General features: G+C 41.0%; 1 protein-coding gene and 1 long non-coding RNA gene across 18 annotated transcripts; one reads left to right on the forward strand and one right to left on the reverse strand.

The window, feature by feature from the left end:
- Positions 1 to 40,619: 40,619 nt before the first annotated feature.
- On the reverse strand, positions 40,620 to 53,881 carry ARRDC4 (arrestin domain containing 4). Of its 2 annotated transcripts, none has more exons than XM_038532723.1 (8): positions 53,578 to 53,881; positions 49,113 to 49,179; positions 48,735 to 48,882; positions 46,674 to 46,776; positions 45,407 to 45,663; positions 44,519 to 44,681; positions 43,807 to 43,961; positions 40,620 to 43,426 (listed from the first exon to the last, which is right to left on the reverse strand). In XM_038532723.1, the coding sequence occupies exons 1-8, from the start codon at positions 53,864 to 53,866 to the stop codon at positions 43,370 to 43,372; spliced, it is 1,239 nt and encodes a 412-aa protein (XP_038388651.1). In that variant the 5' UTR covers positions 53,867 to 53,881; the 3' UTR covers positions 40,620 to 43,369. The 2 variants fall into 2 exon arrangements, with proteins under 2 accessions (XP_038388651.1, XP_038388652.1); XM_038532724.1 differs by lacking the exon at positions 53,578 to 53,881 and adding an exon at positions 49,984 to 50,273.
- A 113-nt stretch (positions 53,882 to 53,994) lies between these two features.
- On the forward strand, positions 53,995 to 102,261 carry LOC102154414. Of its 16 annotated transcripts, XR_005356946.1 has the most exons (12): positions 57,342 to 57,442; positions 58,708 to 58,813; positions 58,903 to 59,091; positions 59,948 to 60,047; positions 60,187 to 60,271; positions 65,325 to 65,504; positions 68,002 to 68,490; positions 72,476 to 72,530; positions 82,076 to 82,169; positions 83,812 to 83,896; positions 98,945 to 98,984; positions 101,911 to 102,261. It is a non-coding gene; the product is annotated as an uncharacterized LOC102154414 (long non-coding RNA). The 16 variants fall into 16 exon arrangements; XR_005356948.1 differs by lacking the exons at positions 57,342 to 57,442; positions 58,708 to 58,813 and adding an exon at positions 55,284 to 55,344 and having other exon boundaries at positions 101,911 to 102,260; XR_005356947.1 differs by lacking the exon at positions 60,187 to 60,271 and having other exon boundaries at positions 57,344 to 57,442; positions 101,911 to 102,260.
- The last annotated feature ends 41,918 nt before the right edge of the window (positions 102,262 to 144,179 follow it).

A 144,179-nucleotide genomic window follows, 5' to 3' on the forward strand; every position in this document is an offset into this window, starting at 1 on the left:
ATAAATGACAGCAGTGGTCTGGGGAGAGTTAGGGCTATTGGTTGGTTGCAACTGATTAATGTCCATGCTAGATAAGTAATGTTTACAAATCAATAAAATGTTGGACAATCTAGTAGATAAGTGGACAAAGGGTATGAGTGGGAGACACAGAAAAAAGACAAATGTTAAACTATGATATTTTGCTCAGCCTCAGTGGTAATCCAGAAAATGTACATTACTGCAATAAGGCTTTAAGAATATTTTATTTTATTTATTTATTTTTAAAGATTTTATTTATTTATTCATGAGAGACACAGATAGAGAGAGAGGCAGAGACACCGGCAGAAGGAGAAGCAGGCTCCATGCAGGGAGCCTGATGTGGGACTCGAACACGGGACTCCAGGATCAAGCCCTGAGCCGAAGGCAGGCACCAAACTGCTGAGCCACTCAGGGGTCCCCTTAAGAATATTTTAAACACATTTTGCAGATTAAATACATCCATCATCAGTAATGATGTGGGTAATTGGCTCTTTGATAAATCACTGGTAGCAGTATGAAATATTTGGGAAGAAATTTGAGATATTTAAGTATGTTCAAGTACATATGCTGTTTGACCAAGTGATTCTATTTCTAGAGAGCTAACCTATATAAACATTCATACATGTTCTGCAAAATATATACAATATCTCTTTTTATTATTTGATTAATTAATTTACAAAAATGTAAACAACTTAAATGCTCATTAATAGAGAATGATTATAAAAATTATATTTTGTGTATACCATGGGCAAATCCAAAGTTAATGCTCTTTTTTTAAAAACATTTATTTATTTCTTTGAAGGAGAGAGTTCACACACAAGTGGGGGAGGGGCAGAGGAAGAGAATCCTAAGCAGACTCCCACTGAGCATGGAGCTAGACCTGGGGTTGATCTCATGACTCTGAGATCATGACCTGAACTGAAACTGAGAGTTGGACACTTAACTGACTGAGCCACCCAAGCACCCTGCAAAGTTCATGCTCTTAAACATCATATATACTGCCTCTCATTCTACACTGTTTTTGTACATCCCCAATAATGTCTTCTTAATGTACTTAATAAAACAGTATTTAATGAATTAATCAATTAATTCATCCATCCATTTATCATTTCTTCCATTATTTTTACAATTATGCATTTGGGCTGACTAGGAACCATGCAGTCTGCTATGCTCTAAGGAACAATAAGATTTTTAAAAAAATATGGTCCTTGCCCTCAAAAGAAGTTCAAGTGCAGGCATGTTATAAGAGCTTACTATCACTTCAGTTGTCATGTTGTTCCTGTTCCAAAATGCTAGTTATAAAGAATTTCCACTGGAAGTATCTTTCCTAGACAACTTCTGCAGAGTGGATGAATTAAATTCTGTGGGGTTTCCCCCCCCTAATTAGCAGTATAACCTTGCATAGGTTGCTAAACCTGTCCTGAGTTCTTCATCTGTGAAATGGGGTGATAATACCAACTTCGTAGTATTTTGGGAAGGATGATGTGAGCAGTGAACATGGCATGTAAAAGAAATTAAATAAATGAATAATAAATGTTTGCTACTTGAAGTGCTACCACCAAGGAATTTATATTCCAGACAGTAAGAAGGCAGGTAGGGAAGCAACTTCAGAATTGTGTAAGAAATTACCATGAAAGAGATGAGTATAGGTAGAAGTGACATTAAACATGTTTAGCAATTTCATTGACTTGGGCAACAACCAGTCTGTGCACGTGCATTTCCATCGTGACCAGCAATGCTGATGCAGGGCTCTGGAATCCCCTTGATGGTCCAAACATCAACCTTTTAGCAGCTGGATCAAGGGCAGGTGAGATGGGGAGGCTTCCAGAGGGAGAGACCAGGGAAGTCATGGCTATGGAAGCATTCTGGTGGTCTCTTGAGGAGGTTTAGCACAGTAGCTATTTTTAGCAGATACAGAAGTATTTTAATAATCTAACCACTAGAGAAGAATATTACTAGTTAATGCCAGCTCCGTGGGAAAACAGAAGAGGGATATGGACACTGGGTGCAATCAGAGAACACTTCCTGGAGGAGGAAATTCACTATAAAATAAAACTTGTGGAAGTAGTGAATGAATTCAAAAGGCATCACCAAATTTTTCTCCTCCAAGTCTAATAAAAGGAACAAAGAAGTAAGAAAAATCATGAAGTTTTAACCAACAGTAACCAAATGAATAAAGGAGTTGAGCTAGAACTTGAACCCAAAATCCGATGGCTAAGGAGGGCAGCAGAGATCTCTGGGGGCTGTTCCCAATGGCCTCTCCAGCCCTTGGAATCCACGGTGCTGAGCTGGCCAAGACCCAAGCAGTCTCACTGTGTACCCAGATCCTCAAAGAAGAGGATTTATACATTTCCTTTAGATGAGAGAAAAGTATAAATGGTTGCTGGAGAATAAAAGGGGTGGTGGAGGGGGAACAGGAAGCATGAGCAAGATGGCTCACCTTGGCCAAAAAGTGGGCATGGCAGCTGCACAAGGAGATATTCCCAATGGGAATGGGACTACCCCACCTAGATGACGTGAGTTCTGGGCAAGAATATTTCACAGATGTTTGGAAGAAGACCAGAGTGGAGGCATTCTTCTAAAAAAAAAAAGAAGAAAAGGGAAAAGCAGAGAGCATCCATGGAGCATTCCCTGCTCGCTAACATTTTCTCAGTGTGGAGGAAACTAGTAGGTGGAATGGGAGGTACCCACTCATCTGTAAATCACAGCTCAGTGGGAAGATAGTAACCCACACATTACCAGAGCAAATAAATGCCTGATCATAACTGGACAAACATAAGTCAGATGGAAAATACATTATGGTGAGCATATCAATCTGCTTGAGGTCTTTCAGGTGAAAAAGTACTTTGTGTGGGAGTGGGGTATACAAAAAAAAAAACCCACAAAAACCACCATGATATGAAAAAAGCAAGAAGATGCCAAACTAGAAGAAAATATGGAATGGAAGACAATTTTTAGCAATAGCTTTATGCTATCCAGTGCAATTTAGTTAGAATAAAAAGTTGAGTTTTTTTCCAGATGAAAAAACAGTTACAAATACCCACCATTTGCTTCAACGTGGATGGAACTGGAGGGCATTATGCTGAGTGAAATAAGTCAATCGGAGAAGGACAAACATTATATGTTCTCATTCATTTGGGGAATATAAATAATAGTGAAAGGGAATAGAAGGGAAGGGAGAAGAAATGGGTAGGAAATATCAGAAAGGGAGACAGAACATGAAGACTCCTAACTCTGGGAAACGAACTAGGGGTGGTGGAAGGGGAGGAGGGCGGGGGGTGGGGGTGAATGGGTGACGGGCACTGAAGGGGGCACTTGATGGGATGAGCACTGGGTGTTATTCTGTATGTTGGCAAATTGAACACCAATAAAAAATAAATTTATTATTAAAAAATAAAATAAAAAACAAATAAACAAACAAAAAACAGTTAAATAAAAAAGATAACTTCCAGATCTAAGAACACAAGCCAAAACAGTTATTATATGAGCTCAAATAGAAATTAGATTTTAAGAATGAAACTAGAAGCTTCAGACTAGGAGAAAACACTTGCAAATCACCGATCTGATAAAAGACTTGTACCGAGAATATGTAAAGAATACTCAAAACTCAATAGTAAGAAAACAAACAGTTCCATTTTAAATGGGCTACAGATTTACCTAAATAAAATGAAAACCTATATTCACACAAAAGTCTACACATGAATGTTTATAGTAGCTTTATTTGTAATTGCCCGCAACTGGAAAAACCCAGATGTCCCTCAACTGGGGAGTAGATAAACACACTTGCACGGCCATAAAATTCAATAGCACTCATAAATAAAAAGGAACAAATGACTGGTACATGCAAAGTGAATCTCCAATATATTAGGCTAAAAATGAAAGAAGACCAAGTTTTTTTGGTCATCATACTATATAATTCCATTTCTATAACATTCTGGAAAAAGCAAAACTATAGAGATGGAAAGCAGATCAGTGATTACCAGGGCCTGTGGACGAGGATTAAAATAACTATCAAGAGACATGGATACATTTGGAGGATTATGGGATGTTCCATAACTTGATTGTGGTGATGGTTATATTACTGTTTATCAACATGCAGAATTATACATTAAAAAGGGTAAATTTATGGTATGTAAATTATATCTTAATAAGAAAATGGAAAGAACTTTAAAAGGTAAATAAATTAAGGGCCCCTGGGTGGCAGAGTTCTTAGATATCCGACTTTTGATTTTGGCTCAAGTCATCATCTCGTGACAGTTGTGGGATCGAACCCCAAGTCAGGCCCCACACTCTGTGCAGAGGCGGCCTCAAATTCTTTCTCCCTCTTCCTCTGCCCCTCCCCCCTCACACACAAAGAAACAAAATCTTTTAAAAAAAAAAGTAAATAAATTAGGAACACCAAAGAACAGTGAGGAGTCTGAAAATTAACTTAGTGATGTGGAGAAAAGATGTAATATAATAACAGAGAATGCAGATCATTAAGAGAATAAAATGTTGGGAGAGGCTTTCAGTTTGTGGTTCTGCATGTGAGGAGCTCAGAAGTCACCACTCTATCCTAACAAGTGAAAAACCAAACCAGCTGAAAAACTGACAACTATTCTTAGATGTGTAAGAGAAGTGAGGTCATAGGGCAAACTGCTCCCCCCGCAAACTGAAGAGACCAATAGGCAAATACAGAGAATCACAACTTACTGGAGCAGAAATGCATGAGCAGAAAGCATGACAGGAACTAGTGCTGGGTAGGAAGCTTGAACTTTCATTAACAATTGCTGGAGGCTCAGTGTGGACAAGTCAGGGAGTTAAAAATCCCAGGGGGATGCAGTCACAGGGTGGTCTTCATGTTCCTGTGACTTTTTCCTCTGGGAGTTTGAACCTTTGTGAGGTTCTCACAGTGAAAAAAAAATTATTTATTTGAGAGAGAAAGAGCAAGCATGAGCAGAGGGAGAGGCAGAGAGGGAAGCAGAGCAAGAGAGACTCTCTCAAGCAGGCTCCCTGCTGAGCGTGGAGCCAGACCTGGGGCTCAATCCCAGGATTCTGAGATCATGACCTCAGCCAAAACCAAGAGTCAGACATTCAAACAGCTGAGCCACACGGGTGCCCCTCACAGTGAATATTGGGGAAAAAAATCCTCCCCCCCCGCCCATGCTTCTGGCAAGGAGGGAGAAAGTAACCATTTAAAATATGCCAGAACATCTGTTCTTGTTAACAAGAACAAGGTCTGCTTTCAGGAGGAACTAGTTAACCAGAGCCTAACATGCTGGTATTTCATCAGAGCTTACCCGACCTGGAGGAGTGGAGTACCTGATTCCAGACCACTATACCCATCTTGTGCCGCCTAAGGAAGGGGGCACTGAGAAATATTTGTGAAGTCCACGGTGTATAGGTACAGACTCGCTACAAGACTGAGACTTAATCAGAGGACTTAGAACACTTCGCCTCCCCCAACATCTCATCACCCTGTTACTAAAGGCTTGTTGCCAGGAGTTCCTTTTACCTGGTGCATCATGTCTGGCTATCAAGACACAAATACAAGACATACCAGGAAGCAAAAAGTATACACACAGTTTGAAGAGACGGAACAAGCACCAGAACCATGCATGGCAGGGATGTTGGACTTAATATACTGGCTATTTTTTTTTAATTTTTTAAAAAAGATGTTACTTATTTATTCATGAGAGACATAGGGGGAGAGGCAGAGACACAGGCAGAGGGAGAATCAGGCTCTCTGTGGGGAGCCTGATGTGGGACTCGATCCCAGGACACTGGGATCACGACCTGAGCCAAAGGCAGATGCTCAACCACTGAGCCACCCAGGCATCCCTAGACTGGGAATTTAAAACTACTATGATTAATACGCTAAGGACTTTAATGGATAAAGTAGACAGCATATGGGAACAGAGAGGCGTTGTGCATAGAGAGATGAAAATCCTAAGAAAGAAACAAAAGAGAAATGCTAGAGATAAAAACCACTGTAAGATGAAGAATGCCTTTGATGAGTTTAACAGTCTGAATGTGGCTGAAGAATGTTTGAGATTGAGAATCTATCAATAGACATCTCCAAAACTGAAAAGCAAAAAAGCAAGAAGCCAAAAGCCAAAACACCATACCAGAACCAACAACAAAAAAATTCCCCAAAGACAGAAAAAATATACAACAGAATATGCAAGATGTATAGGATGACTGCAAAAGGTATAACATAAATGTAATGAGAAAACCAGAAAGATAGATGGAAAGAAAGAAAGAAAGAAAGAAAGAAAGAAAGAAAGAAAGAAAGAAAGAAAGAAAGGAAGGAAGGAAGGAAGGAAGAAGAAAGGAGCCAGATAAATACTTGATACAACAAAGACTGAGAATTCCCCCCAAATTAATATGACACAGCAAATTATAGATCCCAGAAGCTTATAGAAGATCAAGAGGAATAAATGCCCCCCAAAACCCTAATAAATTAACAGCGAAAAACTCAAACTATACCAAAACATATTGTATTCAAACTACAGAAAATAAAAGATTAAAAAAATCCAGAAAAATAAAAAATAAAGAAGCCAAAAAATAGGTGTTTTGTTTTTGTTTTTGTTTTTGTTTTTGTTTTTACCTACAGAGGAAAAAAGGTAAGAATTACATCGGATCTCTCAGAAACCATGCGAACAAGAAGAATATGTAATAAAATATTCAAAGTGTTAAGAGGAGGGACGGCTGGGTGACTCAGTGGTTGAACATCTGCCTTCGACCTCAGATCCTGGGGTCCTGGATTGAGTCCCACATTAGGCTCCCCGCAAGGTGCCTGCTTCTCCCTCTGCCTGTGTCTGCCTCTTTGTGTCTCTCATGAATAAATAAATCTTTAAAAAAATAAATCAAGTGTTAAGAGGAAAACCCCCCACCAACTCACAGTTACGTGCCCTGCAACATTCCCTTTCAAAATCCAAGAAATAAAGACTTCTTCAGACAAAAATTGAGAGAAGCTATTGCCAGTAGACCTGTTTTGCAAGAAATGTTAAAGGCAGTTCTTTAAAGAAAAGAAAAGCAATTTAGGTCAGGTTCCTGGTGGTAAGGTCTAAGGGAAGGGGTGGCAGGTGCTACGTCCAGCCAAGGAGGTGGTGAGAAGCCCCTGTAGCAGCCCAAGAAGTAGGTTAAGGAGATGGATGAGGAAGGTAAGGCATTGAAGCAGAAGGAGAAAGAGGAGCAGAAGAAAGTTGAGGAGTGAAAGCAAAGGCCATGGGGATGGTCTCCCCTCCCCTGGCCACAGGTGGATTTAAGAAGTCTGGCAGAAAGAAAACCATTCCTTGTGTCCAAATCGATGTTGATCTATAATCCCACTCCCGTTTAAACCTCTGGATTCTCTGTCATACCATCTGTTGCCACCCGTAGCTAGAATGAAGTGATGTTTTAGATCCTGTTATACATGTAAGAATTAACTTTTGTAAAAAAAAAATTAATCAATCATACAAAAAAGAAGAAATAGAAGTCAGAAATCCAGGTCTACATAAAGAAAAGCATCAATAGAGGAAGAAGTAAAAGTGAAATAAAAAATTATGCTTATGCATGCTTACATAGAAGTGAATTGAATTACAGCTGTAATTCAAGGGACAGAATGGAGGAATTAGGAATATTTTGGTATTATAAGGTACTCACACTACCCCTGAAGCAGTATAGTGTTATTTGGAAGTAGATTTGGATTAGCTATCACTGTATGTTGCAAACTCTAGAGCAATCCTTTAAAAAAATACAATTGATAGGCTAAGAAAAGAGAGAAAACTGAATCATATAAAATTATCACTTCAAACTCCAAAAAGTCAGAGGAGTGGAAGACAAAAATAGGAGCAAAGATCAAGGCAACAAATTGAAAACAGTGAAAAACATGGTAGATATTCATTCAACTATATCAGTCATTACTTTAAACCTGAATGGTCTAAATATACCAATTAAAAAACAGAGACTGGGGCAACCCCGGTGGCTCAGCGGTTTAGCGCCACCTTCAGCCCAGGCTGTGATCCTGGAGACCCGGGTTTGAGTCCCACGTTGGGTTCCCTGCATGGAGCCTGCTTCTCCTTCTGCCTGTGTCTCTGCCTCTGTCTCTCTCTCTCTCTCTCTCATAAATAAATAAAATCTTTAAAAAAAATGGAGACTGTAAGGTGCATCAGGAAACAAGACCCAACTATATATTTTCTACGAGGAATCCACTTTAAATATGAGGAATCCACTTTAAATATGAGGATGCACATAGATTAAAAAGTTCATGGGTGGAGGAAATTTTACTATGCTCACACTATCCAAAAGAAAGCCAGAGTAGCGATATTAATTTCAGACAGAACAGACTTCACAGCAAGAAAAGTTATCAGCAGTAAAGAACAATGCTGCTTAATGCTAAGAGGGATCAATTCTCCAAGAAGGCATAATCTTAACATGTATGCACCCAATCACAGAACATTGAAATATGTCCGAGAAAATGATAGAATTTCAAGGATAAGGAGATGAATCTAATGTTTTAGTTAGAGACTATTGAAAAGATGTTTCTCTATATCCTGTGTCACCAGGAAATCTCACGTTAAAACTATAATGAGATCACTAAACCCATGTTAGAATGGTCAAAATTCAGATCATGGACAGCACCATATATTGGTAAGGATGTGGACCAACAGAAGCTCTTGTTCATTGCTGGTGGGAGTGCAAAATGGAACGGTCACTTTGGGAGATAGTTTGGGGGTTCATATAAAGCTGAACATGCTCTTTCTTACCATAGGATCCAGAAATCTCAGTAATTTGCCCAAAGGATTTGAAAAGTTATGTTCACACAGAGACCTGCATGAGGACATTTCCAGCAACTTTCTTCATCATTGCCAAAATTTGGAAGTAACCAAGATGTCCTTATGTAGGTGAATAGATAAATAAAGTGGCACATCCATGCAATAGAATATTAATCAGCACAACAATTGGGTGACCTGTCAAGACATGAAAAAGTATAAAGAAACTTTCAATTCCTGTTACTAAGTGAAAGAAGCCAATTTTAAAAGGCTGCATACTATATGATTCCAACTATATGACTTTGGAAAAGGCAAAAACACTGACTCATACAGAGTCAGTAAAACAAGGCAAAACAAAACCAAAACAAAAAACAAACACAACCAGTAGTTGCCAGGAATTAGAAGGGAAGAAGGATGGATAGAGATAGCACAGAAGATCTTTAGGTCAGTGAAAGAACTCTGCATGATACATGGTGGATACATGTTATTATAAATTTGATCAAACCCAAAGAATGTAGAGCACCCTAATTTAATCTATGGACTCTGTGTGATAATCATGCTTAATGTAGTTTCATTAGTTGTAACAAATACCAACAAATGGTGGAGGAGACTATCTATGCATGTTTGAGGGAAGGTATATGGAACTTCTCTGTACCTTCCTCTCAATTTTTCTGTGATCCTAAAACTATTCAAAAAAAAATTCTTTTAAAAATAAGCAAATATATAAATGAGTGAATGAATAGATAAACCTTTAAACTAATACATTAATATAGAAATGATTCAACTAGGATTAATTCATGCCTGGCAAATGGAAAATATATATATATATATACAAGATAGCATGTAATACAAGAAAAATTTCCCAAAATAAACAACAAATAACTACATATATATGTATATATATATTTAAAGCTCTAGAACTCTTAATACCAAGACCTATTCTATTTGAGCGTTTGAGCTTTATAAATAGGTTTTTATCATGAACCCAAGCAAAGAGTAAAAAAGTAAGTCTTTTTTACAAAGAAAAAAAAGTTAGCCGGGCTCAGATTTTTCTATAATTATATTCTGTGCTAGAAAAATGTGGAGCCCTAAGGCAAAAAGAGTCCCCCAAAGGGTTATGCATCACCAAGTTGCCATCAAAATCTAAAGGTAATAAGGAGATGCTTCAAACATGAAAGAACTCAGAGAATATATACTAACCATTTTGAAAATTAAAAACAACAATGGCATGAAAATCCTGTTTGAGTGGTGTCCAGCTAAGAGGTTAAAAAAGGGGTAAGAGATCATAATGGAGAAAATAAATGTAGGTAGTGAACACAGAATCAATGTAAATTCATCATCAACAATTTTAAGAATTGTGGGTACAGATCATGTTGGAACCATTATCCATCTGAAAATTATTTTAAAAGTGATTTAGAATAACAAAAATTTGTAAGTGGCAGGGAGAATCTTAACACACATGCGAATAGTCCCAGTCTAAAAATCAAGGAGTGAAGATGATTTTTTTAAATTGGCTCCTACTTTTACTTATTTCTTCCTTCAATCTCCATTTCTTATTTTAGAGGTCTTTTGGAATTCACACTTTTAGTGGGAAAGAGACATTTATTTCCAGGAAAGTGTTCCTTTAGTTACTCTTTTTATTTTCAAACTCAACTTGAACTCAAACAAAATTAAACATAATAATTTTAACAAATATAGAATCTAGAGAATGTTCCCATGTTCGTTACAGTATTTCTGACTAGCTAAAGATCCTTCTTGCTCTGTGTCCACATAGAAGGATGCCTGTTATAATAATTATTACAACAACAAGGGTAATCATAGTTAACATTTGGTGTATGTCAAGCAAAATTCCAGGTGTTCTAACATAGACTGGCCCCTGTATTCTTGATCCTGCATTTCGGATGAGGAAACCAAGACATGAGTGTGCCCAGCCCACGAACATACCATTGGACCAGGAGTCAGCGAGAAGCAGCCAGACTGGCTTCTAAGTCCTGCTCTTTGCCACCAAGTTGAATGATTTCCCTAGGATTCGTGGTGACCAGTTCTAGAAGGGATTTTTATACTTTCATCTTTGTATGTACTTTCTCCTATATTGTTTGAATTCTTCTTAATAATGACAATGAGTTTAAATTTAAAGAGAATATTTTTTCCAGGCACCTGCATGGCTCAGTTGGTTAAGCATGGGACTCTTGATTTTGGCTCAGATCGTGATATCAAGGCCTGCATGAGGTTCCACCCTGGGCATGGAGCCTGCTTAGGATTTCCTCTCTCCCTCTGTCCCTCCACCCCCTCTAGTAAATTAATTAATTAATTAATTAATTAATTAATAATCAATGAAAGAATATTTTTTCTTTAACATTTTTATAAAGAGTTGGAAAACAGTTTGATGCAGGCAGGACATAAACTGGGAAGTAGAAATGTAGATGGTTTTGTTTCTTTGAATTTGCCTACATCTATAATTTTTATTTTTTTGAGTATTGAAGAAAATTGAATAATTTAATTCAAAATGAGACTGGATCCCTCTTAGGCAGACAAATCAAATAGTCTTTCTAATTTTTATATTGATGGTACTTGATCCCTTGCCCATGAATATTTTTCCAAAATTCACTTCTTGGAAAAACACTCATTTCTGACTTTTCTCAAAGTGCTCTGGAATCAACCAGCAAAGAGAGTACTACTTTTAAAGAGAATGGGTGCCAATAATTACAACAAAATAAAATCAGAAGAGAAATATGCCTATGAGAAAAAAGGCATTATTTTTAAGTAATTGTGTTTGGAAGAATTAATGTACGGCCTTTATAAACTTCACTATGGAGATTTTTAAGTAAGATTCTGTCCCCAGCTCTCTGTTCTCTGTCAATCTTACTGAGAAAATTTATAAGGTGTCAAACACTACCGTGGAACAGGACACACAGTGAGCCTTCATTGAACCTGCACAATTACAGTTGTTATTCTCATGAGACAGAAGAAGAACCTGAGAATCCGAGTGGTCAAGTGCCAGACCTCAGGCCAAGTCTACTGGGTCTCATCAGAATGGTGTGGCTGAAAACAATCACTTAATATGTCCTGCGTACGCTTCTTCATTTAAAAACATCATTAACTTCTGTCAGAAGAGTCTATAATATATGTTTGCTGATCTTATCCTATATATTCAAACAAATAATAAACTTATACAAATACAATATATTATGGTCATAAGAAAATGGCTGGATGGATTCTCAAGAAATTTGGGGAGTCTTTGAGGCATGTGTTTACTTAAAATATAGGCACTCTAGGGAGCAGGAATGTGATTAATTGGGGAGCATGAGAATCATTTTGGAGCAGCTTCAGCTGCTGGTTGAAAAGAGCTTATCAAATTTGTGGATTGCATTTTGAGACCATATAACTCGAAAGCTTTTGGAACATAACAACATTTCTTTTAGATTTCTTGAAGGGCTCATCCCTCCAGCTCTGTTGATGCTAAGGCACACCAGGAACCCCATGTGACCCCTGAGCTGGGCCATGTTGGACATGGCAGAAGAAATAGGCGGTGATTTCACAGCCAAGCCTGTACAGGAAGTCAAGGGCACAGACTCCACCAGGAGCAGGCACAGTTTGGAGGCCCAGCTGTGTGGCAGCTGAGATTTAGCTGCTTAATGATTCAACTGGGCATACTGGGGAGGCCAGCTGGAAATGGCAATAGGAGTAGCTAATACAGTGGGGGCTCAGTATTGGGGTCCAGGCCTCCATGCCGTTCCCCTTACAAGCGTGGATGCCTCCAATCCTGACATCAGACCAATGAGGTAAATGTAATTATCCAGTTATCCCCCCTGAGCAAACAGAGATGATGGAACACTTTTCCCAAGGTGATAGCGAGTGGCAGAGGCAGCAGGCAAACCAAGGCTGGCGCAAGGGTGTGGTCTGTAGTGTTAATCGCATACTTTTGAATGCCTGCTCCACCACTGCCCAAATGTATGGCCTTATCAATGGCCTTAACTTTTCTATCACTTAGTTTTCTTGTCCATAAAATGGGCAAAATGATAGTATCATTGTTGCTGTTGTTTTTTAAGATTTTATTTATTTATTTGACACAGAGAGAGAGAGCACAAGCAGGGGGAGCTGCAGGCAGAGAGAGAACGGGCTCCTCACTGAGCAGGGAGCCTGATGTGAGACTCAATCTCAGGACCCTGGGATCATGACCCGAGGCAAATGCAGATACTTAACCAACTGAGCCACCCCAGTGCCCCTGACAGGACCATTGTTGTTGGGCTGTTTGAGGGTAAAATGAATAAATAGCAATAAACCCCTACATGATGGCTGGCACATGTACAAGCCCATAGGATGTTAGCTATTATTACTATGCCATGATATTTCATGGTGCCCCTTATGCTCTGCTTCTTTGAACATTCCACACAGTGGCGAGAAGATACTAGACGCTCAGGAAAAGAGAAGATTTGATTGAGTTTTCAAATTCTTCTTTTTTAAGAAAGTTTTTAAATTCCACTTAGTTAACATGCAGGGCAATACTAGTTTCAGGTATACAATACAGTGGTTAAGTTTTCAAATCCTATACTGATTTTTTCAATTATGCAGGGCCTTAATTTAAGATCCCATTATTAAAAAAACACCAGTCACTTCCTTACATGTCTCTGACACCAATACCCAGATGATGAATGGCAAAGCTCAGAGCAGGTATGTGGTTGGCAAGCAGCAAATGACCCGTTGGCCATGATGATAGGATTTCCTCGGAATTGGAAATGGCAGCGTGCTTGATGACTAACCTGGTCCCTCCCCACTCTGTCATGAGTACAACGCCTGGGATGCTCTTCTGTCTACACCACTAGTTGTGTTGCATAGTCAAGGCTTCTTGGTCTTCTCTTGGAAGTTACTAAAGACTCATGACATAGGGAACATTTCCTGCTAAGCAGGGGTGTGTGTGGGCCACAAGTATCAGGAGCATGTCTTTGTTGAGCTAACCTGACAAGTCAGGTAACTTTTTGGTTTGGCAAACAATTACCACAGTGGTTGTTTTTGTTCTTGCTTTTCCCAGAACAAAAGAGGATTTCTTCAGATAAAGCGCCTCAGATTCCTTGCTGTCTTGCTATCTCCATTTCTTTACCAAATTGACCAAAGGGTGAAGTTTTTCTTGTGTCCTCTGGATCTGGTCGATATGACTTGCAAATATTTCTTCCTCATTACCTGCTTGCTTTTCACACACACAAAATCAGGTTTTGGGGGAAGAAATGGCCTTCTTTCACTAAGCGGTAAGGACAGAGATGAAAAGATAAGGTCAGTATTACAGGGGAAAAATACTACAGGAGGTTTGTGAGCTAATACAAAAATATATGTATTGTTCTCTGCCCCCTGGTTCTTGATACTGAGCTTCTAAATCCCTTGGTATTTTCTAGGTGATAGGAATACCTTTTGATGACTCTTGGTGGGCTCCTGGATAGCTTCAGGTTGAGGGCTGGTCACCAGAAATACCAAGCCATGCTTAGAAGCTTGGGATTGTTAGCCCAACCTTCTATGCTCTGAGAAGGGGGTGGGAACACTAGAGATTGAATTAATGATCAATCATACCCATATGATGAAACTTCCATAAAAGTACCCACAGTATGGGATTCCGAGAGCTTCTGGGTTCATGACCACATCCATCTACCTGGATGTGGACGATGCCTTTGTTGGCTAATTAGCAATAGGCCTTGTGAGCAGATCATTCCCTCCTACATACTAGTTGAATCCACCTTTGTGGGTGAGTAATAGATGTGGTTGGATCCTGTGCAATTATAAGTTAATGAGTGCCATGCATCATGCTGTTTGGGTAGTTTCTTCCCCAAGGCAGTAGGCATCCTTAATCTAGAAACTTGATTCCTTAATCTAGAAACATCCAAACCTATGTGTGAATTCTTGCAGTCCAAAGCCCCATCGACTGTGGCTTGTGGCCAGGTGGGCCTGAGTAGATTTGCTACCTTTATCACCCAGAATATTCCCATAGTACACTGACTGGCCTTCTTTCTTCTTTGCCTCTTTAAACCTACCTGCTACAATTCAGTCTCAATGACACCCTAAATGGTAAATCTGACCACACCTGCCTCTGTGCTGACCTGTCTTTCCACCTCACCAGCTCCATATTTCTTCACTTCATGGGCTATGTTTCTGTAAAACCGAGCTACCTACTTACCCCAAGTTTTCATATCTATTTTTAACCTTGCCTCTTCCTGGAATGCTCATCTCCCTGGCCATCCCCAGGCTAGATCATATTCATCATTCAGGTATGAGTAAGGACTCAGGTGTTACATGCTCCAGGAAGCTTTCCTGAAGCACCGGGGTTAAACTGTATCACCCTGGGTATTGTTCTATGGTAGTACCCATCTCCAGATTCTGTGCTTATGCCCATCTTCTAGATCAAACTAAAATCCCCTTGGGCAGGCCCTTTGTCATATTAATTCTGAAGTGCCCACTCCTCAACTGAGGACCTGATGCTTAGTAGACATTCAATGAATGTTTGCTGAACCAAACTGGTTTCTGACTCCCATACATTCTGATTATATCCTTGTCAACAAATCTCTCCCTACTGCTTGCACAGCTTTTGGCTTTATGATAAGGTCAAATGGGACAGGACCTGGGTCTAGGCTTAATTTCCCTCTAGAACACAGCATCTATGCTGAGCATAACATGAGGTGAGTAACTTTCTTGTCTTTTGAGAGTGCGAGCAAAATACTTGAACTTTGTTTCCTCTGGTTGTCTGGGCGCTGACAGATGGTTCTCTGTTGCTCTATGCAGATGTCCTGTGGTCTCCTGGGCTTTCTGGCACACACCAGGCACAGGACACATAGAGCCTTTTAGAGGTTCCCCTGGGCCATGGTAAATAGCCTTTGAGTGTGGACAGCAGCAGAAGTGGTTCCGAGACTGTGCCTGAGTAGGAACATTTTAATAGGGATCCTTTGTCCCTCTCCTTATTCCTCACTTCCCCTTTCTCCTTCTGTTATAGGATTTCTGCCTGATGGAGATTGAAGGGATGGTGGCACATCCAGCTATTATTGGATGTGCAGACCTTATTAGAAAGAGGACATTGGATAGTTTCTGGATGTGAACAGCAACCCCCCCCACCCCCCACTATTATCAGCCCAAAGGATGCCCTGGAAACTAACAAAGAAGCCATGCCTGCGGCCTTATGATGCTCACTCATAAATACACATGCATCACGTGCACACACACAACCCTTTTTATTCTTGGCAACCCGACCCATCTCCTTGAGGATAAATGATGGGGGGTTGATGCCCTCTCATGACTAGCCCTTTAGACAAGTAAGAGAATTGTTTTCATCTTCATTGGCTCCTTTATTGTAGGAAAGAGGTGAAGCCTGTCATAGGTCAGAGAGAACTGGGCATGGGGTTAATTTCCTGAGTGGCGAGGCACCTGGGTGGCTCAGTGGCTGAGCATTTGCCTTTGGCTCAGGTCATGAGTCTAGGGTTCTGGGATTGAGTCCAATATCAGGGTCCCCGCAGGGAGCCTGATTCTCCTTCTGTCTATGTCTCTATCTCTTCCTCTGTGTCTCTCATGAATAAATAAAATTAAAAAAATAATTTCCCGAGTGGCTCTTATATAAGGAGTGTGTGGCTATCTCATCTTGAAGTTTCTTTAGTCTTTGAGTAAGAGATGATTAGCTGGGAGAGGAGGGGCAGTCAGGAGAGCAGAAGTGATGGACATTTTAAGGTGAAGTAGAGCCTCTTAATGGAACTTTGTGGAGTTCCAGAAATAGTCTAATGGATATTCTTAGGCTGGGTAATAGTGGAGTTGGTTGGAATAGACCAATATATTATGGGTTTGGATCATTTGTTCCAAGACTTTCTTCATGTTCATACTGGGTATTCCAGGAAAAAGCCAAAGGAAAGTACTGTTTTATTTCACTTCCATTCAGGGGGCAGGGACTGGACCTGGTAAGGATTTTAAAATCCACAGCCTTAGACACGAATGACCCTTTGGAACCGGGCCCAGCCATGTCGACGTGCTTGCACACACGGCGTCCCTGTGTGTGTGATTTGTCCATGGACCGTGGCCACTAGGTGATTTTTTTTTTTTTTTTAACAAGATGATGAGCTGGATTCATCTGGCAAATGCCATCTGTGGCTCTGATCCATTGGAGCCTTCACTGAGAAAGAAAAAACTTAGCTCTTATCACAAACATACCATTTAGAGTAGCTGGTGCTTCTCTTCTCCCTCTCCTGTGATTTTGTTAAAGACTGTTTTTAATCAAAAGTAAGGAGCTCTAAATTAGAGAGGCCTTTTCTGCCATAACAAAATTCTCAGAAGCCACTTCTGCTAGAGCAGTTCTTCTTGGGAGTTTTTCAGCCGCCTCCCCCCGGGTTTCATGTAGAGCAATGAGTGTGTCGGCGCTGCCCAGTGTGGCCCTGAGCTGAGCGTCCTCCCCAGTCCCACCAAGGCGGAGCGATCACCCATTAAATCCTATTCCACTTCCCAAATAGCCCGTGTGGAAATCGATGGTGGGCTCTTTGGGGGAACGGCAGAAATTGGCTTCTAAGTCACAGCAAATGGTGTGTGTCACGGCACAAAGGTGACCGCCAGTCCTCCCCCACCCGGTGAAGGCGCAGGGGACCTGGCCTCCTTCCCGGAAGACTGGTTGGAAAGTTCCCCCGTGTTCCAGCGCTCAGAGCATGAGGGGAATTCTCGGAAAGCCGTGCAGCACAATGACAGGCTGGCAAATTCTTCAACCTGAGCTTTGAGAAACTAGGGCCATCGCGCAGAGCCCAGTGGGGTCCTGGATCTGAGGAATGCTGCGGGGCCGGGAAGCAGCTGCTGGGCGGCGCCTGCGGGGCTCAGCGGTGGAGCGGCTGCCCTTGGCTTGGGTGGTGATCCCGGGGTCCTGGGATCGAGTCCCCACTCCCGTATCCGGCTCCTCCTACGGAGCCTGTTTCTCCCTCTGCTTGTGTCTCTGCCTCTCTCTGTGTGTCCCATGAATAAATATGCAGGTTTTTTTTTTTTTTTTTAAAGCAAGCAAGCAGTTTCTGCTGAAAGTGAGCACCCGTGTTCTGTGCAGTTTGTAATCTGGCTCTGCAGAGCATTCCAGGAGAGGGTGGCAGGACTGAACGGGGTCAGTGGGCCGGCAGGAATTGTTTAACCACCCAAGGTCATGGTGCTCCCAGTTATTTCCGTGGTGTTCATTTAAAAAAGAAAGAAAGAAGAAAGAAAAAGAAAGAGAGAGAGAGAGAAAGAAAAAAAAAGAAAGAAAGAAGAAAGAAAAAGAAAGAAAGAAAGAAAGAAGAAAGAAAGAAAGAAAGAAAGAAAGAAAGAAAGAAAGAAAGAAAGAAAGAAAGAGAAAGAATCCACTTTAATTCTTTTTTGCCTTAGGAAATGAAGAGCCATGAACATTTTTCAAGTGCCTGCTTGAGGCCCAGAACTGTGCTAAGCGCTAGGGGAGGGAGGAGGATTTGAGCAGTCTCAGCCCCAGACATGGGGCACAGGGACCTATGGGTGTGCTCACGGTGCCATCAGGGCCACCATAGAGGGGCGTCCTACTTGGGCTAAGTGGGGACCCAGATGCTTAGAGACCCACCAGAAGGGCAGGTGGGAAGGAAGGGACATTGCTATTGACTCAGTCATCATCTCCCAGGGCTTCCCAGCAGTCCTTCTAGCGTCGGATGGCCAAGCTGGAAGAACTAAGCTGCGTGTGTTCTGATGTCAAGTGAGAGCTAAGTGGCCAGGATCTCAGGCCCAAGTGATGGGATGAGGCGGGCCAGCTTCAGGTTCTGGCCCTGGAGAGAGGAGACCTCAGTTAGGAGACACAGGTCCCCTGGGGCAGACCCGGAGTCGAGCAGTCCTCACTCTCATGTCTCTCTTTACTACCCTCTGACTCCTTCACCCAGTGAGGAAGAGTCCAGCACTGGTCCAGACAATAGTTCTCGGCTTGGGCTCAGAGAAGGAAAGTCAACCCCCCAGCAGGCTTGGTGAAGGCTGCTCTTGGTGGGAGGCCATCAGGATGGAGAGGGGACCTGCTGGGTGGTGAGGCTGGTGGAGCACGCCCTGTCCCCAGGACTTCACATGCCTGATCACATCACACACATGTGTATTTGCTCTGTTCCTCAGCCTCCCCCCAGGCTCATACAGTGAAGAAAAAGAAGCAAAGGATGTGTCATGGGAACACTGGAGGCCAACTGCATATCTAGCAGTAGGTGCTGGTTAAACAAATTCTTGTACATTCTTAGTCCAGACTACTACTCTGCCATCAAAATTATGTTGATGAAGAGCCTTCTAGATTCCAGCACAGGGACTGACAGACGCATAATGATTGAACACATGACTAGGTTCTTAATAGGATCTCAATGATTTCTCACCTCCTAGTTTAAATGAACAAAATATGAAAATATTAATTTATCTCTGAGAGTGGGATTGTTGGCTTTTTTTTATACTTTCTGAATTTGATATGCACAACTGAGGTTATGTCATTTTTTAAAAAAAAATATCTATTTGAGACAGAGTGTGTGCATGGTGTGTACATGGTGGAGGAGGAGGGGCTGAGGGAGAGGGAGAAGCTCAAACAGACTCTGTGTTGAGAGTGGAGCCTTATGCAGAGCTCGATCCCAGGATCATGACCTGAGCTGAAACAAGAGCTGGATGCTTTTTTTTTTTTTTTTTAAGATTCTATTTATTTATTCATGAGAGACACAGAGAGAGACAGAGACACAGGTAGAGAGAGAAGTAGGATTCCCCCAGGGAGCCTGATATAGGACTTGATCCCAGGACCCTGGGATCACGGCCCGAACCGGAGGCAGATCCTCAACCACTGAGCAACCAGGTGCCCCAAGAGCTGGACACTTTATTGACTGAACCACTCAGACATCCTGGAGATTATATCATATTTTGAAAATAAACAGATCCTCCAAGCCAAGCAGCAAAGAATACTTTGGTCTTGTGGATAATCACTAGGGGTTAGATCTCCCACAGAGCAAGGATCTGTGTCTTTCCTCCTTCCCCTCAATGCCCCCCAGTCCTCCACCACTGCCTTTTCATCACTCCCTCACTAGACCTGAAACCAGAGGAAGGACCACATGCTGAAACACAAGCCAACTTGGAGTGAACTTGTACTGAAATTGTCTGGGGCCCTTTCTGTGCTTATTCCCAGTCTTTCTGGCAGGGGGCTCAGCTCTTTAAGAGCTCATCCAGCCCACAACTGTTTAGCAAATGCTGTATTCCAGGGACAGCTCTGGTCATGGGCAATTTCCTTGCCCTCATCTCCACCTCTTCTTCCATTTACTAAATAGCATCTCTTTGGGGTTCCCTCTCCTGTTGTCTACATGGTCAGGGAGGGAGGGGGAAGCCAAACTAATGTCAGCTGAGCCTCCACTATCTCATACAATCCTCACAAAAACTGTGTGGGGATTCTATAGAAAAGGAGAGGAGTCAAGCTCAGAGAGGTTAAGTAATTTGTACAAAGTCACACAGCAGTTAAGGAGCCCAGCATGGCCGAGCTCATGTTTTTTCCTATGACGTTATCCCACCACTTTAGAGGAGCACAAAAAAAGTCAAGTCCTTTTATTCAGACCCAGCTTTTTATTCCACTAACTTTAGTAAGATATCCAGACATAGAAACTCTCCAGAATTTGAAGATTCATCGGGTTTAAGGAGGATTGTTGCTATTTGGGGTTCTAACAATTTTTATTTTTCACGGACAACAAAAAAAGCACTTAAAAATCCCAAGACTTCGTTTTCTTCTGATCTTCACCTTGCTTGGAGACCTCACCAGCTGGACATGTTCCATGAGAGGTCAGGGATCATCTTCACAGCAGAAATTCTGTAAGCTGACCTGAGTTACAGGAGCACAGGGACCTACTTCTGTCTCAGGGGAAAGCTGCTTGAGTGATGGCCTTCCTGCTTCGCTCTGGGCTCTAATCTTCATTTCCTTTTGCCCACTGCTCTCTACTATGGTCCTCCCCATCTCAAAACTTTGTACTTGCTCTTCTTGCCAAGAGTGCTCTCCCAGCCAGCCCTCCCATGGCTGGCTTCTCATCATTGTGCCCATTTTGGCTGACATGCCATCCTTTCTCAGAGGTCTTCCCTGGTCCTTATCTATAGGAGACCACATTCAAAGAGCCACTGTCTCTCTCAGCCTCCTGCACATTTTCTTTTAATTACCAACTACAATTTGCATTCTTTCATTTAATTGTTTGTTCATTTGTTTATTATCTGAAGAAGCCATAGTTCGTGATTGTTTTTGTCTCTATAGCAACTAGAGCAGCACCTGTCATGTACAAGGCACTCAATAAATGTCTTCCTGACTTTTTTTTTTTTTTTTTTGAGTAGGCTCCATGCCCAGCATGGAGCCCAATGAAGGGCCTGAACTCACAACCCTGAGATCAAGACCTGTGCTGAGATCAAGAGTCAGATGCTTAACCGACTGAGCTACCTAGGTGCCCCAATACATATTTTCAAGTGAGTAACTGGGATCCAGAAGCCAGTGGGAATAACTTTGTGCCTACAAAGGCAGCCTCCAGGCAGAAATGGTGATATATGGGTTGAGGCAGCGAGATGAGAGATAATGAAACCATAACACCCTTATCAAGAAGCTTAGAAACAAGGTCACCTTTTATGTATCCAGAAACACCCACTCATTTCTTCCACACCTTGTCTTCCATCCCATCTGAGATCTGACACTGAGAGGCTTCTCTCTGCTACCCCTAGACCTCAGGATCACTTTTTTATTTTCTGTATAACACCATGGCACCAACAGATTTGTTTTATACTGGAATCCATTTCTAACACACTCTTTTTTATTTTTTAAAAAAGATTTTATTTATTTATTCATGAGTCACACACAGAGAGAGAGAGAAAGAGAGAGGCAGAGACACAGGCAGAGGGAGAAGCAGGCTTCATGCAGGAAGCCCGATATGGGACTCGATCCCAGGTCTCCAGGATCACACCCTGGGCTGAAGGCAGCACTAAACTACTGAGCCACCCGGGCTACCCATCTAACACACTCTTTTATCTCCTGCCATTTAGTGTTTTCTTTGTTAAATACTTAACTTCTTCCCAAATATCAGATCCTTGGGAGGTTGGTGCAGGTTTCCTGACTTGACATCAACCCCTTCTGCTGTGAAAGTCGAGCTGATCCGCTTTCCACGATGAGACAAGAAATTATTTAAGCTGGAGGGTGGCCCAGTGACAATCTCTGTGCCATGTACCATAGAGAAAACTGAAGCTGAAAGCTGGTAACAGGTGACAGGAAGACCTGCAGATAGAAAGTGACCTGAATTCTGAGAAACCAATAGAGAAGGGGAAGTCTGGGACAAGCTGGTGTTCCTCTAAAACCTGCTTATTGTGTGAAATAATACACTAGGGAACTAGTGTGATACCCAGAAATAAGCAAGTGCAGCGCACCCAAACAACGACACTCCAGAGATCTGTAAAGGCATCAGGAAAACACATAGGCAATGTGGCAGATGTGGACAGAACCCAGTCTTGGCAGACTAAGTTTTTCCTGCTTGTTTCATTGTCACTGTTATAGTTCTTGTGGACCTATTAAACTCTTATCGAGAAATCAGAAATCTTTTTTTTTTTTTTTTGAGAAATCAGAAATCTATTGAATGTCTTCTATTTGAAAACTTGCCTCTGAGCATCAACAACACCAGCCACCATCTGATAGACGCCTCTTTAGGCTGTGGTAATGCTGTAGTGAAAAGCCAGACATAGCTCTGTCTTCATGGAGACATGACCTTCATCCAAGGACAGAGGTCCTCCAGGTCTGAAGTCTGTAACTGAGGCTCCTCTGTACAGGATAGTGGAGTTCCAATACACTGCAGTTTGCAAAGGGGAGCATGACATCTTAAAGTTCTAATGCTTATATTCTAATGCTTATGTTCATCTCAGCAAAAGATCTCTACAGAGGCATTTTATTCCCCCCAATAAAGTCATCACATCATGAGGCTCTTTGGTATAAATATTGGATTAGGATCTCACTAAAAACAAGATCTCTAATGGAACAAGACATGAGCATTCTCTAGCTTCAGACCTTACTGCAACTACCTCTCCTTTTTGATTTCTTACACTTTGCTTACCAGAAGTCTATGCTGAATCTAAGAGTTTCCTTCATAGATTTTAAGAGTAAGAGAATTTTTTATTTTTTAAAGGTTTTTTAAAAGATTTTATTTGGGGATCCCTGGGTGGCGCAGCGCTTTAGCGCCTGCCTTTGGCCCAGTGTGCGATCCTGGAGTCCCGGGATCGAGTCCCACGTCAGGCTCCCGGCATGGAACCTGCTTCTCCCTCCTCCTGTGTCTCTGCCTCTCTCTCTCTCTCTCTCTCTCTCTCTCTCTCTCTCTATGTCTATCATAAATAAATAAATAAATAAATAAATAAATAAATAAATAAATCTTTAAAAAATATTTTATTTATTTATTCACGAGAGACACACGGAGAGAGGCAGAGACATAGGCAGAGGGAAAAGCAGGCTCCCTGTAGGGAGCCCGATGTGGGACTCGATCCCAGGACCCAAGGATCATGACTTGAGCCAAAGACAGATGCTCAACTGCCACCCATGTGCCCCTAAGAGATTTTTAAATGCAAGGACTGAAGAGCCATATAAATTTTTCCTTTGACAGTTTCCACTATTACCAACAGCATTTTTGGGTTTCAGAGAGATATTTATTTGGACACTAAAAAAGGAATGTGAACCAGGAGAGAAGAAAATGGTGTAGTAGAGCAAGCGGAGGAGATGCACAGGGAAACCTGAACTCTAATCCTGGCATCTTGCTGGCGTGATTCAGGATGGTGCCACCTCTCTGGGTCTTTGCCTTGTCTGAAGTGAGAGGTGCTCTCTGGGGTAGTGTGCTGAGGTCACTAGGTTCTATGAGCCTGGGAAGGGCAAAAATGTTTCACACACAGTCTTTGATGTTGTCTAGATGATAAGCAGCAGATCTTCACCAGACAATCCATTTAATTCAAAAAATAAAATGGCTTTAAGAGTTAAAAGTATCACAATAATGATAATATTTGCCAAAAGTTTATAATGTGCTGGGCAGCATTGGCACAGAGTCTTTTCTTTAAATTCCATGACTCCCCAACAGCAAAAGTAGATTCTGACCTTTCTATTTTTACACGCCGGTGGAGGCTGAGGCTCAGAAAAATGACAGCAATGACCAGAAGTAATAAAGCTGGAAATTGGCAAAACTAAGCTCAATCCCAGGTGTCATGCTGCAGCTGTTGGATCCCGAAAAATGGAGACTGTTGGGAACAGTTTGTTTTCTTCCATGGATGGTCTCTGTAGGTGATTGAAGGATGGGGGGAGTTTTCACATGCAGAAACAGCTTCATGGACCCATCCCACAAGAAGACATTTACTGGAGGCAACCTGAGGCGCTACCTTGCAGCTGACCCCCAGGCATCCATAACCACTCCCCATCTAGGACCTGGTGATTTGACAAAGGCGCCCAGACATCAGCCTGTAGCCAAGTGACTCATCTGTGTCTGCCTGTCAATGCCATTGTACTCAAACATTCTGGTGGCCTGATTTAATTGTCTTTTCATGTCTCAAGGGACAAGCTTTTGCGATACAATGTAAGATATTTTTAAAAAATCAGATATTGCTGAAACTGAATATCATTTGGGAAAAGCCAGGGATCTCTGGATTTGGGAAGATCCAGGGTTCTCTGGATCCCAGCCCTGATGGCAAATGATTAAGTGGAAGTAAAGCCCTGAGAAGAGATTCTCTAGGAGAATCAAAAGCCTTAAAACATAGGAGTGGCTTTTAGAGATCATCCAGTGCTGCAGCCATTAAGAGTTCAAACTTGAAAAAAAAAAAAGTTCAAACTTGTACTAAATCATTCATTCATTCATCAAACATTTTCCATGCTCTGTGGTAGGCTCTAGGGAGTCAAAGATGAATAAAAGTAGTTGCCTACTTTTATAAGCGGAGATAACCACTTATTAGTACACTCTCCTTAGGTTTTTCTGGAACACAAGTTTACAAGTTGTGTTGCATGGTGCATCTCTTTCTTTGGAATCAGAATATCAACCTTGAGTTTAAATCAGGGCCTCAGCTTTCTTTCTAGTCTGAACTTCAATTTTCTCTTCTGTGAATTGGACATAATCATTTCTACTTTATTGTTACCATTTTGAGGATTAAGTGAGACTCTTTGTGTGGATATACAGTTAACACTTGAACAATATGGGGGTTGGGGAGTAGAAAGTTTACATATCATTTTGACTCCCCCAAAACTCAACTCCTAATAGCCTACTGTACATCAGAACCACAACCAATAACATAATCATTTAACATGTATTTTATATGTTTTATGTATCATATGCTGTATTTTTACAATAAAGTAAGTTAGAGAAATGAAAATGTTATTAGGAAAATCATAAAGACACAACACATTTATGGTACTGTACTGTATTTATTGAGAAAAGTCCACATATAAGTGGACCTGCACAGTTCCAACCCATATTGAAGTGTCAACTATAATTTGTCAATGATTTAATGTAAAGGATGACAAATAAATTGGATGTGTTTTGGGGCTCCATGAACAGATTTCCTTCTTCCTTCCATATTCCAGGATCTTACTTAACAGCCTTAGAGGCAACTGGTGTTTTTTGTTTGTTTGTTTGTTTTTTAAGTCGGTTAGTTGAAATCATCCCTTGCCTTTGTTCCTAAAATGAGGCAAACTCCATTTTTATTATTTTCTCCAAATTATCAAGCTTGGGAATTTTTACATGAGTTACATGATGACAAGCGTTTAGTGTTACTCAAACTTAAAATGGCATTTCAAGGATGAGACAAGGGGGATTTTTTTTTCAGATTTTATTTATTTATTTTAGAGAGAAAGCATGAGTAGTGGTGGTGGGTATGGTAGAAAGAGAGGAAGAGAAAATCTCCAGCAGACTCTGAGCTAGGCAAGGAGCTCAATCCCATGACCCTGAGGTCACAACCTGAGCCAAAATCAAGAGTCAGATGCCTAACTGACTAAGCCACCCAGCTTCCTGTAGGGGAATTTTGAAAACTTCATCAGTGTAAGAAACAAGCAAGGGATCTTGAGGATTATGGACAGAAGCCTTCATGAACACCTTCATGACTAGTTCTCCTCACTATTGCCCCAAACAGGTACAGACTTGTGTGAGAAAGCCACAGACTGACTTAGATTTCCTGACAAGTGCTGAATGGCTTCCCATGTATTATCAAGGGCTTACCCAGTTTCTAGTGCCAACAGTAGGAATTTAGCAAGTCCTTCTGCTTATGAGAAGCAAAAGGTCAGATGAGCTTGGTCTAACTGGCTTGCACTCTGCCAATGAACATACATATTTGGGAAAGGCTGGCCATGGACCAAGCTGTGCTGTTTGTCCCAGAGCTGATCTCCTGACCTCTCTGTACCCTGAATCCTCACTGAGTGCTCCTTTTGTCTTTCTCATCCCCTTTTCCAGTCCTCCCTTCCTTATCTTTCACCTTGTCTTACTTTGAATAGATGACCCATCAATGCCCCTCACACTCCTGACTTAACCACTTTGACCACCTATATTGATTTTTTTGCATCCAAGTAGTCTTTAAACCTGCAAAGCCCAAGTTCTATGTCTAGAGTTCTTTCTACATTGGCAGAAGTGGTCTAAGGCAGAGTTGCTTAAAATTCCTGGACTTGCTGGGATGCCTTGGTGCCTCAGTCAGCTAAGCCTCTGATTCTTGACTTCAGCTCAGGTCATGATCTCAGGGTCTTAAGATCAAGTCCTGAGTCCTCAGGATGGGGAGTCTGCTGGAGATTCTCTCTCTCTTTCTCCCTCTGCCCCTCCCCATACTCTTTCTCTTTCTTTCTCTCAAGTAAATAAATCAATCTTAAAAAAAATCCTGGACTTGCCAGAGACCCCCTTTTGGCAGGCCTGAGTCCGAAGACTCATGGGGTATCCAGGAATCTCTCCTTCCAACATGTACCCTGGGGTATTGTGATGATCAAGTTTGAGAAATAGCTAGAATCCCCATGAGCATGGGAAGAGTTGATAATTGTGTTATATTCGACTTCTTCAAATACATTTGCATTTTATGTTAAGAAACTCCAAACTGCTGCATGGCTGGTTGCATGGGTGATTTGATCAGCAAGTAGTGGCCTTAATGGAATGATAAGAAATGCTGTGCATATAAGTTTGGGAAAGGGCTCTGGATGCTGACACTTCCCAGGCTTTCACCAGGTCTTATGAAACATATTTTGGGGCTCTCACAGCCATAAGGATGCATTTTCAATGGTGGCAAATTAGTCATCTTGGAATATAGAAGAGGAGAGATTTATATTCAAGTGTCTTGTACCTTGTTCATATAAAAAGATAAAAAGAGGGATCCCTGGGTGGCTCAGCGGTTTAGCACCTGACTTCAGCCCAGGGAGTGATCCTGGAGTCCCGGGATCAAGTCCCACATCGGGCTCCCTGCATGGACCCTGCTTCTCCCTCTGCCTGTGTCTCTGCCTCTCTGTCTCTGTCTCTGTGTCTCTCATGAATAAATAAATAAACTCTTTTAAAAAATAAAGACAAAAAGAGTGGAACATGTCAAAATAATTAAGCTTAATAACAGTAGGGACTTCCACATGCTCCACTTACACACAGTGCCTGTCATGCAGGAAACTCAATAGAGCAAATGCAATGAGTGAATAAACAAATGAATAGCCACTGCATTCAGGGAATGTGACTGTGGCAGTGTTCTTTACTTCTATCTGCCTCTCTGTCTTCCCAGCTACGTGATGTTGGGAAGAACTTAGCTGGGATCAGAAGAGTGGAGTGTACACTTTAGTCCACCGTCTATGGGACAGACATTATCTATGGGAGTCCTGGGCTTCACGTATAAAGGGGAGGGGTGTCTCTAGGACATTTTGGGGGCTAACTGAAACAATGGATTCCAAAGGATTTGTCACCTCCTAGCTCTTGAATAGATGTGAAGGATTATTATATGTTTTCTCTAGTTAAATCAGGCCAATTCGCTACCCCATGGCACCCCATCATTACTTCTCAGTTACATATTCCAGAGGGGCATCTTTTAGAATGAATCAGTGCCTAAGATCTGAGAGGTACTGGTGCATATTTGCTTCTTTTTCATAGAATATGGACATTTAGTCTATTGCAACCCCAGAGAAAAACAAAAGGTAAAGTCCAGTATTAGTGGTAGAAACAGCCAGAGAGGATGATGTGCTCTGTGACTTTGGACAAATTCCCAGATATCTCTAAGCCATGGTGTCCTTCCCTATAGAATGGGCCAATTCATTTCAATCATCTGCCCTTTACCTCCTATGTCTTCTGGGAAGCCCCCTGCCAGGAGATGAAAGGTAGGTCTGTCTAATGCACTGGGGATATTGGGGAAAGGCCCAAGAGTGTAATCGAAGCAAAATGAAGGTTAGGGCCCTTTAGATCCCTTTCCACTATGCACACATGGAAAGGTAAACAGCCATGACAAAGAAAGGAGTCCTGCAAGAAAGTAACAGTGGCCTTATCTATTTTTTCCTCTCTGCTAGAGTGATCTTCCTTGGGCCTCTTACCCATGTCATACATATATTTTTCTTCTTTTCCACCTTTATTTATATACCCATTCAATAGATATTTATTGAGAAGGCTGAGTTTTCCTGGCTTTCTCATCTGCACAATGGCATCCCTGAGCTTTGTGATTTCTTGTTGCTAAACTTTCATTATCTTGAGCCAAAAAGCAGTTGTTCTTGTTTGTCTGCTTAGCTCTTCACAAGAACAGACTGTTCAAAGCTTCTCAGGCATTACTGCTCTGACAAATGGCTTGTCTTTATTCTCCAGAGGACTGACCTCCCTGTGTGCGACTAGTCCAGTCTGCTTGGGGTGGCTTTAGCCCCTCAGCCTCTGGCTGGCCAACCTTTTTCCAGGCCCATGCCCAGGCAGCATGCAAGACTTGGGCTCTACCAGCTGGTATGTTATCTATGCACGCATGTCCTTCTTGCTCAGACCCGTGAGCCCCTGGGAGATGGTGTAGTGACATGGAAAGAGTAAAGGCTATGGAAATCATGAAAACAGGGCTTTACATGGAACTACTTTTGAGAACCTTATGCAACTTCCCCAGTTCTCTGAATCTTGGGTTCCTCATGTTTGAAAAGATAATGATGATAATCACTTTGCAGAACTGTTTTTAGGCTAAAATGAAACCAATGTAAATGGTTTGCTCAAAGAATGAGTTTATATTTGCTCATGAAATCTCCAGTTAGGTGTCCTCCCTGATTCCTGTTCTTGTACATCTAATTTCTACCCAAATTTTAAAGTTGGGGTTTTGTCAAATCAATAAGAAAAAGACACAGTTAGTAAAAATGGGCAAAGAGTGGAATAAGTGACTTCGCAGAAGATAAAACCCAAATGGCGGATAAACATATGAAATGTTGTTGGACCTTTCTAGTAGCTATGGAAATGAGCGCTAAAAAAATGGGAAATCACAGCATAAAATGAAAACTGGGCAAGTATTAAGTATTAATGAGAATAGAGGGGAACCCTGGGTGGTGCAGCAGTTTATCGCCTGCCTTTGGCCCAGGGCGTGATCCTGGAGACCCGGGATCGAATCCCACGTCGGGCTCCCGGTGCATGGAGCCTGCTTCTCCCTCTGCCTATGTCTCTGCCTCTCTCTCTCTCTCTCTCTCTCTCTGTGACTATCATAAATAAATAAAAATTGAAAAAAATTTAAAAAATGAGAATGGAGAAAACAAGGAGTCTCAAAGGATTGGAATTTCCAATAGATCATTATGTATTCCTACAACAAGCATGCATTTGTTCCTACAATAAAATACGGTGAACCTGGTCTACATATGTTAACATGGATAAGTCCTGAGAACATAACAAAGAATGATAAAGACGACAAAGAACACAAAGAAGTATAGAATAGTGTGACTGCATTAATGTATAATATCAACATACACAACACAACCTTACTCTATATTGTTTCTGAGGAGGAGATGGAGTAAGATTATGAAAACATGTACAAGATAGAGTCACACACATTGGTACTATGGACTTCTCTAGGAAAGGGTAGGGGATAAGCCATCAAAGACTTGCAATAGGGTCTTTCACTTTGTCTAATGTGTTAGGTTTCTATATGTAGAAATATCTAAAGTAGATAAAGTGAAATGTGGGTGGTGAAAAACTGGATGATAAGTAGGAACGTATGTACTTTATTCTCATTTCCTAAACTAGAAATACCTTATAGTTTTCAAAATGAAAAATAACATAACATTTTCATGACTGACACAGTGAGTTACCAAATGGAAATTCAGGTTTGCCAAGCACCGCTCTACCCAATGGATTGACCTATGCCCAGATGTTTATTTCCTAAGGTTTCCAGCAATAAGATCAGAGAGAATGGAGTGGGGGATTTTTAATCTACACAGAATCATACCTGAAGTGATCCTAAAAATCTAGGTACATTGTTAAGAACATTTAAAAAGCTTCAGTCTTCTCTACAGATACTCTGCTTCATGTAAGGTGACTGTGTGCTCCCTTTTTCTCATTTTCTACTCAACACTGACTGATATCATATCACTGCTGATAGTGCCTTGACCTTCAATGCTGAGTGCTAAAGTCATTTATAGAAACATGAAATACAGCTCTCCCCAAGGTCCTCCCCCCAGACCCCACTTCTCTCCTGCGTGGTATTGCTGTGGGTGCTAAGTGGGAGCCACCAGGATCCCATATGGTGGGCTAGGGACACTAGACCCTCCAGAATTTCTAAGGGAGAAGAAGAGACGGTTAGTCTTGGGGTTATTGGGTAGTGAGGGCAGTTCAGGGAAGAGAGGAAGAAGGATCTGGATGTTCAATCTCTCTGGATTCAAATTTAACTCATCTCATCATTGAAGCAAATGATTGACGTAACTGTTCCAGATTCATCTAAGATTTATTGAACATCCATTACGGCTCCATATTTTATGGGATCTATGCTTTGCAAATGTTACCCCAATATATCTCTAAACAACCACTGAGATTGTATTATTATTTCCATTGTTCAGATAAGGAGACTGAGGCCCAGAGAAGGTTATATATTTGGGGACCCAGGAATTAAATCCTAGTCTGATTCTGTTTGGTGTTGCCTCCCGTTTGGATAATTCTCCAACTGGATCTGTTCTCTCTGTTGAAGAACAAGCTCTTATTTCTCTTTCCAGGAAATATTCTTTGGTTACCTGTACACATATATTTTGAGAAGAGCATTGCATTTTTCCCTACAATGTCCCACCTGATAACTTCAGTGGACCCAAGTGAAGAGAGAATCCCTTTTGATCATTTCACCACTGTTTGCAAGTGGAGTAGGCAACTGATCCTAAGTCAGAGTCAAGCTTTATGTTGCCCACAAGGAATGTTCTATTCAGGGGCTAGCAGGAGAAAGCCATTAGAAGATTACTTTTGAAAGAGAATAACAAGTTTATGTTTGTTTGAAAATATGTGGTAGCTTATTATGGATTTATTATTATTAAAATGGTTTGTAATATTTTTCAGGGATCTGAGATAAAAAATACTTCTGTTTCATGTTGTCTTTCATTAGGGGTCTGTCCATCCATAGCTGAGTAACTCAGATTCTTCTCCGAGTCTTGCCTCTGAGTGCCCATCGTGAAGACATCAGTTATCATTGAGAACTGGCCATGTCCAGTCATACAGCCCTATGTTTAGTGCAAGAAATACCTGGTTGGACCTCTGGGAAAGAAGTGGAAGACCTCCTGTTTCTTACATTGCTTGAGCAGTTCATGCCCAGATGGCTGGGACAGGGGAGAGCTGTCCCAGCAGGAAGGATGCCACAGACGGTAGTCCCCAATTACAAATATGGAGGATTAGAAGGTGTCATTGGGAATCACCAGAAAATTTTCCATCATCCCCTTCCCATGCCTTTGGGGCCAAGAAGCTCCTGCCTAATCATGCTTTTAAAGAAATCTAGGAAGAGACTCGAGGGAATGATAAGGGTTGAGGATATTGAAGGCATTCAGCTTCTCAACACCAAACTGGTATCTTACATTGCCTTTTGTGCTGTAAAAGCCAAATGAGAGGCTTTTAAATTATTTCTGTTGCCTAGGAAAGAGAAATATTATCCGTGATGACAAAATCATCAAATTTTATTATGCACAAGTCAGTGCTATATATATCAGAGTTTTGCTTTAAAGGATATCATTTAGAAAAATGGGACAGCTTTTCATTGGCTTGCAAGTTTCTATTGTCAAAACATATTACCAGGAAAATACAATATGTTGTAAAATGATGAGGAACTGCAACTCAGCCCTATTTTGACTTTATTTATAAAAAACAAATTAATAGCACATGAATAAAACTTTTAAACCATTATCTGAGTAATAATACTAAACAAAACAACTAATAAAGCAGCCGCATTCAAACAGCTATTTAAGAAAACTCAATGATATTTCATTCATTGTCAAACTTGGCATTTGGGCAGAATAAAGACCAAAGTAAATATTTATTGATTCATGTGAGAACACTGAAAATTCCTCCTTTATAAGTAGAATAAGCAAATAAACCATGATTTATAAAAACCCTGGCTAACTAAATCAGCTAATGGGTCTATTCAAAAAATTCTTATCATGTAAACTGTGAACTGACAATTATAATTGAAAATTACCAGTTTCTCTATGAATTTAATATACATATAGTTAACCACCTGCTTGACTGTTATACAGAGCCATTTAAACGTGCAAATGGATGTACAAATGTTTGAAGGCTTTTGAACCAAACACATTAATTGCCAGTCTGTGTTAATGGAAACAGGCAGAATGGATGCTTGCCTCTCTCTGTAATAAATATAAAAATTCCCTGGGCTTCTGAGTCTGTGCTGAGCACAAATGGAAGCCTTTTATAGGAGAAGCCTATAAAAGATGGGGCCCCCAAACCCCAATGAAATAGGTGAAAAGGAGGCAGGAAGAAGTTACACCTGCCAGATTTATTGCGAGTGCCACGATCCTAACATGGTCCTGTCAAAGCTGGGGAACTGGTTGCTTCCTGGCTGAGCCCTGACCACTGCAGGATGGGCTGTGAGAACCAAGAGAAAGTACAAAGCAAGTCCGTAGGCACATCAGTGCCCTGTTCCATCATGATCCTGTGCTTTCCTTTAATGGCCCGGGAACCCCTGGGCCTGCCCTCCCCAGGTAATTACCCATGAGCTCAGAAGCACTTCCTCTCATGAAGGCTGTATGAGTCCTCTGTTTCCTGTTTACCTGTGGGGTTTGGGTGTTCATGGAAACCTGGCATATACTCCTCTGCCCAGTCTCTCATTCAAAGGAGTCACCGGTTGTCTGGGGCAGGTGACTTCTCTGGGAGCTGGGCATTAGGTCCCTCCTGCTGTCACACTCTGACACACCCTGCCTTTCTGTGACTCTGCCCATCTCACTGCAAATGGAGGGGACTCAGCTTGACTCTGAGCCAGAGCTCTCGGGTGGATGCAGATATGTGGGAAACAATTGGGGAGCCTTTGGGGTGGAAGAGACTCATGCCGAGGTTAAGAGGCTGCTGTGGAAGGCACATCTGGCCCAATCTCAGAGCTTTAGTCCTCAGACTCAGATTGTCAGAAGATTCTGAGAAGGGTGCCTCTCTGGACCTTGCCAGCAGCACAGTCCCAAGGTTCCTCACCTGGGTCTTAGGGAGTGGGAATTGGGCAAATAAAAAATAAAAAAAGTAGTTTCACTAAAACCTTGGCCATAGATTGGGGTGCAAGAAGCCACGTTTGTGGGACTTTTAAAAATTATGAAATAATAGGAATCCTTCTCCACTTGGTAAAAATCAACCTCATCTGGATCTATGAAGCCTTTGGGGCATTAGAGATGATGTCAGGGTGTAGTGGGGATGGGCTTACTAAGGAAGCCTTCTAGAAAGTTCTTGGGAATAGGAGAGGAAGTTGGCAAGAAGTTGAGTGGGTGATTCGGGGTTGCTATTTTTAATGGGATCCAACTTACCCCCACAGACTGATGGCACTTGGGAACACACAAGTGAGGTGAGGTATAAATAAGGTGTTACATGTCAGCCATTTGAAAATTTGTTCCAGTGCCAGCTGATCAAACCCCAAGAAGACATCCTGCTCAATGCCGTCCCTCCCCTCAGCTTTGATCCATTTGCTCAGTGCCACCACTGCCTGGCATTTGGTTTTACTTCCTGGCTTGTTTCTCCATGGCTTTTGGATGGTCTCAAAGCATCAATGCCAATCTCAAAGGACAAAGACTGTTCACCAGTGAAGATATTAAGAAGACTGTGCCATAGGCTCTGAGGGAAGGTTCAAGAGAGGAGCCCCAGATGTCCTGTGAGCAAAGTTGTGTTGTCATGCTGTGTCGCTGTTCCTGGTGTGCATGCACATACCATCTAGTCCTGGTCATTACCCTGTGTTGTCCTTATACAGTGAGGAGCCAAGGTGAAGCTGGGCCCAGGTCACTGGAGGACCCAGGTCTTGAGGAAGCTACAAGAGGAAGAGAGGGATCCTGAAGCTCTTGGGAAATGAGGTCCTCATTTCTTTGAAGGCAAGAAAGGGAGACACACACACACACACACACATAGATGACAGAGAAAGATAGCAGATGGAGAGACCACCACTATGACCTGGCAGGAAATTGTGTACAGAGATCTTCTAAAGAGATGTGACCTGTGGTCCACAACCAGTCTCTGGGCCCTGGACTGGCTGCAGGCAGGCTGAGCCACCATGGCAGAATGAGGAAGGAGAGGCCACAGGGATGGGGGACAGGTGGAGACTGGACCCGCTTGTAGGGCTGGCCTCCTCACGAGACCCAGTCCAAACGCCAGTGGCCAAAGGGGTCTGGGCATTCCAGACCCCATGCATGTGTCCTTGTTCATTTCAGGGAAACACTTCTCATGGGGAGTCTTGGGTGACAGCAGGAGGATTTTGGTGCTAGAGCCTCAGACACAAGTGACAATAACTCCATGAAGGCCTACAGCTGGTGTGCTTGGGGTTTGAAGAGCAGAGCAGGCTTTTGCCCTTGATGAGGAGGTGGTAAGGGTAGGGTGACCAGCTCTACCAATCTGTCTGGGAAGGGACCACAGGGCATGGGCAAATATGACAATTTGGTTCCCCTGGATGAGGGCAGGTAATAATCACTGAGCAGGGCACCAAGGCCCTGGCTAGGTAGGAGGAAGTGAGTCTCCGTCTCTGGGATTATCTGGGTTTAAGCATATAAATTTCCTTCACAAAAATCAGGTAAAAAATAAATTCTCCCAAAGCACAAACAAACACCAACACAGACACTTTTCCTCTTAGTGAATTTATCTGGTATATAGGAACTCTCATTTTTGCTGAGAGCAGCCGCTTCTGATTTACTCTTCAGTTTAAAGAATTTCTTGCGCCTTTCTCTTCCTGGAGAATTGTGGTGTTAGAGCTGAGGTTCTAGGTCTCAACTAGGAAGGCAGCTGTCTGGGGAAGGACCCTGTCCCAGGATCTGGCCAGTGCTATGTGTGGGTCACACGACCAGTGAGAGGTGATGGCTGAGCAAGGCAGGTGCTTACGTGCCTGACTCAGACCAGACTTGAAACAACGAGCCATAGTCCAGCTCACACCAGCATCTACCTTGGAGCCAGCTGGGGCACTTATCTTGGAACCAGGCAGGCTCATTCTTCTAAAGGGTCAAAGACCTGCTATCTATAGCCAGGTGAAGCTGGAGAAAGATGAAGGTTACCATGCAGGTTGTCAGACTCCCACCAACTCAGCTCTTCTCTGTGACACTTCTGTATTGTGATCAGAAGCACACACAAGACCACCAGAGAGCCCCTTGTTCAATGTGGACATTCTTTAAAACATCTCCCCCTGGCAGCAGGAATTATTCTTATTTTCATTTGTCAGGGGATTGTTATGGGGCTGGTTGTTCAAAGATGGCCTCAAGCACAATGCAGTTCATTGTCTTAAAAACTCCACTATCATGTGGTAGGATCCCACCACTCTCTTAGAGGAACAGCTCTTGGTGTCTGCAGCCAGCCTTGTGTGTTGAAGATAAGTTATCTACTGACATCATTACTGAGGTTTTCTGTAATGTCAGATAAGATAAAGGGAGGTATTTGTTGCTACAATTTTCCCCAGCACCAGCATTGTGTGTTTACCCAAAAGAGCCAGATGTTGAATTAAGGATGGAATAACAAACACTGAGATTTGCTTTTAAATCCACCTCTGTGGAAGTGGGTTCTATTAAGAGGTTTACAGGGAGGTTTTGACTTTAGCCTCTCCCAAAAAATATAAAGGAAATGAGAGACTTGCTTAATACCTGTAAATACACATACACAGACTTCTTAAATTTGTTTTGATTTAGGCAGGACAAGAACATTATAAAGGTGGTTAGGTAATTAAGCGGTTTTTCCACAATCTTAGTTCTCTTGGGACTGTAAAACCTGGTTTGCAATGATGCTGTCAGGCAGTGAATATTCAGCATACTTTCTTGTATGGACTCTTATGGACATCTAGAATTTTCATAATCATGCCATGAACTCCTATGGTTCAACATTACGGTTTTGCTTTCAACTTGCTGGACTGTAGTGACTCAGGGGCTACATAAAATATGGAATTGTTTTGCTGAAAGCCTCTCTCACTCTTATCTAGTTACTCCCCATGGATATTTCAGCTTCCCAAAGACTCATCCTCTGAGTTCTTCGAAAAGTGGGATGAATTGGTGATGACCGTGTGCCCTCTCTTGAGTCCCCAAGAGTATAATACTCCCCAAGAGTATAAACAAGGCAAGTTTTCATGAACTGCCTGGCCTGGGGGGTAAAGTCCCCAGTTACGACACAGAGCATCTGTGTACGTGTGTGTGTGTGCACACGCGCCTGTTTGCATACTGTATTTTGAAATAAGCTAATTAACTACAGATCATAAACCTTTATACTTTATTTGAATAAACTCAGTAAACCAGTCCAGGCAAGTCTGAATATTTGCAGTGATAGAAAATACAAATAAGCTATCCTATAGTGAGTGAGGGCTTAATCATGCAGACTCTCAGATGGATTTTGGCATCTTAAATTAAAAGACAAAATAGAATAAACCAATCAACCTAGCATCTTCATGTTAGAGCAAATTTGTGTATGTAAAGGACACAGTAAATACTATGTCTGAGTAGTGTCACTGTTACTTTGGTTTGGAAGACATTATGTCCTTTAGTCATTAAAAAGACATGGGGAGGGAGAATAGGGGAGTGAGTGTAAAGACCATTGTAGCATGCAGTAACTTTTTATAAAAGAAAAGATAAATTCCTGGCATATACTGCCTTCAGTTTAGTGATTTGATAATTATTAAAAAATAAAATAAATAAAATATAATAATATAACATAATATAATAGATATATTAAAATATATAAAGAGGCGTTTGGGTGGCTCAGTTGGTTAAGTGTCTTGATTCTTGATATCCACTCAGGTTGTGATCTCAGGATCATGGGATCAAGCCCCTGAGTGGGGGGGTTGGGTCTGTGCTCAGTGGGGAGTCTGCTTAAGATTCTCTCCCTGTGCCCCATCCCCCCACCTCTCACTCATGTGTGTTCTCTCTCTAAAAAAATGTGTGTGTGGAGGGGGCAGCCCTTGTGGCTCAGCGGTTTAGCGCCACCTTCAGCCCAGGGCGTGGTCCTGGAGACCTGGGATCAAGTCCCACATCGGGCTCCCTGCATGGAGCCTGCTTCTCCCTCTGCCTGTGTCTTTGCCTCTCTGTGTGTGTGTGTGTGTGTGTGTCTCTCGTGAATAAATAAAATCTTTAAGAAAATGTGTGTGTGTATATACACATACACATATGTGTTTATATATATACATATTCATATATGTTATAGTATATATATAGTATATACATATATATACATGTATATGTTTATATGTATATATATATAAATATATATATATATATAACAAAGATAATAAAAACAATTATTTCCCTGAAACCTCTACTAGTGTTGTACTATTGTTATTGTTTGGGGGAAGACAGTTGGAAGAAGTTGGCAGAAAATGGCTTCTCTTCTAGCAAATTCTTGTGGATGCAGGAACCCATTGTCTGTTTCTACCTTTTGTAATAGAACTGACGTCCTTCCTTGACTAAAATAGACCTAGGTCTGAAGGTAAAGAGTGTAGACAAAAGGTGAGAAATAGAGGTGTCTATGTGCATGCATGTGTACACACACGTGTGTGGATGTTCACATGTGTTGGGGGGAGGACAATCACCAAGCACAAGGGAAGTGCCTATTGTTTTACTTGTTTCCACTGGCAGATGCTGCCTAAAGCATGTCTCTTCCAGTCCATGTAAGACATCTTGGTTTTCTGAAAATGTGAGCAGGGATGAAATCTCCCATCTGTGAATACAGCAACAGCTCCGCATGAATTCAGTTACCGTGATGTTCTGGAAGTTGGCGCTGGTCATCACTTTTTATCTGCTTTCATCCCTTTCACAGTGTATTTGTTTTCCTGCTTCCTTTCCTCCTTGACAGATTCATGTCTTTTCCTAGGGAAAAGCTTCTTAGGTTAGTGTTTAATGACTTCTGTAAGAGTTCTCCTGTCTAGAAAAATCTAATTGTCTTAAAAAGTGAGTCTACTTTATAATATTGTATCGTTAAGTATGCATTTTACAGTTAATTTTTTCTCAGCTTTCAGTGGGCTTTTCACCTCAGATATTAAGAAGCGGGACTAGAGGGACACCTTGGTGGCTCAGTGGTTGAGCGTCTGCCTTTGGCTTATGGCATGATCCTGGGGTCTTGGGATCGAGTCCTGCAACAGGCTCCCCACAGGGAGCCTGCTTCTCCCTCTGCCTATGTCTCTGCCTCTCTGTGTCTCTCATGGATAAATAAAGTCTTAAAACTGAGGGGGGTACTTGGCGGGATGAGCACTGGGTGTTATGCTATATGTTGGCAAATTGAACTCCAATTAAAAAAAATATATATATATATATAAAATAAAAAATTTTTAAAAAAGCAGGCTAGAAAGGATTGATGCAGGGACAGGAATAAGTAAAAAAAAAAAAAAAAAAAAAAAAAAAAAAACCCCTTAAGATTTAACTAAAAAAATACGCAGGGCAAATGCAGTTTCTTTCCTGCATAATTTGTATTAAAATTTACCAGCTGCTAATAATTTAAATAGCCCAAGATGTTTCTCATTGGCTTATAGTTTCATCACAGGTATATTCTGTTCATGTATAATGTAGTAGCTTTCTATATAAAGTATTCAATTCCTTGGCAAACTAAGAATGAACCCCTAAAAGTTTGTGTGAACCTGCATTTGTGTATTTTTGTCCATCAGAGGTAGTTCTCAAAATCAAAGCCAAAACATTTCCAAGGTGACACTTTTTCTTTGCAAATTGCAAAATGAAGTTTCAAAGCCAGTAATAGCCAAGTGGTTTCTTTCAACACATCTGAGCTGAAACACAAAGGCATCGATGCAACTCCCATTGATATTAAAGGTGATAGCCTGAGTGAAAAAGCCAATGACAAAATTATAGAGATGGAGATGTGATTAATCAGGGAGGCGGGAAGGGGAGGGAGTCCATGCACAGGTGTAGCCCAAGGGAGTTTCTTTGTGGTGATCGGAGTTTTTGTCTTGATTGTGGTGATGATGGTATGAACCTAGACACGATAAAATGTCATAGGATTATACACAAAAATATATGCAAGAACAATGACTGCATTCAAAAACTGGCCAAATCCAAGCAAGTCTTGAATTCCAGTGAATCGTAGGTAATGTGTGTCAATGTTGGTGTTGATTTGGGTCATGTTATTATAGTTATGTAAGATGTTACCTTTGGGGGAGACCAGATGATAGGGATGCAGGATTTCTCTGTACTATGATTACAGCTTGTAGGTCTGTAATTATTTCAAAATATGAAGTTAGGAACAAATCCCTCTGCCGAAGAAAAGATTCCAGCTACTAATTAAACATATTTATGAAGCAATTTAGTCAAAGACTGCTATCCTTTCAGGAGGCAGGACTTTCAGACAGAAATGCAGAAGATTCTTGATTTAGCCTATTCTTAGTATCCAGTTCTGCAAGTCTTACACACTGTGTAACTTAAAGTATTACTGTTTCTGTGGCTTCTATTAAAGTAGTAGAATCAGGAAATTTTAGAGTGAGCAGAGATCTTACAGAGAATGTAGGTCAGACTTTCAGGTTACACCTCTGGGTTTTAGTATCCTCGTTTGTAATAGGAGGGCTTTGTCCTAGAAGCTTTGTTAATGTCCTGCCTAGTTCTAAATTTTAGAACCCACCACTTCACAACAGAAACTACAGAAACTTTAGTGGTGAACTATTTAAGTTTTGCCTCAATATTTACTGCATGAGACAAACGTCTCAGTGTCGATTGCCAGTGCAGATCCACAAACTATTTAATGCTATCTCACATAATATAAACACTTGGAGAGTAAATAGGTAGGGCTCTACCACTTAGCTCAATCTGAGAATTTTCCGGGAGAATCTGAGTAGTTTTCTTGCGATGATATACCATTATATATTCCTTGTACAAGACTTATGGCTTTTATCCATTTGAAACGGGAGGTTTACTTGGGTCAGTGTCTTCCAGTACGGGCCCACTGACAGCTCTTCAGATCCACTAAAACTAATCCCGGGGAAACATGTGGCCCGTAAAACACAAAAATTTCGAAAGTTTTAAAAAGTAGCCATTGTCATTTGGGAATAAATGAAGGTATAGCTCCTTCAACAACCAAGATAGCTTAGGCATATTTACTCATGTTACCACTTTTCTTCATGGAACTCTAAAGACTGATTTCCTTGGGGAAGCTGAGCCCACAGTAAAACCAGGCTCAGATGCCCCTCAGGGCCATCCAACCCAGTGACAGGATCCATATACAAAAGGATCTTAATTTAACAGCAATTACATTTTGTCTTACAGTACTGATTTCCCCTAAGTCTGTAACAATTTAAGTTATAGTCTTATAAAAACAAAGCAGAAACAAAACCAGCACCTCACAGCATTAGTGTCATCATTTTATTAACAAAAGGAACCCATGGGGTTCAAACCAGAGTACAAAATACAATCTTTATTTTTTTTCCTGTGGGTTAAACTGTTACATTTTTAATAATAAAAATAAAAAAGCTTTCATAGTTAACTTATCAAAAACAAAACCCCTGCCTATTGAGTTTCTTATTGTGCAAAACAAAAACATAAAAATTAAAGTTCCACCCATGGAAAGATTTTGTGTGCCAAAAGATGCACATTTTCAATTTCAAAATTTTTGCATCAAAAAGAAAATTCTAAGGCCACAGTTTCTTTGCAAACTAAACAACTGAATAACAAGCAAATAGCAGCTAAATTTTTATCTTCATTCCCAAGAATTCTGTTGCAATGTAGAATTTTCTACATTCATAGAATAATTTCTTGATTACAAAAAGGTATGCAGTTTCAACCTACTGCTTAAGGTTAGATATACTGATACCAATTCGATAAGGCAAATCATACCTTTTAGCTACTCTTTTAAGTGCTACAAAATCAGCTTTGCTTTAGAATTTTGTGAGCACAGTTCATGATGTCTCCATTACAGGTGATAAAACAATCCTAGGAAGGCTTCCACTGAGCAGTTGGAAGCGAACTACTTGGCTTTCCACAGGGGGCCAAATAACTAAACTTTCTTCCTTCACACCATTTTACTTTGTTTCTTTCACTTTATTTTGGTATCATGGAGATGGACAATGTCTTGACAAGGCATGTAAACTACAACTCAGAAGTCAAGAAACAGCCAAAGATGTTTTTTTTTAGAGTAAAAACAAAACTGTTTAGATAGCACTTAAAAACACATAACATGTATAAAAATACACACACACAAGAAGCAAAATTTAAAAAAGGCACTAAGAACCAAAGCAAGGAATAAAGTTTTGTGACTATTTCAGTACCACAATTACTGGTGTAACAGATTTGCACTGTGATTTTAAATAGTGGCTTACAATGAAAAAATTGCTTAAGATGCTTGCGTGATTACAAAGAGAGGTATGTCTGGAAAGGGGAGTAGTATACAATTACCTAATGCATGTAGAAAAAAATCCCTGATCAGATGGCCAGCTAACTTCTAAATACAAAACCTAAGCTTAGAAGAATTTTTGTATTTGTGACTGAATATACTGATTAAAAAAAAAAAAATGACTTGCTCTGGTGAATGAAGTATGGCATTCTTCATGGGAAGCACCAGGGTTTCTTGGTAGAAGCTGCAGGACATGGAGAAAACCAAAGTACTCGGCAGGTCCAAAATTTCTATCATGGGAATCCTTACCTCCCTTCCACTTAGTGCCAGCAGTCAGGGAACCAACAGATGAAAAGAAAACCAAGTGAACATGGGACCGTGAACAGAAGGGAGAGAGGGGACAGTAAAAACACTGCTCAGACTTCTAGCAGCAACACAATCTTGTTGGTCGGAATATCCTGAGATTAAACGATAATAAAATATTGCACCAAAACAATAAAGCAAAAAAAAAAAAAATCACAGTTTAAAAAGAATTACTAAAGGCTTGGAATTGGAGTAACAATGCAGAGCACAGTGACTGCCACTGGTAGCCTTCAGTCTCTTGGCAGGAATTCAGTTTGTCCTTTTTAAAACACATAGTTATTTGTACCCTCTTTTGATTTTGCATTTGTTTGGAAATACCCTTTGGTAGACATATACTGGCTTTCATCTAATGCTAACCTTATAGGTTTTTCCCTTGGTTCACCAAGGGGTTGGAGGAGAGCGCTACTGCCGATTAGCAGAAACCCCACATAAGGCTTATCAGGCCCAGAGTTGTAAAAGGATTCTGATAACCCCATTAGAGGTAGGTTAAGAAAGGCTTTTGTTGTTTTGTGGGTTTTTTTTTGGGGGGGGGGGTATTTTTTTCTGTGTAGTTACCAAGGCAGCCTGAGGATGCAATCTTTTTTTTTTTTTTCCTTCCCTTTCTTTTTCTACTATGATCCTTGGAAAATAAAACATGGGGAAAATCAAACACATATCCAAAGTATTTAAAGGGTAAGAAGTACAGCCTTCAACAAAACGTGTTCTCACACTGAAATTTATCGCTCCCCTCTGAACTGACATGCCTTGCAAGGAACTCTTTCTTGGTTTCATAATACTGTACAGCCAATTTATAAAGTGAAACTGTATACTTCATCAGGACCTCATAAAAAGGTTCTTTCAAGGACTTTAGTCCTACGGGACATGGTAAGAAACCATGAAGATGCTCAGGGGTCAGGGTCACACTTCATATTTAGAGTGGGCCTTTCTCCTAGTTGTACACGCATCTGTGTTGCTAACTTCTTCAAAATCAAGGCTCCCAAGGAGTCCGTATTTCCTTAAAGCTTAGGGTAACTTCTGTTCCACCTGGAGAAACCTTTTTAAAGTGACACTCGTGTAGTGTTTTCACTCTCCACACAGACTCTGGTCCCTAAGGTCAGGTGCAGGCATCCTTCACTTACTCCATCGCCATCAGGACTTCCGGGGCATTCTCTTCATCTGACTTTTCATGTCTTCTTCACTGCATTATTTAAAAAGGACATGTGACCTTATCATAAACTGTGCAATGATCTTCTTGGCCCACTGGAAAGTTCACATATTCTTTAATTTCTATCATCTTCGATCTTGATGTTCATTTATGTTCTTACACTAATCTTCTCTCTTTTCCAAAAAGGCAGGGGTTGGGGGGGAAAGAACCCATATTCTAGTTTGATGATGAACACAGTGATTTCTGAAATTTGTTCAGAGAATGAAGGACACAGGCTGGGTCTCTTCTACATCAGTAGGATGTGGATCAATCTGCAAAAAAAAAGAGCACATTGGGATTACTATTCCAACACTGTATAAATAATCTTAGTATCTACTTCTAATTATATAGTGGTTAGAAGCCAAGTTGCTATAAGCCTATTAATAAGAAGTCCCAAGGGGTCACTTAAGTGCCCTGTACTCCATGGCCACAGAAAACACTTTAAAGGCGATCCGTGGCACTCTACGTGCATGCTGTAGTTTTACAAGGAAAATATTACAGAATGAGGTAATTGGATCAGTGCTGGTCTATCATCACCAGAAAATCTCTTTAAAAATGTATCCCTTACCAGTTAGGAATCAGCAGCAGATACTTACAAAGGATTCTCTCCAGAAGGCAAACTAAAAATCTCCATTTCTTTTGTTTTGCTTACCTCTGAATAAAGAGGCGGAGGCTGGAACCTAAATTCCTGTATGCAGGCAAACACTGGGCAACATGCTTCCCCCTCACCTTCGGGGGGTTGAGGGTAAGGAGGCACATGTCGACAGAATTCCTCCTCTGACACGACATCTGCGTAATTTGGTGGTGCTGCGGTGAAAACAAGAGTTGGGTCCTCAGAAGTCCGTGCAAAAATCAATTACATCCATCTTCTGAATTCTCACCAAAACAAGAAATTCAGCTAAATCTGCAAACAACGTTTTCTCTTTCCCTCTAATGAGCAAAGTTTTATTTCCATCATGACTGAACATATTTGACTCTGGTTTTGTGAAATCACTACTGACATTTAACATATGCTGCTCTTGAGAAGTGTATGTTATAGTGCAGGTAGAAAAAAATCATTGAAATGTGGCTACAGAAAATACTGTATCCTGCTTCCGACTATTTTTCATTGTCTTACTGTTAAAGAAATGGGAATCGAGAGATGAAAACTTTATTCTGGCTCTGCCATCAGCTGCTCTGTGCCCTATCCAGCCAGGCTCTCAAAGTCTCTTCCAGGAATGCTATTTTATAATTTTCAGTACTCAAAAGAGTCAGGATAGCTGTAGCGGCAGGAGTAAGTGCCATCATCCGAGCACGCCTGGTCTTACCCGGCTCTTGGCCCTACATGTAAAACTTCACGCTGAAAGAACCTCGGAACTCCGTACCTTCAGGCTGCTCTGGCAGAGTCAGTGTCAGCCAGCTCATATCCATACTGAACTGGCTGGCAATGCTGGAGTTTCTGCTGCCAAAACCGTTAAATGGAATTGTGCCAATCACCAAGGGCAGCTCGAGCATCAATTTTTTAGCACCAGGAATGTGAATATACACCTAAAAGGTAAAAAAAAAAAAAAAAAAAAAAAAAAGAAAAGAGAAGAAAAGAAAAGAAGGAAAGAAGAGACAAAAATGTAAGTTAAACTTCCAATTTGTTTTTTCACAGAAACAAATGTCTTTGTTGCCTGCCACCACTTCCCCAATACAACTGTAAATGATCCTGACCAAATAAAATGAAAGCAAACCAAGTGAAGAGCAGAGGAAATACAGTGACTGCTCTGTTATCGGGAGCCACAACCTCAACATACTGCATGTCAGTGAGCATGGCTTGCATAATCATTACAAAAAAATTAAGCATATCTTTTCAATATAGCAAACACTTCTTTAATGAGTGTTATTTAATTAAATTTCTTAGGGGGACAGTTTTTGATTAAGAATAAAGGCCAATCCTCTATGCTTCCACAGTCTGCTATAATGCTGACATAAAATGACATGGTCCTAGGTCTTAGACGCACATATTCGTGGGAACATGGCACAGTTACAGCTCCATTCTACATACTTTAACATTAAGAAGATCTCCAGTTGGGGCACCTGGGTGGCTCAGTGGTTGTGCATCTATTTGCCTTTGGCTTAGCTTGTGATCCTGAGGTCCTGGGATCAAGTCCCACATCAGGCTCCCCACAGAGAGCCTGCTTCTCTCTCTATGTCTCTGCCTTTCTGTGTCTCTCACAAATAAATAAATAAAATCTTAAAAAAAAAAAAAGAAGATGATCTCTGCTTACAGCTAAGGAGTAGTCTACTCTGATAATGCAGCAATCCAGGATGGATGGGGTAACAGGTGGAATTTTTAGAGTCTTCCCATTCCACGTGTCAGTGCCTCCAGAAGCGATGTGGTTCCCTCGCACATTGGCAACCATGTGCCGGACACTCTTTGTTCTCCCACTCGCCAAATACGTCTGGGTTTGGAAAATAGCAGCTTTGGGAACAATCAACCGAGAGGAACAATTCTCTATCTCTGCATAGATTGGAATGGCTTCTCCTAAAAAGAAAACAAGAACATTATCAGAGGCATTTCTGAATGTTCTCACAACCGTGGAAGAGAGCCTCTAACACATAAAAGCAAATGTCGCAATGTGACTTTATCAAATTGAGAACTTTGATGGAATACTTCTACTGTGAATCTGTGTCAGACATCTGTGAATTCACTGCAGGTCACAGTAGATACTATTTTCTAATTTTTGTGTTATTTGCTTTTCTAATGTAACAATATTAGGTTGCCAATTATGAAGATGTGTAAATGACAAGTATCTATAAAAAATTAAGACATACAAATAAATGACCCAGTACTATTTTAAGTATCACTAACAAACTCATTAGTGCCCAAATTAAAATGGCCCCCACAAGAGAACAAAGATGTTGTCTTTAAAAAGGAACTGATGTTAAAGCATTAATGAAACAATGAAGAGAGCAGCTGAGTTTCACATCTGCCTTACACGTTCACCATTATACCGTTTGGTACCAGATATACCAGATACATTTCCACTGAGCTGGAACCCTGGAGTGGGTGCCAAATCCACAAACGGTTGTTCCAATATCAATCTGACTGTTCAGGCTGTTACTGTTCTACACTCTTACCCCCTATACTTGCATACATATTCACAGACCAGGGTCAGAATGCCCAACAGGAAGTGTGTGCTACAATAGTGCTCTTCTGAGCAATGCTGCTCCAGCCATTCTTCTGCAATGTCAAGTAAAACACTAGCATTTTCCCACTCTTCCAGTTTTAGTCTTTGTTACTAAAGTGAAAGGACCAAAGTCAGGAAACACCAGGAGTTTTGCTGGAATTTACTCATCCACTGAAAAGTACTTATGTGTCCCATTATTTATATGCAAAACAGAAAATGGTATTATCTATGTTTTAAGAGAATATGTACTTCATGAGTTACAAAACACACACTATTTATTTAAAACATACTATTTAAAATCACTTAAAAGTAGCTAATAAAATGCGTGACTCCTTCCATTTGGACTTTCAAACATTTTGCTTACCATTACAGTATCCTTTTCTTTCAATTTTGGCACTCAGTGAGACAGGACCAGACGTGAAAAACCAACAGCCAACCATTTTCTCTTGAGTTTTCAATACAGGGGTCTTGAAAATTTCAAATAATAACATGGCTTTAATTAGACTAGAACTCACAGAACTTAAAATTACATCATTCTTTATTAAATAGTTTTCTTCCAGAAAACAAATCAACTTTTTTTTTATCCTATGACATATTTTTATCATGATATGATATATTAGGCAAAATACTTGCTAAAACACAAAGCATTGAAAAAAAATCATTCTCTTTTCAGGAAAACTAAGATGAACTGTCTGACTCAAATTAGGTAGCACCATCCTATTTTATCATTATATTGCTGGGAAATGTTATACTTTCCCTTAAAGTAATAGTAAAAAATTGCAGTAGTAACTATTAACATGACAGAGTTTTTTTTCTTTTTAAGACTTTACCTGTAGGTTAGGTAAAAGAAAAAATGATATAAAATCCATCAGAATCTTCTATTTGTTTTGTCATCTAAAATGTAAAAGCAACAAATAGCCTTTTTTCTTGAATTCAAAAATGCATGACTAGGCAGAAATTTCAAGAGTCCTTAACTTAGAATGGTTTTGGCGTTTGTTTGATGGCAGCACAACATACCCAATGTAATGGACCCACAGATTATTGAACAGACCTCCCCCAACCTTCTATTCTACGGCATCAAGAGAAAAATTCAAAAGCTCAGTTTAAAAGATGCACAAATGAATGGCTCATTGCAAAACCCAAGCTGCAATATTTTTTTACCTATAAAAAGAGTATTAAAGGATTAGTCATTTCTCTTTTTGGCAAAAAAATAAAATCTCCTTAAATCATTTGCCTTAGTTTAGAAAGAGCCAGCTTCCTAATTCTAAGTAGTTTTTAAAAATATAAGACAGTATTGTCAATTTGCAAAAACAAAACAAAACAAAAAACAACCCCCCCCCCCCAAAAAAAAAAAAACAAAAAACAAGGTGTTAGGTGGATGGTAAGTAACTTACAGCTATAACTGTCAGGTGGGTGCTGGCCATTTTAGGATGTTGGCCACAAGGGGCCACACCACCAGGGCATAACTGTTATACTGCCACCCCTCTAAAAGTGAACATTAGAGTGAAGTCCATTCCATTTTGGAATGGAAATAGAGTGAAACACCTTCAAACTCCTGTTTTTTCCCCTTATCTTTAAAAACACTGGCTAGAAAAAAGAAACCCTCAATACTAAACATACATCTTTGGAACACCAGTATCATGATGGAAAGTTTAAATTATCCCAGTATTTTCTATGAAGTTAAAAAAAAAAAATCATTCATTCATATTTAAATGAAGAACCATTAGGTCCTCATAGCTATCATGAAAGTACAAGGTATAATTTTATATTATTTTGATAATATGGGTTTAGATAAAAGAATCTAGCTCATTAGCTCCCATCTTGCCTATTCTGTTGTTACTTATAGCCTAATCTTTCTTATCAGCCTACAGTATTTCTGGTGATTATTAGAAGTTCAATGCTTTAATGTGGCCAAATCTGTCATAAGGAAATGATAAGAGAAAGGCTCTCCACAGCAGCTGCACACACTTACTTAATGTTAGAAAATGACATGCAAAATGGAAGGATACATAGCATAATGGCCTGAGCCTCAATAACAGGCTGAGCATGATTAATACTCTTCCATAATTACTGTTCCTCAACCTGCTATTATTGAAGAGTTTAGAATACTACAGCCCTGTGAATGTGGCTGCTCTGGTAAAAGTAACCACTCTCTGTGTGCACTATTATTATTAAGCCTTATTAATGCATTTCAAGCCTGTATAACTTTTTGGCAAAAGCAGCCCTGAACAACGGAGACATAATCAATAGTATTAACACACACAATTTGTAATTTGCCCAACCAAGAATCACACATTTATAGTGAGGACCCATGGGTTAGAAGATTGTATCAGAAAGTGACAGGACAGACCAGCACTATGCTGGCTTGATGCATACGACACTACTGGAAGGGAGGGGAGGAGAAAAAGGAGGAGGAAAAACTTACTAATAATGCTGGTGTGTTGACATCAATGTGACTGATGACCTGGAGCTCCCGCTTCACGCTCTGATCAGGTACCTTGGGTCGTTCCAAAATGGCTCTCACACAGTACTGAATACTTCCATATTTCCCGGTGAATGAGGTTACTAAAGGTCTGAAACGAACCAAATTTAGAAGTTTATTTTTCAGTTAAACACAGCTGGGAAAAAACCCTAAAATGTTGGTTTGAGTTAAATAAAAAGAACGTGAACAGGATAAGTCTATTGAGAGGTTATTCAAGATAAACGGGCATCACTGAGCATCAGAATACACTTGGTACCCTTGCATCTAGAACAACATACAGCAGAGAAAGAAAAATTGCAAAAGTAATATGGTTTCACTTACTCAGATGGAAGTTGAAAGCTAAATGGAAATTCATGTTTTCCAGGCTGTAGTAAGAGGATGCCTTCACCTAAAAAAGTAAATACATTTAAGGTTAGTATTAGATCAAGAATTTTCACAGCCTAAGTCATGTTCTTTTAAAAGGAGGTTTCCCTGGCTATAGCATCCAGGGTACTCCAAAAAGTACAGTAATCTTTAAGATTTAGAACATTTAAATTTCAATTGGTTTCTTCCAAGTTAAATCCATTTCAAATCATATAATGCATACAGTTTCTATCTTTAAAGAGACCAACCACACAAATAATTATCATAAAGTGTCAGAGCCCAGAGTTCTCATGTACATATATATGCACATGTATATACTGTATTTGTATACAAGAGCACATATATGTATACATACACACATATATACACACCCAACGTGTATGTACATATACACATACACACTTGTTCAACCTACTCCAGCATAAGTATACTCACATTATATTATTATAAACACAAACCAATACCATTATACTAACATTATAGCATATTACTGTACTAATATGGGATACCAAAATTAAATTGGATCTAAAACTCAAAACATCTCTTTATTTTGGATATGCCACAAAAATCAGATTCTGTATTTTTTGGGCAAAAATAGAAAAAAGATGAAAAATTTACTTGGAATATTGCGATTATTGAGTATAATACCAAACTGCCAAACCAACAGGACAACTTACGAGATAAGAGTCATGCATTTACACTTAAGCTCTACCAATTAATTGGTGATTAGTTAATTGGTGGTTAAGTTAGGATACAGAGTGGGGTCTGCCAAGCAAGGCCATGACTCCTCCCTCCTGCTCTGGGTCTGGGTCAGCCAGCTCCATTTTACCTCATACAGAGACTTAGCCCTGCTTGTCAGAAGGCCAAGATGAAGGGTGTGGATGGACCAGAGGCACTGCTGGGCCCCATGAACACACAGACGATCGGCATCATTCAGATCCAAAGCCAACTCCAGGGCTGTCATTTGGTTAGACAGCTCTGCAGAGATACTTATCAACTTCCCCTTCATTTTATGCTCATCAATTCAAGTTTAGAACTAAACTCCCTCATCAAGGGTGGCACGATTCAGAAGAAGGAAGTGCAGCACAGATGAGAAATTTCTTCGAGATTTGCTTGGTCAGGATACTAAAAATGGAGATTTCTACTGTAGCCATACATTTAAAAAAAAAAAAAAAAGAAAGAAAAAGAAAAAAAGACACTTAAAGGGCTAGTGAAATGGAATATTTTTTCACTTAATTATTAGAAACAAGGTAACATCTCTACCTTGCACTTTCAGAAAACAGATATGCATTATTGGCCCATTTAGTCTTTTGAATCCATCCCCAATTTTCAGCATATAAGCTATTAGGGGGGAAAAGTAAAATATTTACCACAGAGGGTCATTCAAATAGAAATACAACACAGGTGGGTGACTTGGAGGCAAAATGAACAAGTGACAGGGGCAGGAGGCCACGTTAAACCACAGCCACAGCAATGGAGGCAGTCCCCTGGGCTTGGGTGCGCCCCGAGCTGCCCTCCCTGTAAGACCCAGCACTGTTAGAGCAGTGCTATCATGTAAAAGGCTCAAGGCAACTCTCGTCCTCCTGAGAGAGCTGGGCCGGAGTTCTCATGTGTAATCCTTAGAGACTAACTGAACATAGGACAACCAGGGTACTCCACAATGTTTAAAAATGCGGACTTCATCTGAGTTCAAACTTTACAGGGCTTCGATGGCAGGCACTGTGGATACAAAGATGAGTAACGTCAATCCTCAAACAGACCGTGGGAGGAGAGGAGGCTACAGACTCCAGCACACAAGCACAGAATGCTGGAGCCCGTGGAGGGGATGGTTCCTGCCCTGGACCTGAGAGCCGGTAGGGGCGTGCGTAGGAGAGGGTTGTAGGTTAGGACAGCATGAGGCTGGGCACAATGGGCACATGTGGAGAACACGGTTACTTGGGAAACCAAGAGAAGGTAAGAGATAAAGTTCTCTCCTCACAGAGAACATAAATTAACATAAGAACTATAACATTCAAAATGAGACTTTCACTCCGTGCATAAATAGGAACAAAAATTAAGAAAGCTGATAAACAGAGGTTGGAATCAAATCTTAGTTTTCTTCCTTTCTCTCATTACTATTTTATTTTTTTTAATAAAAAGTTTCACAAGCTGAATCATGTGCCCATTTCTGCTTCTGCTCTCATGGCTCATTACTTCTGCCTTATATACTAAGGACTAGAATGTTCCAGAGAGGTGCTCCATTCACTAATGATCTTAGAGCCCAAGCTCCTAATTCAGAGCACTTGGGAGCTAAGAACATTATTACAGAGTCAGAGACTTGGGCTCAGGAAGGATGAAGGACTCTCATAAAGCTATACTGCTCGTGGGTGACCAAGTGAAAACAACACTCTGTCTTGTCTTTCTACCATAATTCCTCAATGGAAGAGGAAGAGGAAGAAGGAGGAGGAGAAGGAGAAGAAGGAGAAGGAGAAGGAGAAGAAGGAGAAGGAGAAGGAGAAGGAGAAGGAGAAGGAGAAGGAGAAGGAGAAGGGGAGAAGGAGGAGGAGGAGGGAGAGGAGGAGGAGGAGGAGGAAAGAAGAAGATCAATCACAATGAGAGCAAGTAGTTAGATTAGATGAAGAGTGCCAAACAATTATCTGGGGAAATTTCCTGAAAACAGATCTCATAGACCCATTTCCCAAAAATCTGGATTTCTAAAAATCTCTTGAGGTGATTGGAATTCACCCAGGTTTGGGAAATAAAAGAACCTGAGAATCCACAACTATGTAAAGTTGCTAACTTCTTCCAAACTACAGATGTTAAGAGTGACATTTGTTCTTTTTTCCATCAATGAGATCACCTAAAACTATGATTTTTAAATAAAACATAATTTTTGCCAATATTAGTTATAGTACTTTTTAAAAACAAGTTAAAAATTTTCAAGTCGCCTAGGCTTAGACATTGTATCCCATCAGGATGAAAAAGCAAAATCTGACTTGTCAATCAAAACAGTACTTATCAGACTAGATTTTACCAAAGCAATTTTTTATTGCTAATCCCAGGTCCAACTGCTATTAATCTCATTTCTGTTTACTCAGTAGTTATGGGCTCAGAGATACAGAGTCCAAAGTCCCAGACAAAAAAAAAAAAAAAAAAAAAACAACCACCACCACCAACACTTTACTTCTCTCTTCTGTACCCTTGACTCCAGCCCGCCATGTTGACAATCTGTGCTGTCCTTGACCATGGGGGGAGGCATGTGTGGGCTGCTACTGTAAACCAGACTGAGGAAAGGGTCACCCAACGCACTGCTACTTGTGAATCCAAAAGAAGGTTTTGGTTCCAAATATATTTCTTTCTCACTAGAATACTTGGGATCACTGGATTCTCGCATATCTTGAGGATTCAACTGTGAAAAGTCTATTTCCCCATGGCAGGACCAAGCAATATTGCACATACTATTCGCTTTGCAGAAGACACAGCAAAGGTTAAAACATTGATATGCTGCCTTCTACTCTTCAAGGGAGGGGAACTTCTATCATTATCTCGTTTTAGAGACAAAACCTGAAGCTGATAAGGCAGAAAGGTATAAAGTAGCTTCCACCAGCTTCATGAAGATCAAGACTAGTATTTTCATCATTAAGAAAATCAATTTTTCCCTTCTTATTATACATAATTATATAAAATCCTGTATTTTTATATACAGTGTACCTATAGATGAAACAACTATGTCATGGGTTCCCACATGAGCACTTGGAAAAACCCGACACGATTAACTGGACTTCGCAAGAGTGGACAGGAAGGGTACTCATTCCTCCAGAAACTTGAAATGCCCAGGTACCCCAACGTCTCCAAAGGCCTACTTGGGGGGAGCGGGGGCGGGGTAGGAGAGGAAATACGTTGCAAGGAAACAAAAAGCAGCAGAGAATAAAAGACAAAATATAGGGCAGAGGCAGAACTCTTAAGTGACTCTGCTCCCAGACGAGGAAAACCAAGTGTGATGGTCAAGAATCACTTCCTCTGAATTCCTACGGCTCAGGGACTACTTCCCCCTTCCCAAGATCGAGGTTCTGCTAATTCATCATGAACCAACGTCCAGGATGGGAAGAACGGGAGGCCCAGAAAACACCTGGACGGATCGGGCTCTCCATCCCTCAGGCCAGCAGGGACAGCACCTCTATCCTTAGAGCCTAGGTTTCTGACCGCTCATCACAGGTTCCCTTGGCAACGGTTCCCTCCCGCGGCGGTCCTGGAAGGTCCCGGGACGCCGGGCAGGGCCCCGGGGCTCTCCAGGGGGAGGGGGCGGGCACTGTTACCCGCCCGCCCCGGCCGCCAGGCCGAGCTCCCGCCGCCCCCGAGCGGAGCCCGCGCCCCCTCCCGCGCAGCCGGCGAGCATCCCGCCGGCGCGCCCTCCCGGGTCCGGCCCGGCCCGGCCCTCGCTCACCGGCCGGGGGCTCGCGCAGGCTCAGGCGCACGTTCAGGTACTCCACCTCCGAGGCGGCGGCCGGGGCCGCGGCGCCCGGGCTCGGGCCCCACGCGGCAGTGGCTCGGCCGTGGGCCTCCAGGCGCAGCGAGCGCACGGCCACCGGCTCGGCCGCCTCCAGCAGCACGTGGCCCGCCACCGTCTCGCCGCTCGAGTAGCAGCCCTTGCGCTCGTCCTCGAACACCAGACCCAGGCTCTTGACGCGGCCCTCGGAGCCCACGGCCGCCGCGGCCCCCGCCTCGCCGCCCATCCCGCCGGGCGATGCGGCCGCGCCGGGGCGGTCGGCGGCTGCCCGGAGCCGGCGTGGCGAGCTGACCGGCGCCGCTGTCACTGGCGCCCGCCGCACGCCGAGGGCCGCCGCGGCCGCCGTGCGGTGCCCGGTGGAGCCCCGGCGCGCCGTGGGGCCTACCGCTTTAACAAACCCAGGTGGGACTGGAAAGGGGCCGGGACAGCCCACCCCCGGCGCGCGCCCATTGGCCGGCTGTGCGACCCGCCTCGTGCCGATTGGTTGTAAAGGGCTACTGAGTCATTTCATAGGCGCTCCCACGCACCGGATGGCGCAGGTAGGCAGTGCGTGATCAGGCCGCGGTGACCAATCGGGACACGCAGGCGTACACGTGCACAGGCCGCTTATTGGCTGGGGCAAGGCACAGTCCTGGGGCCCTGGCCAATAGGGAGGCGGTGCGCCCATGTGGACAGATAGTGGGAAACAATATTTGTTAGGGAGGGGGCGGAACCGGGAATCTCCGGCTCGCGGAGTGTCGGCCGTTCCCCTGGTTACGAACGGGGGCGGGGTTTCTGGCCGAGGGGCGGCTCTTTGGCCAGGTCGTGGGGTTCGCCCTGGAATATGAAGTAGTGACTGCCAACGCGCTTGTATGTATGATTTCATCTGCAGTATTCGTGGGGAAATAGATGCCCTGCAAAATGGGACTCAGCTATAATTCTCTTGTGCGTTTTGGGGGGCGGCTGTCTGGAAACCTTAATGGGTACCTTGGCAACCACTAACCTCCAGGTTCCCCAGCCCCGCCTCTTGGGGGTTTCGGAATTCCCAGGCTGAATGGGAGCTGCAGACTGGAGGGATGAAGGCTGTGATTCTCAATCCGGTACGACCCCCCCACCCCCACCCCCACCCCCACCCCCACCCCCAACCCCACCCCCAACCGAGGTGTTCACCACGGCTCACAGTCTTTCCAAGCTGGGAATAGCCCAGAACACTGACTCTACCTGTTGTAAACAAGGTCATGAATCAGATTGTTTCTAAATAATATATGCTCTCCAAGTTTCTGCTCCACCCAAAAGGATTTCCTGACCTCCCTTGTCATAATCCCGGAAGACTTCCAGTCTCCTTGATGACTTGTTCTCCACACCTCCACCCCCTTTCGCCTGTCCTCATTTTCATTTTGTTCTTTAATATTCCATTCCTTTTCTATTCTGTTTTTTTTTTTTTTATACCATCGTAGCTAACGTTATCTGGCCATTTTCTAACCCTTTTAAGTCCCTTCCTTATTAAAATTCCAAGTTTGTGAGCAGTTATCACGGAATGATTGCTCTTGAATTGAGATTTTTTAAAATTTTATTTGTTTATCCATTAGACATACAGAGAGAGGCAGAGACATACGCAGAGGGAGAAGTAGGCCCCCTGCGGCGAGCCAGATATGGGACTAGATCCCAGGATCCCAGGATCGGGACCGGAGCCAAAGGCAGATGCTCAACCACTGAGCCACCCAGGTACCCCTCATATTGAGATTTAAAACCTTTCATGAAGTAGCTATTTCCCCTCCCCCCCTTTTTAAGGATCCCAAATGAAAGGTTGCTTTACTGCCTTCTTTTAGTTTAAATTACTAACGTGGAACTTTACTAAAGCTTTACAACCTCCAAGTGTCTTCATCACTTCTGAAAGGAAGTGGAAAGGGCCACAAATATCTGCATACGTTTCTGATATAGCTCTTATTTTCTCATCACTTTATCTCGAAGAGTCTCCATGTGCTATGACTTGGCCACTTTTCTTTATAACGCGACCTCACCTTGTGTACTTACTTGGATAATTTTCATCACTATCATTGGAGTGCACTGTCTGCATTGCTGTACCTTTGTTACCTAACACAGACTGTAGGACACAATCAGCACTTGACTTGATAACCTTGACTTGATTGAATCCCAACCTATACAGTATTATTTGGCTCTGCAATAAATGAATGGTACTCTGTTTCTTACTCTACTATATCTTTATCCTCTCCAAGCAGATGTTCTTCTCTATCTCCACTGCCCCCTTCCAAATTAAGTGTATGAGAAAGGGTAATGCCCCCCCTCACTATGCCCAAAAGGCAGAATTGCACATATGTAGGTATTCTGTGTTAAGAAAGATCAGGCTCTCTTTGCTACAGGTAGCAGAATGTACGGCCAAACATTGGCTTAAACAGTAAGCGTATTTCTTGTTTACTTAACTGGAAGTCCAATGGCAGGTGCTGTCAGGGTTGGTTCATTGGACTCCACTACCAGACTCAGTTCCTTTCCTGGTAGCATTGGTTACCACAGCTCTAATTACTCTTTTTTTAAAGTCATTTTTTTAAAAGATTTTATTTATTTATTCATGAGACACACATACACACACACACACACACACAGACACACACAGATGCAGAGACACAGGCAGAGGGAGAAGCAGGCTCCATGCAGGGAGCCTGACATGGGACTCGATCCAGGGTCTCCAGGATCACACCCCAGGCTGAAGGTGGCGCTAAACCGCTGGGCCACCGGGGCTGCCCAGCTCTAATTATCTCAAAATAGAATTTAAATAATAAAGTAGAGGGAGTCCATGCTCACCAAAGGAAAAAAAAAAAGTGATTTTTTTTTCTTTTCTTCCTCTCTCCTCTCAGAAAGAAAATATATTTCCTACATGCCCCCAAATAGACTTCTTATATGGTGTTGGCGCAAACTGACTCAATCTGTGCACCCATAGGTCATTAATGGGCAAAAAGAAAGGAGACCTACAGTTCGCTCAGATCGGTGATTTTTCTCTGGGGGCTAAACAAAATCATAGCTCTGTAGCAAATGGCTGTTATGTGGTCAATCTAGAGCCGTTCGACTGGCTTAAGTGGGCCTGGCCATATTTGCTATAGAGCAGAGCTCTCTCAGCCAAACCTTGAAAAAGGAGGATATTAAAACAAAAACTATTCTGCGACTAAGCACCTGATAATTATATGGTGACCCACTTCATTCACAGATAAAATCCCATTTTTATTGTGCATACATTTTTATGAGTATCCAAGTTCCGCTAGCATTAATATGGCAGCATATACCATATTAAAAAATAAAGAATCTAATCTGACAATCTTCATCATTTAATTTGTGTGTTTAGACCATCACATACAATGTAATCTCTGATATAGTTGGTGTCAGGTGTATCATGTTATTATTTGCTTGATTTGTGCCTCTGTTTCAGTTTTGCTCTTTCTTTATTCTGAAGTTCTTTCTTTTTTTTTCTTAAAGATTTTATTTATTCATGAGAGAGAGCTAGAGAGGAAGCACTAGCAGACAGAGGGGCAGAGGGAGAGGGAGAAGCAGACTCCCCATTGAGCAGGATGCCCGATGTGGGGGTTGGTCCCAGGACCCTGGGATCATGATCTGAGCCAAAGGCAGACACTTAGCCGACTGAGCCACCCAGGCACCCCTTTATTCTGAAGTTCTAAGTTCCCGTGGGAACATTCTAGGTTGAAGAATTTTCTTTAGCATTTGTTTTGGAGAAGGCCTGCTACAAGGAATTCTTTTAGTTTTCTTCTTCATTACTAAAAGACATGTGTGCTGCATATAGAATCCTGAGTGGAAGGTTCTTTTCTCTTTGCACTTGACATGTTTCATTGTCTTAGGAGAACTTTGGTTTCTAGTGAGAAACCAAGCCATCCTTCAAATTGTTGTTCCTATATATGTAACAGGTTATTTTTTCTGTTTGCTTTCAATATTTTTATCTTTGGTTTTCATAAATTTGAATATAATGTGGATGGGTTTGGTTTTCTTTGAATTCATTTTGTGTGGAGTTCTTGCCACACAAGAACTGTTTATGTTTATGTGTTGCACCAAATTTATGTTTTCTGTTATTATGTCTTCAGATTTTTTTCACACCAATCTCTTTCTCCCCTCCTTTTGAGACTTAAATATGAATATTAGATTTTTTTAAAGATTTTATTTATTTATTCATGAGAGACACAGAGAGAGAGAGAGAAAGAGAGAGGCAGAGACACAGGCAGAGGGAGAAGTAGGCTCCATGCAGGGAGCCCATGTGGGATGTGATTCCGGAATTCCAGGATCACGCCCTGGGCTGAAGGCAGGCGCTAAGCCACTGAGCCACCCAGGGATCCCCAAATATTAGATCTTTTTGATATTGTCCCATAGGAACTTGTGACTCTAAGTTTTTCACTTTTTCCCCCCTCTCTCTGATGTAGAAATTGGGTAAATTCTATTGATCTGTTTGCAAATTCACAGACTCTTTGCTCTGTCACCTTCATTGTATTATTCAGATCATCCAGTGAACTTTTATTTCAGATATTTTATTTTTCAGCTCTAAAATACTCATTTAAAGGAATAGTTTCTGTTTCCCTGATGAGAACATCTATCTTTCCATTCATAAGGAATGTCTGTCTCTTTGTTGTTTAAAGATCAAAAAGATAATAGTTGTTTAAAGATCTTTGAAAAAAATAATACCTGGGTAATTTTGAACTTAACATCTGACTACTCCTTTGAGAATCAGGCACACTTTCTAGTTTTTCATATGTTTAGAAATCTTAGATTATATCTTAGACACTTTGAATATTACATTATATTAAAATCCTCTGGAGAATGTCAACTGTTTTCATTTAAGGGACAGTGAACTTGGGTGTGTTCAGACTGTTGAAGACTCACATTCTCTGGGCAGTGGCTCCAATGTCAATTCAGTTCTCAGATCCTTTGCTGTTTGGCTCTGGATCTTTTATCCATGTGAGGAGCTCAGAATGAGCCCAAGACTTCTGTCAGTTCATACACAGAATTAAGGGATACTCATCTCCATTTCTTTCCTCTCCAGTATTTGTCCCATTTTTTTTTTTTTATGGCTTCCAGGGGCCCCTTTCTTCAATCCTCTGGATAGAAATTTGCTATTTCCCTAGAAGTTTCAGCCACAGATCTTGACAAGTTGTACAACTGGGATCACTCTCAAGGCAAAACAGTAAGGAAAAGAGAAAAAGGTGTGGATGCCCCTAAACTTCAGGGGTCTCTTCCATTTCCTACAGCCAGCAAGGCAAATTTTCTGCTTAGGTTTTAGGTAATGCCAATATGACCATCTCACTGCAGCTCCAGGACCAGAGCCACTCTTGGGGCGGGCAGAAGAAAAAAGGGAGAAAAAAGAAAAAAAGAAATCTAGGTGAATCCATACTGATACAAGTAAATGATTACATAAATAAAGAGATGGAGAAGAGTCATATCCTCCTTATAGCTGAATTCCCAGTAAGTGAATTTCTCTCCTTGACTTTGCACCAGACTTAGTGATTTGTTTCCAACCCAGAAAACAGATTAGCCAGATTGACATTATCAGTGACCATTACGTTGGTAACATCGTCCTCTTATAGGATGTCATGAAAACAGCACATCCCTCCCTTTGATATTCTTCCCCCAAACCCGTAACTCCAGTCTAAGCAGGAGCAAAAGATCAGGGAAACTCAAGGTCAAGGACATTCTACAGAATATCTGATCAGCATTCCTCAAAACTCTAAAGGCCGTAAAGACAAGACAAGACTGAGAAACTCCCAGACATGATACTAAATGCAATATGGTACCTTGGATCGTATCCCAGGACAGAAAAGGACACTAGTAAATCCACATGAAGTTTGGCATTGTGGAATAGTAATGTACATGCAATAACACATGACAATTGTACCAATGAATAGTTGCTGAGTCTTAAAAAATAGATTGTGATAATGTAAGTTGGTAACAATGGGGTAAAGTGAGTAAGGGGTGCATGAGAATGCTAGACTATCTTTGCAGATTTTCTGGAAGTTTGAAATTATTCCAAAATAGCAACAGTGATTTTTCCCCCATAGTCTCCTGCTTGCAGGAACCCTTGTTCTTGGTTCTCTGACTACAAGATAGGGGAGCCCTATGATATTTTTGCTGCCCATGGCTGCTTTATACTTCTACAGTGGGGTCATCCTTGGTTCCAAGTAGGGAGGTAAAAGAAAACCCTCCAGAAACTCAAGGTGGCTTGCTTTTTAAGTTTTGACTTCCCTTCCTAAGGCAGTGCTCAGATACTTGCTATTCTTCTTTTCTTCCTCCTTCCTCCTCCCCCCTTTTTTTTAATTTTCAGAGTTTTAGTTATAAACACTGGCAAAGAAGTGTTCTCCTGTGTGACTCTTCATTTTCCAGCATTAGAATTCATTTTTCCTGATCCTTCAGATCTTAAAAAGGTAATTAAAATGCTGCATAAGTACCAACATACATTCCTTATCTTTTTGAAGAGTAGACTCATTCCTCTTGTTTTTGCCTCACTGTTTTTATATGGTAACTCTAATTTGTGCTCACTCATACCTTGATTTTTATTTGGAGGCTGCACCTATATGCTTGCTGATGTTTGAAACTCATGTGCTACCTGAGTTGGAAATCAAGATCAAAGCAAAGATCTCTAGGAAAAGTAAGGACCTCACCTTACCGAACATTCACTGAATATCAACATAGGGGCTCAACATGTGTAATCCCTTTAACCTTAAAACATTTCCTGTGAGGGGGCATTTTGGGATAGAGATTCAAGCTTACAGACAGGGAACCAAAGTTCAGAAAATGGAGTGCCTTGGTTCACTTTCCATTGTCACTAAGTGACAGGGCCAAGGTCAAACCCAAGGCATTCCATTTGTAACATTACTCTTCAGTATCATGTTAGGGGGAGAAGAGAAAGGAGGGAAGGGAAGAAGGATGGAAGAGAAAGGAAGAAGGAAAAATGATTAACTTATTTTGATATGAGGAAAGAAGAGTCGTTCACCACTGCCAGGTGGGGTTCCCTACCAGCACAGTTTGCATGATATTGACGTTGAGGGGTTCCCCTCTATGTTACCATACTCTCCTGGAAATGATTAGCACTGTGCTGCAGTATCTGTTTCTCCACCAGCCTAAAGTGATCCTCTACCTTCTTCCAAAAATGATTGGTGGCAGCTGGAGAGGAAATAACTGAAATGAACTTTTTTTGTTTTTTTCTGGAAGGAAAGTTTGAAGGGAGAAAGCATATGGGGAAATAGACAACTGACCTAGGACTAGGAAACAACAACAAAACAAGCCCAAAATATGACCAATAAAGGAAATGCCATGGACAAATTTGTTTGATCCTCCCATTTGTGGAGAGAAAGAAGTTCCCGTAAGAACACCAGACTTGGGGCACCTGGGTGGCTCGGTTGGTTAAGCATCTGCCTTCAGCTCAGGTCATGATTCTGGGATCCTGGGATCCTGGGATCCCGGGATCCTGGGATGGATCTAGCCCTGAATTGGATTCCCTGCTCAGTGGGGAGCCTGTTTCTCCCTCTCCCTCTGCTGCTCCCCCAGCTTGTGCTCTCACTTTCTCTATTAAATAAATAAATAAAATCTTTTTTTTTTTTTAAGGAACACTGAACTTTTTGCTACAGATAAATTATTTTGAATAGCAGAAAGGTCCTGCCTTCTTCCTGCAGGGTTCTTGCATAGGTAATGTAGTTGAATGGTGATAGCGATAGAAATGAGCAGAGAAAGGAGGTGTTTCCTGCAAATGAACTGATGGTAGATTATAGTTCCATTACTGAAACTGAACAGGCAAACATAAAACCAAGACAAGTAAGATAAGTAACAATTAAGGATCTTAAATAAACATAGTTAGATCCATATTGAATGCAGAATCGATAGGAAGAGCTCATCTGTGACCAAACATCATCTGTTCTATCTAGTTGTCCTTTACAACTATCCTTTTACCCCACAGGGGTCTGCTCTTAACAAAATGCCACGTATGGATTTCATAAGACACCTTCTTGCAAATATTTGGGGGCTTATGAGGATTTCTAATTGATTTCAAAAATAAAATTACCAGTGTAAATTATAAAGCGTTATTACACTGTAAATGATAAAAACTCTAAAAACATCACTTTATGAATCAAAACTGTTTTCCAGTGGACTCCAGCAGAAAGCATGTGAGTGGAGTAGAGTTCCATGCTCCTGTTTTGATCCCATTCAGACCTTTCCTCTCTGGTCTGAAGCCATAGTCACTATTCCCAGCTTAGTATTTACTTTTGCAAGCATATGTGCGTTTATATAGTTTTATATGTTTGTTTTACACAGGTATGCACAAGCACATAAAATCATACTCTAGTTATGGGCTCTGTACCTGGGTTTTCTTCATTTCCAACTATGTTGAAGCCTGTTTAATCAGGACGTAAAGGTCTGCCTCAGAGTTTTTATGAATAACCTAAGATTTCATGGTGTGACTACACCATTGTTTGTATAATCACAGCCCACTAATAGGCATTTATGTTCCCTTTGCTTTGGAACTCTTAATAGTAATTTTGCACACACCCTTCTGTAAGTCTCTGCGTAATTATTTCCCCTAAGGTAGAAACCCGACAGTGTTATTGCTGGGTCAAAGGACATGTCATTTTAAATTTAAGTAGATATTGCCAAACTACCCTCCCAAAAGATTGTACCCTCATCATCAGTGCATGGAATCACTTTTTATCTTGCCAACATTGGATAAAAAAAGCCTAAAATTTTTGCCAATCAGTTGGGTGGAAAGTGGTATTTCATTGGGGCTTAAATGTACCTTTTTATGAATATGAGTGAGAGTGAACATATTTTCATTCTATTCTGTTCTACAAAATGGCAGTTCATCTTTCTTGCTTTTTTTTTTTTGAAGGTTCTCCCTTTACCATGATTATGAAAACTTTACCTATATTTTCTCCTTTTGTTAATTATTTTACCTTAAGCTCCTTAAATCGGAGTATGTTGTAAAGAAAAGTATTCATTTCTCCCCAAAGAGATAGCTAATTCCTCCAACATAATTTATTGTAATTTATTATTTCCTTTTCCCACTATATGGAATATTCATTTTATCACATAATGAATTGACATAAATCCATCGGTCTTTTTTTTTTTTTAATTACTCTCCCTTGTACTGACCCATTGTCCCTGCATCAAAACGTTTTTGTTCATTTTAGGTTTTTCTAGAGTAATTTTTTATTATTAGTGGAGCACATAATACCTCATTTCTATTCTCTTCACATTTTACTTTGGCTATTTTTATGTATTTTATCTTTCTGAAGATATGTAAGACTAACTTTTCAGGTTTCCATAAAAAAATCTAGATATTTAATTGGAATAATGTTGGAAAAAGTTTGAATTTATCAGTTAAGTTGTAGAGAATTAGAATTATAAATATTAAGTTTTCACATCCAAGAGCTTATGTGTTCTTCAATAAAATTTTATCTTTTTCTTCATGTGGGTCTTGCAGATTTCTAGTGCAGTTTATTCAATATGCTATTTTGACATAAATGGGACTTTTCTTTCCTCCTGTACATTTTCATATTGGCTTCTGCTAGCGTATCGGAAGACTATTGCTTGTACCTGCTCCTGCACCTCCGCACTCAGTGGACTCTCTCCATCTGTTAGATTCCAAGGCTCATGAAGCCCTCTCAGGTTTTTTTCAAGGGTCAAGTAGATCCCAGGCAAACGGGGTAACTAAAGCATAACAGTATAAACATGATAAATCCTTTCATGTATTCCAAGTGTCAACTTCTCTGTGTCCTTTGGACCACTTAGGTTACAAGGGAGCACAGTATCAGGCAAGGCAGGGAAGACTTCCAGCTCCCCACATCACAGTCAAGATGGCTAGACCCCTTGGCCTTTGGCATTGGCTCCAGGGCTACAAGCTGCTGAGTGGGGCATATTATGTGATGGATGTTCAGAGGCACGTGGAATGCAGATTTTCTGCCTCATTGTGAAGGCCACAGGGGCAAAGCTTACTACTACTACTACTATTACTACTAGCACTTCCTCAGTAAAATTGAGGAAGGGACTAAGTTCTCTGGGCTTTACATGTTAAATGCCTTCTTTGCTGTCTGTGCATTTCTTGTGTTAAATGGAGCATTCCTTGAGGTGCCTAGTATACAATAGGCGTCCAGTGAGTCGGGGCCCTCGTTGTTCATAAGATGATGGTGGTGGAGACAGGGTTTGAGTATGAAAAGCCTGCTTCTGAGCCCTGGCTCTGCTGCTTCCTGAAGGCATGACCATGGACAAGCTATTTGCATTTCTTAAGCTTCAGTTTCCTCAAAGTTGGTCTAGTCACAATTAAGATCCAGGGAGAACATGTAGGTGTTCTCTGTGAACTACCTTATTTCATGCAACAGTAGCCAATGATTTCATTTCTGTCATTTCTTGCTTCTAGGGGAAAGAAAAAAGGTCCCGTTAAGATGCTGAGAAGTATGTTTTATTAGCTCAGAATAAAATCACATTTGTGGGCAGCCCCAGTGGCGCAGCGGTTTAGTGCTGCCTGCAGCCCGGGGCATGATCCCGGAGACCCTGGATCGAGTCCCACGTCAGGCTCTCTGCATGGAGCCTGCGTCTCTGTCTCTGTCTCTGTCTCTCTCTCTCTCTCTCTCTGCATCTCTATGAATAAAAAAAATTAAAAAAGGAAATCTTAAAAAAATAAATAAAAAATAAATAAAATCACATTTGTAATTGTAATCTTTAGAGGGAGCTTCAAATGTCACTTGTGCCCTGTGAAGAATTTTAGAATTTTGAATGACTGGATTTGTGTGTGTTTTATTTTTTTATTTAAAAAATATTTTATTATTATATAATATATAAATTATTATTTATTTATTTGAGAGAATGAGAGAGAGCATGAGAAGAGAGAGAGAGAGAGAGAACACAAGCAGGGGAGAGGGGCAGATGGAGAAGCAGACAGACCCCCATGGAGCAGGGAGCTTGATGCAGGACTCTATTCCAGGACCCTGGGATCATGACCTTAGCTGGAGGCAGATGCTCAACCAACTGGGCCACCCAGGTGCCCTTGTATGTGTTTTAAACATGTTCTCAACTAGGCCATTTCCCACAAATATATGGAATAAGGATCCCAGGTAGTAATCCAAGCTGTGTGCTCAAATTGTAGTGTCTAATTGCTCTCACAAACCTGAGCATCACAGGACACTGCTTTTCAATGGTATAATGAGACCAGCTTACAACCTTGATTTTGTACCTCAAGCCACACCATCATGGATTACTTTGGGAAACAATGAAGAACTCTCAGTTGCATTGGGCCCAATATACTTTGAGTCTCATTAGCAGATTTGAAATAATCCATTTCATATATTCATTGCACTTAGGCTAGCATGGAGAGAGGTAGTCCAATTATTGTTAATAAAGAAAGTTAATTGATTATCACAAATTTTGAGTTGGGGTCAGGTTTTTTCAAAGAGGAAGAAGGGCAGGAAGAGAGTGAGGGGGGATATTAAGCAGGCTAAAAGCTCAGCACAGAGCCCAATGTGGTGCTTGATATCATGATCCTGAGATCCTGAGGTTGTAACCTGGGCTGAAATCAAGAGTCAGATGCTCAACCCACTGAGCCACCCAGGTGGCCCTAGTGTCAGAAGTTTTTTAAAATCGGACATGGTGGGTTGGGGTGTGAGATTAATGTTTCCTTGAAGGAAACCTTATTTGCTGAGGCACTGTTTCTACAGATTCTGCAACCAAACAGTGGCTGATACATACCTTCTAGAGGACAAGCCAGACACTAACCAGCCACCAAGGTGTGGCAACCATGTATCTCTCTATCCTTGAAAACCAAAAATGAAGAGTGTGTTGTAAAGCCATTTGAAGTAATGAATGTTTCCAAGTGGAGCTTCAAGACTGCCAATTAGGTAATTCATCACATTTGTTGCCAATACCCACAAGCTTTAAATTTGCTGCTTAGTGATTTTCAAAGATGTAACTTACTTTATGAGTTGACTGGAAAAATCCACCCCTTCAAATGTATATGAAAATGATATGCACACATGGATCAGAGGTTGACTTCCAGGCAAGTAGCTTGGAGATACTTATGTTTACTAAACACCAAGTGGCTCACCTGAGTTTTCACACCCACAAGTGGTGAAAGGCTCTGTGAGTGAGGTCAGAGGCAATGTCCCCACCCTGTTTGTGAAAGACCTTTGTCATTGATGGAGGAGGGATGACAGAGGTGAAGATTCACAGTTTATTGGCAGGTGTTTCTTAACCTTGGATTTTATATGTGTGTGTGTGTGTGTGTGTGTGTGTGTACATATGTTCCAGGTTTTGTGCTTAGGACAGAAACAGGATTGTATCCGAGAGAAAGGATATGAATAGAAGACATTCATCTCATACTGCCCAGGTTTGGGCACACCTGCTTCCTGTACACCGAAGCAGCTGAGAGGGACAGGGGAGAGCAGAGTAGTGATCACTGCTTACCCCAGACTCAGTTCCGGACAAAAGCCCCCTAGATCAGTGATTCTAAACTCAGGATGCACTTTAGAATCACCTAGAGAGCTTTAAAGAAATACAAATACTTGTGGGAAGGGGGCATCTGGATGGCTCAGTTGATGAGGTGTCTGGCTCTTGGTTTTGGCTCAGGTCATGATCTCAGGGTCCTGGAATTGAGCCCCAGGTTGAGCCCTGTATTTGGCTCCTGCTGGACTTAGAGTCTGCTTGTCCCTCTCCCTCTGCTCCTCCCTCTGAGTACTCTCTGTCTCTCTCTCTGGAATAAATAAAATCTTAAAAAAAAACGTGGGTGCTTGGACTCCACTCAGATCAATTGAATCACAGCCTTTGACCTGGTCACTAGTGTTTATTATGAGCTCCCTGGTTATTTCCAGCTTAAATAGCACATCTGGTGTAGGACCATTCATTCTTTCAAAGATGCGTTAGTTCTCATTGATCCCCACCAATGGGAAGCAACCCGGTTATCATCTTATTTATTTAGTCAATGGTTTGGTGAAGGTCTTAAGTTATAGATCCAAGGAAAAAATAAAAATGTATGGAAGGTGCCAGGTGTGGGTTCTTAATTTGAGGTCCACAAGATATAGGAGTTCCATAACCCCCTTAAACTGTATGCCAAGCTTTGAGCATATGTATGTCTCTATATTTGACAGGCGGGGAGATAGGGAGAAAGGGTTCATTCCCTTTAGAGGATTCTCAAAGGAAGCCACAGACAGCAAATATTTTAAATGCTGACAAAGCACCTTCATGAAATTCATGCCTACACAAAGGCATACACACACAGGTTTTTTTTTTTTTTAAAGATTTTATTTATTTATTCATGAGAGAGACACACACAGAGAGAGGCAGAGACATAGGCAGAAGGAGAAGGAGGCTCCATGTAGGGAGCCTGATGTGGGACTCGATCCAGTGTCTCCAGGATCAGGCCCTGGGCTGGAGGCAGTGCTAAACCGCTGAGCCACCCAGGCTGCCCCACACACAGTTTTGAAGAAAGAAAGCCTACAAGTGGGAGGGTCCCCCACACTTTTACTTTTCTCCTATTCCCACTCTCTAACTTCCCTGGTTACCAGTTCCTGGTGCCTGCGACAGCTCCCACTGAACAATTCCGACCCAGAGAAAATCACCTTTCCTTGGTATACCTTAGCATGGCTGAGTGAGTGCAATCTTCTCAAACCTACAAATGATGAAGTAGAACAAGTAATCAAGATGATCAAACAATGAAGGAAATCATAGCAGGTCACATGGAGAGTCTCTGTCTCTGTCTCTCTCTCTTAAAAATTTCAGATGGAGAGTCTTAATTCTTACTGTGCTCATGCTCCAAATTTCTGTTCCACTCCCCATATATCTTAACTGGCTTTCCCCCAAACCTCCATCTCCACTTGGCCCAGGACCCTCTTACTTTTGGCTACATGGGAACATTCTTATGAGCCAAAAGTCCCTGGCAGATCAGTAAGAAGCTTATCATTTCTGAAATGTGGGATATGCTTCATGCCTTCCGCACCTTTCAACTTCAGTCTGTTTTCAAAGCAAAAATGGAGTGAGTTCAAAAATAGGTTTGAACTCACATGCTAAATTCTACCAGTTGATAAGGGAATCCTAGCAGAACTTCTTGAATGGAAATGTGCATTTGAATCCCAAGGCTATCTTGCTCAAGTGCAGATTCTGATACCCCCTGAGAACCACTGTACATGGCAAGATCCAAAAGGATTCTGTTGAGGATGACTCTGAGGTTGGGACCCTTTGGCTCTGTCTGCTGCAGAGCTGGAGATTTGACAGAGCCCGTGACTCCTCCTGTTTCAGATGATCAGCCTGCTCCCTGCTAGAGCACTCTGCAGTTGCTGCAATGTGCCATCCCAGTGGGCTCTGTGATTTCCCTAACATTGCTGATCTCATTCTTTCCTTTAGTCCAGGAAGATGACCTTATCCCTACAATCAAGAACAGCTCACATTCCAGTGCTGCCTTCAGTCTGCTGGAGAGCCGATCTTGGCAGCTCCTTGCAAGCTCACTGCCTTCTGCTGATTGGATGGGTTTGAAGAGGAATTGCTGCTCCAGTTCATGCAGGATGACCAGAGACCTGGTGCTCCATGAGCATCAGTCTGTGGCCCTTCCCAGCTGTCTTGTTTCTTGCTCCCACCCAGGCACCTGCTTTTGTTCTCTGCTGAGTCTGAAGCCCAGTCCTGAAACCTAGATGTATTCTCACCTTCCATCTCTCGAGGTCTGCCTCTGATTCTGCTGATCTAACCCCGATGGAGTATGAAGGTGAGATGCTGACTGCAGGTGATGATGAACTTAGACACTGAGACACAACATTTTGCCCTATTTTCCCAGATTCCTGCCCCTGGGACTGATGCCAATCCCTCCTGCACCAGCATTAGCTCTGCTGCTTCGATTTGGTGAGTCAGACGTCCCTGGGTCTTGCTATTCCAGCCCTGGAAGCTGCTAGCATGTTCATTTATTGCTATTATTAGTAGTACTAGTAATAATAAAAAAGCAGGAATGATTAGCATTTATTCAGTGCCCCGTGCTGTAAGCTCTGGACTAAGCATACCACATTTGTTGTTACATTTAATTCTCAAAAGAACCCTATGAGATAGTTTCTATTTTTGTCACAATCACTCCAAAGGGGAAGCCGAGGCCCAGAAGGATTAAGTAACTTGCCCAAGGTCACTCAGATAGTAAGAGTGGAGTGAAATTGAAACTCACAGTTTTCAGACTAAAAGGCGGTACTTCTAACCACTCTGACATACTGTCTCTGCTGCAAGTGCCAAGCCAGTCCCTGATTGACAACTGCTAGAACTTCAACCTAAAAACAAAACAAAACAGAACAAAACAAAACAAAAAAAAAAAAAAAAAAAAGGAAAAAAAGACCCAAAACTCAAAACGCTAATGAGTTTCTTTTAGAAGCTGCCTAATGTCATCGGATCCTGCAGCATTTGCTTCTGCGTCTGATTCTGCAGCATTTGTCTCTGGGCTCTGTGTAAGCAAAGTTCTCAAAAGTTTGTGGGCACACTTTCTGCATATAGATGACTATTCACAGTTTAAATACCCGAGGAGGGAGTTGATACCTTCTGTCATCCCCGATTGGTGTAGGGAATTAGTAAGGAAACATGACCAGCCGTCAGTGGAAATCATTAAGTATTTCATGCCCAGAGTGATTGTAAAACTATAGTACAATAGATGAGCTAATAGAACCGGGGCCTGCAGCTGCCATATGTCAACGGGAGGCAGGAGCCATGAGACAGTTGCCTTCCTAGCCTGAATATGAATATTTGGTCCAATTGCCAAGCACTTTGGCCTCTCCTGGCACGTGAGAGGCCTGGCATAAAGCAGCACTGCCACATGGAAATGCTGCTAAACAATTCAGCCCTTACGGAAAAATCACATTCCAGAGTGGTTTCTACAGTGTTTATTGCTGCTGCTTTGCATTTGTATTACATTTGTCCTTAAGGATGTTTAAGGACTTTTTCAAAGGGTTTTCTGCATGCTAGTCATCATCTGAGGGATCTCACGGTACTGTTTATGGCATCTTCTGGTTCCTGCTTTGGCAAGGGACACTTACTTCCTAAGCAGACCATGCAGGCCTGTGCTGAGTGCTGCCAAGAACCCTCTGGCTGCGTTCTCCGGGGGTCAGCAATAGAAACAAACTCTGGCTGATTATAGTAGGAAAGGAGGGTGCTTATTGGAAAGTACTATGGTAGTTTCCAAAAGGAAAATCTGAGGAAGGAGACACAGGGCAAGAGAGGACGTAGACAAACTCAAGAAATCTCGACATCAGGAACTAAAGCGCTGCCATTTCACATTGCTCATTGTTGGGATGAAACCATTTCTTCTTCCTCTTGAGTCAGTCAGTCAAGATTCCTGGGGCGGGGAGCAGTTGACCTTCCTTCTTTCAGTCAAGGGACCATTTTGTTGTGGTAGCTGTTTGCCAAAGTGGCCTTGGTTAACCCACTCCTCTTAATTATCTCCCTCTTGTTATCCATGCCCCCTCCTTCTTAAGTAGGCTCTGTGCCCAATATGGGACTTGAACTCATGATTGCAAGATCAAGAGCCCATGCTCTACAGACTGAACCAGCCAAATGTTTCCCTACCCCTTTGACTAATGTGACTTTGCAGGATGTTCCATCCAGGGGCAGGTGTTTATGTCTCCACCCTTGAACCTGAGCTGGCCCAGTAGACCTGCTTTAGGCAAGAGTAGGTGGCAGGCCATTTCTGAAGCTAGGCTCAATGGTCTCAGGAGCTTCTGCTCCCTTTCTTGGAAGCCTGGCTAGCATGATGGAGGATGAGAAGTATGGAGTGGAAGCGAGTTGTCCTAGCTGAGGTCATCTTAGCCAGTGTATTTACTATCTACTACCATGAATCAGATTATTTCCCAAACTAGCGGCTTAAAACAACAATGGCTGTTGATTCTGAAGTCAGGAATCCAGTTGCAGCTTAGATGGGAGGTCCTGGCTTAAGGTTTCAGATAAGGTGTAAACTAAGCCAGTAATCTTCTGAGGCTGGAAGATTCACTTCCAAGGTGACTCCCTCCTCATGGCTGGTAACTTGGTATTGCTTATTGGCTGGAGGCGTCAGTTACCCCCCAGCAGGGCCTCTCTCCAGAGGCAACAAAATGGATCCCCCCTGCCCCTCCCCACCTCAGAGCAAGCAATCGAGGAGGGCAAGCTGGAAGTGGCAGTGCCTTTGAGGACCTAGCCTCAGAAGTCTTCTACCTTTGCTGCCCTGCCACATTCTGCTTGTTAGCAATGAGTCAATATGTTTGGCCCATATTCAAGGGAAGGAGAATTAGATTTCACCTTTTGAAAGGGAGAACATGAAAGAATGTTTGGACACATCCTAAGACCACCACAAAGAGCGAGCCTCCAGTGACCCCTCCAACTGACTATAGATGCATAGGTAAGCCTCCAGCATCAGCCTGGCCAGCCCATATCCACAGAACTTCCCACCCAACTTGCAGAACCATCAACCAAATCAGTGCACATTTTAAATCTCTAGGTTTGGGCATGGTTTGTTATGTAGCAGTAGTTAATTTTTTTTTTTTTTTAGATTTTATTTATTTATTCATGAGAGACACACAGACAGAGAGGCAGAGACATAGGCAGAGGAGAAGCAGCAGGCTCCCTGCAGGGAGCCCAATGTGGGACTCGATCCCAGGATTCCGGGATCACAACCTGAGCCAAAGGCAGACACTCAACCTCAGAGTCACCCAGGAGTCCCAGCAGTAGTTAATTAACATCCTTACCGTGACCATATGCAGTGAGGGAAGGCTAATTTTTCCAAAGGAGGGTCAGGATGTTGCCAGACACAGAAGTCTGCTGAAATATTTGTCTTTACAGAAACTTGATGGTTCTTTTTTTTTTTTTTTTAAGTTTTTAAAAATTTATTTGAGAGAGAGAGAAACAGAGCATGCACACACAAAGGAGGCAGAGAAGGGTAGAGGGAAAGGGAGAGAATCCAAGCAGACTCTAGACTGAATGTGGAGCACTTAACCAGCTGAGCGACCCAGGGTCCCCAAACCTTGGTAGTTCTATAAAGCATGGCAAGGTAGATGTTATACAGTGAAACAATCATAGTAGTAGAAGCATTTCAAGATCCAGAGTTATCCCAGATTCTAAGCTTCCAGAACATAAATGTGATGTCTACCTTGAGTAGCCCTGCAAAGTAGAGCAGTGTAGATGCTCAGTGACTCGCTCTTGATACAGGAAGAGGATGACCCTGGAGGTCCTTCCAAAGAGTTAACCATCTGAGCATGCATTTAAAAGCACAGTAGGAGTTTCTGAATTACTCAATAGTAATTACTGAATTCTTCAGAGGGCTTTGAATATGCAACACACTGAAGGTATGGAATAATGGCATAATTTAGAAACTAGTAGTGTGGAATTCCTATCACCCGAGGAAGCACTGGTGGAGAACAAGTATAAAGAGGTAGGAAAGGGACAGAACGTCACAAGCTTTCCCCATAGTTGGTCATTCATCTTCGTGTTCCCAGGACAGTGCGAGTTGATGCTTGCTGCCTGGGTGTAATTATTGAAGGGCTCCCTTTCACTGTCAAAAAAAGTCCTGGTTTGAGCAATAAGTTTTATGGTCAGCGTGATCCTGTGCTGTGATGAGAAGAACCAGTGTCCACCGGTCAATCAGTGACTGGGCTTTTTGCTCCACAATGAAACCATTAAGAGACACCACTTTTTTTGAGTTGAGAATACATTTGCAAAAATATAAGAATCAAGGAAATTATTTCTAGTGAGTAATTGCCAAGGCAAGACTTTTGAGAACACCTTCTTAATCCTGTTTTCCATAAGATTATATTTTAGTGTTTTACATGGCTCCCTGTTAGGAATATGAACTTCATTTTAAATATGAACTGACAATTTTCTTTTACAGTATGCACAAATGAAAGATTTTTATGACACCACCATTGTTTGGAAAAGTTGTGTAAGTAAGTACATTTTTTTCCTGATCAGAGAAGATAGTCACAAAAGAAACCTCATTGTTTTTTCTTTTTCTATGTACTATTTAATTCTGAAAGTGATACAGAGATTTATAATAAAAATTATTATTCAATCCTCTCCCAATTTTCAATCAATCCCTGGGTGAGCTAATGGATTTTCTTACCTACAAAGTTATCAAGATATTGTCTTATATTCTATATTTTTATTTATAATGTTGTTATGTTTGGGCTTTTAAACGTGGGTATTATTGGGTATGATATAAGAACTAATTTTGTATTTTTATTAAATGCTTTTAATCACTAATTTGAAATAGCTATCTATATTTCCATAAATATATGCTTAATTTTGGGATTTATCTTGTGTCCCATTAATCTACATACATATTTTTGCATTTATACACCACTATTTCAACTTCTATGACTTTTTATTATGTTTTAATATTTGATAAAACAACATCTCTTATTGTTCTTGTCAAAAAATCCTTATTGGTTCTCATGCATTTTTTTTTTTCTTTCAGATGATTTTAGAATCAGGTCATTGGGTTCCTGTTTTAAAAATTCCTGTGGGGCACAGGGGATTTTTAGGGTAGTGAAACTATTCTATGTGATAATGTACTGATGGACATTATACATTATGATATTATGAATTCATGAACACCAAAACAAAAATAAACTGTACAACATAAAAAGTCAATGTAAACTGTGGACTTCAGTTAATAATGATGTATCAATATTGGTTCATCATTTGTAATAAGTATACCATATCCATGAAAGATGGTAATACTAGGAAATGGAGGGCAGGAGAAAGGAATGTATGGGAACCCTCTACTTTCTACTCGATTTTTCTGTAGTCATAAATTTCTCTAAAAAATGAAGTCCATTAATTCAAAAAAATTCTATTAGAATTTCAGTTGGAGGCTGCAAATTTGTGGAGAATTGCCATCTTTAAAATATAGTCTTGGCATCCTAGAACATTAGTTCAGGTCTTCTTTGATGTCCTTCATTAGCATTTTATTGTTTTCTTCAAGTACATTTTTTTGTGTTTTCATTTTATTTATTCCTAGGTATTTTACAATTTTGTTGTAATAGTGAAAAATATATCTCATTTCTACTATGTATTCCTATGGCTATCTCTGTGATTTAAGAAAGATGATGATTTTTAGTGTAATTGAAAGTAGTTTATGAATATATACCATGTTGTTAATTAACTTCATTAATCACTAATTCTGAATTGTTCCAAAATCAAAACTCTTTCTAAAAATGGTTATTGTGAATTTTCTTTTTATGCCATATCTAGTGTTGCATTAAACACGTATGTAGGTGTGTGTGCTAAAGACAAATATTTTCTACATTGAATGCAAAGAACTTTTAAGTGTGGCTTTCCAGGGACTTTAAAGATTTTTAACTCTGAGAATAGCAGTTTTGTGATGAGCTACAAGAGAATTTACATTATTTATTTGTCAACTGTGGTATTGCTTATGCACTTCCTTTCAGTCCACAGTTACTAAACAGGGTACAATTACAGTTCTGGCATTCATGATTCAACTCAAAATCACATTGCTACATAGACAACGAAGTGATTATATAACAATACTTTTGAATATGTGAGAGGAATTTCAACCCACTTCCTGAATGGTAAATAAATCTCTCACATATGCAGGTATATTAGTCATATATTTAGATTATGTTTTTTGTCATTAAATCAAAGATTTTCATTTCTCTTCTTTATCTTGGTCAGATGTTTTTATAGTTATTACCTATTTCTAAGTTTCCTATACAATTTTTATACTTATAGTTACTTAAAGTATATTTTAAAATTTAGATTGATACATTATCCCCAAGTTTCAGAGTAAAATTAAAGCAGAGAATAAAGATATAAGGGTAGGTAGAATCCAATCTAATATGATTCAATTTTTATCCCTTTTGCTAGCCTATTGATTTTAAAAAATACATTTTTACTTATGCAGTCTATTTTCAAGTGATAGTGTACCAACTGACTTACAGTTAAGGACACTTAAGCTAATATCTCCCTGTAGTTTTTGTGTTATTGTTGTAATATATTTTACTTTTACATATGTTATAAACATTACAGTACATTGTTACCATTTTTACTTTAAATAATCAATTATTGAGACACTTGACTGGCTTAGTCAGTAGGGGGATGCAACTCTTGATCTCAGGGTCATGAGTTCAGGACCCACATTGGGCATGGAGGCTACTTAAAAAAAAAAAGAAAGAAATAAACAAATAACCAACTGTCTTTCTTTTTTTTTTTTTAAAGGCTTTATTTATCTATTCATGAGAAACACAGAGAGAGAAAGGCAGAGACACAAGCAGAGGGAGAAGCAGGCTCCCCACAGGGAGCCTGATGTGGAACCTAATCCCAGGATTCCAGGATCACCTGAGCCAAAGCCAGACGCTCAACCACTGAGCCACCCAGGCGCCCCCCAATTATCTTTTAAACAAAGAAAAACAACTGTTTACCCATGTAGTCATAGTTTATAGTGTTTTCATTCCTTTGTATAGATTCCTTTGTATATAGATCTTTATTTCCAAATGGTATCATTTTCTCCTCTCTAGAATGACTTCCTTTAGCATATTTTATAGTGTCTGCTGCTAATGTATTCTTTAGTTACTGCAACCCTGAGAAAGTTCTTATTTTGACTTCTGTTTTTGAAATGTTTTTTCACTGGATTAGAACTCTCAGTTGCCAGTGTTTTCTTTTACGACTTTACAGATGTTGCTTCACTGTCATAATACCTACATTGTTTCCAAGGAGAAATATGTTGTCATCCTGACCTTTGTGCCTCTGTATATCACACGTCATTTCCCTCTGATTAATTTTAATATTTTTCTCTTTATCAGTGTTTGAGAAGTTGACTATGATGTAGGTTTCATTGAGCTTCTTGGATTAATGAGTTTTGAATTTATGTCACGTTTGTAAAATTTTCAACCATTATTCTTTTCAAAAAATTTTAAAGATTTTATTTATGGGGCACCTGGGTGCCCCACTTGGGGTTTGGTCTCATGACCCCAAGATCATGACCTGAGCTGAAACTAAGAGTGAGTTGCTTTAACTGAGCCACTCAGGCGCCCCTCAAATATTTTTTTCTACCCATCCCTATTGCCCTACAATTAAACGTAGGCTGACTGAAATTATCCCATGGCTTCCTGGGGCTTTGTTCATTTTTCAATCTTTCTTTTTTACTTTGTTTTGTTTTGGATAGTTTCTCTTTTTTATGTCTTCATGTTCACTAATCTTTCCCCCACAATCTCTAACCTGCAGTTAATGCCATCTAGTGTATCTTTTAGCTTATACATTGTAGTTCTTACCTTTGGATCTTTGATTTGGATCTTCTTTATGTCTTCTGTGTCTGTGTTACTTTTCGAGCACATGAAATACAGTATAATAAATGTTTTAATGTCTTTGCTAATTTTAATATCCATGTTAGTTCTGGGTTAGTTTTAGTTGAGGTTTTTTTTTTTCACATTACAGGTTGTACTTACTTTGCTTCTCTTTGCATGCATGGCAAATTTATTAGATACCAGACACTATAAATTTTACATTTTTTGGGTGCTGGATATTTTTGTATTCTAAAAGATCTTGAACTTTGTTCTGGGATGCAATTATTTAGAGGGAATTTGATTGTCACATCTTTATGATTTGTTAGGAGGGACTGAAGCAGTGCTCAGTCTATGGCTAATTATTCCCCATTACAGAGGCAAAGCCTTCTGAGCAGTCTGCCTAATGCCTTTTGAATCAGGAGGTTTTCCAATTTGGCCAGTGGGAACAAGCATCATTTCCAGTCTTCTATGAATCAGAGCTCTGTTACCTCTACTACTTCCAGGTGATTCTTTCCTCAACCTTAGGTAGTTTCTTTGCACACATGCACTGACTAGTACTAAGCTGAATGCTTGAGGGAGGACCTCAGCAGATTCCCACAGTTGTATCTCTGACCTGCTCTCTTCTCTCTATTAAGCCATTCTTTTTTTTTTTGTGTGTGTGTGTGTGTGTGTGAGTACTTAGCTTTCCTTTATTAAGCCATTCTATAGGCACTAGCCACCTTGGTCTCCCCAGACTCTTAACGTTGTCTCTTCAAATGAGGAAGTCTGCCTGTTTCTTCCTTGGCTCTATTTCTTTGCTCTATGAATCAGAAACACTCTTCAGGCAGTAAGCTGCAGAAATCACAGGGCTTTCATTGCTGGTGAGAGTATCAATTTATGCATACGTTTTGTAAAAGAATTTGTCATTCATTTTTAAAATTGAAGGTGTGTATAATCTACAACTTAGGGATACGCTTGAAATACCTAAATGTGTTCAAGTATTCATAGCAGCAATGCTTATAATAGCAAAGTTTTAAAAACAAGCAAAGGCTCATTGGTAGGAAAATGAATGAATTGTGATATATTCATACCATAGAATCCTGGGTAGCAATGAAAATGAGTTCAGGGCAGCTTATATATCTCAATATGGACAAGTCTTATCACAGTGTTAAATGAAAAAAGAAAGTTGCAGTAAAAACACAGCATCATACCATTCGTTATAAGCTCAGAGGCATATAAAATATATTGTCTAGGGATTCATACACTTCGACAAGCTTGAATTCAAACAAGTGTATGAATCCCGATTCATACACTTTGACGAGTTTGTTTGAATTCAAACAAGAAAGTGATGCATACAAATTTTGGAAGACTAGTCACTCCTGAGAGATAATGGAAGAGAGGGAGGGGAACAGGCATAGAGAGGAAGAGGGTATAACATATCAGGTTGGGGCAGGCTTCAAAAATATTGCTAATGTTCTGTTAACTTTTGTGGAAGGTTTATGAGTATTTTACAACTATTTTTATACCTTATACCTTTATATTATTTACTTGTTAGCATGTATTAAATATTTCATAATAATAATAAGTTAAATAAATTTTGCATTCACACTAGCTATATAGGTAACAGAATTTTAATTGTTTAAGCTAATCTTGTTCAGCCTTCTAAAAGAGCTGTCCTTAAAGCTATAATTTATTCAAATGCATTATAAACTAATTGAATTTTAAGATGGTGTTTGGACGTCTCCAGTTCTTGAATGATTGTGTCTTTTGAAAAGCTACCTTATGAACAACCAATTAAAATATTTAATTGAAAATATTAAACTTACATTGACAGAAAGTATAAACACAATCAACTTCCTTTAAAATGTCTGTTTGGAATAATTAACATGTCTTTTGAAAATGAAAATTACAATCTTTATTGGTTTAAAGATAAATTCCTAGCAGTAAAATTAAAATACAGTTATAATTCAAACTGTGTTGTATTCATTGGTTTTGTTTTTAACTCTAACATTACATTAAAAATATATATATATAGTAATGCCTATGTTGCTAGAACTGCCAAAATGCCAAAAAGTATACTCATATAATAATAACATGTAAAATCAAACAAATTTGATGTGTATGCATTTGTGTGTATTGGATGTAACATCCTCCCAAAGCGAACATCTTTAGGGGTAAAAGCAGTATCATGATGAATCCAAGAAGTCATGGCTTTGAGTCTGCAGTTAGGTATGCTCCACCCCGGGGCCTTTGCACATATCATTGTCTTTGGAATGTTCTCTTTCCCCAGGTATCCTTATGGCTACTGTCCTCACTTTATTCAGATCTCTGCTCACCTTGTCAGTGAGATCTCCCTTGTCACACATCTAAAATGTCACCCCTAGTAGTTCATATCTCCTTATCTGCCTTTATTTTTTCCCCATAGCACTTATTGTTGTCTAACATACTGTTTATTTTATGTAATTTTTTTCACTCTTTGTCTCCAAATAAAATTGTCACAAAAGACTCCATTGTTAATCCTTATATATCATCGTGTCACATTAGTAAATTTTGTACATATTTTATTAAGTAAACAAATAAATATATGCTTTTAAAGGTTTAGAGGTGGTATGGACAATTTTCAGAAACCATATGAAAGGTGACTTACCCTGAAAAAATAGTGATAATTTGGCCAATTCCAATAAGTGTAAATTATAGCTAAGACAGTTATCTTTAAAAGGAAGAAGTCTTTAATGATATTGGAAATAAAGTATCTTTACTCTGTACATGACTAGGGCTCTAGTTAGTGTGACTGTATTCACATGGGAAAACTCTTTCCAACTTTACGTACCTGTCTATGCCCTTGCTTCTTATAATGTAAGAAGACTGGGATTCTTCAAATCACATTGCTTTCCTGCCAGCTGCCTCTGTGATAAGTTTTTGTCAAATGGATCCTGGAGAGAGTCTGCAGAGCTGATGGAGGGAGACCTGACTGGGTTCCTGTGGCTTTTGTATCTGGTTCCTTTTCTTGCCCTGGTAGTTCCAGCTAATTAAAGTTTATGTAATTTTTCTTACATGTGCAGAATCAGCTTCATGGCATTTCCAGGTCACCAGCAGGCCAGCACCTCCTCTTGAGATGTCTGGGTCCAGGTGCACAAGACACACACACACACACACACACACACACACACACACAATGCAACTTATACAGTCTTGAGTATTTCCTTCTGTGGTGTTTAAGGAAGCCTAAATCTCTGTAGGATTCTTTTTAATTCCTTGGACCCTCTCTTTCATATACATTCTTCATTCTCTAGGCCCTGTGGCTTTGCTACATGACTCTGTACTACTCTACCTTGCTGACTCAATGTGAAGTTCAGCAGTTCTTTGCCTTCCCCTCAAAGAGGGTAGAGGATGGAAGAGGGGTTTACGTTAGAAGTTTACATTAAAGATTTCTGTTCCCAGAAGTTCCTTTCCATTTGTCTCATCCATGGAGGTTTTTGCTTTATGTTTTTTAAAAAAGCAGTATTGTTCAGGGCATAGAGATGCATGCTTCGTATATGATCTTGGTGGATTATACCTCTTATCTATATTAAAAGCATTTCTTTCAAATTCTTTGTTGGTCCTCAGACTTTTGTCTCCATTCCTATTCTTTGCCCTACCTCTGCCCCTCACTGTCTGATGAGGTGAGGGGCGGGGAGGGGCTGATATGTTGAGGCTGTGGTTCCCAGGCTCATTTGTTGGCTCGTTTTCAGATGGGTTTGGCCAGTGAGAAGCCCTGGAGGGGGATAAAACTGGAGAAACAGAAAAGCTAGGATACTTATCACCCCTTCCTTTCTGACTCCTGTCTCGACTGCACTTCCTTGTGAATCTACCCTCTGCCAGCTAGTGATGCTGGCACCCCCAGGTACTAGAGACATTGCCTCTCTCCTGGTATAACCACACTCTCTCCCTTTACTGATATCTCAGCACCTCCACACCTAAAATAACACCTGTAGGGGTACACAGGTGGCTCAGTGGTTGTGCATCTGTCTTTGGCTCAGGTTGTGATCCTGGGGTCCTGGGATCAAGTCCTGCATTGAGCTCCCCACAGGGAGCCTGCTTCTCCCTCTGCCTATGTCTCTGCCTCTCTCTGTGTCTCTCATGAGTAAATAAATAAAAATCTTCTAAAAAAATAGTTCTCTGCCCCACATTCCTGCTACTGAAGATCTTTAAAAGTGGTTTCTGTTTCCCTGGTTAGACCTGAGTAAAACACCGTTTCATGCTTTCTAATTTGTCTGGTATGGATGTTGCTTTGTTTTTTTCTTTTTGTTCCTATTTACCTGGCATATCTTACCATCCATAGCACATATTCCTGTGTTATGGCTCTTCTTGGTTTAGTGCTTTTGTTTTTGAACAGCATAGAGCTGGATTTTACTTTTTTTTTTTTTTTTTTACTTAATCGGAAAGAATTGTTTACTCTTAAAAGGCGAAGTTAACCCTTTAGCATTTATATTGATTACTATCTTTTTTATTTGATTTGATTACTATCTTATTTTATAGCCCTATAATTACTGTATTTATATTGTTCCTTTAGTCCTTTCTTGATTTTTGACTGGTTGATCAAATTTTATTTGTTCTATTTTACCTGTAACAATTTGGAATTTCTAATCTTGTTTTTAGGCATTGAGATAATTTTTTTTTTAGATTTTAGTTTTTAGAGTAGTTTTAGGGTCACAGCAAAATCGAGAGAAAAATACAGATATTTTCCATATACCCCTGCCTCCACACATACATAGCTTCCCCATTATCAACATCCCACACCAGGGAGGTGCATTTATCACAATAGATGAACTTACATTGACACATCATAGTCACCAAAACTCCATAGCTCATACTAGGGTTCACTTTTGGTGTTGTATATTCTGAGTTTGGGGAATTGTGTAATGACGTGTATCCACCATCACATTATCATAGAGAATAGTTTCACTGCCCTAAAAATCCTTTGTTTTTCACCTAATCTTCCTTTCCCCTCTGACCACTGGTCTTTTTCCTATTTTCACAGTTTTGCCATTTTCAGAATGTCATATAGTTAAACATACAGTATGTAATATTTTCAGATTGGCTTCTTTTCACCTAGCAATATGCATTTACATTTCTTTCACTTGTTCTTATGGCTTAATAGCTTATTTAATTTTAGTTCTAGAAAATATTTCATTGTCTGGATGTGCCACAGTTTATTTATCCATTCACCTACTGAAGAATATCTTGGTTACTTCCAAATTTGGGCAATTATGAATAAAGCTGCTATAAACATCCATGTGCAGATTTTTGTGTGGACATAGTTTTCAACTCCTTTGGCCAAATACCAAGGAGTATGATTGCTGGATGTTATAGTAAGAACATGTTTAGTTTTGTGAGAAACCATCAAATTGTCTTCCAAAGTGACTGTAGCATTTTGCACTCCTACCAGAAATGAATGAAACTTCCTTTTGCTCCAACATCCTCACCAGCATTTGGTGTTGTCAGTGTTCTAGATCTTGGCCACTCTCAAAGGTGTATAGAAATATTTTATTGTTTTAATTTTCTCTTCCCTAATGACATATGATGTTGAACATTTTTCCATATGCTCATTTTCCATATCTATATATTCATTGGTTCTTTTTTTTAAAAGATTTTATTTATTTAGTCATGAGAGATACAGAGAGAGGAAGAGAGGCAGAGACACAGGCAGAAGGAGAAGCAGGGTCCATGCCTGGAGCCTGACGTGGGACTCGATCCTGGGTCTCCAGGATTAGGCCCTGGGCTGAAGGCTGCACTAAATTGCTGAGCCACCTGGGCTGCCCCATTGGTTCATTTTTTAAGGTATTTGGCCCATTTTAAAATCAGGTTGTTTGTGTTCTTATTGTTGAGTTTTAAGAGTTCTTTGTATTTTTGAAAAATCTTTTATCAGATGTGTGTTTTATAAATATTTTCTCCCAGCATGTGACTTGTCTTCTCATTCTCTGGGGCACTGTCTTTCATAGAGCAGTTTTTAATTTTAATGGAATCCAACTTATTTCTTTCATGGATTGTGCCCTTGGTACTATATCTAAAAAGTCATCACCATACTCATTTGTCTAGATTTTCTCCCATGTTTTGCCTAGGACTTTTATAGTTTTGTGTTTTACATTTAAATCTATGATCTATTTTAAGCTAATTTTGGTGAAGGGTGTAAAGTTAGTGTCTAGATTAGTCTTCTTCTTTTTTTTAAGGTGAATATCCAGTTGCTCCATCACCATTTGTTGAAAAGACTATCGTTTCTCTTTTGTATTGTTTCTACTTCTTTGACAACGATCATATACTTATGTGAGTATGTTTCTGGACTCTCTATTCTGTTCCATTGATTTATTTGTCTTTTCTTTTGCCAATGCCAAATACTAGATTTATAGTAAGTCTTGAAGTTGGATAATGTTAGTTCTTCAAAATTAAGCTGTCTATTCTGGGTCTTTTGCCTCTCAGTATAAACTTTAGAATCAGTTTTTCAATATCCACAAAGTAATTTGCTGATATTTTGATTGAGATTATGTAGAATCTGTAATTAGAGTTGGGAAGAATTAACATCTTGACAATGTTGAGCCTTCCTATCCATGAACCTGGAATATCTTTCCATTCATTTGGGTATTCCTTGATTTTGTTCATCAGAGTTTTGTAATTTTTCTAATATAGCTCTTGTACATATTTTGTTAGATTTATACCTAAGTATTTCATTTTGGGGAGGTGTTATTAAAATGGTATTGTAATTTTAATTTTAAATTCCTTTTTATTCATTGTGGGTATATAGGAAAGTGGTGGATATTATATATTAACATATCCTACAACTTTGATATAATACCTTATAGTTTCTAGAATTTAAGATCAATTTTAAAAAGTATAACATGCATATAGAAAATTGCTTAGATCAAAAGTGTGCAGCATGATTTTTCAAAAAAGGTAGCACACTGTGTATCAGCATCATAGAATATTCCTTATTCTTTTTTCAGCCATATTTCCTTTCCAAAAGGTACTCCTAAATTTTTATATTCTTGAGCCTATGTTTTACTGTCACATTAATATCTATAATCTTTGATGAGAATAAAACCTTTACATTTCTAAAAATTTCAATTTGTCTTCCTCTGCTTCCTAAGACCCAGGTTTGATAATATTTGTAATTCTAAAAATCATTATTTTAGCTCCAGATTTTTAAAAAATGCTTTAAAATTTTTTTATTTTTAAAATCTAATTTTCTATTTTAGAAACTTAAAATTTTTATTTATTTGTCTTCTTTATAAAAGTATCTGTTCTGAGCAGTTGCATTAAACTCTAGAAATGCATTGTCACCCTTGTTTTGATATAGTCCTAGGGTTTACTAGTTGCCTTTACCTCTAGTATTTTTTATATCCAAGGTTTTTCTCTTTTTTTGGATATGTACATATAATTTTTAATTGGCTAGAATATATAATGGAGTAATATCCTTTTCCAGAAAAGAAAAATCTGGGAATATATTTTCTGAATCCTTATACAACAGAAGAAATATTTAGTTGGTCTTTATGTGCAAATGATAATATGGCTGGCTAAAAGATTTAAGGTTCACAACATTTTCTTCAGAACACTGTAGATATTTCTTCATTGTGTTTTTAGTCTTTAGCATCTTACAATAAATTAAGCATGTTTGTTTCCCTATCTTTTTAAATAAAATTATTTTATCTTTCTAAAGGTTCTGAGTAGTATTTTTTAGAATTAACTTTTAAATTCAGAATTAAAAGCAGGATATATCTAGTAATATGCGACTCCATTCAGTACTTCCTTTTGGCATTTAGGTGGCACTTTAGTTATAAAAACTCAAGTTGTTTTTGAAGAATTCATATTTCATTTGTCTTTTGCTTTACATTGCCAAATTGGACTTTTATTTTTTCATTTCATATTATTTTTTATTTTATTTATTTATTTGCATTATTATTATTTTTTACAGAGTGTGCAGGTGCAAGCAGGGGGAGATGCAGAAGGAGAAGGAGAGAAAATCCCAGGAAGAGTCCATGCTGAGCATAAAGCCCAATGTAAGTTTTGATCCCATGACTCTGAGATCATGACCTCAGCTTAAATCAGGAGTTGGATGGATAAGCAACTGAGCCACCCATGTGCCCCTCAAATTGGGCTTTTAAATTACTATTTGGAGTTTAACTGTACATTTTATTATTCTGTGCCTCACTATTATTCTATGCCCTACTTTATATTGTGCTAATTGTATTTTTGTCTATGAATTTTTTTTTTACTTTGTTTATTATACGTCTTTACCAGCCTGCTCTTATATGAATGCCAGATTGCCTTCAGTCTCAGATGGAATATTCAGACTTTTGGCCATTTTCTTCTCTTCCCTTAAAGTCAATGCTGTTTCTTTTGGGGACCATTTGTTTTGCTTTTATGCAGTGACTTCTCACCTGGATCCTGGCCAATAATTTGATAATTATTGGTAATTTTTTAAGCCAGATTTAATGAAATACTCTTTGCTCCATTTTAACCACACCCAGCTAGCTGGGACAAATCAGCCTAGTATATATGATTAAAATGATGAGGCAGCAAGGCCTATCTGATGATCATGCTTTGACATTTTGGAAATACATTAAGACTGACGTATTATTACTAATACCTATCATGTGGCAACAAGATCTTTACTAGGTGCTTTAGTATCACTCAGCACTACATACAAAAGATATCCAATTTGCAGTCTTGGTCTTACCCATTACTGAGCCTAGGAAATCAAAGCTGACTGGGTCAGGAATCTGAAGCAGACCAGTCATCTGGTATATCCAAGAATTATTCTCCTGCCTCAAATGTTGAGTTCTTAATTCAGCTGTGCTGTATTTTATTCTGCTTGAATGGGGCTTTCAACCTGGGACTGACCATGACTGACCCAAGGTGACTTTCTTGAGAGGCTTCAAAGCTATCGCAGTAATTCCAGCAGCTGCCTGGGATCATGTCCTAATCCAGAGTGCTTGAGCAGAAAACTCCTTCTATTAGCATTGATTCTCTGTCCAGAAGCTTCAGACACTCTGACCTGGTGGTTTGGGCTGGTTCATTGGACATTGAATAGAACTTTTACACACAGTAGTTTGCTTACTAACTACTTTACTGAGGGGTCAAATTCTACTTCTACATCACAGACTCAACCTTTGCCCCACAAAATCCTAGGTACTTTGGTGGCCCATGGCTAAGGTAGAAGCAAGTCTCTCGATTAAGGCAATTTTATGGCAGTATTCAGGGGGTGTTAGTGTTGTCAAAGATTATCTCTCTTTTCTTAAATCTACAATAAGAATGGGCTACCTTCTAAAGAAAATAAAAGGGTAAGGTTATTTTGAACTATTATCATCAAGGATTAAATCTCTACCTAGAATGGAATGAAAAGACACTTAAAAGATGATGTAGCAGTTGAAGGAAGCAGTTTTGCAGATTGAGAATCAGTAACTTGGGATGCCTGCCTGCCTGTCACTTCTCTCCAGAGACTCCCAGGCCTGTCTTTCTAAAGCAAATTATTAGAACTGGATAAATTGAAGCCCTACATCATTAGTTGAGGGTAGAAATTTAATGTGCTATAAACAGTTTTAGTGACTACGGGGTTTGCTACCTATGTTTCAGTGGTAGAAATGTTTAAATATTTAAATTCTTGACTTTGATAAATCCATTAATAATGTATAGTCTATTGACATTTCTGAAGGTCTGTTCCACCCCAAATCATAGTATCTGCTGAATAATTAATACTTAAAGCTTTTTATTCTTCTCCTGCTCCCCTGCTAGTGTCACTCTATTTTGGACTATGGTTGGTTGCAGTAGGAAGAATATGAATTTGGTCAACTTTCACATTTGAATCTCAAGGCTAGAGTGATGAATTTGGTCAAGTCGCTTCAGAATTCCAAGCTTCTGGAACTGACAGTGAGGATAATAGTATGAAGGAATAATGAAGGAAGTAATACCTCTAATAATGAAGGAAGTAATACCTACTTCACAGGGTCAGGATTAAGAGTAGGGTCTGGAATTACATTGCTTGAGTTTGGATCCCTACCGAATGCCTAGCTGTGTCACTTGTTAATGGCACTAATCTCTCCCCAGCTCATGTATAAATTTCCTCATGTATAAATTGAAAACAATAATGATATCTTCTTCATAGGGTTATGATGAAACATAGGTGCATTAGGCTTTATTTTTGAGTTTAACACATTATAAATATCCTGTAAATTTTAATATTTTAGGATTCTTATAATTATAGAACTAAAACAGTTATTGGCTTTTCTTGTCTTTCTCACTCTCATACTTCATTTTGTTCTTTATTTGTTCTGTGCAGACTGGGCATAATCACATCCAAATTATCTATTGTTTTTCTGTCCACCCCACATGTTGTTGGGGAATCCAGAAATAACCGAAACCGCTGCCAAGCAGGCAGGCAAGGGGCATCTGAGAATCTGGAACAGGGCAGTTTACTGGCTGTATTGTGATTGGAAAATTTGCCAAAGAAATAGCATTTATTGCATTTTTATCCGATTTTTATTTCATGTCCTTCAAAAATATTTTATTCTTTTTTTAAAGGTGTGGTGTATTTTTCTATATGCTGTATAGTTTATTTATCTTATTGTTATTGTGAGTAGTTGTTCTCTTTGGAATATAGCTCTCAAGTAGATTATCCTGGCATAGAAAGATGCTACTGATTTTCTATACATTGATTTTCAGCCCAGAAACTGTTATTTTTTTTATTCTACTAGTTTATGGGTTGTTTGATCTACTGCATATTTATTATTTTGTAGACCAAGGGTGTGCAGACTTTTTTTGGAGAAGACAGATGGCAAATATTCTTGTCTTCGAGGGTCATGCAATCACTAATAACTCTGCGATTGTAGATCAAAAGCAGTCATAGGCAATATGTAGACCAATGGGCGTGGCTGGATTTGGATTATAATAGGCTTGATTTAGCCCAGGGGCTGATACACATAATCATTTTATTTATAAATAAAACATTTTGTTATTATAGATATATCTTAATCCTTTGCTTCTTTTTTGTATATTTTATGGACTAAGATTTCTAGTGTGGAATTCTAGTATGGTATTTTCATCACTATTTTTCTAGTGATGCCAATAAGTGGTAACTCTTTTTTTTTTTTAAGATTTTATTTATTTATCCAGGAGAGAGACAGAGAGAGAGGCAGAGACACAGGCAGAGGGAGAAGCAGGCTCTCCATGGAGATCTGGATGTGGACTCGATCCTGGAACTCCAGGATCATGACCTGAGCCGAAGGCAGACACTCAACCATTGAGCCACTCAGGCATACCAATTGGGAACTCTTGACTATTTCCTGACTTTATGGGGATTCATTAGAAAGTTCGATACTAAAAATGACATCATCTTTGGATTAAGAAAGTTTCTCACTTTGCCAAAATCTTGATACTAAATAAATGCTTATATTTACAACTTTCCTGCATCTGTTGAGATAATCATATCATTTTGTTCTTTAGGTTGATTGACTTTATATTTTGAAATATCTTTGCCTTGGTAATATAAATCCAACTCATTAATGATGTGTTAGTTTTATATAGTATTGATTTGACTCGACACTATTTTGTTATAGTTGCATTTATGCTTGTAAGTGATTTGGGCGTTTAGTTGTCTTTTGCACTGGCCTTGACTGGTTTGAGAATAGGGTTATAATAACATTAAAAAGAAAAAGTTGAAGAACTTTATCTATTTCTTTATTCTGAAAAAAGTTTGTAATAAATAGAGAGTTTGGGCTCTGTGTAATAAAGATTATCTTGTGAAATTGGTTGAGGAGAGAGAGGTTTTAGACTGCTGATTCAGATTTACTTAATGGCTGCTGGCTTTTTCAGAATGTATTTGTTTTTTGAGCCATTTGGTGATTAAAATATTTTGGGGAAATTTGGCATTTCATCATTATTCTTATTTATTTATTTATTTATTTATTTATTTATTTATTTATTTATTTGACAGAGAGAGAGCACAAGCAGGAGCAGCAGGCAGAGGAAGAGGGAGAAGCAGGCTCCCCACTGAGTTGAGAGCCCAAGTAGGACTTGATCCCAGGACCGTGGGACCATGACCTGAGCCAAAGGCAGAGGATCAAGTGACTGAGCCACCCAAGCACCCCTCATCATTATTTTCAAATGGATTGATACAAAATTATTTATAGTATTAATAACTTATCTATAGCCATGGGTACACCCAGCTGGCTCACTCGGTAGAACGTGCAACTCTTGATCTCAAGGGTTGTGAGTTCAAGCCCCACATCTGGAGTAGATATTGCATAAAAAAATTAAAATTAAAAAAAATTATCTCTAGGTGTTTACTTTCCATTTCTGGTTATGCTAATTTGTGGCTTCTCATTTCTCTTGATCAGTCTTGCTAGAGATTTATAAATAATACTCACTTTTTCAAGGAACTAGTACTTGATTTTGTTGTTGTTGTTGTTCTTCTTTTTTTAAAAGAAAGCAGTTTTACTCTTTGTCTAGACCCTTTCCACTACCTTATTTGGACTTGTTTTTCCTCCTCCTTTAATATCTGCTTTGGTTGGATATTTCGTTCACTTATTTTCAGTCTTTTAAAATACTTATTTTTTTTTAAAGATTTTATCTATTTATTCATGAGAGACACACAGAGAGAGGCAGAGACCTAGACAGAGGGAGAAGCGGGCTGCCTTCAGGGAGCCTGATGTGGGACTCCATCCTGGGACTCTAGGATCATGCCCTGAGCCTAAGGCAGCTGTTCAACTGCTGAGCCACCCAGGCATTCCTTTCATTACGTTTATTAAGGGGCACCAGGGTGGCGCTGACTCTTGATTTCAGCTCAGGTCATAATCCCAGGGTCATTAGATCTAGCCCTGTGTCCGGCTCTGTGCTGGGTGCAGAACCTGCTTAAAGATTCTCTCTCTCCTTCTGCCTTTGCACCTGCCCCATCTCCCCTACTAAAAAATAAAATAAAATAAAATATTTCCTAAGGCTGCAGCATTTCCTCAAAGCATTCATTTAGCTGTATCCTACAAGTTTGATATTTGCTATCATTTAGTTATAAATATTTAATGAGCCTTGTAATTTAGGAATGGGTTTTTTAGTCCCCATTATGTGGTGGTATTTTAGGACTTTTGCAATAAGTTTTAATATTATTGCATCGTGATTAATATCTTCATTGTATCAATTTGGAACCATGTTGAGACTTTCTATGTAATTCTGTGTAAGTTAAAAGCATCTGTCCTATGTTTCGTGTATTCTTTGGGGGTGCTAGGTTGGTGTGGGGTCAAGGATCTGGGAATTCAGGTGCTGGCAGGTTGAAAGATGCTGTGGGTGTGGGTGCATCAAGGAATCAAGCCTGTGTATGTTTGTCAGTAGTCTTTAGCTTTCTCATTTGTCAACCTATCAAACTTTATGATGCAGATTTCTGTAGTACACCGTATTGCATTTTTACATTCTATACCTTGGCATCAGGTATGTATTTTACTTAAGGACAATTTACAAATCAAAACAGAAACTTGCAATAAACTCCCTTTACAGTTTGTGGTTATAAGAAGCCTCAAATTCCCTAAGGCTTGATTGATAAAACATGGCATTTTTCCTATTCCTACAATAATGTTTAGCAAACTTTATGACAGAGGGAAACAGCTGGTAAAGTGGGTTCATAGAAAGGTGAAGGTAATATAGCCATAAAAAACAAGAGGATAATGATTTTAAAAAGGATATTAGTTGTAACAACACCATTAACCTTTTGCTTCAAATTATTGAATGTGTGGTCTTTTTTAGAGGTCTAATCAAGGGTTTTCAGTGACTGCAGTGTGGGAAAAAAGAAGAAACAATATAGAATTTGCTGTAATTTTTTCCCTTCAAATTATTCTTTTCCCTAATCCATTAAGAAATAAAGATGATCGCTGGGCTTGGACTTATATTGAGAATTGATAATTTGCTTCATAGTGGAGAAAATATTAAAGGATATATAGATAGATATAGATAGAGAAGACTTATAGGATATTTTATATGTGTGTGTATGCATATTATCTACATAGACCAGAATTCAAATACCTGGTGGCAAGAACAGACACCATTGCTGAGAGGGGAAGGCATTTTTATGAAGTTTAAGCATAGAACAATATTTCCTATCCTAGGTTTATAAATCCATTTGGGATTTCGAATGCCATTTGGGTGATAGTTTAATTTAGTTTAAATTAGAATCAGTCTCCTTTTAGACTTTGTTAGACTTTGTGATTTTACAGCTGACGAAGGTTGCATGCTTGCTGCAAAGGTGAAATTAATTGCAGAGTGAACAGATCAATGAAAGCTAGATAATGTAAACATTAGTGGAGCTAATTTAGATGGAAAACTATAACAGAATTTTTGTTGAGGGAAGGGAGAATTATTGAGACTAGGGGCTCTTAAGTTGGTGTCGAGGGTCTTGGACTAGAGAGGTTTTGTGAACCTCTCCAGATAGTAGGCACAATTTTGTAAGAAGATACCTGTGTGAATTGTTTTGGGAGAAGGTCTACAGAGTTCAGCAACTTCTCAAGGTTATGGGGGTTATAGGTCTCTAACCACCATAAAGGTTAAGAACAAATGATCTAGAATGTTTTTTCTGTATTTACCTTGTTGCCTGGTAACTGCTACATTTTCTGCTTCTAGAAGTTTTTGTAGCTAAACTTTTGAGATTTGGTGCTTCTCAGGTCTTTCCTCTTCTGGAAGAGGCTGTTATATGTCTTCTTTGGTCACCTTCCTGCCTTCTTGAACTTACAGGGAATTTCCTTTCCAAACCGACTTTCGGGATACAAGGTCCAACATGTGAGGAACACTTGGAAGTTTGAGAAGATGCAGGAGGATGGGACAGTGAGGCGGTCTGGTCCATCTTGGAAAATGTATGGCAAGGCTCATCTAGATGCATGAGTTCCTGAGCTTTGTGTGTATAAAATATGATCCAAATACAGTTGGCCTATTGTTAAGGCCTTTGCTCATTTTTTAAAACTTAATGCAAATACTGCATCTCAAACCCTATTTGTTTTATATGCGATTCCTATTTAACTCTTATGTTTCTCTTTGTCTATTTTTTTTTGTCCCATTTTTGTGACCTGATTTTAGGCTAGATAGTTTTCAACTTTAGGATGTTCTTGTTCTTTTTGTTCTGGGTTTCATTGAGAACCTGGGGAAAGGTACAGAACTTTTCCTCAGAGATGGACTCCTTCATATATTTGGGGCATATAATTGGAGAGCTTCCCTAAATCCTTTAAAAGGCATGGTTCCCAGAGGAAGAACTCTCGGTTTTGGCTCGGCACATTTCTTGCTGGTTATACTGCCTGTGATGTGGATAACTCCAGCCCAGGGTTCCATAGTGATCTTTTTCAAAGGCCAGTGTGATGGTTTTGCACCCTTGCTGAAAACCTTCTAGTGGCTTCCCAGTGCTTACAGGCTAAACTACTACATAAAACCCATGTGGCTGAATGCTTCTCATGGCCATCTTACTGTTTACCTCCCCAGCTGTCCCCTACCTCACTCCGTACACTCCAAGGCACACCCTGCCTCTTACTTGCCTCTATGATGCACAAACCCTGCCCAGTGTTTTTCTGAAACTGCCATTCTGTTCTGGTCCTGGAATTTGTCCTCTCAGCATGGCTGGCTACCCCTTGAGTATGCTTCAGGATCCATCCACCCTTCAGGATCCATCCATCTCTTCGTGAGTGAGGCCACTCTGACACCCGCCCTGCCCACTCACACCTGTGGTATGGTGGCAGTTGGTTCTTGGTACCACCATGGGTCCTTGTCATTGTTGTTCTCAGTACACTGTGGTTCATTAATTTGTTTACGTGTTTATATGGTTACTATAGTCAGAAACTAATTTTTTATTAGTATCTATAGCCCAGTTCCTAGTAGATTTCCTTTCAGTCGACTTCCTGTTCGAATTTTAGCTTTGTTGAATGAATGTTCCTCTGGGTTTGCTAGGTCCCATGGAGAATTTATTAGCAGGAAAGATTACAAAATTTGAAGAGTGAGTCATTGGTGGATAGCGTACAACCACTCTGATCCAAGACAGTTTATCCAGAGAACAATTATTCATCTCCCTCTTTTTCTCTCTCTCTATAATTTTTTGGAGTAGTATTGTGTGAAAAGAACATCTTATTGTTTCTGAAAGAACTAATTTCAAATTCTGGATCTTCTGTTTATTATTAGGTGACCTTAGTGGAAGCCCATTGTTCTACTTAATACTTACCCTCTTCATCTCCAAATTGGGATATTAAATATATCTTTTCTTTTTATGTCATAAGAAAGCTGTTAGTATGGAAATCATACCTGTATGCATAAACTGCTTTGGGTAATGTGACATAGAAGTGTTAGGAGCATTAGTGAATCACGTGCTGCTGAGCTTATGGAAACATTACATTAATTTGAAAGTGAATGCCAAGTGAGAGTGATCAAACAGGAATAGAAAAGAAGCATCTTCGTCCCCACTTTCTCTTCTTGTACACATTGCAGGCATCACCAGTGGATAACAGAACTCTGTCCGGAAGGCCACACTGTTTCAGACTCCTCCTCGTGAAGTCATTAACCAGAGTTGGTAACAAATCAGGCAGTCATTAATTGGATTAAGCTATTAATTAGAGTTGGCTCAAGAGATAAAATGTAGGTGCTATTTTTAATGCTAGAGTGTGTGGCCTATGAAAGAAACAATGAGTAGGAAAGAACAGTGTTAATGATTACAAGTCCACGGACAAATGCACATTTCACTGCCAACAGCAACTTTGTCTTTCCATTGTCTTGTTCATAATGGTAGGGTTTTGCTTGGGCACATGGTTCCTCAAAATCAAAATGGGATATTCTGTTCTATTCTTTGCAGCAGGATGTGGCCATGGAGCATGAGTTTTGGCCAATTGGATGGAAGCTGCAGTGTTGAGTGGCAGTTTCTGGGAACTGTTCTCAGGGGGCGGTTGGTGCCAGCTCTGTGCTCCTTCTCCTTGTCTCTTTCCACATTCTGCTGCTGGCATGTGGACTTACCCTGAGGAGTGGTGACAAAGCAGAGTCAACTGGAAGAGCTCATGTCCCTTGAGGTTATTACCAAGTAGGTCCTGTGGACTAGCCCCAGACTAAACTTCTCTTTTGTTTAAGATGCTGTTAAATAGTCATTGAAATCTGCTGAGAGTCTGCCCTTCCCCATAACGGTTTATTTAACCGTTTGTTTATTTAATTCCCCCCATTAGGAGTTCTTAGCACATTAGGATAGGAAGGCAAAACATATTTACTGTAGGGATAGTAAGGTGAACAGAAAGACTTTTGTGCACTAACCAGGTTGGAAACCACATGTTGTGTTGATGTCCATTGGGACAGTTGCCCAAGTGGCAGCAGGAATGTGATGATGTAATTGAGCTATGGATTGGGAAGTTGGGATGTTGGATTTTGCTTTGGGCCCCCTATAAGTTGTCTGAAAATTTTCTAGGTACATAGGACCCCAGTTTTCTATTAAAAATGATGTGTACCGGGGTGCCTGGCTGGCTCAGTTGGTTAACCATCTGACTCTTGGTTTTGGCTCAGGTCATGATCTCAGGGTCATGGGATCGAGCCCCACATCAGGCTCCATGCTCAGTGCAGAGTCTGCCTGAGATTCTCTCCTTTCCCCTTCCCTGCCTCCCCGTCTTCTCCTCTCCACACCCACCTGCCCTGTGAGGTCTCTCTTTCTAAAATAAATAAAAGCTTTAAGAAATAAAAGAAAATAAAAATTATATGTACATCTGAAGAAAAATGGGGAGAGGTTCATGCCAATGTGGGAGGTGGAAGGTATGAGGGTGTGGGGTGGGGTCAAAGCCAGGAGGAACCATTCCGAAACCAAGATACATTGCCACCAATGCTGGGGACTGACCTATTAGCTGGCAGAGGCCCGGTGAGGGGATTTGTTAACAAGGGACGGCAGATACATGATACCTTTGTATTGTGACATTTCCATATTCATACACATAGTCCACATGCCTCATAAATTTTCAACGGTGAATAGTTTTCTGCATTTGGTACGTGCTGCTCGCTTTAAGTTTCTGTCACAGAGCTCCACTTTCGCCCTTGTCTTTTATATATTCTGTTTACATTTGAATATCTATATTTATACTGACTACAGTAAAAAAAAAAGTATATAATAGTCATTCAACATCAAGAACAGCTTTTTATCTGCTTTGTCAGAACATCATTTAAACAGCTACATTCTCTTAATGCACAGTAGTTAAATAAACTCCAAGATTCTTATCCTGCAATAACCCATTAAATCATCTTAAATACTATGTCATAATGACAACTTGATGCAACCAGATGTGATATTTGGGGATTTGAAAGAAATACTTTTCTGAAGACACAGCCTCTTGATTTTACGTTCTTGAGGCCGTTTGCACAGCTGTTAAATCTCACCGTTCCACTTTCTGTGGCTGTATATCACTTCTGTTGTGCCTCACGCATGGCATTTCTAAAGTGCAAACGAAATGTTCCCCAGGACATTGTGATATCCTCTTTTGAGAAATCTGCATTGACCATGATTTAATACTCAACGTATGATTTTCTCGCTCTGGAAATGCTCAAATAACTGTGATCCCATTGTGACATGAGAGCATTAATATCAGGCCTTGCAAGATGCCCCATGGTCTGGGTATCTTGGTCAGTCAGTTGAGACCAGAAGTCCAGTATTCATCACACCCAGGCAAGATAGAAGACACAGGGCTTGATTACTGCACAGCTGAAAACTACAAATCCACATTTGGGTTAGGAATTACCTAACAAATTTTTTTTAACACCATCAAAATAGTAACCCGAGAACTCCAGTTTCAGCCCTGCAATGAATTATTTATAAAAGGTGTAAGCTTCATAGTATTTGAAGTTTCCATGTCACATGGGATCAGAAGTGAACTTTTGAACTTCTGATTTTATCAGCTGATATAAAAGTTGGCACAATTCAAAGTTGGGTATATGATGAACCATCAAAGAGAGAGAACCCATTTGACAACCATGTTATACATCGTGTGCAGGGAAAGATAATGCCACCATCAAGCAGGAATCCTAGAAATTAGGTCATAACAGGCAGTGCAAGTGGGCCCTAATGAACCCAGATTCATATCTGTGGTGAAATTATATACTGGGTAATGTCCTCGGAAAAGCTGCCATATTTTAGTCTGGAAAGAAGCCCATTGCTGATACAACAAATCAATTGATAAGAAGTGTCTTTATTGCACTCAATAAAAAAACAGCGCAACCCCAAATAAACATACACGGCTCATAAAACAAATTGCTCACCTAAAATGAATTACACTCTAAGTTTTTTTTAAAGTAAATTACACAGAATATTCAGTGATGTTTCCATCCGCTAAAGACTAAGATTATAAACAGCACTAAAAGTAAATGTTTCCACGTTTCTTTTTAGTCTTTTTTGTTGTTGTTGTTCAATCTACAGGATTACCAAGAGCAAAATGTAAAAGAAAAAAAAAAGTGGTAGAAATGGCCTGTTTTGTGAAATATAGGAAAAAATATACCATCTGTGATTTAGCACAGTTCTCAATATCCCATCTGTGATCTAAGCACGGTTCTTAACAAAGGCTGCATCCATTGTAGTTCAATATGATTTTTAAAAAAGTTTTTCTAAGAAGACTACTGTGGTAAGACACTAGTATTTTTGGTATGGAGTTCCTTCTGAATGAAACTATTTGTAACTATTGTAAGAATTTGTCGTTTTTGTTGCATGCAGGGGCTTACAGATTTGAAAAGCTAATAAACCAGAGCCACCTTCTATCACCTTGTTCCCGGAAAACTTTATAAAAGAAATGAATTTTGAATCCTGTGTGATGCGTTTTTGTTTCTTCATGAATTGCTTAAACAAACATCGTTACCAAGAATCTTTTTTTTATATATTTATTTTATTTTAGAGAAAGAGAGCATGTGCGAGTGGTGGAGGTGCAGAGGGAGAGGGAGAGAAAATATTAGGCCAGCTCTACACTCAGCATGGCTCGATCTCTGAGGTCAAGACCTGAGCTGAAATCAAGAGTCAGACGCTGGTGTCCCTATTACCAAGAATCTTGTTAGATGGATTTCCATGTATGAGGGAGACTAAAAGTATTAAATGGTGTTATTATACTGTTTTAGTCAATGTAGTTTGGTTCAGAAATTAATTAGAAGATGGCTCATCCCACAGTGACCACCAGTCTTTTCTCAGGATGCTGCTGCCACCTACCCATTTCCCCCGATGAACTCATTTGGTGATATAAAGCCACATATGGGCACCTCCCATCACGATCAAATAACATAAAAGCAAAGTTTCTCAACGTTGGCATTATTAACACTTCCAGATGGATAATCCTGTGTTGGGAGGCTGTCCTGTGCATTGTAGGATGTTGAGCAGCATCCCTGGCCTCTGCCCCCTATACCCCAGTAGAACTCCACTCCCCCAGTGGTGAGGACCACAAATGTCTCCAGAAATTGCCTAATGTCTTCTAGGTGGGAAAATATCACTGTTGGGTGAGACCACTCATATAAAAGGAATCATTAAATTTTAATATTAGCAATTGTTGGAAACTTTTTTTCTCTCTCTTTGTAGGGTAATAGTCAATGATTTGTACTTTGCTACTTACAGTAAAGAAAAATGGGATGGGGACTAATACTGATTATAGGAAGGAAAAAAAAAGTGGGAAGTGGTTTAGGAGAAGCTAGGGCTGCAGGAAATGTTTTGTAATGTATGAAGATCAAACAGAGGGAGGACAACACCATTGTCATTCAACATAGCCCAGTTCTCCATCCACCTAAGATTGTTCTTCAACTAACCAGGTTGTCTCAAACCACCATCCTTTCTTCATGCTGGGTCCTTGACGTGTGTATGGGGATGGGGGGTGGTTTCCAGCCCTCCTTGATCTGGAAAAATCCTCTTCATTTTGCAAAACCAGGCTCCCCTGTCTTCTCCATTTTTTTCTTTCAAAGTCTCCTAAGTCCTGCTGGTAAAACACAAATTTTCTCTTTCTGTTTTCCATGTTGTGGACTTCTATTAATTTCAATTTAGTGCTTTTCATATTCTGCTCAGTATTTCAGCTAAGTGGTTAGGTACCTGCCTTTTTAAAGATATCATAAACCCTTTGAAGCTAGGCTATCATCATTGCTGCCTGTAACATCTACTCTAGAGATTGCATTTAACTGTGATTGAGAGAAATCTGGCTTAAAGAAATGTAAGTATGGAGCTTGTTTCCCTTTTAGTGTAAGAAGCCTAGAAGTAGGCAGCTGAAGCCACTGACTCAGCAACTTGACAAGGAGTCTAATCTCCAAACTTCTCTGGGCATTTCCTTCTTGGTTGCAAAATGGCAGCCACTCAGCCAGGCTTCATCTCTGTGTTCTGGGGAGGCAAGCATAGGGTTCTGCAGAGACCAACACACTTCCCTTATATCTCTTAGAACTGACTCACATGGTGGTTCCTAAGTGTAGCAGAGGTGGTTGGGTGTGGTGGCGGTGGTGAAGTTTTATAGCCTCTTGTAGAAACTGGCAAAGGAAAGCAGGTTGGAAAAGGTTTCAAGTTAGTCACCCTCCAATGGCAGACAACACACTAAGTGCTTGTAGTTAGACTGTGCTCCGGCAAGAACTCTTCCTCGTAAGGCCTTTGGCACAGGAAAAATAGTCACCAGCATTTTAAGAAATTTTTAAAAATTAAGAAACTTAAGTCAGAGTGAGGGGGCACCTGGGTGGCTCAGTCAGTGAAGCGTCTGCCTTCAGCTCAGGTCATGATCTCAGGGTCCTGGGATTGAGTCCCTCATCGGGCTCCCTGCTCAGTGGGGAGTCTGCTTCTCCTTCTGCCCCTCACCCTCCTCACGTTCTCTCTCTCACTTTCTCTCAAATAAATAAAAATTTTTTTAAAAAAAGTCAGACTGAGAGGAGTGTGGGGCACAAGGAAGGAAGAGTGTTATTTAATCATGTTGTGCAGAGAGGTGCCGGAGCCAGGACTTTGAAGGCAGAAAGAAATTTGGATGGCTGACATGAGCTGTGGTATCACAGTGGGATTGAGATAAAGGGGTCACATGTTAAAATGTGGTTTTAAAATTGATCTGCCAGATAAATGATTTCTTTTTCAGACCCACCTGAAGACTCACATGAAGACGTATCTGAGATGTAGTCTACCTTTTCCCCTTTGGCCTTACTGCTTCCTTAAGTGGCCTCTGTAAAGCCCAAAAATTTGTGTGTTGGGCTGTGTGCTTGTATTTTTTTTCTCCCCCAAATATGAATATTGAAATATTTAACCTGAAACCACAGTGTTACATAGAAAACATTCATTTTATTTTCTTCTTCTGTAAGTGTGACAGTTTTAACCAAGAGTGGCCACATTGATTTCTTTTCTTTCCGTAAGTCTGTCTCTTCAGTAGAGGCTGAGGTGGGGGTTGCATTAAACAAAATAACACATTCTGTTCTGATATTTACTAGGACGAACCTCAGCCTCCCCTTCTCTGGGCTTCACTCACAGGAGAGCTCACTAGAACATTTCCCTGCGGCAGGAGATCTGCAGATCCAACCCCCTCCCCCCCCAGCCCCCCTTCTCTAGAGATTTCCTTCACTTCATCTGGTCTTGGGTATGATAAATGACACAGGGCTCTTGGTGGCCTATATGCAAACTCAGAGAAAGAAAAAAATGAGGGGTAGAAAAAATAGTATTTCCCTTTTTAAATCTAAAATAATAAACTCATAAAAAATAAATAAAATAAATTCAATTGATTCCTGGGGCTTTTCCCATGAAACTGTCTCCTATTAGAAAGGAGACAAGATGATAAATTATGGGGGAAGAATTTTGCAAAGGTTTGTCATTGGTTGGTAATAATAGTAGTGAGGGCTAAGATGGATCGCAGCTGGCTGGCTCTCAATTCATTGAGTCCAATTGCCCGCCATTGGCAGCTGCGTCAATGTTCGTGATGTTTCTATTACGTGCAGTTTGTCCCCAACCATCCCAATGAACAATTAACGCTGGGACATCTTTGCATTTGGCTAAACTACAGATTTATGTTTGTACTTCCTACAAGCTCCTGAGAAAAATAATTATTGCTTTGTTTGTGTGGCCTTTTATTTATTTATTTATTTTGTGCTTTATTATTCACTTTTAGGTGTCCTGATTGATACTCACTTGGGTGCTGTTGCTTTAAGGTATAAATTATACTGTAGAATTCTTGGGTTTCCATTGGAAAGCAAGCTAATGTTTCTCTTATCCTTAATTTTATTGGCTTAAAAATTATTTTGTATTATGAAAGCAATGCAACAACATTTTTAAAAAGTATGCTGAAGAAGAAAAAAAAACTATTCATGGGCACAGACAGGGGTGCAGAAGGCTGTGTGTTGTAGTACTGATGGCAAGAGTGAAAATCTGAGAACAAACTAAATGTCCATCAATAAGGAAACCATTACATAAATGTTGCCACGAACATGAACATGTTGCAACTATTAATAAATAAGGTAGATTTTTGTGTACTGATAGAGAAAGCTTATTTTTCAAGACCAATCTTTAATTGAAAAAAGAAAAGTTGGGGGGCATCTGTGTGGCTCAGTAGTTGAGCGTCTACCTTTGGCTCAGGTTGTCATCCCAGGATCGAATCCCACATCGGGCTCCCCTCAGGGAGCCTGCTTCTCCCTCTGTCCCTGTCTCTGCCTCTCTCTCTGTGTCTCTCATGAGTAAATAAATAAAATCTTAAAAACAATAATTACCATAACTAACATTTGGCGAGCATTTATCATAAAACTGTTAGACATTGTTCTAAAGCAGTTTGTATGAATTAACCTGTTTAATCCCCATAGATCTGTGAGTTAGGCTATATGGTTACCATTTTACTGAGAAGGAGACTGAGGGACAGAGATGCTAAGGAAACTGTTGACACTCACACAGTGGTGGACCTGGGATACAAATCCAGAGAGATGGCTCCAGAGTCTCCATGGTGGTTTTTACCACACTGCCCCAATGATAATGGATCCTTAATTGCAGAAACACATGATACTGTGTGTCCATCTGAGTCTGAATTTTGCACAAAGGAGGTCATACCATACCTGCTACTCTGCACCTTACTTTTTCTCCTTTAAAAAAAAAAGTGTTTTTTTTTCATAGCTTATTCAAAAGACCCTTATTCTTTAACATATTTCAGAGTTTTCTATTGTGGGGATACAATTCTATTCATAAATGCTACAATCATTTTCTGTTTCTTTTTTGGTGCTGTTTTTCACTTGTATTGCTTTATGTTTTCTCCCTCTTCTGGGGTCAGTTTTGTACCTTGTATTTCTAGAAAATGCTTTATTTCCTTCTTTCCTGGTATTTCTTTCCTTTCAGTTCTTACCTTTATTATCCTCCTCTATTATGTGGATATATTTTATTGTTGTTTTCTTTTTTTTTTTAAGATTTTATTATTTATTCTTGAGAGACACAGAGAGAGGCAGAGAGGGAGAAGCAGGTTCCCTGAGGTGAGCATGATGGGGGACTTGATCCCAGGACCCTAGGATCATGACCTAGGCCAAAGGCAGACACTCAACCACTGAGCCACCCAGGCGTCCCTATTATTGTTTTTCTTAACTTTTGAAATTGGATTCTTAAGTAATCCTTTGTTACTTATTTCATTATGGAAGTTTTTAGTGCCATGAATCTAGACAAGCACATTTTTTTCCTCTGATATTCTGCTTTTAAAAACATCCATGAATAATTAAAGATATTGTTTAAAACTTCCTAGTTGGTTGACTTTTTCCTTTCTAATTCACACTTATATTTTCTTCCTTGTATTACACCTCTTGTTCCTGCCCTGCATGTCCTGGTTGTTGATTATTACATCTTCATATTTTATATTATCAAGGTTGATAGCTTTTCTACTCCTATTTCCCAGAGTAATTTAGTTTTAATTGTTTATTTAAATAAATGTAATGCCCATACACAGCATTTTGTGTCCCGAATTCAGAACTAAACACGATAATTTTGTTCATTATCATTTTCGATGAAGCATGGGTACTATTTTAGGTATCTCATAAGGAACTTGGCGGTTCCTTCAACACTGGATGTTTAGATTGTTTCTCATTTTCCTTTCTTGCATGTTATACTGCAATCACTGTTTTTAAGGATTTATCTTCAACCTCGCATTCTCCATTATTTCCAAAGTGAGAGCTCTCACTAGGTGGGATTGTGAGTTGAGTGGTCCTTTGGAAGCCTCAGGGATAATTTATACCTCTCTGCCTCGGGCATCCCTGACTTTTGCAGGAATCGTGCTAGACTGCCCCCTTATGGCAGCCACTTTAACTGCAGGTGCATTTCCATTCCCCGGTTACTTCTCCCATTGGGTAACAGAACTGCCCCTGGAATTCAGTGACAGACAGCTCTCCTGGCAGTGAGACAGGTTTCTCCTTATTTCTAGAACCTTTTTTTTTTTTCTTGGTGTTCAGCATATTCCCTGTACTGAATCTCAGAACCGTTCCCCAAATTGTTTCCGAGAGTTGAGATGGACTGCATTGCTTTAAAGAAATGTAGAATTTGGATTCTTTCGGAATCCACTCTGGAATCATTTTTTCCACAAGGTAATTTGCATGTCCCTCTCTGTATGAAAACCTACTTGCTATGTTTTACGTTCACACAAAACCCTGCAAATATTTTCATCAAGTTACTACCTCAGATATAACATGGTACCTTCGTGCTTTAAAAAAGGCTTTCTTGGGGCGCCCAGGGGTCTCAGTTGGTGAAGCATCTGCTTTCGGCTCAGGTCATGATCCCGGGGTCCTGGGATAGAGCCCTGCATCAGGGCCCCTGCTCAGCAGGGAGTCTGCTTCTCCCTTTCTCTCTGCCCCTCTTCCCCCCTCGTGCTCTCTCTCTCTCTCAAATAAAAAAAAAGTCTTTAAAAACAATAAAATTAAAAAAATATTAAAAAGGCTTTCTCAGCCAAAACGAAGGCTTTCTTATCTATTTTCAGTAAGAAGGGGCAGCTGGGTTGGGGCTGCCTTGACATGCCCACAAGTGAGGTTAGGGAACAATCTATTGCTATGGAATAACTTTTTTCCTGCATTGGTGTTGGACACAAGATGACCCAGACTGAGCTCATTCTCTTGTCCCCAGATGGCTTCAAGCCAGTCCACCGGGCCCTGCCCTTGGCGCTTCCTGCTACCTTACCTTCTACCCACTGCCAATTCTATCTGCCTCATAACGCTCAATATCCAGCAGCACCCTGCCTGGCCCCAGCTGCCACAGGATCTCCCCCGGACTCCTGCACCGGCCTCCAACTGCTCTTCTCCTTTCAAACCTACCCTTTCAGACCCTTACTTGGCACAGCAGTCCGGGGAATTTTTCTACGTGAAAATTTTTTTACTTAAAAGCCTTCTGGGGATCCCTGGGTGGCGCAGCGGTTTGGCGCTGCCTTTGGCCCAGGGCGCGATCCTGGAGACCCTGGATCGAATCCCACGTCGGGCTCCCGATGCATGGAGCCTGCTTCTCCCTCTGCCTGTGTCTCTGCCTCCCTCTCTCTCTCTCTGTGACTATCATAAATAAATAAAAATAAAAATTAAAAAAAATAAAATAAAAGCCTTCTGTAGTTACTACAACTCTTGTTCTTAGGTTCTAATTCATTAACAGGACAGGTTATGCTCTCTGTCCTGCCCGTGGATTTTTGTGCATGCTCTTTCCTCTTCTGGAATAGTCTTCTCTCCCTTCTCTGTGTGGCTAAATCCAACCCATCCTTAGTCTTGACTTTAGATTTTACTTCTCCAGAGAAATCTCCCTGCATTTTCCAAGTTCCCTGGATTTATGGCTCCTATGGTTCCCTGTCCTGCACTTGTCACATTGCTTACTTTCCGGCTGATGAGCCCCTAAAGTGAGGGGTATTTTGGTCTCGTGTGCTCTATCAACTAGAAATTTTATCTGACTGTTAGTAACAGAGACAAACAGAATAAGATAAAAGGGTATTTTGTCTCACATATCATAGCCCTGAGAAAAGTATCTCAGAGCTGGTGTGGGGGTTCCACATGCCCACTGGAGAACCGTGTTCCCTCTATTGCTTCCACATCCTTAGTCCTTGTCTCTCATACTTGAGGGCACCTCATGGCCCAATATGGCTGGCGGAGCTCTTGCCATTACAGCCACGATCCAGACAGGAAAAAAGAAGAAGAGAAGGACAAAGAAAGTCTGTACACATATTTGTCTCTCCTTGAAAGAGTTTTTTCATAATCCTTCCTAATAATGTCTGCTTCCGTCTCATTAGTCAGAACTTCATTACATGGTGATACCTAGCTACAAGGTCAGTTGCGAATTTGTCTTTACCTGGGTATAATGTCACCCCAACTAAATCTGGGGTTCTATTCCTGGGAGAGAAGATGGGAATGGGTATTTTCAAACAACCAGTACCTTCTGCTTTGCCATTAGAGTATCTCAAGGTCTACCTATTTGGGTTCCCAGTAGATGTTTATGAAAGAGTGAATGTGCCTCACTCCAACCAAAAGAGGAGACAGCACTGGACATAGAGGGTAAAAGAATTGAATAGTTAAGATAACAAATGTTATCCTACCCAGTCAATAGAAACCATCTCTCTTAGAACGATGAGCATGACTCACCTGTACATGACATGGTGACATCTGATTCCTTGAGCTGCTCTTTGCTCTGGATCCAGCACATGGAAGCAGGTAAGTGTGGCAAAGAGATTCCTGGACTTGGAGTCAAAGTTAGGGTTCTAGGCTTTGCTCTGTAACTAACAAGCTAGCTGGCTGTTCTCATCACTTTTCCCTTCTCTTCCTTTTTAAAAAAAATTTATCTATGTATTGGGATGGGGGAGGAGAGAATCTTTAAGCATACTCTCCCCTGAGTGTGCAGCCTCCAAGGGGGGCTCAGTCTCATGACCCATGAGATCATGATCTGAGCCAAAACCAAGAATCAGATGCTTAACCAACTGAGCCACGCAGGTGCCCTGTCACTTACCTTTCTGAATCATTTTCTTTATTTGTAAATTAGGGCCTGTGCCATCTCTTCTGCTTGCCTGCTTAGGGTGGGGGGAGCCTAAAAATAAAGTGCACAAAGCAAACAGAATGTATCTAGTTGGATTTGCTGCTAATCAATAAAAACCTGCAGGACTTGATATGGATGGCTCTGCTTTCCTCACTGTCTTCTTATCTTTGCAAGGAGCCTGTATGGAACAGAGCCCCAGCTTTAGCCTTGCACCCCATGCTCTGAGACCATCTTGAGGCCAAGGCAGGAAGGGCAGAAGCAGGTAGTTTGTTTTTGTTTTTGTTTCTTTTGGCTGGCATAACCAAACCGGCTTGGTTTTTTAAATGATGTTAAATTGCCCAGCTTATGAAGACAACAGATACTTATTTGAAAATGAAGGTGAGGAACAGAAAATGTAGAAGACAAATCCCTCATATCTGGGTACCACAGGACTTCTGTGTGTCTCTCTCTCTTTCTGCTACTAATGTACATGAAGCAGAGTTGTGCCATCGATTTCTCAGCAAAGTAGAAAACCACAGAGGCATTGAACAAATGCACGGGTGTGTTTTCTGTTTAATCTTTGTAGCAACATTTGAAGGTAGGGACCTAGGTTATTCCCATTTTATAGATGAGGGAGCTGTGGGCTAAGTGAAGAGGGTAGGGTGGGAAGGACCAGCTTCCAGCCATTATGGTGTGCTCCTTGGTTAGAAGGTGAATTCTCTGTGGGAGATGCAGGGACATCCACTTCCTCTTTGCACTCTTCATGATAGGCATGCAAAGTACGTGTGCTGATCATAATAGCAAAACAATCTTCCAGAAACCCAAATCTAGGGCCATTGTTAGCCTCAACAGTTACTTGTGCAAATTACAAATAGATGATCCCTCTGGGTGTAAGCGTTAGGCACAAGGAAAACGCATCCTCCCTATACCTCGCTTAGAGCCTGTGGTTTTGGCCTAGGCGCCCACTTGCCCCTTGTTAGGTATCTTGTTCAGTGCACACACTGCACACCACTACCCCTTGGAAGTCCTTGATCATGAGCTCCAGGCTCCAGACCCTTGGCGCCTGAATACAGTGTCCCCATCTCCCCTATACCTGACACTGGAAAGGAGTAGCAAAGGTGGGTCCCATTGACATGGAGGCATAATGACCAACACCAGATACATTCAAGTTTGTGTTTCATTGGCAGCAACAGGAAGCAATCTCTGAAGTTCCCAAGCACCTGAAGGGGGTGGAAAAGAAGCAACTCTGTGGTTAAAATAGCCAGTTGAAATACCCAGAGACAGGCTTCTTTTCTTTCTGGGGATTCCCAGAGTGGCCTTGCTTAAACATGCCCTTTCTTGTACCTTGAGAATAACTGCAGGGAAAATAATTTTATTTGTCCCTCATTATTTTTATGTGGCTAATAAATCACATATAATTCTGGCACTTCTTCCTAACAGCAATTAGAATAAACAATAAGAATCATTTCAGCTGCTTGACAATTAGGGTTCTAATGAGTGAAATGGAAGTCGTGTGATGAGGATTTGGACAATTCATTAATTGGAAACATGAGCACTTAAAAAAAAACCTAATGAAGTCTTTAGCTAAATTATTCAAAACACAAAGAAAAATTGGATGGGAGGGACAGATGCCAGAAATAGGCCATATTCTTCATATTAGAGGGGAAAAAAAAAACCCGTGATGAGACAAATCCTAAAATGGATATAAGAATCAAGAGTCAGGATGGTGTGAAACCTTCCCATCACTGAATGGTACTGGCTCTACCACATATTCATATAAAGGAGGCACACTTTCCATCCTTCATCACTTGGCCTGACTATATCCCCACTGGTTAAGTATTTCTCAGCCAAGAAAGATCAGAGAGGTTGGGCCACTTGCCCAGAGCTACCCAGCCAACCGACCCAAACGCCTATCTCTCTACCTGTCCCCCTTGCCGTTTCCAAGGGCCAAGGCAAATTTTTCCTGAGGTGGACATTTTAGAAATGGTAGAAAGCAACACAGGATGTGCAGGCACAGAGGTATTATTCTATCTCCTTTTCTCCTTCCTTTGAACATAAGTATAATTTCCTACGTAAAATGCACAAATTTTATCCAAGTCTATAATCCGTGAATATGTGAACGTATGTGCATACGTGTAGCCACTGCTCAAATTAAGAACTAGAACATTTTCATCATCTCAGAAACATCCACTGTGCCCCCCTCCAAGTGATTGGCACCCCAGAGGCAACCGTTGATCCACTTTTTATCACAGTAGGAAAGCTGGTTTGTTCTAGAGCTTCATACAAATGGAATCGTAGAGCATTTAGTGTTTGGTATCTGGCTCCTTTCACTCCACATAAAGCCATGCTGTAGCACGTTATCAGCAGATCATCCCTTTTGATTGCTGTGAGTGATTCCGGGCTATGAATATATGATAATTTGTTTATCCATTCTGCTGCTCATAGACATTTGGATTATTTCCAGCTTTGGGCTACATGAATGTGGCTCTGAGCATTCTCGCTCACCCACGTTTTGTGGACATCGGTGCTCCTCCCTACCAGGGGAATTCCTAGGTCACAGGGTGGGCTATGTTTAATTTCACTAGAAAGTGCCATGATTTTTTAGCTAATTCCTTTTTTCCCCATCTTTCTACATTAGCACTTCATAAATGTTAATTGTTCAGCTCAGACTTTACCCACAGGCAAGAGCCACAAAATTTAGAGCAATCTCATGTCTTTGGGTTCCCTGGTGACCAGTTCCTCAAATCTCACTTTAAGGAAAAACTGCTAAGTCCATCAGAGTCTTGTGTTCAAGTTTTGCCTGTACATCTGTTAGATGTTGAGTGTCACAATTTTTTTTTTTTTTTAAATGCCGGGGGGTTTTGCTCAGCAAATAAAAATGAGAAGGCGGAAAGAGCCCAGGGCAGAAAGAGCCCAGGGAGGCAGAAAGTTCCTGCGGGAAGCGCGCCGGCCCGGCCTCAGGCTGCCTGGCTGCGCGGCGCCACCTAGCGTCTGCCGGGCTCCGTGCAGGGCTCGCTCAGCGCCCGCCGCCTCCCCGCGCATGAAATCCCCCGGCGCCCTGGTGACATCTTTTGCCAAAAACCGGAGAGCTCTTCTCAGCATCCTTGGCTTTCATCTTGCATACTTTCTGAGCCTTCTGGAAAGGGCCCCTACAGGCGTCTGGCTCCTTGATTCCGAGCCCTCGCTGTAGCCTGCGGCTCCGAGAGCATGACGACCATGGACAGCAGCCAGAGCTGCGCTAAAATGCAAGCCTGTCGCCCTCTGTCCTTTGCACTGTGCCTCCCGGGGCCCTCCTGGACATCTCTGGTGGGATGGAGTCTCATTTTAAAAGGCCTTTTGGGAAGCCGGGGGAAGGGGGATACTGACACTGAGAACTTACTTCTCTTGGAATAGGTGTGCCAGGTTGTGGGGTATTTTAAAGGGTGAAGGATTTATAGGATCTGAAGGAAACCAGAGTATATGTGGGCTATTTTATATTTAATGTTCCAACCGGCCTCTGAGGCAGCTATCATTAACCCACTTCATAAATGGGGAAAGAGAGATTCAGAAAGGTTAAGTATTTTTTCCAAGGTCACACAGCCTTTCCAGAAAGAACCAGGTCTCAAACTCACCCCTAGCTCTTTCCTTCTAGGACAACAGCACTTTTTCTTTTTCTTCCCCTCTCCTCTTTACTGCCTCCCCCTTCTCCTTCACATTTTGTCCTGCCCTCCTGAGATGCTCATAAAATGTCGCTTCTCCTGCTTTAGATGCTGCACGTTGCATGGCTGGGAGGAACTCCAGCTGGCCCTTACAGACCACTGCCTGGTTCCTCACCAGCTGTCCTGAGTCTCCTTGAGAGGCTCAGTGCAATCGTGGGTGTGCCCAGATTTCCACAACCTCCCCTGTGACCTTTGGCTCTTTGCTTGTATGAGAAAGAATCCCTCTGGGATCTGAGATGTGATTGTGCTTTAGCTCCCCTTGCCCAGGAAATGATGCTTGTAGTTAGAGACAAGCAGAAAAACAAAAATCCAGGGCAGGAAGAGTCCTTGAAGTTTATTTAGTTCTGGTGTTGCAGGTTACTGAGGGAGGAGGCGAGTGCCCTAGGGACTGATCCAATGAGATTTGGTGGTGTGGGTAGCCAAGTCAAGGTGGGCTACTATGTTCTAGGCTGCCCAGGAGTCGTGCCTCTGTGGAGAGAGGCATGCAGGGTGTCTACGGGGAGTGGATAGAAAGATAGGCACAGACAAGAATGAAGCTTGGGGAATGGTCACCTGTCCAGGTATGCCCCTGACCAGTCAGTGCAGAGGTGCTCCACTACGGGTTGAATTGTGACCTCCCCCCACCCCATTCATCTGTTCAAGTCCTAACTACCACAAACTCTGGAGGTGACCTATTTGGAAATAGAGTTTTCCAGAGGTAGTAGGGATATAATGAGCTCCTCAGGGTGGGCCCTAATCCAATAGGATCAGCATTATAAAAAGAGGAGAGTTGGAGAGACAGCTCCCCTGGGAGGAACACCGTATGAGGATGGAGGCAGAAAGGAGAGTGACAATACAGCAAGCCAAGGGAGACTACAAATTGCCAGGAGCCCACCAGAAGTGAAGAGAGAGGCCTGGAGCACATCCTTCCCTCACAGCCACTAGAAGGAACTGGCACTGCTGACATCTTGATCTCAGCCTCTCAGCCTCCAGAATCATGAGACGTTAAATTTCTATTGTTTAAGACTCCCCCCAACACCCCCTGCCCCCAGTGTGATACTCTGTATAGCAGTCCTAGGAAATGAATGCCTGCTTCATCACTGAGCTCATGGCGGGGGGGCAAGCTCACGTATGAAGATCCTTGCACCGTTGTTACATACGTCTTTGTAGGTGAGGGGTTGTGTTCTGCATTTGCTAAAGATTGCAATCTCTTTCCTCAAAGCCTGGGTCTTCCCACTTAGTCATGACTACTATGTGACTATTAGAAGTGTTAAAACTCTTCGGGGGCCTGGTTGGTTCAGCCAGTTAAGCGTCTGACTCTTGATTTTGACTCAGGTCATGACCTCAGGGTCATGAGCTTAAGCTCTGTGTTGGGCTACGGGCTGGGTGTGGAGCCTGCTTGAGATGTGAGACTGTCTCTCCTTCTTCTGCCCCCCTTAACCCCTCCTCACCTACTCTACCTCTCTAAAAAAAAAAAGAAGGAAAGAAGGAAGGAAGGGAGGAAGGAAGGGAGGAAGGAAGGAAGGAAGGAAGGGAGGGAGGGAGGAAGGAAGAAATGTTTAATTCTTGTCCCCCAAACCATTTCAGGTTGAGGGGGAAAACCTGATAACCCCTAATTGCAGGGCCAGGGCTATGGAGAGGGAAGCAGCACTCTCAGATGCCAACTCTCCACTGGCACTGCTCCAGGACTCCTTGCCCCCTTATACTCTGTTCCCTAGTCTCTTTTGCCTTTCCCTGGTCTAGACCTTGTACATTTGTACCTGGAGCCAAAGAGAGGAAAATCAGCCTGCAGGATGTCTAGAAACTGCTATGTGATTGCAGGAACTGCTGTCACCAGACCTGAGATGATTACAGGAAAGATTTTCCTGGACAATGCCTTCATTCCCCTGAGGTTTCTCCATTGGGGTGACTGGGTGTAGGACCGGTGTCATGATTTTCATTTTTACTAATTCTCAGATGATGGTTTTGAGACAATCCAGGGAATCCATTGGCACACATGTTCTGGCTTCATGAGCTCAAGCTGGCTTTGAAAGGGTGCTGGGAGGGCTGGAAGGGCTGCAGCTTCCCTCAGGGGTGGCCAGCATGGGCAGAGCATGAAGAACAGTTATTTTTCACATAGCAGGGCTACACCAAATGATAGATTTTTTTTAACTCTCAATGAAAAATCTTCTCTCATAGGAATCTCAGATGAGACACCTGGCTTTGCACCATTGAATTAGAGTTGCCAGATTTAGTAAATAAAAAGGCAGGTCGCCCGGTGAAATTTGATTTTTGGATCAACAATGAGTAATTTCTTAGTGTAAGTATGTCCCAAACATTGCCTGAAACATATTTACCTAAAATTATTACTCTTTATCTGAAACGGGTTTAACTGGCTATCCTGTGCTTTATCTGGCAACTCTATCTGGATCCCATGTAAGGCAATTACCTCGAGTGATTACTGGTATTTTTAAGAGCACACGATAGTATGATCAGGTATGGAGGGTTGTGGCTAGTGAAAGTTTTGACATCTGTCACTCCTTTAAGATTCATATCCAAAAATAGCCATTAATCTCAGTAGATCAAGTGCCTCTAATTGTGCAGACAAGCATGTTTCACCTAGAAGAATTCAAGCCAGGCTATATGAGCTATAGCAGAGCTACATTTGTTGCCTTAACGAGAAGGGAATGGTATAGCAAGCAGCCTTTCTGTTTGGAATTTCAATATGGTTCAGCCTTGAAGACAAGTCTTTCATGACTTGGAGTTGTTTCCTTAAGGCTTTCTTCAAGGTTTGGTGTTCAGAGATTGTCTTTGAACATAAACAAAATGTTCATTAAAAAGAATTTGTTTTCAAGAACAGCCCAAGCAATGTGGCTGAGAGGAACATCCTCCTGACAGATGTGATATGGGCTGGTGTCCTTGGCAACTCTACTGGGCAAGGGGGAAGCCAGGGTTTTGTTTTTGGGAGTGCTCCTAACTGTCCATCCAACCATGTGTCCATTCTTCCATCCATCTGCCAAACCCCTTGGTTAGGCACAGATTGAGAAGAGAGAAAATAATACAGTTCGATTCTTGAAGGAGCTCACAGTCTTTGGGAAGACGAGCATGTAACTAGGCAATTCTAATAAATCGTGACCTTGTTATGATAGAGGTGGGCACATCAGATGATGGAAGTACTCTGATGTGGGATTTAATTGAAGTGCAGGAGAGGAAAGAAAAATAAAATTTCTGGAGGAACTGTTGCCTCAGTAAGTCAGAAGGATGAGGAGGAGGTACGTAGTGAGTATAGCGAGTGGTATATTTCGAAGATTGAGGCAAGAATCATTGGTCATTATCTGGGTGGAGACGATGGAGGGAAGGCAAAGAGAAGAATCAAAGGTGAGTCCTAGATTTCTGGCTCTGGCTCTGGACCTCCTTAGGCTGGGACCTTCAAGGCAGTCACTTTTAGAAGCGAGGCACTAGACCACAATTAATGTTGGGAAAGCTTCAAAATGTGCTTTCTCTGTGAGCTTGATAGATCTCGCACTAATCAATGAGAAAGAGTCACCTCTACTTTCTGGCAACCAAGACACAGGAGTGTGTGTGGAGTAGCAGACTGAATTATTAAATATGCACATGTCCGATTTCACCCTAAATTTCAAAGATTTCCTTTTCTTTCCTGATAACTTGGAATCCCTAGTATCAGAAGTAGCACATATCCAGGAGATCATGGGCAAAATAGAATGGATGTAGGAAAGAGAAGTCAGTTGTGCGGTCCGGCTGGGTATGGGGGGTGCTGGTGCCAGTGAGCTGCCCAGAGAACGTGACGCATCAAATTTGGCAGAATGCCCTGAAAAATTGGACTGCGTCACTGGGTGGCACACTGCAACAAAATGGGTGGTACTGAGTTCCATAGGTTGTATTTTTGGGCAAAATGTACTAGATGAGCTTACAGATTGTATTTTCCATGTCGTTATGACTAATGTTTGCAATTACTAATAGTTGGGGACAGTTCCCATTGGAACAGACGTCTTCAGTATTTTTTTTAATACAAAAATTAGTCATGTAGAGTCCCTGGGACTTGGTGTTTTATTAAGTGTCTCTCTCTTTCTCTTTCTCTCTCTTCAGAGGAAAGCTTTGTGCTGTGCTCACCTAAAAGATTTTTAAGTGGGATGTGCATTCAAAGCGAAGTGGACCGGTTTCTGCTCAGAATTCAAACAAATGCCTTTTTTCTGGTCAAAATGATGAAAGGATCTAAAAGACAACTCTTTGATCAACTATCAGATGATACTTTTGTTCTACACCAGTGCAGCTTGCAGAATGTTTATTTGGCAATAGAAAAAAGGTCACCATTTTAAGGCAGTTCAGAAACCAAATGTTCCCATAATATGGCAGCTTTCTCACAAAGCACCCCTTGGCTTTGCTGCTTTGGAATCTGTGCTTTTGACAAGCTCAAGCTCTCTTAGATGTGTGGTGTGTGGGGGGAGGGCTGCGTCGGTGTTTGGAGGTCTGTGAATTGCAAAAAAAACGGAGGTCTCCACTGCAAGGGAACTATTTCTATCACAAGGTGAGTTCTTTAAATAAGAAAAGGAGGTGGCAGGGGGAGCGTCTCTGGGCTAGGTGCGACATATGTAGAAACAGAACAGCGTGTGCACATAAATTTGAATCAGGTTGTGTTTTTTTTACCATCCAATCCTTTCTTTTAAGCAGCATTTGCACACCCCCTCCTGAAACAGAAACCTCTAATTAGCTTCTGCAGAATGTGTCTCTTTACTGCCACCTGTTGTTCAGGAGAATGTGAGGGCTTGGTTGGGGGCCCTGGGAGCCGGTCTGAACTCCTGAGGGGCCTCTCCCTTCCACATGGCCAATGTCACCGGAAGGAACCCTGAGGCACAGGTGATGGAGGTGATGTAAACTACGTTCATCCAGAGCTAGCCGACAGAGCTGAAAACTACATATTTTCTTGACACAGAGCAAGCTGCACACTTAGTTGCTAATCGTTATTGATTTAGAATCTTAAAAAGCCATGCTTCCCATTTCAATAGAAGCAATGAAAAGTATCTTAGAAGTGGAAATTGCCTCTTCAAATGATATTAAGGAAAAAGAAAGTGAATGGAAGGAATCCAAGGGTGGGATTGTGCTCAACTATCTCAGCCTTCGGTATGCTAATTACAAATACTGGGGAAAGTTGAAACTAATCACAGCCACAGGTCAAAGCTCCAGTCACCGCAAGTTAACCCAAGTGGCCCACTGTATACATTATATTTATTTTTTGTTCTCTTGGGTAAAGTAAATGTGTCTGGTTTTGTTCATTAAAGCCTCAGATTGGGCTTATTTGGTTAACATCTGTTAGGATGAGGGTCTTACTCTTAATTGGTACCATCTGGAAAGGAGGAGGAACACACAGAGGATCATCATAATGGATTGAAGACCCAGCCCTTTCATATCTTGCAAATATACTTGTTTTTATTTGTTAAGCTAGTATTCTATACATACATACATACATACATACATGCATACACGTACATAGACAGGTGCATATGCATACATACATACACACACATACCTATATATATAAATATATATAAAATGTTTGCTCATGGGAGAGACTGTAATTTTATAATTTTAGCACCCACCAACATAACGAAAAATGATTGGGATATGAGAGTCATGTTGGTGAAAGTAGCAGTGTGTGTGTGTGTGTGTGTGTGTGTGTGTGTTTATGTCTAGGAATGCTGAGCATCTTCCTTCTCTGGGATTTCTTCTCTTTGCAGCTCCCGAGTGCTTACTCCGGGCATCTTCTTCCCTCTTCTTCTGGCTCTGGTTTCCATAGCCGCGGCGGGCAGGTCCTCCTCACTTGCTCACAGATGCCATTCTACACTCAAAGCCACAATGCCACGGGCCATATTAGTATTTCTGTGCTTTAGATCTCTCTTTATGCAATTTGAGAGCTCATTAATAAGTACCATTTTGTGTGATTGAAACACAGAAAGGGAGTCCTGGCATTAAAAATAAAAACTGAGAAGAATTGAGTTAGGAACACAATGCACTTCTTTTTTTCTCCTTATGTCAATTATAGTCTGTGGGTAAGTAGAGACCCAGACACCCCACTGCTCAGCCCCCACCAAAACCTCTGCAGGAAGCAGAAATTCGAGTAGACTCTTAGGACTGATTTCCAGATGCATCTTGGTTATGGAAGGATTTCTTCTGACATTCTAATTTTATCCCATTTAATTCTTGCCATGTTTCTGGGAAGCTTACTAGTGTGTGTGTTGTGGTGGGGAGGGGTGATAAGTTTTTGACGTCTGGCTGAAGAAGTCTTTTCACAGGGATTTGGAGGGTGGGGGGGGGTCCCACCTCTTCAAAGTTTCTCCTGCAGAGGACTATGCTTCTGTTACCCTAGAAAACTCTGGCTGAAATGGGAAGTCACTTCTCTAAACTCCAACTTCTCATACTTTTGGGTAAAGGGAGTCAAGTTAACAAGTGCCAGGATAGGTCATGGAGCTGGACTCTGACATGATGATACACATGACAGCCTCACTGGATGCTTCCTTCCTCACATTGTGGTTGGTTTGTTTCCAGGTTTTAACTGCTGCCTTTTATTTTATTTTTATTTATTTATGATAGTCACAGAGAGAGAGAGGGAGGCAGAGACACAGGCAGAGGGAGAAGCAGGCTCCATGCACCGGGAGCCCGCCGTGGGATTCGATCCCGGGTCTCCAGGATCGCACCCTGGGCCAAAGGCAGGCGCCAAACCGCTGCGCCACCCAGGGATCCCGACTGCTGCCTTTTCACAGACCAACCTTGACATAGGCAAGAAGTCAGACTGTGTGTCCCTGCTTGCCTGCTTGGAAGAGAAACATGTGTATTTGATAAGAGGTTTGATGTTATATGTGCCTCCAGTATATTCAGTAATATTTTTCTAGCCCTCAATTTTCTTCTTGTTATTTGACGGACACGTGTGTCTTAGAATACTCTCTCTATTTTCATCTATCTTCTCATACTCATAGATTTGATTAAGACTATATAGATTTACAGGGTCAAGTTATTGCATTTTCCAATGGACCAATCGTTGAATTGAATTATTTGGTTACTTTTTGGAGCCTCCAGTGATCCAAGGCCCAATAGTGTGATGATTTTTCAGGTTGGGCTTCAGGAGGCAAGATCTGTGTAGGAGTCCATGCAGTTTCTTACCATCTGGGAGGCAGCCTCTAGCCATCCACGCATCCTAGTTCAGTGAAAGTGTTCCCAGACTCACGTGCTTGGGGGCCAGGCAGGTGCACATCCTGGTGCTTTAGGTCTGCTTCACATGTGCATGGGTGTCTTTGAGCAAATGTAGCTCCGTGCCTGGGAGTGGGCTCTGTAAATACTGAACATGGCAGCGGAATCACTGCAGTCATGGAGATTGCTAAGGAGGACTCTAGATTGGCAGCGTAGCCATTTGCTGGGTCCAGTTATAGCATTTCTAAAAGGAAACTGGACTTCCATAAGACAAGATGCTTGCATTTGACGTGAAGAATGTGTTTTTATAGACACAATTCTAGAATAATATAGTCATGGGACTGTGTTCTCAGAACACACAAATTGGAGAAGGCAGGGCATTTAAAAATGTTCGAGTATGCCTTTTAATCTATAGAGATAGACAAATCATTGATAAATGATTGACTTGCTTCTTAAGATAGTGTCACTTCTTCTGTTCCAAAGGTATGTATTTACATATATATTTATATATATGTATGTATTTATTTTTAAAGATTTTATTTATTTATTTGAGAGAGAGAGAGACAGTGTGAGAGAGCACAAGTGGAGGGAGGGACAGAGGAAGAGGGAGAAGCAGACCCCCAGCCCGCTAAGCATGGAACCCAACACAGGGCTTGATCCCAAGACCCTGGGATCATGACCTGAACCGAAGGCAGATGCCTAACTGACTGAGCCACCCCAGTGCCCCAAAGTTATTTCTAATTGTGGTTTCTTTCAATATTAGTGATGGTACCACCAAATAAGGGCTTGCATTTCAAGAATATAGCATAGGAAAAATTTAAAATTTATGACAGTATATTTAAAAATAAAAAAATCAATATATCACTAAAATCATGTGCTATATAGTTGAGAAGTCACTGACCAAGATGACGGAATTTTTATCACTTAAAGCTGCCAAGTCTCTGATCTTAAACACAGCTTACAACTCCTGTAGCTTAAAGTTATATGTTTCTTGGTTAAGTACAAAATTTTAGAGGGAGATTCACATTTATGGATTTTTTTTTGTATAACATCATATTTATAACTATTTCAATTGTGTCTCTTTTGAATTTGCACAATACAAATTTGTATAAAATATAACTGCCCAGCACTTTTGAAAGTATAAATGTCTAAATAATTAAAAGCTAATGTTTTAACTCAGGGCTTAGTGGTTTGGAAAAAAAATTAAAGCTCTTATTAATTCATTTGAGAGAGAAAGAGAACTCAAGCATGAATAGGGAGGAGAGAGGCAGAAGGAGAAGCAGACTCCCCACTGAGCAGAGAACCCAATGGGTCTCCATCCCAGGACCCTGAGATCATGATCTGAGGCAAAGTGAGATGTTTAATTGACTGAGGCACTCAGGTGCCCCAACACTTTTTTATTGTGGTAAAAAATACACATAACATAAATTGGACTATTTTTAAGTGCAGAAATCAGAGGCATTAAGTGCATTCATGATGTTATGTGACCATCACCACTGTCCATCTCTAGAACTCTTCTCATCTTGCAAAACTGAAACTCTGTACCCGTTAAATAAGAACTCTCTATTTCCCCACTTACCTAGCTCCAGGCCACTACAATGCTACTTTCTGTCTCCAAATTTGACTAATCTGGTTACTGTTATGAGTGGAATCATACTATATTTGTCCTTCCATGACCGGCTTATTTCCCTTAGCATAGTACCCACAAGATTCATCCCTGTTGTAGCGTATGTCAGAATTTCCTTCCTTTTTAAGGCTAAGATTCCATTGTATGGATGTATCACATTTTGTTTATCCATTCATCTGCCATTGATCACTTGAGTTGCCTGCACTTTTTGACTATTATGAATAATGCTGCTATAAGCATGGGTGTGTGAATGTCTCTTTGAATCCCTGTTTTGAATTGTTTTGGATATATACCCTGATTTCCATTTTTGTGCTTCTCTACATTTTGTTCCTGGTGCTCACTCTGCTTGGAATATTCTTCCTCCCATTTACCACCACCACCATCCTGTTCATGTTTCAAGGGCTGACTTTAATGTCTGCTCTTTGGAATACCTTCTTGGAAATGCTCAGCAGAAATCAGGCTCCCTACTCTGTGTATCCCCATAACACTTTGTTCCCATGGGATGGTATGGATTGCAGAGAGAATGAGTGGGGGAATGGTGAACTCTGTCCACCATGTGGAGGTTGTTGACAATATTGGTTACCATGAAATCTCTTAGAGGCACTCCTGGTCTCTTTGTTATGATAGGACATGTTCATATAGAAGACACATGACAGTGTCCTATCTTCCTTGGTGAACATAATATTAGCACACCATGTCATTCTAGTTTGTAGTACCAGAGGTATATTTCCAGTGTATTTAAATTTGGCCAGATTTAGCTGAGTAATACTGTGTGCCATGTACTATAGGAAACACAAATTGTTTTTTGTTTTTTTTTTAATGATTTTATTTATTTGAGAGAAAGCAGGTGAGAGAGAGCACATGAACAGGGGGAGGGGCAGAGGGAGAGAGAACAGCAGACTCCCTGCTGAGCAGGGAGTCCAATGTGGGGCCTGATCCCATGACCCTGGCATCTTGATCTGAGCTGAAGGCAGATGCTTAACCAACTGAGCCACCCGGGCGCCCTGGGAAACACAAATCTTAAGGCAGTTTGCAATTGACTTTGTTACAAAGATGTTGCATGAAAGATTTAACTTCCTATCCTGGTGTCGGAATCATTCATGGTCCATAACAGGTGCTGCACATACTTTTGAATGAATTGATAAGTATTTTGGAATCTGTGGTATTTTCTAGTATCTAATAGTGAAATGCAACCACAAGTTTCTTTAAGTGAAGCTCCCGGTTAATGGAGGATTTCCATGTTGCCTTCTTGGTGGTTCTTCTTAGGGGAGGCTGCCCCAAAAGAGTTAGGGCATGGGGCAGAAGTAGCCCCTTTAACAAAAGGGTGGCCTTTGCTACTTGTTCTAGGCTTTTTGGCCAGAATTCTGTGCTTTCAACCTCTGCATTTCATAGTTGGACCCCCTTTCCAGATGGCTTCCAACAGGCTCATTGATAATTATCAGCCATCTGTCAGGTGGCCTTGGAACCTTAGCCATTTTGCTGGTGGCTTACAAAATGACAACAACCTCTACAACTGTCCCTCTCCTACTACCCATGATAGTTTCAGTATTCTACATATTCAAGATCGACCACACAAAACATTAATAACAATCATGAAGCTCTCAATAAGTAGGCCAATCAGTTGTTCAGCCGAAGGGACAAATTTGGTTGACCCCTAAGAAACTAAGTCGCCCTGCTCCCTGCCACCAACTGTAATGTAGGAGTGTGATTTAATGGGGAAACAATGGAAGGTTAAGGCAGAAACAGGCCAGTTAGATAATGATTTTCATCGAATTACTTTTGTTAACAAATTGAATGATAATGTTGGCAAATTGAACACCAATAAAAAATAAATTTATAAAAAATAAATAAATAAAACTGCTTCTGACAAACCCTAAAAAAATGAATGATAAATTCTGGTGATTGATATTGATGAGATAAAGCCATTTGATTCCATTTTGGTTTTGATTCAAGAGAATTTTATGGACTCTTCTCTATGTGCTTAGCAATGGACATTGGGGAAGAGTCAGGGGGCTTCCGCCATGCTTTAGGTTTCCTGAGCCAGTGAGGATTCATAAGGTCATCCAATGAGAAAATCACGGCAGCAACAGAACAGCTGCCAGATTTGTGTCACCTTACTACGTGCTGAGCACAGCGCAAAATTGTTTACATTATTGCACATCATCCTTCAAGAACTTTGAAGTAGATATTATTACTGTGATGATGATTATGATATCAGAGTTCATAGAGGAGAAGACAAGGCCCAGAGAGATTATTTCACTTGCCTCTGTTTGCACAGCACAGCTATAAAGTGGTGGACCCAGGATCCCAATGCCGGCTGTCTGTCTCCAAGGTCAGTGGCGTAAGCTCTCTCTTGAAGCTACTGCTTCTACTGATGGCCACCAGTCCTTCCCGGGTGCTGATTCCTCAAAACTGTGCTGCAAAAGAGGTGCCTTCATCATCTCCATCTTAGACATGAGGCAACAGATATCCAGAGAGTGTACTGATTAACCAAGGTCACATAGTCCATGGCAAGGTCAAGGTTTGAATTCTTTAGTTTGCATCTACAGTATCCATTTGTAGACATTATGCTATCCCCCTATGGTAATTGTAACAACCATTGTCTGTTTTTTTTTTTTTAAGATTTTATTCATTTATTCATGAGAGACAGAGAGAGGCAGAGACATATAGGCAGAGGGAGAAGCAGTCTCCCTGCAGGGAGCCCGATGTGGGACTTGATCCCAGGACCCCAGGATCACGACCTGAGCCGAAGGCACGCTCTACCACTGAGCCACCCAGGCGTGCCCCATTGTCTGATATTCTGAGGGGAAGCACTGCATTTTTTGAAGAATTGACATGGTCTCTACTTTTTCGGAAATTCAGCCTCTTAGATGGGGCTCTGCCAACCTCTAGAGTAGGCATCTCTCCCCGTCCCCCCACCCTGGGGTGGCTTGACTGTGAGACAAACGAAACGTTACCTACTGGAACCCTTCCGAGAGCCCGGGGAGGGATCCTCGTGGTATCATGTGGATTCTGTTTTGTTTTTATAAAACATGGGAAAGTAGATAAGATGGCTGTGAAATGTGAAAGACAGTTTTGTACTTTTTTTCTTAAAGAGCCACCAACCACCAGTTTGCTAGTTGTATTCTCAGCGCATGAACACGGGCAAAGTGTGGGCCAATTCTTTTGCATTGCAAGAGAATTCCTTAGATATCACACTTGATGGGAGGGGCACTGGGTGTTATATGTTGGCAAATTGAATTTAAATAAAATATTTTAAAAAAAGAAATGCACATTCCCATCCCCAGATAATGATCTGATTATCTATGGGGAATTGGAAGCTTCTGGACTGGTATTTTCTTAAGCCCCAGGGAGTTTTAGTGGCAAATCTGGGCTGCAGTACCCTTCCATGCCAGGTCCATTCTAAAGCCCTGCAGCTAATTTTTATACTAGTGACTTCAGATTCTCTTTCTTCAAGGGCATCCCCAAGTTGTATGAGCCTCACAGCTTCTACCTGGATCTACCCTGGGTCACAACTTTTATTTTATTCATTTTAATTTTTATTTTTCTAAAAAATTGTATTTATTTATTCACGAGAGACACAGAGGCAGAGACATAGGCAGAGGGAGATGCAGGCTCCTCTCAGACAACCCGATGCAGGACTCGATCCCAAGACCCCCAGGATCACCACCTGAGCTGAAGGCAGACGCTCAACCACTGAGCCACCCAGGTGGCCCTGGTCACAACTTTTAAATGTGCTTGTTTCCCCAACACCAAAGCAGTGCTGGTTCCTATTGGGGCAGCTCAGTGTTTCACACAAATTTTATGATATTTCTAAAATATTGGAGCTTGACAGGAAACAACATGATGCTATGGTTTAGCTGTGCAGCAGAAAGGTAACCTCAAGGATCCATTCACCTGTGGCCCTGTGGCTTGTATTGCCCCAGGCTCATGGGCAGGCTGAAGCCTGGGAAGAGGGCTTTCTGAGAGTTTTGTTATGATTTCATGAGCCTGTCAGGGAAGAGCAGGTAAGATGTGGGCAGTAGCCTTTCAGCCTCCACCAAAGTGTCCAGGCCCACAAGTCGAATGACTCCACCGGGCTCCATCCAGGAGTGCTGCCTGAGTCCCCAGGCCCAAGGATGCTCTCAGGAACCACAGAAACAGGGCTGGAAGGATTGAAGAGTAGCTTTGTTGCTGTACCTTTGGAGAGTATCTTCCCTAGGATGAAGACATTGGGCCCAGAAGGAAATGTGGGGGGGTTAATGGTGGTGAAACAGGCACATCAGACCTATCAGCCTCCATGGGTCTTCTCTATTCTATAGCTTTTTGGTTATTTCTTATCACCAACACTTGAAAAAAAATGTTCTTTTCTTTTTTTTAAAGATTTTATTTATTTATTTATTTGAGAGAGAGAGAGAGGGTGCACAAGTGAGGAGGAAGGGCAGAGGGAGAGAGAGAAGCAGTCACCCCACTGAGCAGGGATTCCTGATGCTAGGCTGGATCCCAGGACCCTGGGATCATGACCTGAGCTGAAGGCAGATGCTTAACTGAGCCACCCAGGTGCCCCCCAATTTTTTTCCTTGAGAATCTGTTATTCAGAACTGCATGGGAAGAATTACCTGCAAGAATGTTCTGTGCAATATTTTTTTTATGCTAGTGAAAAGTAGATGCCATGAAGATCCCAGATTAGCAGAATACTACTTATATATGTGGTCATTAAAATAGCAGTCATTTAAATGACGACGGGGAAAGTTGCTAAATGACAAAGCAGAAGAATGCTTGTGATTATTGGGTTTTTTGGTTGGTTTATAAGAGTTTGCAAATTACCATGCCCAGTTCAATCCTCTTTTTGTGAATTTTGTATAGAGAACGAACAGTGGAAATGTACGTTTCAGAATGTTAACACAGTTATCTTTTACACATGGTGGGATATTTAGTATTTATTTGTGGTTTTTCCTTTCTTCACAATAATATATATTGAATGAGTTCTACTTTGCCATCATGGAAGAAAAGTGCTAAATTAGCTACTTGGATGGGAGGTACCATTTGTTAGGATAGCATGGCCACTGTAATGTTGCCGGATTTAAGCAAGACCCTTCAGAGCATGTCAGTTGAGAGATTGAATATGCAAATTGCCAATGGCCAGGCCTTGAAGGAACACAGAATTCTGACCCACAACTTGCAGTAACAAGTCCAGGAAATCAAACCCCTGTAACAATGGGCCCCAAATACCCAGGACTTGGTCGGCAACTGATACCTTCCCTAATCTTTGTCCCTGCTTCCAGTTTAGGGCCAAGTGGAGAAAGCCAAAGATGCTTCCCTAACTGATAACATAGGACACCCCCTTTCTAGTTAGCCCATTCCCAGCTTCCACTCGGAGCACATCTGAAGCCTTTCCTTGTCCCCATCTCAATACTCCGCTCCTGCTCTGCCTGCGTTTGAGGCTCTGCCAAGCTCAGGTGATGGTGGCTGGCTCCCTTAATATAGTCAATTCAGAATAGATGGATAGTTTCTGCTTGCTCTCATTTGGGTGGTCTTTGTTTATTTCCCCCCAAAATTGGCCTTTTTGGAAAAACATGTGCTTTACAAAAATTATTCACCATGTATGTAGTGTTATGCTAGTTCTGCTATGAAAAATTCAGTTTCTGGTTGTAGAGAAATTTTTCCTCTCCAGCCAATCATGTAGTTTAAATGGCCCAGATTTATTTGAAGAGATGAGGGCCCAGCTCACAGTCAATGAAATAGACACCAAGCTTGAGATTATTAATAACATTTCTGGTTAGGGAAAAGTAGCATCAGGTGTAGACATCACTGGTTTTTGCAGATCTGTGGGATTCTGATGTTCCCTAACTTGCTAATCTCATTATCTTGTTCTCTAGTATGAAGTTCAGTTTACAGAAAAATTAAGTTTGATTAAGTGGCAAATGAACCAAAAAAAAAAAAAAAACCAACAAAACAACAAAACCAAAAAAACCTATAGAGTGCTTACTCTTGAACAGGGTGTGTGTTGTGAGGAGTCAAACTGGAATTTCCTCCTGGGTACATTGTGTAAATGGTCGTGCAGCAGTTGATTGGCTGGATAAAATTTCATTATTAATGAGAGTTACTTAGTATGTTAGGCAGCTTTTGTCTGAGAGAAAACTACAGCCAACTTCCGAACCTTTACAGGAGAAGAAGAATGCCAAACAATTTGGAAAAAAGTGTTGAAATCCTGCAGAAAGGATTGAGACACCATGTGAATATGAATGAGGGATTCTGGTTATCTAACAGGTTTTCAGAAGACATCTGTGGTGAAGTGCCCCAATATGAATAAAACAAGGGTAATTTGATTCTTGTGTTAATGGGCATGTATAGGTGGGAGTGGGATGACAGGGAGAAAAGTCACAAATCCAAGCCACTGAAAAGAAATTATGCTTCTATACAAATGCCAAACAATTGGCTTGTTTATCCAAAGTTGGACAATTTTGGTGTCAACATATGTCATTGATTCCAACAGCTACTTTGTATATGGTGGGTCCATAATATATGTGCAACAAATGTGTTAATTCAGTACAATAATCTGGAGATCAAGTGGTATTATAAGATGTCAGAAAGGTTTCCCCAAATTCAAACTGACTAATAAAATTTGCCGAGTAGAGTTTTTAAGTGAGCTGTTATTCATTATGAGTGAACACTGCATGCTTTTGCCATCCACTAACAAATGCTTACAAGTTTAGAATTGGGTGAGACAAAAACACATTCGTGTGAGTATAAGCATCCAAGAACAGTGGCGATTTATGTTGTTTTTCCACTGAATTTAAATGTTTAGCAAAGATTTTGTTGATGTTAAGGCTTATGACTTAAATCATTAGGTAGTAAAGGATGGAAGAAAGGTGGCTTTATCATCACAGAGCATTGCAGATGGACATTATAGGCACTTCTGTCCTTACAGTACTGAATCAGAAGGGGGATATTGTTTTTCTTAAAGATTTGATTATTTATTTTAAAAAGAGAGGTGGGTGAAGGGGCAGAGGGAGAAGGAGAGAATCTCAAGCAGACTCCACACTGAGCATGGAGCCTAATGCTGCCTCCATCCCATGACCTTGAGATTATGACCTAAGCCAAAATCAAGAGTTGGATGTTTAACCAACTGCGCCACACTGGCACCCCCAGAAGGAGTTTATTTAAGGGAAGAGCAGTTTCATTGGTAGGTTGTGTGGCATCACCATAGGTTCATTGGAAGATTCACCTTACCTATGACAAGGTACTTACCCATCTCCTTTGGCAGCTATCTCTGCTTATCTAAGCAATTGTAGCTTTTGCTTTTAGAGGGCAAGACAGTGATGACAAATAGTTTCCATCTTCCAGGCCAACTTGAAGCCACTGCAAGTGGTTACTTGGAACCCAGTATTTAGATTTGTAAGATTGCACCTGGGCTCAGAGATCCTACAAATGTAGGATCAGCAGATAGGAACTGCGAAGTGCTGTCTTGGCTCTATGGCTTTCCTCTCAGAAGCCACTGAAACAATGTTTACACTTCAGTTCTTCAGCAGTTTAACTGTTTTAGTATCTACCAATTTGTAGAGTCTACACAGGGAAGGCATGTTTGGACAAGGTTGGAAGAAAACGTTCCATTGCTGGACTCTGCTCAGGTGATGAAGGCTGGTCCAGTTCAAGGTTCTGCTGTGGGGAAGAAGGGATGCCCAGTCAACTGTCAGGGAGGTAGGAAAGCACTTGGAAGGAATAGCAGAAGGGCAGAAGAGAGAGTGTGTGGAGGCAAGTGCATGCCAGAGGACTTATGTGGCCCTTTTTATTTTTTTGCCAGTCCTGATTTCATGACCCTCTCTGACAACTGTTCTGAAATTCCCAGGCTTCCCAGTTCGAGGAGGGCAACTATATCTTTCTTCCGGCTCTGAAACTTTTTATTTCCCATTGTTCTCAGTGCAGCCAGACTAGATCTTTCTTTGTCACTCTTAAAGAAACAAAGGACTATCTGGGTAGCAAAAACTAGATACAGGTGCCTGGGAGGTGGCCTGGTGTGGATATCATTCTGGGAACTGTTAAAGGCGGAACTCTATGTATTGATTTTCAAGGAGAATTAGGTGGGTGAGATCGTCTTTCAAAGTTGGCTAAAAAATGAACTTGTCCTTTCTAAGGTCTAATTAAGATCCTCTGTCAGAAACCATAAAAAGAACTGTATATAATATCACTGGGGACAATGCGAACTGTTGGCCCTCTTTTCCAGTTAATAGGATGTCATGATTCAAAGAAGTTACTTTTTTTCTTAAATTCAAGGCTGGAAAATAAAAAAAAAAAAAAAGAAGCTCTTCTCATTACATTGTATCTGAGTAACTCTTCTTATATTTGCAACATATTTGGAATAAAATTCATGGATCAATATGGTTTCTGAGACAGGAGGTTACATTTCATGTTGATGAGATTCAAGTTCCCTTCTGTTATAGCATTATTAATGGATGCTACTTGCTCATTAACCAGTATATCCATTTTTTAGTTTCTAATCTAGAAGAGAATATTAGGAAATACTTCTGGGTTTAACTTTTCCTCCATCTTTCCTTTTTACCCCCCAATGAAAGATAACTGGACCAACAAATGGTTCCTGGTTACATATGGAGGCAATATGAGTCCAAGAATGCTTGATGATAGAAAGCAGAGTTGTAATCTATTCCAAATGGACCATCATCTGGATATTTGAAATGTCATACTGTAAACAGTGATCCCTTGTCTTATAGGATGTTATGTAGGGCTGAATACAGATGAAAGCCTAAATTTATATCATGAAGCAGAGCATAAAATGAATGTTAACCTTCTAAGTACTTTTTTTTTTCCAATGTCAGATTCTGTTAACTGCCTTTCTTTTAATGGTGGTGCACCTAAAATCTTTAATGCTCTGGCCATTTGATGATACTCCTCTCTTTCTCTCTCTTTCAAGGGGTAAGGAGTTTAGAATTCAGGGAATTTTGGAGCTTGTTTTTTTTAAAAAATAAACCTGATTTTATAAATCAGCTCCACTTTATTTTGTAAATTAGAAAACTAAGATCTAGGGAACCTATCTAATCACAGAGCTTGGTAGGTAGTTGATGATTCAGGAATTTAGTCTACAGACTCCTAGGATAGGGTAATTTACATGATTCTATGTTGCCTTTCAGTAAATACCTGTCTAATCCTGTAACGTTTCCATCCTCAGGAGAGGACTGATTTTAGCATCTCCTCATAACCAGAATAGATATTCAGAATTAACCATTTGGTAATGTAGGCTTTATTTATTCAATTTTCATTCATTCATTCATTCATTCATTCATTCAGATAATATTTATTTTTCTTAAGCTTTTATTTTTTTACTTTTTATTTTTTGAAGATTTTATTTATTTATTCATGACACACAGAGAGAGGCAGAGATATGGGCAGAGGGAGAAGCAGGCTCCCTACAAGGAGCCTAATGTAGGGCTCGATCCTAGGACCTCTGGAATCAAGACCTGAGCCCAAGGCAGATGCTCAACCACTGAGCCACCAAAGAGCCCCCCTTAAGCTTTTATTGTAAAAATATACATACTCGGCATAAAGAGTATCAACAGCCTCAAAATTCACATAAAGGAGTACAATTCTCCTTTTCTCCATCACATCACACTTCCCGGAGGAGTCATGAGAGCATACTCTATATCCTTTCAGATATTTTTTGATGTATAAAAATGTTATAGTACATAATATAGCATATATGTGTATGCTTGTTAAAAAATGGAAGCATACTCTATATATTTTCTGTAACTTTCCTTTTTAACTTTTTTCACATAATATCATAGACACATTGCCATATCTTTCATAATTTGCTCCTGTTATCAAGTGCATGTGTATATTTTAAAAATATTTTTATTTTCTTATTTTTTTAAAAGATTTTATTTATTTATTCATGAGAGACACACACACACACAGAGAGAGAGAGAGAGAGAGAGGCAGAGGCACAGGCAGAGGGAGAAGCAGGCTCCATGCAAGGAGTCTGACGTGGGACTCTATCCCTGGTCTCCAGGATCAGGCCCTGGGCTGAAGGCGGCGCTAAACCACTGAGCCACCAGGGCTGCCCCTAAAAATATTTTTAGATATGTAGCAATCTATAGTCTGCGTGTTATGGATGGTTATCTAACCACTTCTCTATTGATGGGAATTTTACGTAGATCCTAATTTTTATGGTGGAAGGTAATGCTACAAGAAGAATACGTTTTTGCATGTGTGCAAACACATCTGTAGGATGCGTTCCTAAGAAGGGGGATTTTCTGGGTCCTTCCATTGATATTTACTGAGTAATTATAGTGCAAAATGCTATAAAATAATGGGATGGGCTATAACATGATAGGATGCAGTCCTTGCAGGTATATGGTTCCTGCTTTCATGAAGCTTGTAGTTTAGGTAGCAAGAAATATTTATAAATAGCAGATTTCAAGTAGAAAATCATGAGTGCTATTTGGAAAATATGGAGAAACTGCCACAGGAATGTAAAGACACCTTGCCTTTTTAATCCAGCCTGTGCTAAGTATCAGGTACCTGGATATGGGAGTCTCTGTGGAAATGCATTGAAAATTTCTCAGTAAGGTTACTTGAATGAGTTGAAACATGTGAGAATGCGGGAGGGGGCTTGTGTCTTGAAAGAGGTGTACAAATGTCCAGAAAACATAATTGGTTTTGAATTTTTAGGAAGTATCTATATTTGTAAAGGGGAGAATTTTTACGGTCCATTACATAAGACTGAAAGAACTTTGGTTTCAAAGGTCTTTCTTCATTATTTGCTATAACAAGGTTTTATTTTGACTTAAGGCTTACTTGCTTTAGGTTATGTGTGGGGTCAACTACAGGAAGCCTTTTCTTGAATCCAGACCATTTTGATAAATCACACATTCGAGGGCACCTGGATAGCTTGGTTGGTTAAGCAGCTCCCTTCTGCTCAGGTCATGATCTCAGGGTCCTGGAACTGAGTCCCGCATTGGGCTCCCTGCTCTGTGGGGAGTCTGCTTCTCCCTCTCCCGTTGCCTGCCACTCCCCAAGCTTATGCTATCTCTCTCTCTCTCTCTCTCTGTCAAATACATACATACAATCTTAAAAAAATAAATCACACATTTGTCTTCAGTGTAGCAGAAGTTAAGAATGAGCACTTCTATATTTTTCTTTTTTCAGTTACGATCGCAACCCCATGGTTCTAGGGAAACTTCTCTTGAAACTTCAGCAGCCTTCATTAAAACATCATCCCATGTGGGAATCTTACAATAGCATGCATATTTATGTGTTTTAAAAGTCTATTCAAGCATAAAATTATTTATGTGGAGATGGAGGTTATAAGCCATGCGCTCTAACATCTTCATCTTTCCAGTCAGAAATTTGGTGGGGAAAAGTTCAGATTCTTATTATTTTGAGTATGATATTTGGCACAAATTCCTCCAGTAAAATCTTAGGCTCTTTTTTTTGCTCCATTTAGCTTCATGTCCTTGAAGTTACCTAATACATAATACAAGCTTAGCCCCCTCTTGGGACAATAAGTTCAAAGTATCTAGCAACACACAGTGAAAACCCACAGGATACAGGGGAAGGCAATCAGAAACCAGAGAAACTAACCCTAGGCAGAGTCAGAGGCAATTTTTGGAAGAAAACTTGGGGGAACCTTAAAACATTTTAATCATCTAAAGCATTTCTTAACTCCTAGTAAAAGACGACAACACACTAAGTCATTGGCAACTGGATCAGGAGTCAGGTCCTGATTCTTCCATTGCAAGGTACAACCTAGAGGCAGGATCAAGAGATTTGCATTCTGAGGAATGCAAAACAGCCAGCAGTGTTTAAATGTTCCCTTTGGTCTGTGATGTCTTCATCAGGCAATCAGGGAGGCTCCCCAGGAGCCTGACAGGCCTGGCTCTCCAAAGAGCTTCTTCAGGAAGCACCATGAGTGGATGCCATGCAAGTGTCTCCAAGGCCTATTTTGAGTGAGGTTTCTTACATAAGACCCTGCATCTCCCATAAGCAACACATAGGGAGGGAAAAACAATTTTGGCTTTCACAGCTGTCAGGACTTCAAACAAAAAACTGTTTGTAAAAGATGCAACCACTCCTCTTTTAAAAATTCAGCTTGGGTGATTGAAAGCTATGCTTGGAGTTTTCAGATAAGAATTTTAATAGGGATGAACACTTTAGTGAAACCCTCCGGAAAGGGGTAACTTGTTTGTTGATTGTCAGAAATATAAAAAAAATTGATGCAATTATTTTTCAAGTAAATTTTACCTATCATAGTGAAACATACCCTAGATATTTATTTAAATTGTGATTTCTTTATTATTGAAACTAGTAACTGAATCTGGAACACTTGGCTGCTTCAGATAGTAGAGCATGTGATTGTTGATCTCAGGGTTGTAAGTTCAAGCTCCATGTTGGGAGTGGAGCCTTCTTCAAACAAACAAACAAACAAACAAACAAACAAAAAACAAACACTAGTAACTGAATCTAGTTGGCATGGTCATGGGTCAGGACACTGTGGGCTCAAAACCCAGTAGAATTTGGTTTCAGTATCATTTCTGCCATTCACCATGTTTAAAACTGGGCACAGATTATCTCACCTTTCTGTGCCTCAGTTTCCTTATCTGTAAAATGTGACCTATAATAAAATCTCTCACATAGGTTAGTAGGAGTAATAAATGAGATTATTTCTAGGATGTACTAAAAATTATTAATTGTCACAACTAATACTAGTCATAATTCATGTTGTGGTTTAAATATCAATTACATTAAAATATTATTTAGTATTATGTTCCAGAATTAGAAGCTTTTAAGCCAGGAAGACCAATTATTGTTGTTTGGTTTTAATAAACTCCATTTCATCCATCTGTTTACAAAATAAAACTTAATTCTTATTCAGATCAATAAGTAACCATTGTACACATGAATACATTACTGACAGTAAAAGTAATTTAATTAATTAATTAAAAAAATATTTCACTTATTTATTTGAAAGAGAGAGAGAGTGCACAAGCAGGGGGATTGGCAGAGGGAGAGGGAGAAGCAGACTCCCCACTGAGCAGGGACCCAGATGTGGGGCTCCATTCTAGGACCCTATGATCATGACCTGAGCTGAAGCTTAACTGACTGAGCCACTCAAGTGCCCACAAAGTAATTTAATTTAATACCTACATCATTTAATATCTTTCTGATGATGAAGATGATGAAGAGCCTGGCTCTTGGTCAGCACTTAATAAATACAGATTATTTTTATTGTCATAAATTGATGCTTTTTCTGGTCTGACTGCTTTTCAACTTCCCCTTGCCGATGTCCTTTATAAATGTCTATAAGCCATTACCAGGTGACTACTTTGTCTACATATGTCTAGTTTGAGGACAGGAACTGTGTCTTCAGCATCTGAACGGATAATGGTTCCTGGTGGGCATGCAGCATCTAGCATAGTATTTGGCTCATAGGAAGTGCTCAGGTAATTGAATGTCCTTCTACTGTGAGGCTGTGTTGTTGACTCATTGGATTCCTCTTCAACTGGGGAATGTGGTGATCTACACTGACCATGAGTTTTGTGTCACATCAGGAGTTCCATTGTACATTTTATCCCTCTAGTTAAGAAACTAAGATTCTTGGAAGTTGGAGGGACAACACAATAGCATGAGGCCAGCAAAAGCTGTAACTACCAATGGCCTCATGGTGGTTGGATACACAAAAATACAAGAAGGTGGGCAGCAGGCACTGCCAGGCAGCTGAAGGGGATGCTGGGCAGGCTTTAATTGCTTATAATTGTGCTTCAGACTTACCGTGTCTGTTAATTAAAAGGTAAATTAATTAATCACTCATCGTTACACAATGATGAAGTATAGAGGTGGAAAATATAGAGACATTGAGGAAAAGTATGCTTCATTTTAGAGAGGGAGTTGGATTAGTTTAATTGGGTGCTATTCCAAATCATAGAGAGAAAGGGAGTTGGTGACAGTCCAAACCTGGTAAATATACTTGGAGTTAGTGAAATTAAGAAATAAAGGAAATTAAGAGAAATTCAGATATGAAGGAAAGCCAGACGATGCCCAGTAGAAGCTAGGTACAACCAAACCACAGCCAAGAGAGGACGAGAAAGTTACTGTACAGGACTTTCAGATTTCAGACTCTCTTAGTCTGCAGTCACTGCAGTGGAGAACAGCACATTGAAGAGTGGAAGGGGAGTAGGTGAACCATGACACACATCCCACCCTGCACAGGTGGACCAGCAACCTTCCTCCCACCTAAGACCCCATCTTGTTTAGCACCACCCCAGCCATTGGGACGTTTGGCTGGATTCTGACAACAGAGATGGGCAAGTGTCTATGTAGATGGATCAGGAGAATCAAAGTGGGATGGAATGAAGGGAAGGGAAGCAGGTGGAAGAAAGAAACTTTTCCTTCCCTGGGACCAGCAAACAAGCTCAGAACCTGGCTGACTCTACTCTGAATTTCCTTTCCTTTCTTCATTCACTTGTCAGGCTACCAAAGGAAAGACAGCAGGGTGGCATCTTAGTTTCATCCTCTTTATGGTTATTTAAAGAATAGAGCTTTCCAGTTCCTGCTCTATCTCCAGCACCTTGTCTCCTGATTTCTTTGTGACCTTCCCTCTGCTGGACGCCTCTGAACACTCCCATGCCTCTCTTGCCTCTTCCAGCTGCCTCTGCCTTCTGCATCTCCTGCTGCCCTCAGCCCCTGCCCGGCCCCAGAGGAAGGAAGGCTGCTGTCACTGTGAAATACAAGACAGCCACCACCCAGCAGACTTTTTTTTTTTTTTTTTTAGCTTCAAGAATGTGTCTCTCTGGCCTTGGTAAGAGTGGGCAAAGGCTTTAGGAGATAGCGCGGAGAATGAGGACAGGAACAGTGACAGTTGTGGCAAGCCCACAAGTGCCAGCAGGAGGGAAATGTTAGCCTGCCATTTGTGGAAATTGCAGAGCATATGGAGAGCCTGTAATTGTCAGCAACCCAGATCGGGGCTATGCCATCCTGGCAGCTTTGCTGTGGTTTTAAGGAACCACTTCAGTAAGCAACCTTACCTGTGGATGTCAGAGGAACTGCCCCAAGTACTGGTCCTGGGTACGTTTCCATATTCCTAAATAAATATATCTGAGTATCATTATTAAAGGCTGCATTGTACTCCATAGTGTGAATATACCACCTAAGTTATCTAACAGAATATTGGCTTTAGGACATTTGGTTTGTTTCCATCTTTAAAAACCAATTCTAAACAATGCTATAGAGAACATCCTTTAATATAATTTTTGCATACTTTTCTCATTACTCTGTTAGCAATACAATTTGCTAAATCAAATAATACATGTGTTTCCAAGACTTTTGATATATAATGCCAACTGGTCCTTAGACAATTTAAACTAATAACTATATCCTGCAGCCATGCAAAGTAGTATCTCATTTATACATGTAGATATATGCATATTTAGGTTTTAGCTTAGGAAATATTCTGAAAGATAAACACTACCATGTTGCAAATGGCTATTTCTGGGTACTAGGATTTTAGGAATATTTGAGGGAGGGAGGGGAGAGACATTATTTTCTATTTGTCTACAATGAACATTTACTACTTTTGTATTTAAAAGCATAATTCTATCATTCTCACTAAGGCTGGGTGTCTAGAAGTGAAAATAATATGCTTATGAATATTAATTGATTTTTATTTATTTTCTATGGACCCATAGACTGTCAGGGCTATAAGGAATCTTAAAGTTCATCTGGCCTCACCCCATCCATGTACTTACTGCTGTGGAAATTGAGTCTTCCAGAGATGGCTAGAGCTACCCCAAGGCAAAACCAGACCCTACAGTCCAAGAACATTTGTGACTGCTTGTTGACCAAGCATGTTTCCATAGTCTTCTGTGATTGAGCGGCTGCCTTTGGCTCAGGACATGATTCCGGGGTCCTGGGATCAAGTCCCACATCACGCTTCCTGCAGGGAGTCTGCTTCTTCCTCTGCCTGTGTCTCTGCCTCTCTCTCTCTATCTCTCTGTGTGTGTGTGTGTCTCTCATGAATAAATAAATAAAATCTTTAAAACGAAACAAAACAACCCAAAAAACTTACCAAAGCACTGCTCCAATGCTTTGGAGATCCAGAACAGAGTTCTTAGCTTTGTCTAATGAAAGATGTAGATTATGTCTGACTTAATAAGTGCCCATTTAAAACACTGGGTGATAAGAGTTGTAAAGAAAGCGTGAAAGAAGACTCAGAAGATGGACAACTGCTATATCACTGCTGGTGTCGCTTATTCTATCCTTTGCCTTTAAAAAAATGCTTTTTAATTTTCCGGTATCTCTCCTGTCTTTGTTACGTGTCCTTAAAACAAACAAACTTCAAATTGCCTACTTAGGGCAGTTATTTTAGACACTGAAAATTATCTCCACGTCTTCAGAATGCCCAAATAAGCTCGCTAATATTTAATGGGAATGGAGGTGGGTTAAGTTGATACTTTCCAGGAGGATAGACGTTTGAGCAGGGGCGTTCTGCTAACTGCTGCCACCACACAACATGTTGAGACTTCAAGCTATTTAAAGAAATTTGATAGGGATGTTAAAAATGGGAGAAACACCAATACCGAATTTCACAGTGCATGGAGTGGATAATCATTTGGGAAGTCCATGCCCTCAATCAGACTCTATTTTCATGCAAACTTTAAAAGCAACATTGGAGTCTATTGTATTGCTGTACTTCCATTTGACCAAAGAATATAGCAGGATCCTAGAAATATAAGTCTTTCCTTTTAGTGGGTTGTTAGCTGGACTATGAGAAGTCAGGCCACTGAGCATGTGACTTCAGTTCGATTCACCTATGACCTCAGAGGAATCCTGACTTTAGATGGGGAAGGTGGGTCCTGGAGGTTGTTGTGACTTTCCCCAACATGGCATACAACATGCCCACTTGGTGATGGGACAAGTTGTGTTTGGATGGGCATTGGCCTCCACCTTTCTGTATATATATATATATTTACATAATAAATAACAGTGTAATATAAATGGCATAATAAAAATCAATTAAAATAAATGAATATACGCACACACAGACACACAGAGATTTTTTTTTTCTATATGGAGAGCTTCTCTTTATATAGTAGCTTCCTGAAAATGAATGTAATGTAATATAATAGGAGGAAAATACTCAGCGAAATCTTTCCTTTCTTGTAGTTGAAGAAGGTTGGAAAATCATGCTACTTAGATTAAGAAAAGAAAATTGTCATTTTTTGGAAAATTAAGTAGGAGGTCTGCTGGATCCTTAGCTATGAAACTCCCCGTTGTCACCCCCACTTGCTTTTGTTCGTCATCTTGTGCCTGATTGCATGTTATCACCTTCAAGAGAACAGCTGGGTCACCGTGAAAGGGTGTTAATCTCCCAGTGGCTTCCCTAACACCTATTGACAGCTCAAGTCAGGGTGGCCTACTTTGGCTTTGGTGAATCTGACTTGTCAAAATTCCTTTTCAACTTTATATTCATTTAAAAAATATGGCCTCTGCAATTTCCCCAGCGATATATATAATGATAACTATTTTGAACAACCCAGCAGAATTGCACGATAGCTCTCCCATTCCTGGGAGTCATTCTGCATGGCGGCAAACTCGCCTACCTGTATGCATCAGCCAAGCCTGGGGGTGGGGGGGTTCCTGTTTCTAGAAAGAAGCTAACATACAACTAATGACTTATAGACAGTCCTATGCATTGCACAGAGCAGTTCTGCTGATTTGAAGATTTTAGTGTTACTTCCTGTGCTTTTTAGCTGGTGTGGAGGGAGTACAGTCAGTTCCAAATTCTCTGTCATACTGCTGCCTAGCCTTCAGCCTGCCCTAGCCTGGGCCTGCCCTGGATGGGAATCAATCATTTGAACAGCAAACCCTGATTGGGTGTCTGCCCACTTAATGATCCTCTGGTGTAAGCAACTATACTGTAATAGGAATGGGATTTCAAGGCAAAAGCCAGCAAAGTCCGAGGAAAGCTGGGGCAAGTCAGTCATCCTATAAGAAAGCCAGAATGAAAAGGAGGGTTGTGGCCAGACTGAAGAGTCATGGTCTCTGTTCAGTGGCAGATGTTGTTGGTTTCAATAAAGAGAAGAAAGAACATCACACAGAACTTGCAATCTAGCTGATGAAACAAGGCTGGTAAGCACAGAATAATTTTAGACTTAAAAGAGAATAGTCTATGTTAAGCAGATTTAGTATTAATTTGTGCTTTGCATGCAATTAGAGCATGGGCCAGGTTCTAATTGGGTAGCTAGAATGAATTATGGACAAGGTAAGGGGAGGATCCATAGGGCTTAGTGTAGGACTGGAAGTAGGGGCAGGCTGAGGATGGCATGATAGATAGGAAGAGAGAACTTGAGTTAGGCTTGGGTATGAGGCAAGTTCTAGTGTGGGAAGAAGACTGCCCACTCTCAGAAGAGAAAATGTTCCTGCTAAATAATAATGGGGGGAAATAGGATAAGGCAGGGCCTGGAAGTCCAGATTGAAGCATTAAGAGGCCAGCATTTCCAGGAGAATGTCCAGGTAACCAGGTCCATGACATCCTCAGAAAGACAAAACGTTCCATGAGGTATCCAGTCTGGGAAACACCGCATGCTGTTTTCCCTCAGTGGAAATTCACTAGCAGTAACACACTTGAGGCTTGGAGAAATCCTGCAATAATGAAGCAGAGCAACCCATCCTTTCTAACACAAGAAGTCACCAAGCTCCCTTTGTTTTGAGACGGGGTCAAGATGGAAGGCAGACATTTAATAATATTTTGTGGAAGAAAGATTCTTTGGAAAGAACTTTGGAACACGTTACTACAGAGATGAAGGAGTCTTTTCTTTTTTCTTCTTTTCCTTTTAATGCTGGAGTGACACTATTAATGTGTCTTAGGAAGCTTGCCCCAACAATGATTGCAAAAAAGATCAGAAGAGGTACCATAGCAGCAAGAGCCAATAGAGGGACAGGGAGACCTGAGTTCAGATTTGTGGCTCACTGCCTGTGAGACAAGCCTCACAGGTTTGTATCGTTCAATTAAAATTTGGTTTTAAAGGTCTTGGCGCAAAGCCTACCACATGGCAAGCAGTATATAGAAGCTGCTGTCATTATCTTCACTTTTTCGTGACAAATTGGGACAGAGAGTTCAAGCAATCAAAATCTACCTTGCCTATGAGATTTTAGACTTTCCCAGAATTGCTCCTCCTTCCGTCCCCAGACAAAATCCCTCACGTTAATAGTCTCAGGGCGCCATCTTTCCTTTCCCAATGAATGAACTGTGAAAAGACTAAGCATCTCCCAGCAGAGACAGAGCCCAGCAATATGTGGCCTGTTGCCTGTCAGATGATACAGTAGCTCCCAGTGAGGGGCCCAGCATGCACACCCCAGGAGAGAAAGTCTCACTGCATGAGACAAAGAAGTTGCTGAAGAGGTGCGGGAAGCACCATATGCTACTGGGCCTTTGTGTGTGTGTGTGTGTAGGGGGTGGGGTGGGCATGGGGGGATAAACAACAGCAGAAGCCTGGCACAAGGCTCAGGCTGGAACATCTTCACCAAGATGGCTCCAGTACTCGAATGGCGGCCTCCTGGACCCATGCACTTGTTTTCCTTCTTCATTTTGGAATAAAAAAATCTTTTTTTAAAATTAAGATTTTATTTATTTATTCATGACAGCCAGAGAGAAAGAGGCAAAGACACAGGAAGAGGGAGAAGCAGGCTCCCCATGAGGAGCCTGATGTGGGACTCAATCCCGGGACCCCTGGATCACGACCTGAGCCAAAGGCAGACACTCAATGACTGAGCCACCAGGTGCCCCTGAAAGAATGTTCTTAATTTTGGATCGAAGGAAGAGTAGCAAAGCACGCTCAGCTCAAACTAAAGTGAGGAAAGAGGGAAAGAAGAGGACCCATATACCCATGTTCATCCAAACAAGCTACACTTCCTTTTGAAATTGGGGAGAAGCCATACTGTATTATGGCCAGCTGTTGCCTACCAGAAGATCTCTTGATTTCCTTACCCAGATGCTGCAAAGTGCCAGGTAAGCACAATTCTCCCCAAGGGAACATTTGGGAGGCAAGAGGGAGAGGGCGGATTTGGTGAGTGCATTTGAAACTCCATCTGTTGTTCTTGAGATGTTTCATGAGTTCTGCTGCCACTGTAGAGTGAGCATGGGAGTGATCTTCCAAACAGGGATGATTCTGAGAGTGAAAGGCTGGTATTTAATCATTAATGTTGGGATAATGAGCTCACACTGGGTATCCCAGGCAAAACAAGGCAGATGGCCCCCATTGTGGTCTGAATTGTGTACCCCACACAAATTCATATATTGAAGGCCTAACACCCAATTCCTCAAAATGTGACTGTATTTGCAGATAGGACTTTTAAAGGAGTGATTAAGTTAAAATGAGGCTTTTAAATTGGTCCATAACCCAATCTGACTGGTGTCTTGATAGGAAGAGAAAATTTGGACACACAAAAGAGAAATAAACACAAGGGGGTGCACACAGGGGTAAAGACCATGTGAAGATGGAGAGAAGGCAGCCATCCACAAGCTAAGGAGAGAGGCCTCAGAAGAAAACAATTTGGCCAACACACAGTTATTGGACTCTTGGCCTCTAGAACCATGAAAAAATTTCTTTCTTCTCTTTTCTTTTTTTTTCTTTCTTTCTTTCTTTCTTTCTTTCTTTCTTTCTTTCTTTCTTTCTTTCTTCCTTCCTTCCTTCCTTCCTTCCTTCCTTCCTTCCTTCCTTCCTTCCTTCCTTCCTTCCTTTCTTTCTTTCTTTCTTTCTTTCTTTCTTTCTTTCTTTCTTTCTTTTTTAAAGATTTATTTGCCCATTTAAGGTGGGGAGGGCAGAGGGAGAAGGAGAAGAAGAGAAGAAGACTCCCTGCTGAGCACAGAGCCTGACGTGGGGCTCGATCTCAAGACCCCACGATCATGACCTGAGCCGAAATCAAGAGTCAGAGACTTAACCAACTGAGCCACCCAGGCATCCCAGTACATGTCTATTGTTTGAGCCACTCAGTCTGTGATACACTATTATGGCAGCCCTAGCCAACTAATAGTCACCTGTTTTCTCCAATTTCCTGCATCTGTAAAAATGTAGAGAATCATACCTGGCACCAGGATTAAACTAGACCATATGTAAGATGCCTAGTACCTTGCATTGTGCTCTCTATTAATGTATATACACCTGGATGCATGTAAGCCTACTTAAGGCCACATCCTGACAGTTCTTGGTTTTACCAGTTTCAGACAATGCATTGGGATCTTAATTATAAAAACAACAAATGTCTGTTAGTCCCCTGATGCCCTTGAAAATGATAGCCTGAAGGTTTTTTTTTCATTTGGAACTTTAGGAAGAAAACAAAAGGATCAGTTGAGAATGACTAAACCCACACTCTGGACTGTGAACTAGAGACAAAATTTATTATAATATGGTTAAGTATGGTCCTGCATCACTGAAAATTTAGTGATGTGCACTGGCATTCTGATGGGCAGGCTTACCAGGTCTCAGTGGCAAGGGTACGGCCTTACCTCTGGGGATGGGGACTCACCTGCATGACTCATCCCCTTGTGTTGCCCGCATTGCATTGACTCCCTTGTGGGGTCTCCTGTAGTTCTTAACCCCAGCTGCCTGTGGCCCAGTCTTCCCAGCTTGGACCCTGGGAAGGGGCCCAAGGCTTGGACCCTGCCTGCCTCGGGGCATCTGTTCAGGTCCCATTGGCCATGGCTCCTAGTCTGTGATTAAGCTCAGGATATTCCAAGAAGCCTGCTTCTTTCACACATTCTACTGGTGACTGAGGCTGGTTACTAGGGGTGAGGGTGGGGGTGGAGGTAGGGGAGATGTGGAGGAGGGCTTTCTCTCCCTTTGGGCTGGGCTTCTATGCAGCTTTGCCTTCTCACTTGGGTGCTCTGCTGCCTTAGGACCTGTGGCTTTTTTGGCATGGAACTTACAAGTGGGGCAGATGCCAACAGAGGAATCTTGGCATGTCCAGGATGTCATGCATCCAGTCAACAGGTTTCTGTTGGACCATCACATGGTGATCTCAGGGCAAGGGTTCTACAAAGCAGTGCTCAAAGAGCAGTAGGTGCTTGGCACATGGTGGCTTTTCCTTCCTGGTGGCTTTACTAGGAATTATCCCCAGTTACCTTTCACTCTTCTGAGGAATAAAGAAGGCCTTGCCTCTCCCTGTGGGATGTGAAAGGGAATCTGTGACAGATACAGAAACAAGAGGCCAGCTTCAATTAGCATTACTCCTCCAGCCTTGCCCCTGTCCAGGAGTCTTGAGGGGGCGGTAGGCTCAGTGAGGGGGGAAAAAGCATAAGGCAATAGGTTGCTGAGGCCTGAACACCTGGCCCCAGGTCCAAGTTCCTCTTGCCTTGATTAGTTTTCCTCTCTGGGCTTCAATTCTTCTCACTTGGCTGAATCTCCAGCCTTGCCCCCTGCCCCCTCCCCCATTGTGATTTTCTTATTTTGCAGATTGGTTGTTTAGATGGTTGAATGTTTATTTGATACTTTTCCACTGAAATATGCTGAGGTCAAGAGATATGGCTCTGCCCCACAAGAGGCAGATTCCTATTTAGCGAGAAGTCTTGTTAAAAAGAACCAGTTCCATTCAGTCACTCAGCAGGTGTACAGGGCCTCCTGTTTGTCAGGAGCTCATTCATTTGTTTACTTATGCATTTATTTATCAATTTACTTCCCATCTTTTTTTTATGGTATACTAGGTAATGTGTCTAGGCTCTTGGGATATATCAAAACAAAACAAAAGTAAAGCTTTTACCCTTAGAGAAGAGAATAAGATGTTGCCATTTAGGAACAACCAAATACGACACATTAGAGCAGATCAGCGCTATGGGGGAAATGGAGCCAGGTAAGGAGGTAAGAAGCCCCAAAAAGCACGGTGGAATGCAAATTTATGTAAGCTAGTATGTGAGGGGTGCTCTGATTTGAAGAGAACACTCATGGGATGGTAGGATGGACCTAGTGGAGAGCTGGAGGAAGAATTTCTTTCTCTTTTTAAAAGGATTTTATTTATTTATTCATGAGAGACACAGAGAGAGGCAGAGACATAGACAAAGGGAGAAGCGGGCTCCCTGTGGGGAGCTCGATGCAGGACTCAATCCCAGGACTCCGGGATCACGACCTAAGCTGAAGGCAGATGCTCAACTGCTGAGCCCCTTAGGTGCCCATGGAGGAAGAACTTTCTAAGTAGGGAACAGCAGGAGCTGAGTTTGTCCTTTTGGGACCCATGTGGAGCTCAGGGGGCTGGCCAGGGTGAGCAGGCAAGTGAGTGCTGGGAAGTGAGGCCCAGGATGATGGTGGCTGGCTCAGATAGGGCCTTGGGCAAGCAGAAGGACTTCGACTGTCACTGTCTGAGTTGAGGCAGAGTGACCTGATCTGACTTCCATTCAGGCTCACATTGATTTTCATATAAACAATGGAGGCCAGGGAAGAGGGTGTCCTAGAGTGGATCAAGCAGACCTGTTAATCAGAAGGCTATGGCAATCTTCCAGGTGAGAGGTGATGGCACCTAGATGGGTATTTTTGTAATCCACCTGCATGTGGCACACAATGATTAAATGGACTCCCTCTAAGCTCCCACTGGGAAGGATGGTTACCCCTGTCATGCTGGTAGGATTGCACCACCTGGGATAGTGATCAAGATAAACCCTCTTCAGCGTTCATCCAGGGTCCACCATGTACTGGGAAATTTCCATACCTTACATCTAATTATCTTAAAAATATCCCAAGAGTATATGATTGCTTCCAAACTATTAATGGAGAAATTGGGGCTCAAAGAAGTGAAGCCACTGGTCCAAAACTATATGACTAGTACTTTGCAGAACTGGGCCTCTGGCCCAAACCCATCTGTCTTCAGATCTGTTGTTAATTTACTCCATCCTAAAGCATTTTGCATATTCCTTTTTCATATGGTATCTGTGAGATGTAGCACCTTTTAGTACTTGAAAATTTTAACAGAAAAAAAAAAGAAAGATTCCTATAAGACATATCTGCACTTCTATAGGTTTTTGGCAGATGACGGTCCCCTATTCCCATGTTTACCAAAAAAGCATACAGAATCCCTACTGAAAGATGGACCTGAAATTCTGGTATCCTTCCAGAAGTCTAAAACATACTTTTCTGTTGGAAATGACACATGCTAATAACCAGATAACACCTCATACTCTGATATCATAAGTATAAATGTGGACAAAGAGAACATGCATAAACATTTTATATAACTTACTCAGAGATTTACCTTTCATTAGATCAAATTGTGGTTCATATGACATTTATGTTTCTATCAATTAAATAAAATTGACCCACATCAGCTAAATATTTTCCTTCTCTAGAAAATGAATTGATAGTCTGATCATTGTAATACAAGGAAAATATACTTGATGTAATATTGTATTTCCTTCAGATCAGGTCTCTCCCAGCCAAGGGAAGCCAAGATATGAGATGGTTATCAGGATAGTCAGAACCAAATCATTTTACCTTCAATAATCTATGGAATTTAAGACCATGTCTTTTTGTTTTGTGAATTACTCATGCAGGCTTATGTGTTTTTATTTTTTTATTTTTATTAAGATTTATTTTTATTTATTTATGATAGAGAGAGAGAGGCAGAGACACAGGGAGAAACAGGCTCCATCCCAGGAGCCTGATGCAGGACTCGATCCCGGGACTCCAGGGTCGGGCCCTGGGCCAAAGGCAGGCGTGAAACCGCTGAGCCACCCAGGGATCCCGGCTTATGTGTTTTTAATATTGCTGTTGGAACCTGAAGGCATCCAAGTTTGTTCTGTTCTGTGTTTTTATGCTCAACAAACTTTACCTAAGTTTGCCCAAACTTTGGCTAGAGGCTGTGGGTTTTTTTTTTTTTCCAACTCAGAAAACCTTCATCTGAACATCTGAAACAATGTGGCCTGAATTGTAAGCTATGCCACTGGGAAGGTCAGGTGGAGGCCTGGAGCCCCTCTACCTGAACCCAAGCCTAACCTGGTCCAGGTGGCTGCAGGTGTCTTTATGACTTCTCGCATGTGTTTTGACTCAACATTCAGCCTGAAACAACTGTCAGGAAAGAACAAAATGCTGTTTTTTTGTTTTTCCCAGGGCCCTGGTTGCTGACCTGGAAAGGGTGGTGTTTGTCAAGTGAATTTGGACAGGGCCGCAGCAGGCGGGAGCAGGGTCAGGTGTAAGGGTGGATGGTTGCGATTGGATCTCCAACACTGTGACAGAGCAGTGTCCCCAAGATGAGACTTTTTACTCCCTTTCTGGAAGTTTTCTACCAATGCATTAGTGTGGAGGGTGGGACTCTTGTAAGTTTTCATCCTTGTCCCACATTTTTTTTTTATTTTTTTATTTTTATTTTTTTTATTTATGATAGTCGCACAGAGAGAGAGAGAGAGAGAGAGAGAGAGGCAGAGACACAGGCAGAGGGAGAAGCAGGCTCCATGCACCGGGAGCCTGACGTGGGATTCGATCCCAGGTCTCCAGGATCGCGCCCTGGGCCAAAGGCAGGCGCTAAACTGCTGCGCCACCCAGGGATCCCACTTGTCCCACATTTTTATGCTGTGTCCACTGGCCTCTTCCACCACATGCTTAGTTAGGCAATTTCTGAATATCTTTAGCATCAGGATCTATTTGGTGGCAAAGATGAGGAGGTATAGCTGTATTATGTATGTTTCTTCTCTCTCTTCCTTAAAAAGTACAATGTAGTCTTTTCTTTTTAATTTAGAGATTTATTTATTTTAGAGAGAGGGAGAGAGAGCATAAACAGGGGGAGGGGCAGAGGGAGAGAGAGAATCTCAAGCAGACTCTTTGTTGAGTGTGTAGCCTGATGTGGGGCTTGATCCCAGGACCCCGAGATCATGACCTGAGCTGAAACCAAGAGTCGGATGCTTAGCCGACTGAGCTACCCAGGTGCCCAAGTACAATGTGGTCTTAATCATAAAATCGAAGTACACAGTAAGCATATCTCTTGTATGGCTTCTGTTTGACTCAAACTCAAGGAAGTATCCTATATGTCAACCTGCAAAGAAAGTATAGGCATTACCTGGAAGCTCTTAGGGATATGGTCTCTCCAGGCCCCACTGCAGACTGATTTAATCAGAACCTGCATTTTAACGTGTTCCGCAGGGATCCTTTACATGTTTTTGAGAGGCACTGTCCTGAGTATGGTGCATCCACCCCTGGCAGTGGCAGTGGCTACGTGAACTTGGGCACACTGTTTAACCTCCCTTGCCTCTGCTTCCTCATCTACACGTTGGGATCAGGGGAAGCTAGATGAGAGGCCTGCCTGGTGTCTGGTGGAAAGCAGGGGTCATGGAGAGCCTGGGGCTCTTCTTCCTACAGGCTGGGTGCAGTGCTCCCTGGCAGCTGGGGACATGTGACTGTGGCCTTAGACAGACTGCTCAGGAAACCCAGCCAGCCCTGACTCGCAGGGAGCGGCGGGCTCTGCTGTGATGCCAACCACCTGCCAGGCTCGTCCCAGCCCCCACCCTGAGCACACTGCATCCAAGTGCCAATCAGCTACAACGAATCCCAGTGGGCCCCCAACAACAGGTGTCTCATTAAACATCTCTCGCCCTCCCAAGGCTTACCCACTGACAGGCACCAAACTCACACTCAATCACCGCTTAATCACAGCCAGACTCCATTAACAAGTCATACTAATTACCAACTTCTAACAGTGTCTCCAGTTCTGAGGCAAAATACCTTATTCTTTTTAGATGCAAACTGGCTTGTGATCCTTCAGAAAGACCCATAATTAGGTCTTTTAAAAATGGGGATCAGGGGAGGAGGCAGGAGAAAAGCTGATAGACCCAGGGTGTGTACAGCCCTGAAAGTGCACAATGAGAGGCTCTGTTTGTTTTAATTTTGTGCCTGCTGGTGGCCCACAAGGGTCCAATTAGCTTGTTACAGATGCTTGTACTGGTTCCATCCTCTTGTCTCATCCTTCCTTCCTTTAAAAAAATTTTTTTTTCTAGGAGGGATAAACTTGTAGCACAGATTGCTGGCCTGCAGGCATCCAAAGATCAACAACTAGTTTTCTGTGATCAAACCCCCTGTGAACCATGAACACTCATTTGCAGAATTCCTAATGCATAGGCTGAAGCAAGGAGGGGGCTTGGCCTGGACTGGAGGTGACTATAATGGGATCTAGTGCATTTTTTAAATGTCCAGAAGGTTCACATTCTTGGAATAATAACAATTTTTGTGACTGACTTTTATGCCTTTTTTAATTGTATTTTGAATTGGCCTTTTTTTTTTTTTTAAGATTTTATGTATTTATTCACAAGAGACACACACACACACAGAGGTAGGGACATAGGCAGAGGGAGAAGCAGGCTCCCTGTGGGGAGCCCAATGTGGGACTTGATTCGGGACTCCAAGATCATGCCCTGGGCTGAAGGCAGATGCTCAACCACTGAGCCACCAGGCGTCCCCACAATAAAGTTATCCTTATTATTATTCTTTGCACTACCTTTTCCATCATAAAACATTTCATTTTATTACTTGGAAGGCAATCTTGTTTTTTATTTATTTATTTATTTTTAGATAGAGAGAGGGCATGGGAGCTGGGAGGGGCAGAGGGAGAGGGAGAGAGAGAATCTCAAGCAGGCTCCATGCTCAGTGTGGAGCTTGACGCCAAGCTCCATTGCATGACCCTGAGATCATGACCTGAGCTGAAAACGAGAGCTGGATATTTAACTGACTGAGCCACTGAAGCACCCCTGGAATCTTGCTTTTTTAGAAGAACTTATATTGTGTAAAGAATATTTTAAAAAAAGAATATTCATTGCCAGTAAAATATGACCAAAAAAAAAAAGAAAAGAAAAGAATTCCTTATTAGATTGAATAGACCAGTGTGGCCAGCACCCAGCAATGGTGGAAAGAGGACAAGAAGCAAAACTACAATAAAAAGCGGCAGAAATTTGGATGATAACATTTTTGTCCCAGTCTTCT

This window comes from Canis lupus, chromosome 3 (assembly GCF_011100685.1).
Source record: "Canis lupus familiaris isolate Mischka breed German Shepherd chromosome 3, alternate assembly UU_Cfam_GSD_1.0, whole genome shotgun sequence".
NCBI classification, from domain to species: Eukaryota; Metazoa; Chordata; class Mammalia; order Carnivora; family Canidae; genus Canis; species Canis lupus.

Bases quoted from the DNA above. Each gene is read 5' to 3' on its own strand.
- ARRDC4 (XM_038532723.1), bottom strand. From the start codon at position 53,866: ATGGGCGGCGAGGCGGGGGCCGCGGCGGCCGTGGGCTCCGAGGGCCGC. The intron at 44,682-45,406 runs GTAAGCAGAGAT...TTTACCTTTTAG, and splicing joins GAGTAGACTACTCCTTAGCT to GTGTATATTCACATTCCTGG. The intron at 43,962-44,518 runs GTACGGAGTTCC...TTTTCACCGCAG, and splicing joins TCTGCCAGAGCAGCCTGAAG to CACCACCAAATTACGCAGAT.